At 29.3% G+C, this 127,861-nt stretch overlaps 5 protein-coding genes across 11 annotated transcripts; 2 read left to right on the top strand and 3 right to left on the bottom strand.

Annotated features, from left to right (window-relative positions):
* The first annotated feature begins 36,109 nt into the window (after positions 1-36,109).
* LOC135929923 (immunoglobulin-binding protein 1 family member C-like) lies at positions 36,110-40,127 on the top strand. 2 transcript variants are annotated; one of them, XM_065466667.1, is made up of 8 exons: positions 36,110-36,243; positions 36,288-36,400; positions 36,437-36,518; positions 36,561-36,776; positions 36,816-36,885; positions 36,934-37,025; positions 38,244-38,460; positions 39,953-40,127. In XM_065466667.1, the coding sequence occupies exons 1-8, from the start codon at positions 36,142-36,144 to the stop codon at positions 39,991-39,993; spliced, it is 933 nt and encodes a 310-aa protein (XP_065322739.1). In that variant the 5' UTR covers positions 36,110-36,141; the 3' UTR covers positions 39,994-40,127. The 2 variants fall into 2 exon arrangements, with proteins under 2 accessions (XP_065322739.1, XP_065322740.1); XM_065466668.1 differs by having other exon boundaries at positions 36,476-36,518; positions 39,953-40,126.
* Positions 40,128-41,346: 1,219 nt separating this feature from the next.
* LOC135929922 (disco-interacting protein 2 homolog C-like) lies at positions 41,347-90,795 on the bottom strand. Its single transcript, XM_065466666.1, has 43 exons — positions 90,666-90,795; positions 72,324-72,413; positions 71,187-71,627; positions 70,580-70,744; positions 69,906-70,057; positions 69,217-69,484; positions 65,486-65,544; positions 65,282-65,339; positions 65,088-65,167; positions 64,782-64,905; positions 64,085-64,176; positions 63,846-63,956; positions 63,584-63,776; positions 63,249-63,419; positions 62,766-62,854; positions 62,061-62,163; positions 61,343-61,407; positions 60,922-61,015; positions 59,741-59,860; positions 57,607-57,721; positions 57,003-57,214; positions 56,769-56,905; positions 55,665-55,745; positions 55,240-55,367; positions 54,668-54,752; positions 54,334-54,432; positions 53,985-54,117; positions 53,762-53,871; positions 53,298-53,381; positions 53,016-53,139; positions 52,771-52,812; positions 52,012-52,151; positions 51,265-51,522; positions 50,642-50,772; positions 48,122-48,213; positions 47,565-47,641; positions 47,027-47,203; positions 44,979-45,098; positions 43,738-44,107; positions 43,427-43,550; positions 42,957-43,103; positions 42,426-42,613; positions 41,347-41,719 (listed from the first exon to the last, which is right to left on the bottom strand). The coding sequence occupies exons 1-42, from the start codon at positions 90,748-90,750 to the stop codon at positions 42,469-42,471; spliced, it is 5,691 nt and encodes a 1,896-aa protein (XP_065322738.1). The 5' UTR covers positions 90,751-90,795; the 3' UTR covers positions 41,347-41,719; positions 42,426-42,468.
* Positions 90,796-98,493: 7,698 nt separating this feature from the next.
* LOC135929664 (BTB/POZ domain-containing protein 3-like) lies at positions 98,494-102,819 on the top strand. The gene is made up of 4 exons (XM_065466350.1): positions 98,494-98,619; positions 101,062-101,210; positions 101,258-101,477; positions 101,525-102,819. Exons 1-4 carry the CDS (start codon positions 98,533-98,535, stop codon positions 102,236-102,238), a joined length of 1,170 nt encoding a protein of 389 aa, XP_065322422.1. The 5' UTR covers positions 98,494-98,532; the 3' UTR covers positions 102,239-102,819.
* Positions 102,820-107,638: 4,819 nt separating this feature from the next.
* Positions 107,639-117,711, bottom strand: LOC135929858 (probable inactive tRNA-specific adenosine deaminase-like protein 3). Of its 6 annotated transcripts, none has more exons than XM_065466592.1 (9): positions 117,647-117,711; positions 117,390-117,441; positions 117,291-117,345; positions 117,057-117,248; positions 116,950-117,006; positions 116,793-116,907; positions 116,231-116,392; positions 112,198-112,347; positions 107,639-107,938 (listed from the first exon to the last, which is right to left on the bottom strand). In XM_065466592.1, the coding sequence occupies exons 7-9, from the start codon at positions 116,287-116,289 to the stop codon at positions 107,761-107,763; spliced, it is 387 nt and encodes a 128-aa protein (XP_065322664.1). In that variant the 5' UTR covers positions 116,290-116,392; positions 116,793-116,907; positions 116,950-117,006; positions 117,057-117,248; positions 117,291-117,345; positions 117,390-117,441; positions 117,647-117,711; the 3' UTR covers positions 107,639-107,760. The 6 variants fall into 6 exon arrangements, with proteins under 6 accessions (XP_065322664.1, XP_065322661.1, XP_065322662.1 ...); XM_065466589.1 differs by having other exon boundaries at positions 116,950-117,142; positions 117,193-117,248; XM_065466590.1 differs by lacking the exon at positions 117,647-117,711 and having other exon boundaries at positions 116,950-117,142; positions 117,193-117,248; positions 117,390-117,504.
* A 4,027-nt stretch (positions 117,712-121,738) lies between these two features.
* On the bottom strand, positions 121,739-126,276 carry LOC135929788 (heat shock protein beta-1-like). The gene is made up of 4 exons (XM_065466502.1): positions 126,056-126,276; positions 125,736-125,903; positions 123,506-123,715; positions 121,739-121,879 (listed from the first exon to the last, which is right to left on the bottom strand). Exons 1-4 carry the CDS (start codon positions 126,272-126,274, stop codon positions 121,739-121,741), a joined length of 738 nt encoding a protein of 245 aa, XP_065322574.1. The 5' UTR covers positions 126,275-126,276.
* Between the last annotated feature and the right edge of the window lie 1,585 nt (positions 126,277-127,861).

Genomic DNA, 127,861 nt, shown 5'->3' with positions numbered 1-127,861 from the left:
TTAAATTGGTTTTGGGTTTGAGCCAGGCTGTGATTTGTGAATCTCTATCTTAAATATCATTTTAAATTGCTATTTTTGACGCAAAGAATTTGGTTTAATTTATTCTTAGTATTCTTCACTTTTGGAGGGTTGAATGAAATATGCCTACATCTAGCTAAATTTCATGAGGATGCCTTTAGGTTGGGATGGGCACATTACTTGAAAAAATTTGCAGTTTAATTTTATCATAGAAAAAAATATGATGATTAAATTACCACTATCAATGGTTACAAAAAGCTATTCATTATATAATTAAAAATAAAGATAAATGAAAGAAAACAATGAGACAAAGAATTTTATGGACTCATTTATCTTATAACATAAAAGTAGTATAATGTAGATCTGCAAAACTTGACTTGTATGTTGGGCCAGGAAAATTTAAAAAGAAATTTAAATAGGCCAAGCAATTCATGCATAAAAATTTTTGGGCTAGGCTGGACAATGGTTTGCAAATCTCTAATTTTTTTGTAAAATTTGAATAGGCCCCACCTGGGCATTAAGATTTTTGATATTATTTTTTTGAATTTCAAGCTAATGTTTTGATTGATACTAATTGAAAATAAATTTCAATATGCTTATATCTTAGTATTTTAAGGGCTGTATACATAAAATAGTAGATTCATGAATGATATGATCCGATTACAAATGCACAATGAAGGTATCAAACACAATTTATTTATAATATGGTTGTTATAGAATTAGATAGCCATAAGGCACAATATAAAAGCTTTAAGTGACAATGGAAACAAAATTAGATATAGATATTAAAATATGTTATGGCCCAAAAATTTAAGGGAGCAAGGACAAACCTTTCCTAAATTTATAATGGGCTGGGTGAGGCCTGATTTTTTGTAAATTTTGTACACTTTGCTATGAAATTTCTAAAAAAAAATTGTAATTGTCTGGATCTGGAAAAAATTTAATGGGCTTGGTAATATCTTAGTAAAGATTCCTAACAGGTCAAAGTAGGGCTGGGCTTTTGAGGACTCTAGTAATAAATTTTATAAAAAAGAAAACTAGTTAATTGATATTTTATGTAATGATCATTTGGCAAAAGGACTAACTTTTCAATTAAAACTTGTCTCGTTTTGGACTATTTAATTTAACTTGCAAATGTAAAAAAGGGGGGTAATCCCCTTCCTTATAATAGTAAGGTTAATTTGCACGTTATGCCACAACATTGCCTATCTCTTTCTGTCTAGAGCAGTCACATTGTATTGTTACTCCAAATTCTGAAGATGAATGTTTGTCTTTAATCGTATCAGGTCAATTAAGGGAAACTTGTATCGCAAAAGAATTTTATAGCAAAGGTATTATTGTGAAGCCAATTCCACGAAACATTTATAGTGAAGACAATATCGCGAATTGAATTACACATCAAACAACTTGGTCTCAAATCTCTTTATTCATCCCAAGGCACCACACATATTCACGACCCCTTTTCATTTGTACCCTGATGCCCAGCTTGGATCGTGGATAACTGTGCCTCTCAATCTCATCGGTACTACTCGATTTCCTGGTATCATACATGTGTCGTCCACTAGAGCCAGCTCGTTCTCTACACACTTCCCCCTCTCTCCAAGATCTTCATCATATCACACTCCTTTTAATCCGCATCAGTTTGCTATCTTTCAAAGTGGTCTTTAGTTCCTCTCATGTCACTGGCCCACCTCTAGATATCCCTGCTATCGTACTAATATATCCCTTTTCCTTCCTCTCCTCCACTTCTCAGATCTCATATCTTTCCAATCTTGTCTGGCTCCACATCTAGATAGAATATTAGGTAAATAGTTTTCTTTTCCACGCCTATATTTCACCTGGACGTCAAAACCTCCCACCAGTAACAACCATCTTTATAACCGAGGCTAACATTAATTTTTTTTTTATCTTTCCTGAAAAGATGGACCAGGGGTTTGTGATCCGTATATATTATAAATCTACTTCCAATTAAGTACTCTTGGCACTTAATCAATCCAAAAATAACCGCCAAAGCTTCTTGTTAGATAACTGAATATCTTGTCTCCGCTGCTTTAAAAATTCTTGAGAAAAACAAAATAGGCCTTTCCAGCGCGTTTATGCAATGTAGTAACGCTCCACCCACACCCATTATCGAAGCATCCACAGTCAATACCACTTCCAAATCGATATTAAAACGCACTAAAACAGGTTCCCTTCCGATTTACATTTCAGCTCTTCAAAAGCCATGAATTTTTTTCTTTCTTTAACAATTTATACAATGGCGCTGCTATTTGCCCATAACCCTCCGCAAATCGGTGATTATAGTTTACCATTCCAAGAAAGGCCTGCACCTCCACTATTACTCGATCTCGGCATATTCGTAATCCCAGTCATGTTTTTGTACAACGCCTCATCTCCTTTCCAAGGATTTTATGACACATACGACATCCGACACTCCTAACACTTTTCTGACTTGTCCGCAACACTTTATCTTTGATTCTTTTGACTCCTCCAATCTTCGTTCATTTTGCTCAGGAGTTTCTCCCATCACTAATACATCATCTATGTAATAAAATACTCCTTCCAGACCCTGAAAAAAGGCTGCCATCGTTCATTGAAAAAGTGGAGCAGACACGCTAAGTCCAAACGATAATCTACAAAATGCATAACCCCTTCGGAGTAGTGATAATTAGTAGCTTTTGTACCTCAGGCTTCACTTGAAGCATTTTATAAATCCACCTTTGAAAAGTATATACTAACCAAGTTAGCTAATATTTCTTCAATTCGGCAACAGATATTTTATCTCCACAACCCACGGGTTTGGCGTGACGCGGAAATCTGCGCATAAACGGAGACTTCCATTGGCCATCTTCACCGGCAAACGATGTTGCCCATTCACTAGATTCCACAGGACACATAATGCTCTTCTGCACCCATTGATCCAATTCCCTATCCACTTCATTTCGCCATTCAAACGGTATTCGACACAACGCACACAATTTTGGCACACTTCCCTCCTTCAATTTGATATCAACTTCGTTATCTCTGAGACATCCCAAACTTTTATCAAAGATCTTCTTATAATTTTATTCATCAATTTTCGCACTCCCACTTGCACTTTGATTATACCAAATTCTATCTCTTTTAGCTTGAAATTCCCTTTCTTCCTGTCTTTTCGCCTCTTTCCTCTCCCCTTCCATTCCTTGACTACATGCTCTTTTTGCATTTCATTGTCCCATATCACCATTTCCTCTAGTCCACCCTTGCCGCTATATTCCTCCATTTGTTCTATATTTAACATTTTGTGAATATTATGATAACTTTTCAGTTTTTGGAAAGTATTCTTTTTTAAATTTGTTTTAGTTTTCTTTTTTTTATATAAGTTTTTATATTGATGCAAGGGGGGGGGGGACTTGCACTAACGTCGATAAGATTATGAAAACGGTATAGATTTTATGATGACACAATATTAGTCTTTATTTAAGAATTTTAAAATGTATATCTTATGTAAAAAAAAATGTCCCTTATATATATATATCATTTTCTTTATGTCAAAACGATGCTTTATATAAGTATATCTGATCATTTTATATATGGCAAAACATATTCTCAGATCAAAAAATGAACATTTTTAAACACAATTAAACATAATAACACGTCCTATCAATATATAATAACGCCTTAAACATTAAAATATAAATAATCTATTACTTAACAACTATAATCTTTTTATGATGTTAATTTAGTATATTTTTACTAGTGTTGTTAAGGTAACTAGTTACTTACTAGTTACATTTTTGCTAAAAAATAACTAACTAGTTATATTTTAAAAATTTGTAACTAGTAACTGTAACTAGTTATATTTTTAGCAATGTAACTGCTAAAAGTAACTAGTTACCTTATGTATAAATCTAAATAATATATTCAAATAATTCATTTTATTTTTAATATGTTGCGATAAATTAATTTTAAAATTAAATTAATTTTTTTAAAATTGTGTAAATGTGAATAAATAATACCCTATCCCTTATTATTCTTATTACCACATTTACAAAAAAATTGCTTATACAGATCAAATTGGAATTGGAAACCTTGAATTTTGTAATCAAATTCAAGAATAATAAATAAACCTATTTTTATATTATATTTCTTTACAAATTTAGTACAATATATTTCATATTTTTTCCTTCAAGTTTCTGGCAATATTTAAAATTAAAATTGTTGTAGTTGACAATGATTTAAGTATTACTACCGTTAAAGTATAGGCTAATATTAAGAAATTAAACATTACGACGTTAATGTCGTAGTTTTATAGATGAATTTATATTAATTTTTGTATAATGCCAATCAACCAAAATAAATAAGGTTGATTGGATTATAATTATCATATAAGAACACGTGATTATATTTTTTTCTCTTGTGTTCGAAAATTATTGTAATCAAACATTATTGAATATTATGAGATTTTTCTATTACTTTTTTCTTTCTTATGAAATTGATTGTTAAAAAAAATTATATTAATAAAAGAAATTCTTAGATGAGATTCCAGTTGATTTAGTTGTCATTAAATTGTAATTTGAGTATAGAAAGGGTTTTCAGGTAAGGGTATATTATTTTGTCTAGTTTTTTTAGTGGTGCTCGTGACGCAGATCGGAAGATTTGGAGTGATTCGGTTTTAAAGGTAAAACAAAATTTTTGTTGATATATATTTTGTCTGATAAATTTTTGGCAACGCAGTAGTACTAACACTAAATACGTATTTAATTGGGAATTTTTTTCTTTTGGTAATAATACCGTATATTATTATTTTTATATAAGCATTTGTATTTAATTTGAATTAATTGGGCGGTGATCTTAATTAAAAATTTATATGGTTTATTTTTTTTAGGAATGGTGGGAAGCATAGTTTTGGTAATAAGGTTCTCTTTTATAAGGATTGGGGTTATAAAGTTTTGTATAAAATGAATTGGATTTAGGTAAGCAGATGATTACTGTTGGGATATCGGTAATTATGTATTTATTGATTATTATATTGAAATTTTTGGTGAAAAGGGGTACTGCGATACTGGTAGAAATGTATTGTAATTTTAAGAAGGACACTCCGGTGTTGGCTGTTTATGTTAAAAAAGTAGCAGACTTGGAAAGTAGTCTAAAAGATGTTTTAGATGAAATCGAGGCTGGGAATTATTTGGAGAGGTTCGGCAAGATCCTCCGGGAAGTAAAAGAGATGAAGGAAGTCATCAATGCGTTGATGAAGTTGAGCAGAAATTCTGTGAAGTGCCATACATGTGAACAAAATGTAACAATGGTAGAAATAGTTACAAGGAAAATAATGGGGTGTCAGTAAATAAAAAATTTGAGGAAATTATCATTTGCTATCGTTGCGGGTGGAGGGGACACTAAAGGGATACTTGCGTGGTCCCAGAGCAAAGGTTTAAAGATGGATTTCCGTTAAAGAAATCTGAAGTAAGAAATGCCAATGTAAAAATGGTAAGTATGAACGGGGCTAGATTATGTTTTAAGTGTAAAATGCCGGGACATGTGGCCGCGGACTGCATAGAAATATCTCAAAATTTGTGTTGACTATATGATTGCAAAGTGAATCATATAGGAGTCGGGGCTCCGAGAGATCGGCAAAATTTTTATAACAAAACAGTTGATATTGTTAGTAGTGATAATGGGAGTAATAAAATAAAAATAAGTAGTTATCCTCGTAATTCCTCTGGAAGTGATGTTAATCGGTTTAAGTGGGAGCGGTATCCGAGGAATATTATACGTTATGCCCTTAAAAGGGATGTCAGTAATTTTAGTTGGGAAAATCCCACAGATCTTGTTAAAAGAAATGTAATTGTCAGTAGTGAGCCTTTATATTCCGAGTTGAATTTAGAAGACAATGTGAATTCTAATGAAATGGTTATTTCCGATAGAATAAACACTGATTCACCGATTAAAACATATGATATTTTAATGACGGAGAGATTAGACGGACCATGTACGTGTCCGAGGGTTAATTTGAAAATTGACCATAGGAATATAGAGGTGCTGTTTGACACTGGGGCTAGTATTTCTATAATGTCACAGGAGAATTTTTATAAATATTGGCCTGGGGGTAAACTTGAAAAAGAGGCTATGTGCGTTAGGCAATTTGATGGGTCAGAAGTTGCCGTTGTAGGCAAAGCCAAATTGGGGGTTAATCTTAATGATGTAATATTTTTCCTAAATTTATGGGTTGTGAAGGAAAACGTGAAGACCATTATGGGTTGGGATTGGATTACGCAGTTGGGTCCTCGTAATAATTATTGGAATGTTTTCACCATAAATAGTAATGAAATAGGTGATGTTGAACGGGAAGTAATTTCGGAAGATCTCGATAACGAAATTGGTGAAATTTCGGAAGAGGTAATGGATAGATCAGACGAATCGGGAATTAATGTTGATAGCAATGAGGATCAAATTATGGCCGGGGGAATAAAGAATGGGATAAAGAGAACCCTGCTATCCCCATTTTAGTTAGACAATATGGTATAATTTTTGAAGAGAAATTGGGATGTTTAAATGATTATCACGTGGATGTTCAACTTAGAGAAGGTTTTTCGCCAATTTTTTTGGCTTGTCGGAGGGTTCCTTTTGAATGGAGGAAGGAGATTGATGAGGAATTGGAGAGATGGGTAGAAGATGGTATCATCATTCCGGTGGTATATAGCGATTGGGCCACTCCGTTGGTTCCGGTTAAGAAATCAAATGGTAAATTGAGACTCTGTGCGGATTTCAGGGTAACGGTAAATCGATGGGTAGTGGAGGTTAAATATCCGTTGCCTCCGATTGAAGAGATTTTGGCTCAGTTAAAGGAGGCAAGATATTTTTCAAAGGCTGATTTTTCTTCAGCGTATTTACAATTACCATTGAAGGAGAAAATTCGTAAATTATTGACGATAACGACTCCAAAGGGGTTATTTGCTTTTTGTAGATTACCATTTGGGTTGAGTGTATCGTTTTTTCAACGTACCATGGCGTCAGTTTTTCAAGGATTGGAGGGGATATTTTATTATATGGATGATGTATTAATTACCAGGGTGACGCCGGAGCAGCATAATCAACGTTTGGAGGAGGTGTTTAGGAGAATTCGGGACAAGGGCTTGAGAGCCAGTAAGGAGAAAAGTGTTCTGGGAGTAACGGAAGTTGAATATTTGGGTCTTAGAATAAATGGGATTGAAGTGAAACCGCTGGATAAAAATTTGAAGAATATATCTGGTATGAAGCAGCCCAATAGTAAGGCTGAGGTGCAATCCTTTTTAGGTATGGTCAATTATTATCATCGGTTCGTGGAGGATTTTGCGAAGGTCGCGGCGTCGTTATATGATTTATTTAAAAAAAGGGATTCATTTTGAGTGGATAAATGAACAGCAGATTGCTTTTAAAATTTTAAAGGAAAAAATTAGAAAGGAGTCGGTTTTGGTGTGTTTTAATAATGAATTAGAAATTGTTATGGCGGTGGATGCCTCGAATAAAGGGGTTGGTGGGGCGTTATTACATGTAATAGAGGGCTTAGAGAGACCCGTTTTGTTTTTCTCGAGAGTTTTTTGTGAGGTGGAGACTAAGTATTCTGTGATTAAACAGGAGGCCTTGGCGGTTATTTTTGGCTTAATCAAGTGCCGGGAATATTTGATTGGGAAAAAATTTGTGATTTTTACTGATCATAAGCCCTTGATTCACTTGTTTAGGAAGGAGAACAGGGAGTTGATGATGTCTCCCCAGTTACAACGATGGTTGTTGTTGGTGGGCAGCATTAACGTGGAGATCCGATATCGTAGGGGTAAAGAAAATTGTTTGCCTGATATTTTGTCCCGATTAGGGTCAGATGAAGGAAATGGTGAAGGGGATAAAGATAAGGGAGACAATGAGAAAGCCTTGGTATTTTCGCTTTCTCATATGCTTCCAGGGGGTCATACCAACTGGGAAGATCTTAAATGTAATACTTTGAAAGATAAATATTAAAAAGATTAAAAGTGAATTGTCGGTGGTAGATGAGTGCTTAATGAGGGGAAATAGAGCGGTAATTCCTTATAAATTACGTGGCAAAATTGTGAATTTATTACATGCAGGCCATCAGCGTCGGGAAAAGATAAAATCTTGGGCTAGGGAGTATGTTTGGTGGCCAGGTATGGGCAATGATATCGAGAAAATTACGAGGAAATGCGTTTCTTGTAATACTTGTGCATCTATACCCCGTAAGGAGGTGGGTCAAATTTGGCCCCGGTCGAAGAAACATTGGGAGCGTCTCCACATAGATTTCTTAAATCTTGATAAAAGGCATATTTTTTATGGTAGATTCGTATTCAAAATGGGTGGAATACACAGAGGTTAATGGTTATACCACCAGAATAGTGATTAGGAAATTACGGGAATTGTATGCCCGATTCGGTTTGCCAGACACCATTGTGTCTGACGGGGGGCCAGCATTTGTTAGCGATGAATTCAAACAGTTTTATGCGAAATCACAGACTCAGCATATTTTGACGTCACCTTATCATCCCAGCTCGAGGCTGAGAGGATGGTAGCCGTCGTGAAGAATTGGCTAAAGAAATCGGTAAATTATAAGGATGGAGCGTATTTAGCTCAGTTGTATTATCTTAACTCTCGAAATCGGGAGGGAATGACCCCTACAGAATTATTTCTCTGTCGGAGGACTAGGTTGCCGTTGGATTTTTTGAAAGTAAAGGACAAAATGGAGCTCGGGAAGACCCGAACATTAAATTCGGTGTAGGGGAAAAGGTATGGACCCGCCTGTTTGATGGGAGGGGCAGAAAATGGGGCAAGGGCCTTGTTGGTGAAAATTGAGGCTCAAAGTTGAGTTTTGTCCAGTAGGAAATGGGCGGCGCGGTGTTGCGCCACAATGATCATGTCCGACCCAGAGGGTAGTTTGCAAGGAATGTAAAGTTAAATATAGATATGTATAATGTCAGGAAAAAAATGGGAGGTTCAACACGAAGGTTTAGGCTCATCTTAGACGGTTGTAAATTATATTTATGTGAAATTGGATAGATAGTTATGTGGATCTTAGAAGGATATGTTTTTATTTCCTAACAGAGTGTAATATGGATAATTATTTACATGGTAGTATTACAATAAAGTAATTTTAGTATTACGGCTGTCAGGGATAAATAAAAAGTGGAATAAAAGTTGAAATTACGGTAGTTGGCTTATGGTGAGAAGGAGATAAAAACATTTTTTCTATGTTTTTATGTTATGGAGAATTAAGGTTATAGAAAACGTTCTTATTTTTGGTTTTATGTTTTATGTATGGTAGTATAGAAAAAAAAGTATTACGGCTGTGGTACATAAATAAAAGTTAGAGGAAAAAGTGGAATGGGCGGTTAAAGGCTTATTGTAAAAGGGAGATAAAAACGTTATTTCTGTGTACGTTTTTATGTGTTATAAGATGGGAAATAAGTTTTCTTGTGGTTGACACGTGCGGTATGTTTGATTTTTTTTTTCGTTTTGATTCCCCCCCCCCTTTTTTAGTTTATATTATAATGGTCCATGTATTCTTGGCCAGGTTATAAAAGGGAATGTGGAATGTTGTTGTTAAAATAAAATAAAAAAGGGAAAAATGGTAGAACGATGCCTGGTCGAGGTTGTAATTTTGTTGATGAATAAATTACACAGTTTTGTATTTGTAAAATTTTATAAAAATTTATAAAGATAAATTTTTAATTTTTTTTTAAAGTTTATAAAAAAATCATAAAGATAAATTTTTAAATTTTTTTTAAAGTTTATAAAAATGTAAAGGAAAAAATTTAATTTTTTCGACTGAAGGAGATCTGAATATTTCCTAAATTTCTATAATAGCCTTAACGCTTCTTCGGGCAATATCCTCTGTGCTGCGGAATGGAAACCGTTTCCAGATTGGTTGATCTAGGCGATTTTTACCTTCAGGTCCCCCTGATCAGGAAGAAGATTGGCATGACATTGGGAGCGGGACCCGTTGATGAAAATCAACCACCGACCCTTGGAGTTCGACGCAGGAGATGCTACAATTGCCAGGAGGAGGGCCACTTGAGACATCAATGTTCACGGCCATCCAGGGAGGCCCGCGTGCTTATGGGAGTATTGTCAGAAAATCCGCTAGTGGGGACTAATGATGGACGTAAACGTACATATCGGGATCAGGAGCCGGGACAGCCAACGACTTCAGTTCCTTTAAGGCCTGATACCAATATTGATCGGCATCCTCCCACTTAGTGTTGTTAAAAGGCTCGTTTTGAGCCGATTTTCAAGAACGGCTAACTCAATATTTTATCCAGAAAAATATTATGCAAGTCTTAAGATTTTGCCCATAGATTGAACGAACACCTATTAAAGAGATCTCGAGGCTTAGACAATATTTTTCCGGCTAACATTTTTAGTTAGCCGTTTCTAAAAATCAGCTCAAATCGAGTCGTTTAACAACACTACTCCCACTATTCGGAATTATAATGCTCGTGTCCAGACCCCGAACGGATCTTGAAGTCCGAATGAAGGAGATCTCCTGCAAAGAGCTGTGGCAGTTTTGGCCACTGAGGTCCCTCAGCCAGTTGGTACGGACGAATTATGGGGAAACCCCATGTCCCCTAAGGAAATTATTCGGAGAAGGATTTTTATTACATTAGAGTAAGTTAACATATTTTTTTTTCCCCAACACATTGCAGCTGCAAAAATTTAGATGTATTTTTGTATGTAAATAAATAATGTTTGAACATTTTATATTTTTATATAGGCATGCCATTGGCTCATAAAGGGGTGGCATGTCGTATTTTTATAGATGAATTTATATTAATTTTTGTATAATGCCAATCAACCAAAATAAATAAGGTTGATTGGATTATAATTATCACTAGAGAACACGTGATTATATTTTTTTCTCTTGTGTTCGAAAATTATTGTAATTAAACATTATTGAATAATGAGATTTTTCTATTACATTTTTCTAGGTCCGTGAAGTTGGCGGAACAATATGAGGATCAATTAACAAAACCTATGCCAATATTTAGAGTCTTAATTGATCCTAATTGATCTTCAAACCAAACATCAGCGGAATCAACGATTAATGAGTTATAAGCAAAATAAGGAAAGTGTCAAATTTTGAAGCTGGCGGAACGATTTGAGGATCAATTACCGAAACTTATACAATTGTATAGCCCGTTATTAGATCCTAATTGATTTTCTATCCGGAAAGCAGCGGGAACCGTTCATGAGTTATTGGCAAAATAAGAAAGTGTTGGCACTTTGCCAAATCCTAAAATAAAAAAGATCTTAATCTGAAACTTGGCAATTAAGTATTATTCAATGTGTACATTAATAATCTGCAAACCGCATATCCATATCACTAACCGTAACCGAGTTGTAACGGTTTTAAAAACGTGAAGTTAGCGGAATTTTTTTTAATAGTGAGGATCAAATACCGAAAATTATGCCATAGTGTAGAGCGTTAATTGATCCTCCAGAATTTTTAAACCGCATACCAGCAAAATAAACCGTTCGTGAGATATAGGCAAAATAAAAAAGTGTTGGCACTTTGCCAAAAACTAAAATAAATAAGATCATAATCTGAAACTTGGCAATTATGTAGTATTCAATATGTACATTAATAATCTGCAAACCGCGTATCCGTATCACTAACCGTAACCAGGTTATAACAATTTTAAAAACGTGAAGTTGGCGGAATTTTTTTTAAAAGTGAGGATCAATTACCGAAATTTATGCCAAAGTGTAGAGCGTTAATTTATCCTACAGAATCTTTAAACTGCATACCAAGGGAATAAACCGTTCGTGAGTTATGGGCAAAATGGAAAGGTTTTCGCATTTTGCCAAAATTTAAAATTCGAGCAATCTTTAGTTAAAGCCAATATTTAGTGTTTTAATTGATCCTCCGAATCCTTCAAACGGAATGTCAAAAAAATTAAAGGAAAGTGAGTTATCAACAATAAATATTTAAAGGTCAAATTTCGACCCGGCAAATTATGGATATTATTAAATTTTATTTAAAAGGCCAATGATAAGCTCGAAAGCCTATTATATTTATAAAAGTATATTCCTTTTTTATTGATAGATCTTAACTATTTTAAAAAATATTAGAAGAATGTAATTAAACTTGAATTACAAGTAGCTATCTAGAAAAATTATGTATTGTTTAATTTAGCCAAGTATATCGGCCTTTATGGCTTTTGTACTTGTCGTTATATTTTAATCTGTCGAAGATTTTTTATGTAATATAATAGTGAAGGAATGGTGAATAATATTATGTACGAATAGTAATATATTAATCAGAAAACGCAACAACAGTATAATTTGTTTTAATCACGATATATATTTATTATAAGCGTGGGGGCGTTGTGTTCTAATTAATTAATGTTGTTAAAATTTTTCGGCCATAGGAGATATGTGGAATTGATTGAGATTTCATCCAATCGTCAGGTTGTTATTATTTCGACTGGCTTTGAATCCGAAGAGGGATTTAGTTGGCTTGATCACTAATTTATATGCGCAATAGAGTGCATAGGGATTATTAAGTGCAGCGCTTCATCTGTAAAGATATATTATCATAACCCAGTAGTACGATGAAGTCATTGGAAGCGTCAACGTAGACAGGGTTTACGAAGTGCGATTTGAGCTTGATGGGATGCTGAAGGGCACCAATGATAACTTCCGCTTTCTTGAAGGCGAGGTAAGTGTCTATCATAAGCGTAAAGCGATATAAGTCGAGCCATCCCAGTAATGGTATAGGAGATATTGTTGACTTCGCTGAGGACTCGGGCGGCGAGAAGGCGTCCAATCTCTGAATGCTGATAGAAAATTACGAAAGTCTTTCATTAATCTGGGCACCACCTAGTGTTGTTGTCAGCGGTAATGGTCTTGATCATTAAGTCTATAGGATTAGGTATATTGATGTGTGACGTGGGGTCAAGGACTGACTTGCTAGGGAAGATAGTTAGTCTCCATCCCTCCCGCGTAGATCTAAAAGACCTTGTTGACCATTGCCCTTATAGATTAGGATAAAGTGTAAGATGACGTATACAAGGCTCTCCTGTGGTTTTTGCATAAGCGTCTAAAATCATGCTTTGTAAACAATATGGGGTAAACGAAGCTCTCATAAGGAGTACTTTATACTAGTATTTGATACCTTGGAACTGGACAGCTAAGAAATGGCGAGCCTGGACTGAGAGGGGTATCGAAAAGGAGGCCAAATTGATATCGATTTTATATGCAAATTTTGCCTTTTCCAGGTTAGATGACATCATAGGTATAGATTTTAGCTGGAACGGGTATGGGAGGATATTCTTAGAGACCTGAGAATTTGCTGATAAGTCTGGGAGGTCTAACTTCAGAATTACATACATTGGGGAGCAGATTTGATCGTTGTCCCTAATTTCGATTCCTCCAGGATCAAGAGTTGCTAATAGGTAGGTAGCTTTCGTCAATTGTGATGATAGGGACCTTGATTAGGGTGTCGCAGAAGCGCATGTCTACCTCAGGGTCATACACTTGACAAGTTTTTTGAAATGTCTAATTTCATGAAGATCCTTGTCATTAGCTTATATTTAGGCCCTTTGAGTAAGACGAAAAACTTTTCCATAGGCACCTTAGTTTGGCGACTTTATGCTCCTAATTGAGGTTAGTGCGTAGAGTCAGGGTTGCTGGGGCCCTAGATCTGAAGGTGATATTCCTTTGATCTTTCTCATTGTCGTTAGTAATAGAGACCATCTGCATCAATCATAGTTGAACGAGCCAGGGAGGCCGTCCTAAAACCGTATGACCTGGTGTGAACGAGTTAAAAAAATTTAAAATCGAAATAACTTTTATAATTTATTACCTGATCCTTTTACTCAAAAACAAAAACAAATTTCGATTTCTAAATTTGGTCTGCGTGGTAATAGCATTGGCCATAGCATCTAAGCTGGAAGGTATCACCGTCGAGTTTGATTGAGCGGCCGCGCCCGTCGTAACGGGGTTTGTGGAAGCTAGCTCCTGCTCCTGAATCTGGCGTGAGCAGAATATTTATTGGCGGTTTCTTTGAAGATTATCTTACCATTAAAATTTTGGATAATCAAAATCGGAATAATTTTGGATAATCAAAATCGGAATATAATTAAATGGTAAGCGAATACAAATAATAATTAGGGAAAAGAAAATACTTATGTCGTAAATATTTCTTTCCAATTTATCATGGAATCTATCTATAAATATTATATATTATTTTAATTTTAAAATACTTGTTTTTAATTTTTTTTTCAATTTTTTTTTCAATTTTTTTTTCATTTTTTTTTCATTTTTTATCTTTTTTTTTTTATTTTTTTCAAATTTTTTATTTTTTTATCTGTAAACAGTGTTCAGCTCAGAGGTGTTAAGGATTAAAAGAATATATACTATATATACATAATTTATGTGTGAATTGTTAATTTTAAAATGTTGCATAATTATGGTTATAAAATACCGCTTACATAAAAATGGAATAAATGCCAAGTCAGATTTAGTTCGAAACTGATGTGTTGAAAACAAATGAAACCATGAAATATTGAATTCGAAACTAGTATTCTATATTCCTTAAAAGTCATATGAATGTGCAGGCAATCTATATCAAATAAAACTATCAATAAATAGGTAACAGTTACATCAATTAATATATTTAAAATAACACAACTATATTTATCCATAATCAAATTTTCCTATAATAAATAGGTTACAAGAACAGATGATAACTTTATATAAATATTGCCGATATTAAAATAACTCTACTGCAAATAGATTTGGTATGAACCTTGGTAAAAATAAATTGACCATATATCTAAGCATATTATCCTATACAGAGGAGTATTCGATTTTAAAATTAAAAATTGGGCATGTGCCTTAGGTGTTATCATAAGCCATTATATTCCCTAACCCTAACCCCACCATGTTTCAGGCTGCATAAAAGTGTACATAGAAGTGGTAAATTACACAGAATTATCCTAACTAATCATTCCTTAACTTTATTGATGACTGTCGGTATATCTCCGCCAATTATCAATCTAAGGTCATATATTGAATATTTATAAAAAAAATTATATTAGGACAATTATTGTAGACTCCTAGGATTTTTATTAGATAAAAATCTCAATATATCAAATTGATAAATATATCGCCCCGTTTATATAAAAAGCCATATTTTTTAGAGAATTTTTCATTGCTATACTTATAATATACGCTACCTTTAAAGAGGAAGAAATGTTAATAGAATCTATCCTTATTCTATGTAAAAGTGAATTTTGTTTGACTAAGATTTATCGTGACATTATACTGAATGCTAAAAAATATCTCAAAAATGTAATATCTGGAATGGAAGAATTAGACGTTTATAAGATGAACCTGACGATGAAAGAATAATTGATTTAAAATCATATCTACTAACCTTTATTGCTGGATAGAAAGTATTAAAAATATAACCATATCTAAATGTATCATATCATTGAAAGAAGAAATATATTTATATAATCCAAAATAAGTAGTACCACATTATTATTATGAACAAGCTATAGCATATACATCAAATGTTGTATGTTATTATAATAATTTGAAAATAAATTTTTATGCAAACATTTTGATTAGATAAGGGGGTTTCTTACTACTCCGAAATATCCCGTATCTCTTATATGATTAAGGAAAAAGACACGCATTATACCACAAGAAATAGAGAATCTACAATTTTTTAAATATCGCAATCAAATTTATTTGTGATAAAAGTGTTGATGAAGATGTATTAATTGAAAGGAAATGGCTAGATACCATCCGTAAAAAAAAATTACTTTTGTATTATGGAGCTCATTGCCCTCCAATATTAAATTAACTTGTTGAAAAATAGAAATCTTATCACAAATCAACCTAGGATTTAATAGATATTTAATCAATAATACATGCCCTATTAATAGTTTATCACAAGCTATAGCAGTTGTCTACTACCATAGCAAATTATATAAAATGTTATTTGGTGATTTAGATAATTTAATTATATATTTAAGTTTATAAGAATATTTTATTTGGCATGGAGCTAGTAATAATCTTTAATATAAGTAATTTATTATTAAAATTGTTTGATAAAACATTAGTAATGATTTATATAGATAGTTTTGCAAATCAACAATATATTATATTATGGAAAAATATTATAAATTCTGTAACCATTATAAATGTAATAATAAAATATGTTTACTATTGGAAAATTTCTTAGTAAATTTAGATATAATAAATAATTAAGGTTTTGAAGGCTTAAATATTACACTTCCAGATGCATTCTCAGATAACATTCTGTAAATCAAGTAAAATGCTGGACCTAATATCCCTACTCCATAAATATCTTATTCATGAACAAGTTATAAATAAAATTACTAGGTGTGGGAGTTCAAAATTAAATAAATCTACTAAATTTTTAAATTTAGGAGATATCGAGCAGTTATAACATTTATACTTTCCTACTTCAGCGAAGATTGGTCATTTAATATGTTTTTTCAGACGGTTATATTGATCATGGTAAATATAATATGTGTATTGAAAACTAAAAAGATATATGACATGTTATTTCATATAAACCATAATTCATATGGTATATAAAATCGCATGGCATACAACTTCATCTTAGCTATCATTATTCTTACATATAATTGATTTTGAGAGATCATTATATATTTCCCATGTTCCATCTAACCGTTTGGAATAACATATATAATGACCAATCCCTGAAGAAGTGGCAGGAGGTATAAATACTATAAGAGCTCTTAAAGTATATAAAGTATCTCCTAAATTTATAAATCTAGGGAAATTAATTAATTTAGAACTTTCACATCCAGTAGTGTCAATTATAATGTGTTCATGAAATTGATATTTATGAACTAAAGATAAAGGGTCCGGCATTTTACACGATTTACAGTATGTTAAAAGAGGGAAAGCATCTTGAATTGCAATATCTAAACTTTCAAAACCTGTATTATTTATTATATTGATATTTATTGGTAAACATATGGTTTCTAAGAAATTCTCCGATCGTAAACATTCTTTATTATTACATTTAAAAATATCGGTTACACTATATACATCTTTATAACATTTTTATAATATAATATATTGTTGATTCGTAAGACAATCTATACAAATCATTACTAACCTTAGTTTTATCGAATAATTTTAATAATAAATCACACCTTATCTTGTATGCATTTTTGTTAGCACCATGAGAAACAAAATATTCTATAAACTCTTTAAATATATTATTTTCAAAATTGTCAAAAAATGCTTTATGTAATTTTCTATCGCAGTAGGCTACTGCTACTGCTTGTGATAAGCTATCAATAGGACATGTATTACTGATTATATATCTATTAGATACAAGTTTTAAAGGTCTATTTATTGTGGTAAGATTCCCATTTTTCAACATGCCTAATTTAATTTTATTCCCCTTAATTACATGTAATATTTCAGGACAATGTGCTCCATAATATGAAGAACGTTTCTTTTTTTATGGATGGTTGATCTATTAATACCTTTCCAATTTTCAATTAATTTATACTCATCATCGGACACTTCATTTTCATTTAAAATTTCACTACTAAATTTAGAAATTTGTAAATTGTCTGTTACTTGTGGTTTGATACTTTCTACAGTATCCTTTTCGGGAAACTTCAGCTATAGTAAGCATCCCTCTTATCTCATCAAAATGTTTACAGAAAAATTTATCAATAGGCATAGGTAACATTACGAATTTAAATGTTCTATTTTTTAAATTATTAAAATAACTTTCAACATTTGATGTAGAAGATGTAACTTGTCCATAATTATAATAAGGTTGCATAATACTAGACCAAAAAGGATAGGTCTATAAAAAATTACATAAATTTATAGTTATTTCAGGGTTATAGAAATAATTTTCTTCTTTAAATGTTATGATACATTTAGATAAGGCTTTATTTTTAATACTTTCTACCCAGCAAATTATGTTGATATATTTAAGTCAATGGATATTTTATCATCAAGTTCATCTTATATACTAATGTCTAATTCTTCTATTCCAGAGATTACATTTTTTAGATATTTTTTAGCATTTAGCATAATGTCAGGACAAATTTCGGTCCCACAAAATTCACTATTACATACAATAAGGATGGATTCTATTAACATTTCCGCCTCTTTAAAGGAAACAGATTTTATTAGCATAGCAACGGAACGAATATAAAATTCTCTAAATAAACGAGGTTTTTTATATAAACTAGTCCATCTACTTATCAGTTTGATACAATGAGCATGATCTACTCTAATAAATATCCTAGGGGTCTGCAATTTATGGCCTAATATTATATTAAATGAATATTCAATATATGACTTAAGATCAATAAAATGTGCAAGTGATCTGGCAACAGCCCCCAATAAAGCTAATGAATGATCAATTACAACTATTTTTGGTATTTTAGCACCTCGATGCACCCATACATTCAACCAATGTGAAATGTGGTTAATATCATGGGCTTCTGATAACATCTGAACTACAGGTATTTGCCCAGATTTTACTTTTAAATCGATTACTCCTATGTATAAGAAAATATGCCCAGATGTTTGATCATATGGTCGACTTAATTTTTTTACTAAGGTCCCTGTGGCATCTATTTGTAGTATGGATACGTTAGCATCTTGGCAATATTTATTAAAAGTTATCATTTGTTCTGGTAACCAGTAATGCATAAAAAATTTATCACAGGAAATATTGATTATACTGGGTAAATATGGTTGTGTATATTTTAGATATAATAATTGATTGATTACGCTATCCGATTTAATGTTAGATTTATTTGAGAGAGATTGTTTGCACTTCCGTAGGACATCCAAGGAATATAAAGTACTGGGTTCTAATTCACCATATTTCATAGTTTCATTTGCTTCTTTAATACGCCAGTTTAAGGCTAAATCTGATTGTAATTCCTTGGCCACTTCTTCCCTTTTTATCCCACTTAGCGGTCTTTTATAAATACTATTATGCAAATCAATTTTAAAATTTATTATTTCACATATAAATTTTATATATATATTATTTAAAGTATTTAATTTTTTAATTATTAACACGGCTGAACACTGTTTACATGTGGCTTTTATCTTTATTAGATATATAGAATTTAACGATACATAGTTGCTATTGAAAACCCATAAACAGGGTATTTTCAATTGGTTACTCATATTCTTCTCAAGAATATGAGTCCGCCCTCTTTTTAATCTATTTGGTTTATCAGTATTAGGATATATTAGATTCCAATCTTCATCTGTCAAGGAAATTTCAAATATATCATTTTTTATTTTCCCACTTTCTTCAGCAAAATCACTTGACTCCATTGACATATCAGAGAATCTTTCCTAGGGATAAGGTAAAAATATTTAAAAATCATATTAAAATAGTAAATATTTCATATATTAATGTTTGTGTTCCTTTATTAAAATAAAGTCGTAATATATTACATAAAAATTAAATATTGTAAAATATGTATGGTAATTACACTTTATAACGGGCCGAGCCCCAGCCTTAAATTTTTTAAGCACCAGACTTGGGTCCAAAACAAATATTTCTGCGGTTACAAAAGCAAGAAACGTCGTACCTCATATTGTCAAAATATAATATAAATATATTTTTTGTTAGTGAAGACTATTTTACTATATTTTTAGAAGGTATTAATTATATTAATAACTAGGGATTAGTAGAATTAGGGATAGTCGGATCAATTATATTAACCTTACAAACATGATTTATTTTATTCTATTTATTAAAATAAAAAAGTATTTATCACCATATATGTATATCAATTCTATATAATAATGCAATAGAATTACATTAATGATGATTTTGAAAAAATTGCGCTCTATATCCCTTACTTTTATGTCAAAATATCGTTGCGGCAAAAATTTATTTGTCCCGACAATATTTATTTTTAAAAAATAAGCCCGCCCTTGGTTCAGGCTAGTTACCCGGTCTACTTTAGCAATTATTTATTTACTATCTTTGTTACTAAGATTTAAATTATCTGTGTGTGGGGGGGGGGGGAGGGGGTGTTATTCTTTACGTAACAAGAAATTACTCTATTTTTTTAAATTTACATAAGACAATAAATTATTGTATATATTTTGATTTATAAGCCAAAATGAAAGGTTTCACATTAATTTAATGTTTAAAATTAGGGCGTATTCATTAAATACAGTGTGAGCAGTTAAAATAATTACCTTTGTTTTAAAATAAGTGACACAAAATTCACTTTATTTAACTTTCACCAGAAATTATATTAAATATAAATAATGATATATTTACTTCTTTATGTATTTCCAAAATATCCAAACAATTATTTCTGTTTTGAGACGCATAATTGTAGAGTAGTTTTGGGCTCATCATAGCTGATAATTCTTTACTTAAATCTTTCCATATTTGACCTTTATGGTATATTGTTAAATATATAAATAGAATAATATATTGTTATTATGACGGCACTTTGTATCGAAAATTGGGCCCTAGGACTCCCAAAAGATATTATTAAAAATAACATTCATAATGACTTCTATTTATTCACACTTTTTTATACTAATAAATTTATAATAAATTGCAACTGTGAATAGTCGCTGCGCCGAATTGACGCAGCGCCAAATTTTTCGCGCTAAAATGACATAACATAATTAATATTTTATATAACTAAATTAGTGCAAAATGGTATGAATTTATGAATCCGGATCAAAATAAAGTAATTCTAGACTCACCAATATCATTACTTATCTTAAATAATTGGGTATATATTTCTATTCTTATACAAAAATAATTTAATTTAGAAATATATATCATTCAGGGACCTGCGGGCCCGGCCCTAAGCTAGGGCCGGGCTGTATTTTAAATTTTTTAAGTATACCCGGGCCGGGCCTGAAATTTTTTTTTAAAATACCCGTGCCGGGCCTGATAAACCTGATAAATATTTTTTAAAAAATACCCAAGTCGGGCCTAAAATGAATTATTATATTCGTCAATAGATATGGTTATAAATGATTATATATAGTTATTATAAATATAATGTTCTCTAAACGAGCCGTTTAACAAGATTAGCTAATATGCCTGCTTATTGAATGATAATAGAGCGGGGATGGTTGGGACACTTTTCGTTCAAACCCTAATAATTTTAATATTAATAGACTAATCTGAATAATTAAAACATCTTCTGAATCCCAGAAGCATTGGCTATTTGAAATAATTAATATATATTTTATAAAAATTATATTTTTTTAGAAGATTTAATTTAAAAAAAAAATTTTTTTTTGTCCCAACCATGACAGACTCTGTGTACGTTGGGACACACGTATGTGATAGTTGTAACACTCGTGAAATAGAGGTCTAAATAAATTCAAAAATTTAAAATCAATAATCCAGTAAGACTAGACTACGACACATATGATTTTATTGATAGTGTAATTCATAATCAATAACTATATAAAAAAAATTTTAGTAAAATTTAGGAAATTTATTTTGAGAAAAAAAAAATTGTAAAAAAAAAAAATTCCATTTAATCATAAACATAGTGAAAGATAAGTATTTAATTATTCATTATTCAAAATACTAAATTAATAATAAAATTATAAAATGAGCTAAAATGGCGTATCCCAACTATACTATGACCAACTATGACCGAGCCCGCTACCTTTATAAATATCAACCAAAATCATATTAATTCATGTTTATTGATTCCAAAAGTTTGCCAGATTGGGAAATAGGTTTAAACTTTCCTAAAATCTATTTATTATGATTTTTGAAACGATAAAGGCAAATATTTTATATTAATTTTGGTGTGCCAACAAAACTTCTTCTGTAAAAATTAATATTTTTCAAAACTTTTTTAGCTAATCATGTATGACGTAATTATCTATGTTAAGCTTAAATTTCCAGTCTTATAAAATAATAGCTCAAATTATAATCAGAGTGTCGTCCTAACGTTCCCCTGTACTAAATGTACCCATATAATTTAAAAAACTTACCAAATTTAGTTACGATGGAATATTTATTTATAATTTTTAAAAGAATTTTAGTTGATGAAAAAAATTGATTTATTAACACATCTTGTTAATATTTAAAATTAATTAAACATTATATTTAATAAAAAAATAATTTCTAGGTGTAGGAAGGAATTTCATATAAGGGTATATATATATATTTTTTTTTTCATAGCTTTCTGATTTAACTATACGATATTTAAGGTAACATCACGCCAAAAATTATTTAAAAATTAATAAAATAGAATATGTAAGAAAGAGTAGTCTATAAATTTATAATTATGTATAGAACAGATATATTATATAAAAAATATAACACCCCACCCCATAATGAAAAATTTAAAAATCATAAATAAATTCCCGTTAGATGGCGTAAGAAATTAAAAATTTAGTTTTTTTTAAAAAAAAAAATTAAAAATAATATGAATATTTATAGGAATCGTCATTCTTTGCTCTGGATTAATTTATTTGGTAGGTATACAATCTAATATTATAATTAAAATTTTAAAAAAATTTGAAGTTTCCATCATAATTTTCTAGCGAGATTTTGTTAATATAATATCCCAAACCTTTGTGTCATCTGTGAGTAGAATCTTTACGCTCGCGAAATATTTTCCTGAATAAAACATTGAGTTAGCCGTTTTTAAAAATCGGCTTAAATCGAGCATATTATATTTTTGACTCATTTTGTATAAAATTTAACTTATATAAACATAAGTAAGACGGAAAAAAAATATGAAGTTTCTATCAATATGACAATAAATAATATATATATATATAATCTTTTAAATCAATTAGGAATGGCAATTTTCCACAAATCACATTAAATATAATTTTAAAATAAATAAAAAAATAAATTAAGATAAATAGAAACTCAATTAATTATAAATTTTCATGAAATGATTAGCAGGGCCTCTTTCTTGCACATAAATAATCTTAAGAATTTGAATTAAAAAGCTAGGAGGATATATAATTGTTAAAAATATATGAATCCTTTTTTTTATAAAAAAAAATATCGGAAAATTTATTTAGTTTGCCTATTCTCAGATTACAACCTATCACAATTTAATCATTTTTACCTCGCAATCCTAACCAAGTCTAACGAATTCATGGTGTTGTTAAATTTTCTTTCTTTCTTTCTTTCTTTCTTTCTTTCTTTCTTTCTTTCTTTCTTTCTTTCTTTCTTTCTTTATCCCTATTGTGGTTTAGTCAAGCTTTTAGCCTAAAAAAAATTGAATTAAGGTTCTAAGTTAAGTCTCAACTTCAAGATTGATTCAATATTTTTGGGTAAAAACATGGCTACCCTGTTTTATAGTTGACTAAAGTTAGGTAGTTTAACAACACTACGAATTCATTATATCTTAAAGATGTTTACAGCTCAAATGTTTCCACTGTCATATTCCAAAGATTTAATTCATTAATCCTATTTTTTAAAAATAATCAATTTCTATTTATCAATTATTTTTTTTATCTTATGTAAATTAGGATTATAAGAGAGTCGTACAATTCATTTTTTTTTCCGCCAGACAGACAAATGTTTTTGTACGAATCTGTTTCCGGTCTAATTTAAATATTTAGTTTAGTCTAGATTAAACTCCGACTTACATATTTATTTAATAAAAATTAAGGTAATTTAAAAAAAAAATTAAATATAAAACCGGAAGTAGGATATTCAAGTATCTAAATAAAAAAACACGCAAAAATTATTTTTTATTATTTGTTTCAAATTTTCTAGTTTTTTTTAAAATGTTTAACACTTTTATATTAAAAAAAATTTAGTAAATTTGTATTACATTACATAAAAAAAAAGTACTCGAAATATTATTGCACCTTACATAATATCAGATACCTGCAGGCCTGGCCTTAAGCCCGGCCCGGGTACACGGGCTGGGCCGTATGTTTATTTTTTAAATATACCCGGCCCATGTCGGACCGGGCCGGGCCGTAAATTTTAAAACCAAATAATCGCCATTATTAGCTATAAAAATCAAAAATTTAATAAAATATATTTTTAAAAAATCGGGCCGGGCGCTGTACAAATGGTTCCTCTGCAGGCCTCTGCATAATTATTCTATTCATCAATGAAAAAATGTTGTTAAACAGATACGGGAAAAATTTGCTGTATTATAATTAATTTTGGCATTACAAATTATTTTAAAGAAAGAATTTATCTAAGTTTGTCAAAATTCAATAAATTTAAATATTCCATACATAAAAAAAAATATACAATAATTTAAATCTCAAATATTATATATGTTAGCGTCGTCAATGCGTTTTTTTCTGGCAACGTATTTTTATTCTTTTTTAATCTTTGAATCATTTTTTTTGAACTCATTTTTTTTAACTTGGAATACCTACCTTATGAATTGTAGATAATTTTGCCTGTTAACCTTTGAGTCATTTATAAATTTATATAAAAAAATATACGGAAAAATTCGATATAAATTAGATTAAATTTAAAATGTTCATGGATAAATTGTCCGAGATTCATAGGGTGGGTATTCCAAACGTAGCGGCTTTCATTAAAAACGCGCTTTAAAAAATGATTTAAAGTTGAAAAACTAACACATTACCCGGAAAAAAACACATTGACGCAAACATATTTATATATACATCTTATATTTGGTAAACATTGTTATAGTGTGTGTGTGTTATATATTTTCTCAACTCAATATAACAGTTTTTAAAGATTTTTTATATTTTTATAAGGTAAAATATATTTTACTTTTATAGGCACGGTTGTAATAATTCAGATGTATACTTTTAAAAATGAAAAAATGTCTTATTCAAATTATAGGAATTATTTACGATATTATTAAATGTTATATGTAATTGAGGATTAAAGGAAAGATATATATTTGAGATTTTGTGAATATTAATGATACTTTTCAATTTTTTTTGGAAAGAGTTCTTTTTTAATTTGTTTTAGTTTCTTTATATTTATATAAGTTTTTTTCTATTGATGCAAGGGGGGGGGGAACTTGCACTAATGTCGATTAGAATATTAAAACGGTATAGAATTTATGACACAATGATAGTCTTTATTTAAATAAAAATTGTATATCTTATGTATAAAAAAATGACATTTTTGTCATGTCAAAACGATGTATAAAAGTAAATCTGATCATTTTATATATAGCAAAACATCGCCTCAGATCATAAAAATACACATTTTTTAAACACAAATAATCATAATAATATATCCAATTAATTACACTATAAAATAACGCTTTAAATATTAAGATAGGAATAACTTTTTTAAACATAATATAAACAATAAACATAATAACATGTTCAATTACAATATAAAATTTAACACCTTAAACGTTAAAGTATGAATAATCTATTATTTAATAACTATAATCTTTCATAATGTTAATTTAGTATATTTTTACTTTATAATTTATTATGTTAATTAATAAAAAAATTAATTAATCTAATTATCTTTATTTAGATTCAACTTTATCTTTAACTTATAATGATATCAAACTCTCAATTCAATATAGCCTATCAAGTTATATTTTTAAAATTAATAAAAATGTTTTTATCATATATACCAAATTTATTTAAAATTATAATCATCTAAAATGAATAAAATAGAATGGAATATGGAAGAAAAAGTAAGTTCATAAATTTATGATATGTATATAACAGATATATTATATAGAAAATATAACACTCATAATAAACATTATAAAATAATAAATAAATTCCCGTTAGATGGCGTAAGAGATTTAAAATTTAGTTTTTTTTTAGTTAAAAATAATATAAATTATAAGGAGCATATTTCTTTCCTCTAGATTACTTTATTTGGTACAAAATAAAAAAAAATTGAGAGTTACCATCATTATTTTTGGAGATGTCCATTCTCAGTTTAGTCATTTTTTTAATAAGATTTTTGGGTTTTAAAAAAATATTTTTTTTTTTGACTCCTTTTGTGTAATCCAACTTATATATATATATATATATATATACATAAAATAAATAAAAAAATTTAGAATTTCCATCATTATGGAGTTATGATGTCCATTCTCAGATTAGTCATTTTTAAGATTTTTGGGGTTTAAACTCCAATAGATACCCAATATTTTAAAGTCATTTTTTTTTCATCACTTAGCAATAACATTTCCTAATTTCAAAATTTTTCACAAATCTTTGGTACATTAGGGATAATTTTATAATTTATGATCTTAGCCTCTAATGGTATAAAACCGGAAATGGCCTTAGACAAAGAAGGTATTCTTTTTTTAAATTTTTTTTCCTGTAGAGAGATATCACTAGTAATGTTACCTAACTTTAACCATCTCTATTGTGGTTTAGCTTAAAAAATTGAATTAATCTTCTTAGTTTGAGACTCAACTTGAAGATTGTTTGAATATTTTTGGATAAATACATAGCTACATTGTTTTATAGTTGACTTAGTTAGACATTTTAACAAGATTAGATATCACGCTAGTTTATATTTTTACAAAATCCTAGACTGGGATAAACATGGCCTAGGAGTTATGACTCTTTATATGGCTTTTCCATCTTCACTTGTAATTAATCAACTTTACCAAAATTTCCCTTTTTCTTTTAAATCAATAAATTTCATTATATCCTTCTTTACATTTCTTGATTTTTAACTATTATCATTTCTCCAACTGCTCCGTCATCTCAACTCTTTTACGCTAACTAATTTATAACTTTATCCGTATTACTTCTACCGACTTCATAATATGGGAATTAATTTATTTGCACGACATTGCTCTTGAATATGTTAATATGCTTACATCTTTCAATTTTTTAAGCATCTAATAAAAAAAATTCAGCATTACACCTCTACAATAAGTTTTATAATTTAGGAAATTACTATATTAAGCCTAAAAAATATATTCAATTTAAATTATGAATGATTTATTTGATCAAATAAAATATTTATGAAAAAAAATATTTATGAAAAAAAATATTTATGAAAAAAAATATAAAATTGATATTGTATGTAATTATAATGCTAAAATAATAATGAATCAACATTTTCAGGATTCAAATAAATTCTTCCTTGTTCTAAAAACGTTCCAGCAATGCTAAATCCTCGTTTAGAAGAAGCACTAGTCGCTGTAATTGCCAAATTTTTTCTTACTAATCTTGATAGCTTTGGCATATCTCTTTCTTGTCGTTTCGCACCAAAGTAGTTTTAAATATATAAAAAAGGTTTATTTATTTTAAGAAAAAACTTTTCATGATACCAAAAAATGACATTTTAATTTTTAAATCAAAAAGGTTCATAAGAACAATTTTTTTTATTAATATTTGCTTAGATGATTTAAAATTTTTTTCACCCGTCCGCCCACCTGCCCGTTCTTAAAATTTTTTTGGCCCGCCTATCCGCCCGCCTATCCGCTCGCCCAGTGGGTCGAAACCTCACCCAATGCAGACCTCTAGGCCTCGCCATCTCCTGTCTGCCCTGAACACATGTATATACTAATTATTGCAGTTGAATTATTTTCAGGTCGTTATAATATTTTAAGTATTTCAAAAGAATTTAATTAGGATCGAAGTGCGATTGCAAGATGCTAATTTTATTTTTAAGTGAAATATTGTTTACACCTTAACTAATAATATAAGGTTTGGAAATTTCGCAAGGTAATGTGAGTTCCATATAGCTTCAACTCATTCAGATGGGAAGAGGGGGGATATTATTGAAATGATTAAATTCATGTTTAAGACCTCCAGCTAAATGCATCATCGTGTGTGGGGTAGATGGGGGAAGATATGTCGTGAGACAAATAAAATATTTCTAAGTGCCACAACGACTTGAGATCAATACATAACACTGAGTGTAGTAAAAGGTAATGTCATAGTGGATTTAACGATTATAATTGACTTGGTTATGGTATATATATATATATAATTGACCCGAGAGCCCTATTTATAAAAAACTTGGAATTTGAGTTTAATTATTATAATATCTAAGAAAAAAAAATTAAAAATTATGTGTATATATTTAAGTAATTGACACATGTCACCTCAAATAAAAATTATATTTAACCTCCAATTTTATAAATATAAAAATCTGAATTGAATAGATATAGATAAAAAAAAATTATCGAATGAAAATATCCATTCGTGCTAACTATGAATGTGGGAGGAAATGGAAATTCCGTATATAAATAAAGGAAATGTGTTAGATGAAAAATGAAATATGATTCTGATTGACATTTCGATAAAACAAAATTGATTCATTGAGAATATTTTTAATATTTAATTTTCGGGCCTCGGGTATGGCTCCCTTTTAACGCCCGATCGAAAGAAAGAAAGAAAGAAAGAAAGAAAGAAAGAAAGAAAGAAAGAAAGAAAGAAAGAAAGAAAGAAAGAAAGAAAGAAAGAAAGAAAGAAAGAAAGAAAGAAAGAAAGAAAAAAAGAAAGAAAGAAAGAAAGTTTAAACGTCCAAACTACACATTTATTCATAACAGAATCTAAACAGTATCATAAACGATAACATAAACAATTAATAGGCAAACCATTAACTGAAATCTTCACAATCTCCTCCTTCTTCCTCAGCTGGCATCACGTGATCTCCCCTTCTCCCTTCTTTCCCAATGAAAATTATTTGTTCATGTCATAAAAATGACTGACATTTAGTATATTATCTTAAATTTATTTCTTCTTTTTTCTAACTGCTACAACAGAAAGAAAGAAAGAAAGAAAGAGAGAAAGTTGGTCTTAGACCTGCCAAAAGGTGAGTGTACCTGAATTACAAGGCCCATCCTCAATATAATAAGATCGATTTTTTTTCGGGGAATTATTTTCCTAGATTCATTCATAATGAACCAATCATAAAAACAAATCAATCACGTATTATTTGTTAAAAAAAAATAAACATAAAAATAAACAAAAAAATAAACAATTCAAAAATATATACCCAACTTTTCGTATTTTTTATTATTATTTTTTGTTTGAAAAAAAACAACATAAAAAACATGTTTTTTTAAATTATTTTTTGTTTGAAAAAATAAACTTAATAATAAAAATAAACAATAAAATAAACAATTCAAAAATATATACCCAACTTTTCGTTTTTTTATTATTATTTTTTGTTTGAAAAAAAAAACATAAAAAACATTTAAATTATTTTTTGTTTGAAAAAACAACAACATAAAAAACATGTTTTTTTCCCACCCCATTCATAATTGAAATCCACGCCTAAATATTAAAATCATGATAATGATTTATTTATTTTTGTGTCATAAGATATCCCCTGGTCGTATCCAAATATTTTGAGCCTTTCGCGAAATAGTTTTAAAGCGAAATCGTAGAGCTTAACATCCAGCTGATTATTTCGCGCTATTTTTATCAACATAATTTGATCCAAACGTTTGATCAATTCCTCAGATTTGCTCACTTTATTCTTCAGCAACTCTTTATTACTGAAGGATATTCCCAGCACTTTCTCGAATAGGTAGATAGTTTGTGGCACATATTCAGTTATGCCGAATACCTTGAGCCCTAATTGCAAGTTAATCTTGGCACTTTCCAGCATAATATGATCCTTTTGTTCAGTTGATAGACTGTGATTAGTGGTTTTTTTTTAAATAAATAATATTGTTTACAAAATGTGATTCTAAAATGAATATATACTTTATCGACTTTTACCTTCAATTTTTCTCAAATATTTAATACCTAAAAATTAAAAAGTTTCTATTAAATATTTATTTGAACAACTTTACAGTTAATGTGATAATTTTCATTTGTATGGATAAAGAATATAGCCATTATATACTACACACTCCCTTACTTTTTATCACATTCTATGATTGACATATCGGCTAGATGTCTCGTCATGCGATTATTCGCCCATTGATTTTGGCAGGAGACGAACTCTTCCAATGTGAGCTCTGAAAAATTTTGAATGTGGCCAAAGCATGTAGGACGAAAAATCAACACCTCCTTCTCGCACATTATGAATTGCTTGGCCCAATCACCTCTTCTACGAAACTGATTGTATTCGCTCATGTATCTCTTCATAGGTTCTCTCAACATCGTCACAAAGTATCTTAAATTTATTTAGGGTAAGGGTGTAAGATTGTCTATATATATATATGATAGTTTAAATAAAATATTTAATGTTTTACTATACAATAACAACTTACTCGCTTAAGATATTGATATAAATTTTTGACAAAATACGCTACGTCCGTTAATTTTTTACCTCAAGAATAAATTAAGTTAGATCGATAATTTTAAATTTTTATTAATTAGTTTTAATAATGATGGATCTTTAATATGACATTCAAATAAATGTGATAGAAACCTTATAATAACCCCCAAAACCGGAAGTACAAACCGGAAATCGTCATGAAAAAACTTAAAATTCTGTAGATGTATACCAGACTGCTTTACATTTGTGCAAAATAATCCTAGACTAGGGTAAACGTGGTTCTAGGAGTTATGACATTTTATATTGCTAAAATTTATAAAATTTAACAGAAATATCATCATCATATATAAATTTAATGAATTCTCTAGGTGATAATTTTTATTATTAACATCTAAAATTTAAAGGTGCATAACTTAGACATATATATATAATTAAGAAAGTTTTTATATAAAAAAAATAAAAATTAGGTATAAAATGACACCTTTGCAAGTTTTAAATCGATAATTTATTGGGTTAATCAAATAAAGTGAGAAATCTTAAATAGGAAATAGTCTTTAAAAAAAACAAATATTATAGAATTTACATTGGGTCATTGGATAATTTTTTGTGTCTTTTGTTTGGGTAGAATATGCCGGCTTTTACCTTAACACGGTGTTCCCTGATAAAATTCTGGTAAGAATTAACGTTTTCGGACAAATCGTATAGTTTCATCGCCACGGGAAGACAGTCACGCATGCGGTCGAATATGGGATGTATCCCGCAATACTCCCAGCGATAGGTCAATCGATTATACAGCCAACTTTTGGTACCGATGTATTCGGTTATATTGTTTATCACCTTCTTCCGAGATTTTAAATTTGGGCGTTCGCATAAGCATATTTTGATATCATAACCGATTCTAGTCGTTCTGCAGGAGCACACAGGATTTACTTGGACATTGTGCACCAATATAGAACTGAATTCGGTGCCTCCGGTTTTTTGTATGTGGACGAATGCCAAAATATCTCGATCAAAATTGAACCGGACTGCCGTAATGGGGTCTATCAGACATTCGCTACTAGAATTTCGGTGATTGCCGAGCTTACAACTAGCATCGATATTTTGGAGATAATCAGAGGAAAAGCGCCGTTTCAGGTAACTATACGCGTCTATTTTCGTGTCTTCCCAAGTTTCATTGTGCTGTCGATTATTTTCGCGGCTGATTAAACGCACTCTCCCATTTTGAACACTAGATATATCGTTCATTCCTACTATTTGACTCTGGTGTTTAGGGAATATTTTATGAATATCGATAACCGTGAGCGGATAGATTGCTGAATAGAAGTGATAATCGAAGATAAGCACGTAAAAAAGGATTACAATACATGAGAACAGTATAATTTTACATATTTTGTTAAAATTATGTTTTAGTTTTTTCAATATAAACATTTTCATTTATTTACAAAAATTTTTTTTTGTAAAAATGAAATTTATATTAAAAAAAAAATATCAGAAGTTGATTACAATTTGCTTTCATTTATGCTGAATAAGGAGAAAAATTTGATAATATTTTAAAAACCAAAAAATATTATTAAATTTAATAGAAATATAGGGTATATTGTTTCGATCATTTTATGCTGAATAAAGGATAAATATTATTATTTCCATTTTAAATTAAAAAAAAAAATTTCGATTATTTATCGAATTTGAATTAGTGTTGTACAAAATGGCCGATTTCAGATTAAAATAATAAATATTAGGTGAGCTTAGTGTTATTAAATGGCGCGTTTTGAGCCTATTTTTTTTAAAAAAAACGGCTAACTCAATATTTTATCCAGAAAAAATATTACACAAGTCTGAAGATCTTGTTCATAGAAGGAACAAAGGTCTAGAACATATATTATCGAAATCTCGAGGCTCGGACAATATTTTTCTGGCTAAAATATTGAGTTAGCCTTTTTAACAACATTTAGGTGAGCTAGGAGATTTGGCCAAATAGATGAAGCGTTTCCTGACACAGCTCTGCGCAAAATTCTTTAGGCTAATATGATGTTATTTTGGTCATATAATCTTAATCTGGCCGTTTCGTTTTTTAAAATCGACTCAAATCTGGCTTTTTAACAACACTAAATTTGATAATATCTTACATAGTAAGTAAAGATATATAAAAAAAAAGAGAGGTTGTAATGGAAAAGGAAGGGTTAGGAGGAGCAAGGAAAAGAAAGATATTAATCTAGAAACGCGTAATAAGAACTAGAACCTTGTTTACCTATATAAATAATTCCAGTAAATATTTAACAATTTTAAATGGGGTCAGTTAGAAACTGGGCAGGGCCCTAGCACCTCCTTTAGGTTATGCCAGGTTATTCTAACTGTCTTTATTACTTATCATATATTTACAAATTCGTAATAAAGACGAGAAAAAAATAAACAATTATCATCGTAAACAAAACGTCCATTAAGTATATAACAAAAATGGCGAAATTTCTAATGACATAATCATCATGGCGATTATTGCGCAAGATTATTTAAAAATTTTAAATTTGGTAAAAAGTAACATTATAATCTTGCGCGTTACCTATTTACAGGCATCTATTTTTTTTTGATCGATAATTCGAAATAGTAAAAATGATTCTGTTATCGGTAAATTATCAACAAAGTTTTATTCCATACTCCATAATCTTGTATAGCACCATTTATCAGAGACCAGCTGGTCCGAATTTTTTTTTCATAAATCTTTTCAGGCCCGGCCCGGATTTATTTAAAATATATTTTATTTATTTTTGATTTTTTAAGCTAATGATGGTTAATTTTCAAATATTTGGTTTTTACCAGGGCCGGGCTTAGGGCCGGCAGGTCCCTGCCATCTATTTTACAAGTAAAATTTCAATTATTTTTTTTTACCTTAAATAGTTTTTTGAGATATAAATAATTTTAAAAATTTCACAACTTTACAAAATTAAGTAATTTTTTGCACCTTTAAGGCCCAGCAACCAGAAATCTTACCATTTACAAATATTCGAAAATTTCAAAAGATATGGTCTATCATCACAAATCAGTTTATTCCTGAGTCGGTTTTTTTCTTTGCAAAGAAGCCCGATAAAACTCCAGATGAGAGTAATAAGATGGAGGGTACTAAGAATTCCTTACTAATTCTTTAATTACTTGGGATTTCATTATTTGCATATAATCCTAAAAAAAAAAATAATTAGAATATTTACTATAATTTAGGAATAATTTATGTTTATCATTCGACATAATTCCATCTTTACATTTTTTTTTTAATCGTCTGCTTTTGAAATAATTAAACTTTATTAAAATTATAAAATAAAATATAATTATAAATCAAACATAAATATTGGTTTCAAAATTTTGATAAATTTAAATTTCTAAATAGTTAGATTCCGACAGCACATCCAGCCTTTTCTTCATATTCAACCCATTCCTAAATATGCAAATTTTATTTTAAAAAAAAGGGTAAGTGTTCAATCTTGTAAGTAGTGTTGTTAAACGGCTCGTTTTGAGCCGATTTTTAAAAACGGCTAACTCAATATTTTATCCAGAAAAATATTACGCAAGCCTGAAGATTTTGCTCATAGAAGGAACTAAGCGACATATATCGAAATCTCGAGGCTTAGGCAATATTTTTCTGGCTAAAAGAGCCGTTTAATAACACTACTTGTAAGTAAAAGAATGATTTGAAACATAAAACTATTATAAAATACAGCTTGATTCACAATTATTTTATTTTAGAGATCAAGGATTGGTCTACATTCTAAATCGCTCAAATGGGAACCTAGCTTACATCTCCTAGAATAATTTTAAAAGGTAATATTGAAAATATAATTGTTAGATGCTAGGAAGACTGGTATTTAATTTGAGTTTTTAAAAAAAAATGGATGAAATATTATTTATTGTTCCCAGAATTGGGAATATTAATGATATTTCCTGTATATACAATGCTTTTCTAATAATATTCCCGAAATTATCCCGTACACTACGTCTTGGCCAATCATTTTTATGATTTGTAATTCTTTAATATTTTAATTTCCCTTTTTAAATGTTTAACTCAAGTTCGAGAGACTATAATAATAAGAAGAAAAATATAATAATTTTTTTACCTTTTTGCCTCGGATTTTATTTTAATCGCGAAAATAAATAATTCTTTTTAATAATATTTATTTTTTTTCCGGTTATGGGTTACTTTATTTGAATATTTACTGATATAATATATATAAAAAATAATATTGATAATCTTTTATTTTTAAAAATAAACTTACAATAATAATAAAAAATAAAAATAATATAATAATATAATAATAATAAACAATTACATAAACAAATAAATACGTAATAATATATTATTACTTCTTTAACATTTATATTTTTAAAATACAGGCTTTTTAAACGATCCTTTTAAAAAGATCGAATCCCGATCACAATCTTTTCAAAAAAAGAGTATCGAAATCCAGGATCAAAATCCAGGATCGAACTTTTTTTTAAAAAAGGATCGCGATCGCGATCCTTTTCTTATTTAAATTTCTGAAGGAAATTTCTGATCGATGCAAAATTAAATAATACAAAAATAAATTACATATGGTATAAATTTATTGTGTAATTGAATAATATAATATAAGTACAACAATTAGTATATATTTATTTATAATTAAAATTAGCCTCTAATAGTAAAATTTTTTTAAAGTTATTATCATTTAAACATCCACGTCTTTCATAGAGCACATGTTTAGCTTTACTAAACAAGCGAAGGTGTGTTATATTCAATAAATATTTTCTTTAAAATAAACCTAAATATTCATTGAATCCTCATTTGAATAAAAAAAAATTATTAATTGGACGAGCATTTTGTGAAAAATTTTTCACAAAAATGGCATCAATTTTATCCATACATTCATTTGAAACATCTGCTTGTGATTGATCCTGCATTTTTTTCCAAATGGGAATTTAACCTTTCTTTTACCATCATATTTTGTGGCAGATTAATATAAGGCCAATTTAGCTTAAATTTTGGGTGTATTATTGCTGCCAATATGTTACTGTCATCATATAGTTAAGGAAATCTATATAAATAAAGGATAATTAATTTATTATTAAATAAGTGTTCGTTCATATAAATCAGGTATCTGCAAAACTTAGCCATTATTAACACATCGATAAATATTTTATTAATTATTGTAAATAATTCTTACTATATGCATATTGTTAGGCTCTTCACAAATAAATAATAAAACTGTATTTTTAAAAGAATTAATTACTTCTAAATAGCCTTAAGGTTTAAACAACTAATCTTTGAAGATATTTGTTCCAACATAAAAAGCATTTTACACTGATCATTTAGTTACTTCCATCCTTTTCACATAAAGTATAATAATTACGTAAATTATGAAATGGTAAAAGATTCACATTCTCACTTATATCTGCTGTCACATCAATAGTAGCTGTATTATCTTCTAAATCTATAATGGAGGACATAATAAAAACCTAGAATTTATTTATATTATATATAATATAATTATATAAATAAAACTTGTAGGTTCAAAATATCGTTCTAGATAAAATTTAGGAAATTGTTAAATATAAAATATGATGGAATGGAATGGAAGTTGATAAGATATTTTTTACAAAAATAATATTTTAATTTTTATTTTATTTATTGCTTTTAAATTAAAAAAATTAATTCCTAAAAGGATCGGGATCGAATATTAAATAAAATAATCTCGATCACAATCCTCAATTTAAGTCAATCATAAATTCAAGAAAATTGACAAATTTAGGATCGAATCCAGGATCGGCATTCTTTTGATTCGATCCTTTTGCAACTCTATTAAAATATAGTTAAGTTATAAAATAAAAAAAATAAAAATTACTTGTCTATTCTCAGTATACCTGTCCATTTTCAGTTTACCAATCAATTCTCAGAGTTAAACCGATTTTATCACATCGATAAAATGATTGATGTTCAAGAAACAGATTTTGCTCAAATATTTGATATGTCCTACAAGTTTATTAGGAATATAAGCGATATAGATGTATCATCTAAAGTTAATCAAGTATTAAATTTTAATTCCCAGTAATAATTATTTTAACTTATAAGATTCAGATATCAGATGTAATAAAAAAATTGGAAGATCTGACTAAAAAATTGTCTTGTAATGGAGTTTTCTCTGATAATGAAAACATTAATGAAGTGGAACCAAATTATATAAAGTATAAAATTAATAATATTAGATTATATTGTTTTAGATATCTTTTATTACCTGCCTTTCTAGCATATTTAACTAGTTTATTAAATTCAGATCGTTTAAATCACTTAAGATTGGCAAAAGTAAAAATAATATTTAAATAATTTTAATTTCTTAGAATTTAGGAATATTATGAAGACTTTTTTAAAATATGCAAAAATTATTCAATAAAATATAAACATTTTTTGGCTAATACATCAAATAATCCAGATAATATAAGGAATGAAAAAATTGCTAATTATAAGTTACAACAGAATTATGACTTAGAATTAGAAAATTTAGAAAAGCTTATAAAATCCTCAGCATATAAGCTCACAGAAGATGGATATAATGATATTTTAGTAAATCCAAGTTAATTATTATAATAAAAAGTGTTGTAGAAAAATTATTACATTAAATTAATTGAGAAATTTGCTAATCAAAGTCAAAATGAACTCAACCTCATTAATTGTAAAAAAACATAGACTATTATTTTTATTTTATTACTTTATTTTATAGTGGAAATAAAAGTTATTGAAGATAATAAATCAGGAACAATTCACAAAAATGAAACTATACATATACCACCAAAAACACAATCCTATATACCAGTAATATATTAAATATGTTTAAAAAGTTGATTATTGAAATTTATAAGAAATGAATTTGTTTTTTTTGTGCGTGTTCTAAACATTTTCAAAAAAAAATAATGAATGAAAATTTCTAACATATTTAAATTCTTCTTTAATTCTCTTTAAAAGTTTTAATTAATAATATAGTGCCCTTTATTTGAGTTTAAATTAATTCAAAAATAATTATAAATATTAGTAATCTACTTGATATAGAATCCTGGCCAGGGTCTTTCCTTTTTGGCTCTGGCCAGTTCTTTAAAAAATATTAATATATTAATTTTACAGCAGCCCTGATACGGGCCTGGAGTGATTTTAAAAATCTGACTTAGGCTTAAAAATTAAAAAAAATTGAAGTTGAGCTGACATAAATAAATATCAATAAATAAGTTTGATGATGAGTATTTTAAGCTTGACCCAAATTTTATCCTTTATGTCCTGGCCTGGAATTTTTCAAAATATAGTTATTTCAAATATTTTATATTGTTTTGTAAAAAAAATAGAAAAAGTAAATTATTACATAACCACCCATTATAAAATATTATAAAATCGGTACAGCTGAATTTTTTGTTACACTTTTGGTGTCACCACTCCTTTAAAAAATTGCTTCCAAAAAACTTTAAAATAGTTTTTTTTAATAAATGGATTTTTGAATTATTTGGATTTCCATTCAAAGTGTAGACTAACGTTGGTTAGCTGATCTACTTATCGTAATTAAAATGTTCCTCCATTTGCTCCAGATACATGAAGTATAATATCTTATAATAGAAAGTAGTACGTTGTCCACCTCTATCTTGAATATTACGCACAGAAATACACAATATTACTAAAAAATCTTTAATAATAATAATCACAAAGGAAGTAAAAAATGTATTAAATTTACATTTCAATTTGCTTCACTTTTATAGGGATTCTATTACTATAAAAAATAATTCGAAACAATAGTAAGTTTAAAAAAATATTTTTTTAAAAAATTTATGAATCTCACAATCATGCTGAAAATCAAAATTATAAACCAAAAATAAATCACATTAAATAATGATTTCACGATAACCAATTTTATAAATCTAAAAATAAAATATACATTTAATAATTCCCACCAACGAGGATTTTACAAAGAAAAAAAAGAATTCTGTTACATTAAATTATTTATAATTTATTATACATAATAGCATTTGTAATGCGCATACTTACCTATAGCTCATTAATCAAAGAACCAAGCTTAAAGACAAAGTATTCGGAAAGGGGTATCCCAGCCTTCCAACCATGACTCCCGCCGAGTGGTATGACGATAAAATGGAAAGAGAATGTGCACACGCAACTCACTCTTCGCATTCGCCGGAGCCTCAGAAGGCGCCAGAAAATGTTGAGGAAGAAAGTCTCAAACAGAAACGAGAATACGATGACTGGAAAGATAGTAAAATAATGCTACCTATATTTCCCCTCCCATCCCTCTTATTTTACTTTATATATATGCATATGCTACATTAACGAAACTTATAATAAACTCTTAGAATGTGTTCTCATTCTCTTTTTTTAGAATTTTAAATAGTTGTTCTGAGACTTTTACATTTAAAATATAGGTATAAGTTCATTAAGTGCATCTATTTCAGTGTCTTGAAAATGTACACATGTCCCAGCCTGGATTTGTAAAAAAAAATTGGCGGGCTCTTTAATTTATTTTAGATCATCTTATGCAAAAAAATACATAAAAATTATTTTCCAGGCTGCTTTTTTGAATAGAATTCATAATTAAGTCGAGTTAGGTAGGGTGCATCATAATGGCTTAAAACTTAGAGCAGAATTTATAACATGGACTTGAAAAGGTTCATACAGAATATTTTTAATCAAAAAATGTAAACGTTGAATAATTTCTGAAAATTTTAGATTGTTCTAGGTTCCCAGATTTGTCGGTGCAAAACTCTGCTGTAAAAGTAACTGTTTTCATTGGGAGAGGGGAATAACATCATGCATTATTTTAATCTTTCCTTTTATGAAAGTTTTTCTTCTAATTCAAAGAAACTTTGCCTATTTTACGCGAACATTTTATATGTCACATAATCACCTCAATAAAAATCCGATTGAATTTCAAACTTACCTGATTAGAAATTTAATAATCAGATGCACGTAGTGTTGTTAAACTGCTCTTTTTAAGTATTTTTAAAAACGGCGAACTCAATAGTTTAGCTAGAAAAATATTTCTTAAACCTCGACATTTCGCTAATAGAGGTCCAAATCCTTTGTGTCATCTAGAAGCAAAATGTTTAAACATGTATTACTTTTTCCTGGATAAAATATTGAGTTGGCCATTTTTAAAAATCACCCGGTTTCGGCTAATTAGTGTTGTTAAGCGGTTCGATTAAAAACTGCTAACTCAATATTTTCGCCTAAAAATATTATCCAAGCCTAGAGATTTTGCTCATAGATGGCAGGCAAAAGGGTTTGGACATCATCTATTGGTCAAATTTCGAAGCTTTAGTTGTCTTTGGAGATCGACGAAATCGAGCCGTTAAAGATGGCTCTTAGTAAATTACTCTGGGTTTCAGAAAAAAGGTCGTTCCATAGAAATCAACACCAACGCTTCGCTTCACTCGATATCCACATCTCTCAACTCACTTCTATCATTAAAAAAGGAATGATTTTTATTAGACAAATAATTTCCATCTAAACGTGATTTTTATTTTGTGGTAACTGTATGTGAAATCACAAAAAAAGTTGGCCCTTTACTTCTTACACATTAAATGCTGCCTAAAAGTTATATTTTGGACCCTATGCTGGTATTATCGAATGTTACTTGCTTGATCATGACGACAGATATAACGATAAAGCTTGTTTAAAATGATTATATTATTGATATTTTAAAAATATTGCTAAAATATACTATTATTTCAAAAATAAAATTAATGAAGCTCATAGACGAGGTTGGGGCAATACTTACAATATGGGATGATCAACTGAAAAACACATAAAAAAATTTTTGAAACTACTTACATGGCGAATTTAAAAAAAAATTAAATTGACGTTAATGTATATTTCTTTATAACTTCGCATACGATTATATTATAAGTGTCTCAATATCAATTCTTATTAAAATTCCTTTTAATATAAATATTTAGAGATATTACAGAATTATTTTAAATTTATTTGTAACGCCAAGCTAGATATTTTAGTTTTCTACACGTTCCTTGCTTAAGCATAAATGTCTGAATTAAACAGCAGCACTTTAAGCCGATCTAAACTCGCCAGACTTATTTAGAAGGTGTAATCGTAAAAATCGGCTTTGAGATTGACTCAAATAATCAAACTCGGACCGGATTATTACTTCCTAGTTCAACGGTTTGGCTCGACTCGTCGTGGGATCTAACACTATTGTCATGAGGGATATTTAATAATACGAGGGCTATACTAAGCGAAATTAACCTTATGTTAAGCAAGCCTATATCACATTTAAATTTACAATCGTTGTAAAATATATATTTTGGCAAATGATGCTCATTTTGGCTTTGTTATGCGTGGACTTTTATAAGGGAGAAAGATATTTTTTTTTAAAAAACGTAATGTTGGTTTTTTTTTTCGCACAGTTAAAATATATACAAGGTAAAACAAAGTTGAATATAATAAAAAAAAAATTTACAAATCGATATATTAATATTAACAAACGTATAAACTTTTTCGAAAGTATCTATTATATAGTGTTGTTAAACGGTTCATTTTGAGCCGATTTTTAAAAAACGGCTAACTCAATGTTTTATCCGGAAAAAATATTATGCACAAGCCTTAAGATTTTGCTCATAGGCGGCACAGGAGTTTGGACATCGCGAAATCTCGAAGCTTAGACAATATTTTTCTGGCTAAAATACCGGGTTGGTCGTTTTTAAAAATCGGCTCAAACCGTGCCGTTTAACAATACTAAGTATTTATATAAAATGTAGTTTTTTTTTTGCACATTCAGTTTATCAAAATTTATATATAAAAAAACGATTGTTTTCTGTTCCCAATAAGAGTTATTATAAAATTCGTTGAACAAAAAAAGAAGTTTTCGTTTGATTCAATTTGTTTTTATTTAAAAATAAAAAAAAATTAAAAAGTTTTCGATTTTACAAAAATAAAAAAAAATATTAGTTTTTAAATAATATAAAAAAAAATTTTTTTTTAGAGTTTTGATTGTGTTTCTATTGATATATATATAAAATAATTATTAAGAATTTAAGACTACAGAGAATTAATTTGATTAATATAATACATATATAAAAATAAGGTCGATTTAAAGTTAAAATAAATATTTAGTTGGTGGTTGGGGATTAACAAAAAGTTAATAATTTACAAAATTATAAATATTGCTATGATTTTAAAATTCGCGTATTTTTAAGGATTTCATATTACTTAATTTTTAAAAAAAAAATTATTATTTAATAAAAGGAAAATTACTATGTTTTTATTAACCGCTAATATTTCTTACACAAATAAATAAATGAAATTAAGGTAATTGCACGGAGATATCAACCATATATTTTTTTTAAAGGACATAATAAGATTCAAGTAAAATACATTAATTTTTTATTTGCATAATATTTAAGTGCGATACTTAGAGAAATGCATTTCGTTTAAGCGGGTTATATTTAAATGCCATCGATTTCCGGTTTCCGAATAGTGGAATGCATGCCTGAAATTCACATCTGGAAAATATTAAATATTGAACAAATTTTAATGATTCTTTAAAATGTTTATGTGAATAGTAATTTGCTAAACTACGAACGATCCATTTTTAATGATATATTAACAGATAGATATTTATTCCAAATCAGGCCTTTCCGATCTGTTATATATATCATACTCCCCCATCATATCGCGGAAATACCTGGGCTAGATCTACAAAACAAAACTGGTCTCTTACTCAAAGTATATAGTGACTGGCAGACGTTACTCAAAAACAACGATTTTTTTTGCATATTATAATGTAATGCCGATCCAAACAATAAAAATGCAGGTCTATATAGAGCAGGTTGAACCCTATATTTTATAAAAAAAAATCAATATTCGGACAAGTTTGAGTTATATAAAAATTTTTTTAATAAACCATATCTCACATACTTAGAATTTAATTAAATAAAATATTACATTTTTTAAAAAAAACTTAATTACAATCAATATAAAATTTATGCAACTATTTTTACACCAACGATAACCATATCAAATTGAGTTTTTCGAATAATTAATAAATTATCAAAATATATAAACGCATCATTTATAATTAGTGTTCTAAACATTATCAAAAAAAATAAATAATAAATCAATCAATATGGACTTGTTCAAAAATCATACTGCCAATAATTTTTTTTTAAAATGGTGTTAGTGGGATTATGTCATGAAAAACAAATTTACAAGGTCGATTTTGCCTAAAAAGACGGCAAGCACCATGATGTCGTCACATGTTGTAAGCCACGTAGATGGGATCTAGTCTATCGGCCAGGAATGCCTCTCTCAGCTGGAGTCTTCTTTTGCGACCTTGAGCGTCTAGCGGTATAACGTTCGGGTCCACTATCGCTATCACTCCCGTTACCAATCTGTGCCTTTTATAAGAAACAAAAAAAATAATAAAAAGATTGAAAACAATAATATAAATTTATCAGAATCGTTTGATAATAAATATAGTATGATTTCTTTCCTTTGTACCTGATTGAATATCAATTATAAAATGAATTTAAAAGGGAGGAAAACTATTTACTAATAATTTTTCTAAATAATATTTTGTGATAAATACGTCTAAAATATAAAATTCTGGCCACGGCCCATAAACTAAAAAAGAGTTTGCTACCACGTGAGTGCTAATTTTTTATTTTGTAGGTTTCTTAATAAGAATGATATTTTTTTTTAAACCCAAAACATCATTCTTCATATAAAATATGGAAAAACCTTTCGAGTAACGCTGTAGTGGCAGCTGGAACAAGATCTAACGCATAATTGGTGGAAGAAGTGTTGGAATTAGTAGGAGAGAATGCGTGACGTAATTCTATCACGACTACTAAAAGATCCGGGTTGGAGGGCCACGTAAAAATGCCGCTTTATAAAGGAAAAAAATTAATATAATTGATTAGTTTTATGGCGAAAAATATAAATATCGTTTTCGTTAAAAATCATGATTTCATCTTTCAAACCGAATACTCCTAATTTTAGTAAGGATTCCGCAAGTAACCTGGATCCTAATTGCCCCTACTAACTGTAATATTACAGAAGCTCATAGGGTCTTTCCAGCATGGCAGAGCAATTTCAAATGGGGGTTAGACTTTAAGGAAGCTGGGTTTCCCACCAAATTATATTCTCATAAATAAATGGCGGATTAGAGAATTCACTTTTTTTTAAAAAAATTTTATATATTTAGTTACCATTGTCCAGCTTTCTTGTGACTTTTAATGATGGTTTGTTCAATATCGATAGGATGAAATCGCATTCCCCTGATGATCAAGGTCTCTTCCATGGATCCAACCACAAACAAAGCGTCGTGATATTCTAATATAAATGTTGGAGTAAAATTGTCATAAAAACGCGATTTATTAAATATTAACTAAAAAGGGGACCATTTTGGGTTAAAAATCAAGAATAATTAATTACAGAGAAGGAAAAAAAAATAACCTTCTAATAACTGTAATAAAATATTTAAAAAAGTGACCTCATAATTAATGCATTGATTATATACCCCCATCAGATTGTCTCAATTCCGTTCGTCTAAGAAAACCCAGGTAACCGGTTTTAGCGAACCTAGTTTTGATATCCCCCACCGCTAAATGGACGTTGAAGTCTTCGTTTGTTATAGTAACGTTTTGCGTGTGCGGTTTGATAGACGCCATTTGCTGCGGCGAATCATCCCTGAATTTATCACCGTTATTCGCCTTGGAAAGATTCTCCGATATTTCCCGGGAAGTTAGGTGGGAAGTTTTGAAACCGTATATGGCGTAATAAGAGGTAGAGTCGTGAGGACTTTTGACCCAAATTTCTCCGAGATGCGAATCCGCGCAAAGGCAGCGCGTTTGCGGGTTGGCGACCACCACGTTTACCCCTGGCAGGAGCTTTATTTTATATCGATTTTTCGAGAATTAATTTTTTTTTCTGTTTGTGATTTGTTGGATAGGACGAATTCCCTTCTACTGCCCACCATGGTTAAAGCTAATTCTCATAATCTAAACCCTGTAACCGGCACACCTAATCTGATGACTGCCCTCGTCCCCTCTACGTCCCTTGTTCTTAATGGCTCTCGTACCTCGACAGTACTAAGCGGCGCAATGGAAATGGACTACGATTACCAACAAGTAAAAAGCGCCTCCCAACAAAGCACCGGTGAAAATATAAAACATATGGTAACCACCAACCGAACACTAGGATACATACGTTTGCAGAAACAAACAACAAATACGTCAACTATCCCCCACAACAATTCCCCAAATATAGGCCACCTATAAACCATTTAATATTGGATCGATTAGATGACAAAACACCAAAACATACACAAATTTAAAATGGAGGAGGAAAAAAAATTCCAATATTCTGGATTCCACTTCTAGCTTTAATGCCTTTATATATTTTTTTAAAAACAAATCCTTAAAATTATTTTAAAAAATCAATACCCTTACCCTCCCCATAAAAAAAAATATTTTAATGGATTTCATTTTTTTGGCGGGAATCTATTTTTAGTATATATTTTTTTTCCTCTCAGAGATTAGGATTTCATTGGCCAAATAATTAAAAGATGGCAAGTAGCTTTGCCGTATTGGCTAACTCGAGAATTTTTTTATCTTCCTTCCGGTTAAATTTCTCAAGGATTTTTTTTCGACATTTGTCGAGACTCAAAATCGGCTTTGAATGGAGAGATTTGTAGGCACGCAATATATATGATTTAAAATATATATATATATAATCTTAGAAGAATATATCTATATATACCTGCCCGGATTCTATGAGACTCAGGCTATAAGGACTTCCCTTTTCGACTAAAACGAGTCTATCGTTCCTCAAGGACCTAATATCAACGTAAACCGTGCTGGAACTCGGATCGGAGGCCCCCTTAAATTCGCGTTATTATAAAAAAAAAATCGGCGGTAATTAAGATAAGATAGCCTTCCAATTATGCAGCTTGGTCTTCATTTTAATAGAAGGGAAATTAATTAATCAGCGCCAAATAAAGCTACATGTCTTATAGTGTTGCGTAATCGGCTAAATTTAGCCGACTATAAAACGGCTTAGCCGAGATTTTAGGCGAATAAATCGGCTAAGCCTAATTAGGCTAAGCAGCTAAGCCTATAAATTGGCTAAAATAAATTAGTCAAAAATTCTGCATTGATGCCTATCATTAATTATTATTTATTTATTTTATTTATATTTAATGTAAATATTTTATTATTATCAACAAATAAACATGATATGATTTAATATTTATATTGTTATATTTTGAAATGAAAATAAATTTATTTATTTGATGTTTTTTTAATAAAAAAAATAATATGCTGCTATTGTAAAAAAAAATGTAATATTCTATTTAATATAATTTATTAGTGATTTTCACAATCTTCTTTGTAAATACATTTTTAATTGAGGAATTATATTGTAAATTTTAATAGATAAAAAAACAATCTTTTAGGTGAAATCTTTTATATTTATCAATTTTGTAAAATTATCTATTTTTTTATTAAATGAGGTGTTTTTTTTTCAAATAATTTTTTAAAAATATTTATATTAAACTTTTTTGATGTTATTTTATATGATTTTTAAGGATAATATTTTAATGTGACAATTGTAATAATCGTTATTTTAAAGTTTTTTTTTGACGAAAATAGATTGAAATAAGTATTGTTAACATGTTTAAATAAAAATTTAGTGAAGATGTACCATAGAAAAGTGAGTCATAATTGTTATTTTCAAAGTTTTTTGAATTTTTTTGATGAAAATATGTTAAAATAAGTATTGATAACATGTTTAAATAAAATTTAGAGTGTACCATATATAAGTTACAATTGTCATAATCGTTATTTTCAAAGTTTTTTGATGAAAATATGTTAAATAAGTATTGATAACATGTTTAAATAAAATTTAGTGAAGATGTACCGTAGAAATGTGACGATTGTCATAATCGTTATTTTTAAAGTTTTTTTTGACGAAAATAGATTAAAATAAGTATTGATAACATGTTTAAATAAAAATTTAATGAAGATGTACCGTAGAAAAGTGACAATTGTCAAAATCGTTATTTTTAAAGTTTTTTGAATTTTTTTGACGAAAATATGTTTAAATATGTTGATAATATGTTTAAATTAAATTTAGTGAAGAAGTACGGTAGAAAAGTGACAATTGTCATAATCGTTATTTTTAGTTTTTTTTTAATTTTTTGACCAAAATATGTTTCTTCATATCAATTTTTAAATCATTTAAATAAGATTTAATTTCCTGTAGTAATGTTAAAATTTCCTAAAATTAGCTTAAAATTAATCACCTTAAAATTTAAAAATTTTATAATATTTTTTTCTCTTTTATATAAGTTTTTTGGGCTCGCCTAAAGATAAAAATAAATTCGTTTTTTTTCTACGCCTTCCTTATTTAATTTAGTGAGCACAAATTGAGCGATTTCAAACGCTGCGTTTGCAAGCGCAAATATAATGCCTTTAAAAATGGCCTCGCGTAAATTCGTAAAATTACCGTTTGGGCGTTAGAAACCATTTTAAAAAAAACGCGAAATACTTCTTTTTTTTTAATTCTTCGCTTTGTAATATTATATAAAAATGTAGTATAAATATCTTACTTATATCCTAAAAAAATGAATATTTAGAAATTAAAGAAAATAAGAACGCAGACGATAATTATAATTTTCGAAAACGAATCCTTTTTTTTTAGAAACTTATTCAAAATTTCGAATCGACGGATATTAATAAAAAAAAAGACAACTTAAATTTAAACGAGGGACGCGTTGCGTTTTTTTTTAAATTTTTTGTATTAATTACTTGCAGGCAAAGAGCCACGTTGGTCCTGCAACCGAACGAGGTGCTGAGGCATCTAGGCGATAAGCCGAGAACGGAGAAAAGTCTGGAAAAGGATTGGGTCGATTCCATTCTAGGTCTTTCTTCCGCTACTACGACGCAGTTGCGAAGGCAAGATAAGTCGACGTTGTTGTTTTTCAGCTTTTGTCGTTATGTATTACATATACCGAGAAGAAAGGGGGCCATAAAAATTACGAGTTTATTAAGACAATATTATATATTTCCCATTTTTACGTTACGTTTAACCCAGAATTCATAGTGGCGCGATTGCGATTAAACAGCTGACAGTATTTCTTATAAATCTGTTTATGAGATCAATTTTTCTTATAAAAAGATTTAAAAAATTGATCAGCTGTTAAATCGCGATCGCTATCACGCCATTATGAATTCTGGGTAAAGCGGTATTTAAAACTTTTACTTTAGATGCTTATATAATTTTTATTAGAACTTTCCATCAAAAAACATATGACACATTAAAAATAGAGTTAGCCTAAAAATAAACCTTTAGCATATTGGACTCGTCGGCAAAGTATTTGGTGCACGCGTCAATCACCGAATACGAGCAAAAGGTATCACGGACTTTATAATAAATTATATATATTTTTTATATAAAATAAAAAAAATAAGAAACATTTTGATTGGTCCAACACATATTGGTATCCATTTTGGCATGACAACATTGTCTTGCGCGGGGTGCGCATATAAAATATAGAATTAAATTAGATTTCATAATGAATCAGAGGATACGAAAACAGGTTCTGGTACTAAAGTAGTTCTGATTCCTAAATTAGACGCTGTTCCGAGATGTATGCATATTTTAAAATAAAGTTATGAAACGAGCATGCGCAAAACTACGAAAAAAAAATTAAGATATTTTGCTTTTAACAAAAACGAAAAAATTTTTCGAACGGAAATTGTTTTTTAAAGACTCTTTACGACGTCCGAGGCGTAAAAGGAAAGCGATCAGTAAAATAGCGACCGTCTAAATTTAAAATTAAGACAAATCGCAATTAATAATGTTTAAAAAATAATGGAATAAAATAAATTGATGATATAAACTTTTGTATTGACTAATAGCCGACAGCCATAGGAAAGGATGCATATCCAATTCGGCAGGTGCGATCAGCATTGTTTGATGACCAGAGTAGACGCTTTAATTTAAAAAAAAACAATTTTTTTTAATATCTGACGATATAGTTACTATAAAATCAGCTGATGTAAACCAGGCGTCTTGCTTGCGTAAAAAATAACTATTCGAGCCGAGCTATGCCGGGATTTATTTTTTAAAAAAATCTCGGAAAATGTGAATTAATATATGGACCGGGGTTGGGGAACCACTGTAATATAATTTCTCGGGCTGAGGGGATCTCTAACAAGGGATATGTGTTGTTGTTCCTGCAGAAGGAGACATGGAAAAAAAAATGAAATCACTTGATATGGCCATCTCAATGATATCAAAATACTATCCAGTGTTGCTAAACGGCTCGATCTGTGCCCATTTCTTTTTTAAAAACGGCTAACTCAATATTTTGTCTATAATAAAATAATAGTAGAGCCTTATGTATCACTCGTAGATGGCACAAAGGTAAAGTTGTTAAAGTAGCGCGCTGCGCTAACTTTTTTGGTAGCTATAGCTAATAGCGGCTACTTTTTTTGTAATTATTTAATTTTTTAGCGCGCTACTTTTTTTGAAAGAAGCTAAGTAGCCGCTAATTCGCTACTTTTAAAAAATATAATGAAGGTAAGTGTAAACATAAAAATTTAAATATAATATCATAATTAATTATAATTTTTATGATTTATTATTCAATTTTGAAATTAAAATATAATTTCAATTTGTAATTTATATTTTCATTTGTATTATAAACCTAAATCACGTGTTAATAATTTAAAATGTCATCGCCTATGGATATCCAAATCGTTGAAAGTGATTCAGACAATGATATTAATGAAATGGAAGATACCAGGGAAGAAAATGTTCTTAATAGCTATAATACAAATTTCCCATTCCCTAGATTTGAAAATTTTTTAAAATAAATGTATAACCAAAACTGGTTTCAAATTTATTTGTTTAAAATGTAAAAAAAAATATTCCTCAAATCAACCTCAAGAAACACCTAAAGGTAAATTGTCATTTTTACATTCTAATAATATTTAATTTATAAGACTGTTCATGAGTTTTAAGGAAATGGAGAAACATCTAAATAATTTTGGTATAGGCGACTCTACATCCAAAAAGACTAATTCAATTCAAACCAAATTAATTAATAATGCAAATGACAATAGTTCTCAGAAATTGGCTGATAAGTTGATTTTATAATTTATACAGTTCAGCCAATGTTCTTAGTTGATAATCCATCATTTACCATGATGATTAAAACTCTATCCCCTGGTACAACAATTTTATGCCGACAGACACTAATGGATAAAATAGCAGATAACTTTAAAATGATGAAAGATGCTCTAATAATAGAGTTATCAGAGATATCATATATATGTACCACGGAGATAGTTGAACACACAACAGAAGGTAAAAACTTATTTATATTTATAAATTAATCTGATTAAATATTTTTGAGCTTATTTTGAAATCACAGCTAGACCCTAGAACTTTAAAAAGAAGATCTGTGGCATTAGCCCTCAAAATGATAATAGGATGTTAGACATACGATGTACTTACAAATAAAATTATTGATAATCTATCTTATATTAAAAATATGTATATAAGATTAAATACGCCCTTACCCTCAAGTGCTAGTGTCGAGAGATTATTTAATAAGGCAAAATTTATACTTTCTGATCGTCGCTCTAGACTTGGGGATGATAATGCAACAAATTACCATAAATATTTATTTTTATTACATAATTTTTTTTATAATCAAAACGAACTATATTTTAATATTTATAAATGTTGATTTTTATATATTTATTATACAATAACATTATAAGCAAAAAAATAAAAAATTTGTTTGTAATTTTTTTTAACAAAAGGTAGCTTAAAAAGTAGCTAAAGCTACTTTTTAAAAATAGTAGCTAATAGCGCGCTACTTTTTTCGACAAATAGCGATAGCGGTAGCGCGCTACTTTTAAAAGTAGCGCGTAACAACTCTGCACAAAGGTTTGGACATTCATGAGCGAAGTTTCGAGATTCAAAACTATTTTTCTGGCGAAAATATCCAATTGGTCGTTTAAAAATCGACTCAAATCGAGCATTTAACAACACCGCTAACTATCTATGATTGGCGGACGATCTATTCATTTTAATATGTATTGATACAAACCAACTGGTGATACGCCATTTTTGTTTCCGTAAATAATTTTAACTAAAGGTTCATGAAAACTTGTTTTTTAAAAAAAATCAAGTTTCAATTTATAAAAAAAAATCCTCTTCTATGGGAAATCAAAATGGCCTGTCAATGTCATCAGCTGATTTATTATATGTCATTATATCACCTATCCTCTGCGCCTAATATTCCCAAATAATCTTTCAAAAAAAGGATATTTTGATCTTTTTTTATAAAAAAAATTGTTTATAGTTCAAAACATATTTTTTTTAAATATACGTGTAAGAAATCTAACCTATCGAAACACCAAAGGTGCAGACCCAACCCTGAGTAAGGGTCCAAGCACAGAGAAATCAAGCGGGAAGGATATAGCTCGCAAGCGACTTTCAAACTTTTGCAGAGGTTCACGAGAGCTACGTGGCTTATCTTGTCGGTCGTTCATTAATTATGTAAAAAAAAAGGTTGTACTGAAATATAGAGATTAATAAGAAATAAAGTACAGCTATAAAGAACTAAGCTGAATTGGTCAATCAAGTGAGCGCTGCCACTCTCGAAAAAAATATAGATATATTATCTAAAGACGATTTTCATCTATACTAACATACAAATCGAGATATGTCACAATCTAATAAAATAATATAAGTATAAAACATATTAAACATTTTCTTAAAGTAAGGTGACTTAGATGTTACTATATTAAATCATTATAAAATGTGATATGGCAAGAATTAGCCAAATAGGAAAATGGATAATATTTCTAAAACCTATAACTTCTAGTAAATCATATCACAATCTGACTAGAAAATTTTATGTAAAACAAATGCTAATAATTCAAATTCATCATTATGAAGATAGATCAATCATATACTCACCGAATCGACATAATAATTTCAATACTTTATTTGGTATGTATATTACTTTGACGCCTATGAGGGTCCCGTTAGTGCTCACGCTGAAGTCTAGATAAGCCGTATCGGTCTTATTCGATATCCGATTGCCAATACTATCCTCAGTATCCCCATTAGGGATTGGTTCGATCTTGGGATTATTTTTGGAAACGCGGTTATAGTTCTGATTCAGGAAACTTTCCGAAGTCCAATTTTGTTTTTTCTTGGGCAAGTCGTCTGTTTCAACTATGGGAGGCCAGGATTTGTAGTCTATGATAGAGTTTGCTTCCTATTTATAAATTTATATTCAACAAAAATTCTGAATGGAAAAGCTGCCAATTTTTGAAATTCTATTTCTTTTTAAGTTTTAACTGTTCGTTAGCTTTTAATCTATTTACGATGCAACTGTCTCAAGTCCCATCTTTCCTAGTGGACTTACATGAAAAATAGATCGGAGCCAATGAAAAGTTTAAAAAAAGGCCTTCGACGTAGGGTAAATTTTTTTAAAAAAAGAGAACACATCAATCAATCTATAAATCCTTCTTGACAATCCTGAAAATCCGCTCTCCCTTGTGGTATAGTATAATTTTTTTAACTTCCTTCCATAAATATTATATAATACAATATGCGTATTACGCCATTTTTCCCCATAAATGCATTTACTACACTTACGGCGAGTGTAAAACCGCGAAAACATGGCACATAATATTTTTCGTGGCAATGCATTTGACAGTGTTTTCGCGGGAAATGACAATGTAAAGCTCATGCATTGTGTTACTTTAGATTTGATGAGCTTATGGAGGTAGGATGATGTCAGAATCAACTTGGCTTTGCTGATTTCAACGATGAGCCTTATGGTCGTTAGAGTAGACGCCACGTTGCCAGCGTTAAATGGGCGTATAGGCACCGGGACCATATCTTAAAAGGTAATTTTTAAAAAAATAAAATAATATATTCGTTTTATCATCATTTATATTTAGGCGCCAATAGTACAAATGTTGTCCTTTGGATTGGTCAATTTGTGGGCAGATGTTATAAGCAGTTTCGGCATTCATGTAAATGAGTATATTGATACAATGTCATCTTACCCGAAGAATTGGAGCGTTTTTCGGGTTATTAAATTCGAAAAATAAGTGGTAATTTGTATCGAAAACTAATATCTCATTATTTCATTAGGGCCATACAAAGCTTTACAAGAACAAAAGAATTACAAAGATATCAAATGGTCTTATCCACCGATCGCAATAAAGATTCAAATAATTTTTAAATATTTGGGTGGATCGATCATCGCAAATGTTCGAACTCAACATTTAGAAATAACATCATTGACGTTAGCTTTTTGTATTATGAATTATGGCAATCAAATTTAAAAGTATTGTTTTTTTTTAAAAAAAATAAAATAAGTAATTGCTATATATATCAAAAAATAGCGCGCTGTAAAGTAACGTCGTTACTTTTTTTAAAGAAAAGGAACTTCATTCGTTACTATCTTCGAAAGTAAATGTGTAATTATTCAATTTATTAAGTTGACCATTACTTATATAAAGGCATCCATAAAAGGAAGATACGAAGTCCAAACCTGTTTTGTTTTAACAAAATAAAATTATGAGAATTTCAACAATTTCGATAAATGACTATGACTCAAATTAGACAATTTTAACTTCCGCTCAAATTAGACAATTTTAATCTCCGCTCAAATTAGACAATTTTAAACCTTATTAAAATAAATGTTAGTTAGTTTTTTTTAAAAAAAGAGAAATGAAAGGGTTAAATTACGCATACCGGGGATGTACAACAATGCCACGTGATCACCGACCATTATGCCAGATTTTTCGGACAAGAAGCAAGCCAACTTTTCGGCCTTTTTGTGAAGTTGCGAAAAGGTGAGGCTGGTCGACAATGCCGCCTTCCGGTAAATCAAAAAAAAATAAGTAAATAAAACAAAACGGTATAATATAGGTTTCATTCTTTCTTTCTTTTTTCTTTCCTTCTTTTCTTTCTTTCTTTCTTTCTTTCTTTCATTCCTTCCAGATGAATATTTTTTTTAAAAAAATTTTTTTTTACTTTAGAAGATAATAGGTTAAAGGCAACCGTTTCCGGGCTATTCGAAGCTCGCCATTTGAGCGAATGGGTGATTGACTTGTTACCCTGAGAGAGATGGCAATAAATAATTTTGAAAAAAAAATAATTTATTCATTCTTTAGCGAAAGATAAAATGCGACACGATCCTTAGGCCATTTCAGAATTAAAGCGTACTTAGCGATTCGGATGTTAACTTCCAAAATCGCTCGAGCAAATATCGCGTCGAAATGCGTATAGGCTCCGAATCGCAAAAATTAACTAAGTTGATTAAAACCCCCCGGTTTACCTCCAGGATGAGATGGTAATTTTCTTCAGCTAAAGAAAACTTGGTTTAGCGGGGGGTTTTTTCTCAAAAAAAAAAGAACAGTACAAAAACAGACGATTTTTGGATAGTAACCGCCAGAAATAAAAAAATGGAGTTAAAATGTTATCGCAAAAAGTATTACTTTAATATTCTCGTCCTTATCCAAATAAGAGCTCTTTTTAAGTCCCTGAGCCGTAGCGAACCGTTCGCCCTTCACCATATTCCCCACGTATTGAGAGCCGGGGGACACCTCTGTTTCATGAAGAAAAATAAATGAGCAAAAAACTGAGGAATTTAAATGTTTATCTTCGGGTTTCCATTTCTTTCCTATTCATTCTATATAATTGTTGGAGAATATACTTTACCAGGAGGTCTCTCCCTAGGTTTGGGCAAATTAAGCACGCAGGCATGGGGGCACATGAGTATGTTGACCGGATGTAAGCATCCTTCCAAGTACTTCCTCTTAACTTCGCTTATCAAGATGCCGCCCAAAGATGTCTGAATTATTTATTGAAGAAAATTAAAAATCTAGTATATAATCAAAGTCGTAAAATGTAGTTGTTAAATTATTGAAAGGAATTTCCCAGCAAACCTGCCAATCTATATTCCCAATATTTCTATGAATTCCCGTATACCCAAATCTTTAAGATTATATCGTACGGAAATAAAAAAAAAAATACGGTAAAAATATAAACCAATTAGAATTTTATTTACTTTAGGAATTTGGTTGGGGGCCGTTAACGCCAGGCAATATACCCCGACTCGATGAATACTGTCAATGGCTTGAAGTACCCGGCTCATCCAATTGAAACTCTTTTTTAAAAAAAAATAAAATAATAATACAGGAATACGATATTCCAATAAATCTTGCTTATTATAATAGTATATGTATGTGATATCTAATTTTTCAAGTGGTGGTTCGAACCCTGCACCACCTTATCGATCATTATCTTCTTTTTTTTAAATGGTACGGAAGAGGGGGTGGTGGTTATGATCAGCTGTTCCAAACCGTATTTAGGATATTATATATATAAATAAGGATCCTTACATCCTCCTCGGAACAATCGGGTCTTTGCTCGGCTATTATGACTATTCGTTCGTCTCGGAGAACTTTGACGGAAAAGATGGCGAGCCTTTTAAAAAGAAACATTGTAAAATTTGATTATATTCTTTTTTTCTTTTCTTTCTTTCTTTACTACTTAAAGACATTCCCTGGAAGCTTAACTAAAAAAAAATAATATAAATTGGATAATATTTGTATTCATATGAAATATTCTAACAAAACCAATTTGATTCAGATCCGAATGATTAATAAAGTTTTTAAATGCAAGAAGTTCCACAAGGAACGGGGTTGAATAATTACAAAAAAATTTGATTTGAAATAACTATTTTTTTCCCCATTATTTATAAAAATGAAATAAAATAAATGATAAAATCTAGAGCCAAACAGAAAAATATAAGAAAGAAGGGTGGGATGGGGGGAGGGCGGGCGGAAGGTGATTATGCAGATTACCAAATTATAGCGGAGTCGGATATGTTTTGTAAAACATTCGCGCCATTTACCTCAAAAATCGTATGGAAACAAATAATATAATTTAGCGATAAAAAAACAAGACAAACCTTCCACGGTATATGAATTTCATGGGCTGCACCGCGAGAACCGTCGCTATCAAATCGTCCACGTTATGCCTCCTTTTACTGACCGTCATGAGGCCCTCGCGACAACCATTGACGAAAACGGACCCGAGCTTAAATTTCAAAAAAAAAAAAATTAGGATTTTTGGTCAGTTATAATTTACTGTTTTTTTTTTTGAAAGAGAAAAAAAACAAAACTATTTTAAAGTAGTGATCGGAAGAAAAGTAATAATTTTAACTTATCAGAAGTGTTGGGATCAAAGATAAACAAAATGGACCCCATCTCAATAAATCCTGTAAAATTTCTTATTACAAATAAATCCTCTATTAATATGTGTACTTTATTATTTATTTTTTTAAGAAAGAAAGAAAGGAAAAGAAAGGAAGAAAGAATAAAACAATAAATTTACTGGCGATACAAAGCCCAATAACCCTGTCCGAACGAATATTTTATCGCTGATTGAAAGGCCGCTCCTATCCAAAGGCTGAACCTTATGTTTCGAAATAAAAAATTAGAATTATATATATAAGGATATATGGGGGGGGGGGGGGGGGGGGCAATGTGCGCTTGCGTAAATTAATAAATATCAGACCACCAAGCCCCGGTCCCCGAACGAGCCAAAAAAATTATACGTATCTGGCTGGACTAATAATAAATAACGTATATCAAATTAATCAGGCGATTAAAAAAAACTACGAATCAGGGCCAGCCTTAAATTTTTTTAAAAAAAAACGTGATATAAAATCGAAGTTAATGTGAGCCAATGAGGGCAAGGGTCTCCTTAATTTTCAAAATTTTTCGGTGTTGGTGCTAGAGTCACTTAATTACGACGTTCTATCTCTAAAATCCCATTAAATTTGGAAGGTAGTGTTAAACGCCTTTTCGTCAAAAAGAAACGGTATATTAAATTTTTCAAGGCGCAACAAATCAATTTTTATAACGGAGTGTGGTTGATGTCAAGAAGGGTATCCGATTGTAAAAACCTTGCTACAAAATTTCCTGATGATCAAATCAGAGGGAAAACAGGCCAACCTGGGTAAACATTGAAATCGCCATTGAAGAAGTTCTTAGCGGCCCGGATTAAGATTCAAGCCAGAATAATATTATGCGAGCCCAGAGATTCGAGTAAAATAAAAGTCCAAACCATTTCTGCCATCTACGAGCGAATTCTCCGGACTTACACCTAATATTATTTTGCCTAAAATCACAATCGGGCCGTTTATTAAACATCGGCCCAAAATCGGGTCGGCCAGCTTAACAACACTATACCAATCAATTTACTTACAACGCGTACAATTTTAATGTAATATATTATATATCTATATATTATCACTAATTTCCCCTTTGGCATTTTGGTTGATTATCTCAACAGTTCAGCCATAAAGGTTAGGACTCTTCCAAAGATATAAAAATTGGGGGTTTTTCTGAACTGAAACCATTAAGTAAGCCATAAAAGGTGGTAATTTATTATAATGTTAAAAGAAGAACGGAAAGAGTTGGCACTAAATATAACTTTGAAATTGGAGTTGGTCAATCCTTTCAATCCCCAATAAGAGCTGGCGGTTGAATCGGAGGCCACGCATATCTCGCCAATCTGATCGGACTTGCACAGGGTGGGGTCCCCTTCGACCTCGACTACCACTACGACGGCTGCGATAAGATGAATTAAATCGATCATTAAAATGATATAAAATTTAAAGTTTCAACGAATCAAATTAAAGGAGATAAGGTGTACATATCATCTTACATCCCGGTAAAGGTTGGCCCAGACCCCTCAACGTTAGGGAGGTTAGACTATTATGGGGGTCTACCCTGATCAGCCCGTGGCTCAGGTGGGACATCGATAGAGTTATTCGGTTGTGAATCCTCTCGGCATGTTCCTCTTCCAAAGACGGCGAAAGATCGATCGAATTATCGAGGGAGGAATTGCAAGCGGGATTCGGGATGGTAGGAATCGGTCTTTAGAGTAAATGTTGGGTAAATATATATATATATATGAGAAATGAAATGAAATGAAATGAAAAAGAAAGAATTGCAAAATAATGAAAACAAAGAAGAATGAAAAAAAAGGAAATAAAATTAAAAGAAAAGAAAAAACGAGAGGAATAAAGAATAAAAAAGGTAGTACACGACTCAATTTTTAAGGCTCGACTTAGAAGTTCAAATCATTTTTTAAAGCTAAAGGCTTGAATGCTGGGATTAGGCGCCCAAAGTTAGGTGATTTAATGACACCAGAAAAGACCCAATCAAAAAAATGGGAAGGTTTGATTGAAGGGCGCGCAGATGGAACAATGGAACTGAAGGTTAGAATTGGGTAATGTAAGTATAGGAATTATTTGCTAAATGAATACCTTTTAACGGATAGGGTTAACGATTCCGGAGAACCGGAACAGGGACATATGGCTTCGTGTCGCAGGCCCTTATTCTTGAAGGCCTGGTAAAAGGCGTCGGCGGATGAGAGCGACCCTATTTTATATTCATAAATAAATGAGTATATCTATAAGAATTATTTTCTTTTTATTTAAATTTCTTTACATTTATTTTTTTTTTTTCCTTATCCATTCTTGTATTGGAAAGAAGGGGTATTTTTAGCTTTTTTTTTTAATGATTACAATTTTTTTGTCTTCATTTTAATTCTTTTTCTTGGTAATTTAAGATATGAAATTAATAATAATTCTCATTATAAAATAAAATTGATATTAATCGAATTGTATGTTTATTCAATTTTAATTAATTTCAAACAAAAAAAAAATATACAAAACTTTAAAAATTTAACCCAAAAAAAATAATTTTATTAACAGATTTAATTTATTTTATGTATAAAAGTGAAAAATAGATTCTCAATATGATGGTTCCCGTTCTAAATCGCTAAAACAAAGGCTAAAAAATTGGGAATCTCTCTTATATCATCTCCTATAAAATAACTGATGTTAATAGATGTCAGGGGAGTAAACACTTGTATTTAAGTTGAGATTTTTAAAAAATGGCTAAAAATAGAGGAAATATCATCCAAATTACCAGTTTAATTTCCCAAATTGGTAATCAAATTGGGAGCAATGGGATATTATTTCCACTTATTTTTAGCAATTAATTTTTCTGATAACTCAACTTAAATACAAGTGTTTACATACTTTTATCATTTATTAATGTTGCATATTAATAGATTGGTTGTATTGAAGTAACAATGTTATTAATAGATTTTTTGTATTGTAGAAGGTTTAAGGCTAAAAAACGTCATATTACATGATATTTTAATATTAAATTGATGTTAATTTTGTATATATACCAAGATGATTATGATAATGTTCTAACCTTTTTTTTTATCTTTTTGGAAAATAAAGAACTTTATTTAATATTCTTAACCATCAACAACACGTGTTTATTCAATACAATCGCCCACAATTTATTCTATAACATTTTATTCTTTAATAATTAATATCAATTTCAAATTTATTTTTAAAATTTTCTAAGAAATATAAGAGAAATTTCCAATTTTTAACGATTCAAAAACCACCCCAATTATAATAATACAATAGCGCTATATATACATACTCGTTTCATTTACATATTGAAAATGAAAATAATTTCTTTTTCTTCCTTAATTTCGTATAATATAATATCCTTTTGTTAAACCAAAAATTTTATTGTCCAAATACATATATCTACAAAAAAAAATCAAAAAGTCATTTATTATTATTAAAATCTCGTCCCTTTTATACTTTTTTTTGGGACAAAGAAATCACGTGTTCTACACGTGATATATAAAATCAGGCGACTATTTATAAATGCGATAAATATTAAACAAAATAATATGACAAATATGACACCAACCTTTCATTTCTTTTCATTTTCGATTAACTTTTACGAAATAAAATTTGTATATAAACTTCTTTTTTTTGTCGATGATAATCGCGACATCCTTTCTCCCTTAATTTGTTGTTAATCATAAGAACACCCTTATTTGCTCTTTTTGCTGATTCAATCAATAGCGGTACTCCCTATTACTGATTCATTGTTTACTGGCTATAATGTGTTCGGAACAACTCACAAAGATGGTCTCCACCACACGCCCAACATCTTCTTGATCATGTAGATATATCTAAGGTATCCCCTCTGAGTTCCTATGAACAAATCTCATCAGGTGGTCTCCACCACACGCCCAGACCTTTTTGGTCTTGTAGATACATATGGCATCCTCTCTGTGTTCATATATCCGCTCTTCTTGTAGCTCTTCTAGTATTTCTACTAATATCGTAAAAAATCATTTCGCCGCTTACAAACGTCTCGATTCTTCTCTTGGACAGGGAATACCGCGGTTGACGAATCGGTCAAAGGAAACAATTACGGGTGTTCGTATGGTTAACAAGATTAAAAAAAATAAAGGAATTTAAAATGCAAATTTTTATTTTGTACGATTTCATTTTCGAAATGCAAATGAAACGAAATATTAAATCGATAATTAAAAAAAAAGATAATAACTCTTACAAGGGTTACTACCGTCGGCCACGATTAATACGTTGAGCGAACTGAGGTTAATATCCTTGTGATCCTTATGAGCGAGCAGACCCCAATGCAGGTCCCTGGATTTCACTATGGCCGCGCTGGCTTAGAATGGACATGATATAAATTTAATTTAATTTTTGTCAATAAATGAATATTTTCTCCCTTTTCATTTCTTTCTTTCCTTCCACGTGTTAACAGTAGAATAAAAAAAATAAAAAAAATTTAGCTTTCTCGCCATTTTTAATAAAAAAATAAATCATAAACAAGAGTAATGATACATGATAATAGCTAGACTGACGATGCATTCAATAAAAGAAGTGTACATCTATGAAAACAGCTGGGGACGTCATTTTGATTATCCATATCCTTGTTAAAAATTTTAAACAAAAGGCCAATTTATTCCTATGTCTGGCGCAAACTTTATTAAAGAATTGCCTGATCATCGAGACAATAGGGAAGCAAGTTATCAATTTAATAGTTTTTATTTTAACAATAATTACCAGAGTTGTTAAAGGATCTAGATACAAATATCTAGATCCTGTATCTAGATATAAAAATGTGGTATCTGTATCGTATCTAGATAGATATTTGATTAAAATATCTGTATCTAGATATTATTTTAGACGATGTATCTGTATCTAGATCCATTTAAAAAGTATCTTTTAACAACTCTGATAATTACCTATATGAGTTAACAAAATGGCGGATCCAGCTGATTTGCATTCAACGACGCTTTCAAATGCGTTATTGCATCGCCAGTCTAGGAATTATTATATGTCATTGGATAAACCATAACGGCAAGATATATAATATATAATATAATATATGACAAGGGGTCAGTCTAGGTATTGTTATATGTCATTCGATAAACCATAACGGCAAGATATATAATATAATATAATATATGCAAGGCGTCTCTTTCGTTAAATAAAACGTCAACATATATTTAAATTGTAAATAAAACTAATTTTTTTAATAAAATCTCCTCATCGAATTTAATGTGACATATTTAATACAAACTAACTTAGAGCGGATAGTTAAAATGGCGCCAAAAATCAGTGGGCTGTAGGCCACACCAGGGGCCGTAAATGATCAAAGATAAAGAAACCGGCTAAGTTTTAACATTTTGCAGGTCCTCTGAAAAATAATGAATAAAGCGAGACCTTTGAATTTGGTGATCATGTGCATCCAGATGGCGGGGTTAACCTTCATGAGGGAATAAGGAATGAATATCACGTGCATCCCGTTGTAAACGCTCTTTTATAAACAAAAAAAAAACAAACAAATTTTTTTAAAAAAAAAATCGGTAAGCGGGTGTCCATTTTGACATTATTTTTTGAAAAATACAAACCTGAACCGAAATCTCTAGGGCTTTTTTACCCCGGACCTTATTGGCCCGACCGGGGATAGAATAAAATAATTATAGTAAAACATAGATTAAGCAACCCAATTCCTAGAAAAAAATCATATCAATTTTTTTTTTCTAAAAAGAAAAGGAAAAAAAAATAACTGTAAGAGAGAGGGGGGGGGGGGAATTTTTTTTTAAATCGAAATTTCTAGAATTTTAGAAGAAAATTTTTTTACCGTTAAAATGGCGTGCCAGAGCCCGACATCTTTTTTGAAATCCAAAACGCACACCATAATTTCACCTGAAATATATTTTTTTTAATGATTTAAACCGATACATATTATATTATAATATATACGAACTAGATTTGACGATTTATTCGCTAAAATGCATTTAAAAGTGTAGAATACTTTAGGAGTCAGCTGTAGATGCCATTTTATGGTGTACACGATGACTAAGTTGACACTTTTTAAAAATTTTTATTCTATTTTGGACATATATTTTAAAATAAAAACCATAAAATGGTTGCTTAAGAGGACTTCTAAGTATGTACAACTGAATGACATATAATAATGCCTAGTCTGACGATGCATTCAATAAAAGTGTACATCAATGAAAACAGCTGGGGAGGCCATTTTGGTTACCCATATCATTATTTAAAAAAATTTCAACGAGAGGCCAATTTATTCCTATGTCTTGACGCAAACTTTATCATAGAAAATTGCCTGATCATCGTCATAATAAGGAAGCAAGTTATCAATTTAATAGTAGTTATTAACTTGAGAATAATTTCTATATAGGCTACCAAAATGGCGGATCCAGCTGATTTGCATTCAACGACGCTTTCAAATGCATTATGAATATATCGTCGTCAGCCTAGGTATTATTATGTCATTGGCACAACTGAGGGTAGACAAATCATCGATTTAAAATTGAACTAAATAAAAATAAAACCTTGTTTGTAATTGCAAGCCATGGTGAGCGCCTTGCAATGATTCAGCATGGCTGATTTGGTAACGCACACCCCTTTCACGCTTCGATCTACGCTGGTGGAATGCTAAAAAAAATGTCGTATTTTATTTTCCCGACAAAATAAAAAATAATATCCTTCGGTAGGGAATTTTATTATAATATTGTTCTATCTCCATCTCACGTTATTTAAAATAATGCAGTAGTGGGGTGTGCTACAATAATATGGGTTTACTGATCGATTCTTTTTTGGTGTCAATCAGGGGATTCCAATAAATTCGGAGTTTGAAGTATGAAAAATATTAATTTTAACGTCGATTATAATTTTTTTTTAAAATTTCGATGTAAAGGGATAGGTGAATGGAAGAAATTCCTGCAGAAAAGGATCTTGATCCCAACTAATCTTCGGCCTACTAGAAGCAACTTACAATATTCAAGCATTCGACAATACATCGACATCTGAAGGGTGGTTTAAGATCCCCCCCCCCAATACGGTCACAAATATACAATTTGGGAACTAGATATGAGAACTCCTATTTCTTATAGCTAAATCAAGGACCGCGCTAATTGAAAGGAGAAAAATATGATGTAACCCAGTTAAAAGAGAACGAATTTAAGTTGACCTTTTCAATGACTATAAAGGTCACTTTAAAAAAAAATATAAATATATATGTAAAACAAATTCGTCACTTCGATATAGGCTACGTCGTCTTCGCCAATATGACCATTTCTTTCTATGTCGTTATGGTACATTTCGTTATGTCCAGGGGGTTGCCAACCTAAACACATTTTTTTGTGTTTTAGACATTATTACCGTAACTCGATTATAATCTTCTTTGAATTATATCTTAGCTCCATCCATCCCACCAACCCCCCCCCCCTCCCCTTTTATTATTATATAACCTTCATTTTAAACAAAACATTATACTAGAGATAGAGGACAGTAGAGACCTGTAGGCTCATCCTCCCAAATAAATTTTATTTATGGAAGGGGTTAGTTAGCATTAAATTTAGTTTTATTTTTACCTTGGGGGAGAAGGGGAGGAATAAGCGATTACTAAAAATGGCCTGACCGGAAATTTAATTTTGTTTTTACATCCGCAACAGGGATAATACGTAGAATACCTCTGCGAGTATTTAAATTGTGTATAATAAAGGGAGAGAAGAAAAAACCTTTCGGAGGCTTGCAAGGGATCCTTTCGGCGGAAAACCATGTTACGGTTGGCCACGACTTGTAACCCTTGATTTCGAGACCGCCCTCGCTCACGTTTTTGGCGGAAAATGTGGTCGTTTTGTGGTTATTACCTTCACCGGAAGTTCCGTTGTGGCACATAGGATCCGGACCTGGGGATACGGGGTAAAATGATATATTATGAGATGTCTCGTGTTATGCGAAAATGGGATTTTATTTCTTAAATAATGATATGTTAGATTTTTTTTGTCATTTTATTTTCGTTTTTCTAATTCTGCAAATATATATGGAGCTAAAAAAAGAATGCTCATAAAACTTTGAACGGGCGTCAAATTTCCCAAAGGGGATTCCCGAAATTGTGGCGGGGCGGAAGTGGATTGACCGCGGTTCGCCTTGCGCTCGGCCTCGCCGAATATTTTGGGCAACGCTTTCAAACACGCGTCCGATGTTAGGGCTAAACAGGCGTTACAAGACGAAAGGGAAAATCCGATTTGCTGAAAGCAAGCGTCCTGTATCGAGTTATTGTTTTTTGATAGCAAATTAAAATTTATTACGGCCATCTTTTTTTTAAAAATTACTCTTTTGGAGAAGGGAACGTCAACCGGCACTGGAACGAATCCGGAGAGAAGGCAGCCGTAAAAAGCGCAAGCGAAGGACACGGGGTTCGTATTCGGGTAAACCAAGGCTACCTTTCGTATTTAGTTTAATTTTGTGCCGACAAGAAAAAAAAAATTAATATACTTACAAAACGGTTCTTTTCTTTTCTTTCCTTCTTTTATTTCTTTCCTTCTTTCATTTATTAATAATTAGTATTTACCCTGTCACCAGGTTTGAGGTAAATTTGGCCCTGAGAGCGCCATTTGTTGAGCAAGCAATAGGATATTTTGTGAGCCCTCCTCAAGAATTTACCTATATAATAGATGTAAAAAAAAAAGAAAAAAATATTCTTAAAAAAAAAAATAAGGTTTTTTTAGCAGTAATGAGAACGAAAAAAAAAAGCATTTTAAAACATTTTCAAAATAAAATTTATTAAAAAAAAAATAAAAATAATTTGGCAAATCGAGTTAGGTTATCGTAAGTGATTTTATGGTCCAACTCAAGGAAATTGCAGTAGACAATTTTGCTGTTAACCTTTGGAGTCATTTATAAATTTACATTAAAAAAATATAAGGAAAAATTTTAATATAATCGATGTTAAGGTTTTTAAATGAAAGTTCGTGGAAAAGATTGTCTGAGATCCACGTGGTATATAGTATTCCAAACATGGCGGCATACATTTCCGGTAAAATCAGATTTTTTTTAAAAACTTTTTAAAAAAAATAGGCTCAAAAAAAATAATATAAGGTTTTTTAAAAAAATAACACATTGACGTCATTTTCTCTTTTCACCGCTTTTCCTTTCTTCTCTTTCCCATCTTCTTTTTTTAATTGCCATCATTTTTTTTAGTTCTTTTCACAAAGTAGCCCCGAGAAAAAAACGGAGACCATTTTGAAAATGAGATAAGTTTCGCTAACCGTAGGTGAGAGTATTGTAGGCTCGAGTGTTAGGGTCTAGAACCATAAACGCCGGGCATTTTGGCGTGGCTGCCCCGTACCTTATGAGCGCTTCCTCCAAGGATTTAGGCTTTCCGATTTGTGGCTTCATAAAAAAAAAGAAGGTGGGGATCATAATTTATTCGATATACATTTCTTTATTTTCCCTTTTCCTTCCTTCCTCAATCCATTCCATTCTTTTCCGATCTCCGAATTGTAAAATTAATCAAAATTTTTTTAGTAGTATATATATATATATATAAGAACAGAAAAAAGAATGATATAAACTGTCAGGGGTTGTCCTATGGTGGGTGATATGACGGATCCTTCGGCTTTCGGATAATCGGTTTCGCTTGAGCGTTGATAATCTACACAAAAAATTTATACTATAACATACATCGGTCCGGATTACCGTTTAAACCGGTTTGAGCTACCCGATAACCGAAAAATAAAATAATGACAATCTAAGAAATATTATTTACCTTCGAGTTCCGAATCTTCGTCCTTGAAAAATTCGTCCAAGAGTCTCTGCCGAGGCTTCTGCATAAAATAGAAACAAATAAAAATATGCCAATCAAATCTCCCTTTTTTTTTTCTCATATTATGATTTCTTTCTTTCTTTCTTTCTTTCGTTCTTCCTTCTTTTCTCATTTTCTTCTTTATAAATTTATTTACTTTAAAATTACTTTGAGAGTATTCAGTAATTGCTGAATTTTGTTTGAAACGCGCCCCGGGTGGCTAGTGTCTTTTATTTAAATATTTAGAAAAAAAATGGCACGTAAAAGATATTATCAGAGTATTTGTGATTAATGGACCAATCAGGCCTCGTATGCCATTTGTAACCCACGTGGGATTGATGACACACCCCGAGTTAAAAATGTCCCGTAATAAATTAAATAAATATCTAATAAATGATAACCAATTTAATTATTTCGATCTAATACATAAACAAAGTTACCATCTAGAGTAAAATTCTTAAGCCCCGCCCGCCGCGTAACTAAAAAGAGATTTTCGGCGGGTAATTTGCGCAAAATATTTAGCGGAATCACCTTGAATATCATAATGGCGCGATTGCGATCGCGATTTAACAGCTGATCGATTCTTAAAATCCGTAGATCAATTTTTATCTTCTATTCAATTCGTAAATAATAAATAATAATCGAAAAAATAATGATTTCAAATTTTAAAAAACTGTCAGCTGTTTAAGGTCCAGGCTAAGAGCAAATTTTTTTTAAAAAAGTTTACAATTTGGGTAATTTTATGAATTTTTTTCCTTCATAAAAAAAATTATTATGGGCCGTTACGGAAGAATTATCGCGTACAGAAAAAAAAAATTGGCGCGAAATGTCATTTTGCGAAAAATCTTTCTTTCTTTCTTTTTTTCTTTGTCCAATCATTTTATTTCTCTTCTACTATTAATTTTAAAAAAAAACCTTAAATATATCGTATATCAAAAATTATAAAATCGGTTATATTATTTACGAAAAAGCGTTGTAGGATGATATGGTGTCAATCAGAAGCAAAAAAATGGCCCCAACATTAAAATCCAATCCTAGAGGAATGATTAGAATTTTATAATAAATTTAAAAAATTAGGAAATTTTTTTTAAATATAAAGTAAAGGTAATTTTTTTCTATTTAAATAACTATAACTAACCAGCTGTGAAAGAGTAAAAAAAGCAACTTTTATCTCCTCGATAAAAGTTTTATTTTTAAAAAATTTATATTTTAATTTAAGGTTGAATGACTTTGGTTTACAGTAAAATCGTTCGTAACAATTGTAATAATAAATTTTTTTTAAAATTTTTAAATTAATTAATTTTTCTTTATTTCTCCGCTCTATTTTATTTTATCTTTCATCCGGAGATAACCCGGTATTCGGGCCGTCAAATAACGAATTCTTAAAAACCCGGCACGGAAAATTCCCAATAAAATAATCAATAAAACCCCTCCAATTTTTGTTTTAATATTAAACGCATCTTTTTTTTTATAAAAAAAAACCACAGACATGACAAAAGACAGATAAATATTTTAGAAAAAAAACGCGACTGGTCGTAAAAAGATTACATAATAATTGCGAATAAATTATTTAGTCAATTTTCGTTTTTTCATTTTTTTACAAAATATATTAAATTGATGAATTTTTATTCGTGTCTCATTAAAGAGTCGTGTGGTGTCTCGTATTTACTTGTAATGATATTAATAATTTATTTTCAAAATAATTTAGTATTTTATTTATTTATTTTTTCTTTCATTCATTATATCTTTCTTTATTCTCTTTAATATCTTAAATTTCTCTCTTTCTTTCTTATTCTCTTATTATCTTAAAATTTATTTCTTTCTTTCTTAATATCTTAAATTTTTCTTTCTTTCTTTCTCTCTCTCTTTCATATTCTCTTAATATCTTAAAGAAAAATAAGAGTTATTAAAATTTTATTTTAAAAAACAAGACATAGTGTAAGGCTTTTAATAAAATACATATATATTTTAAGCTATGTCCTAAATTTTTTTTCGAAATTTTTTTTTTTTATAAAACTTTCAAAAGTTTTAAAATTTTAACGAAATCGTATATTAAATTTTTTATCAGAATTTATATTTTGGACATGTTTTTTTTATTTTTATATTCGCAAAAAAGAGCGTATATTTTTTGCGAATAGTATTTTTTTTGACATTTTGGAACTTAACAATAAATAAAATAATGACAAATGAGGATCGACGAATGCCATTATGAGTAGTGTTGGTTAAATGTCTCGACTTATTTTTATCCTAAAAACCTCAATATTTCGCCAACAGGTGTCCAAACCTTTCCGCCACCTGTTGTGGTAATTTATTATTGGTTAAAAAATCTTGAGTGAATCCGGTTTAAAAAAATACGCGAAATCGAGCTGACACTACCATCCGGTGGATCCAGCCTAAGGCGGGGAAAGAGAATCCAAAGGCATAATTTCAAAAAAAATTTTTTTTACCCATCAGCTTTTGGGAGGAACTGAGTTTGCGCGCTAAGAGATATTTAGGTTAAAATTAAGAGCAGGACAAAAATAAAATGTATAGGGACAGTGGCAGGGGGGGGGGCTTTTTTGGTAACAGGTATTTTTATTATTCGAAAACGATTTTTCGTTTCTTTTTTATATTGCCTAATTTCATTCTCTTCTTTCGCTCTTCCATTCATTTATTTATTTATTTTTAGTATCGAATTTATAGCTTATAACCTTTTCTTTCTCTCTCTTTCTACCTTACGGATTTAAAAATTATTCGAATCGATATTCCCGAATTCGAATAATAAACAAATTAAAAAACGAGTTTTTTTTTATCTTTCTTTCTTTCATTCTTCCTTTTCTTTCTTAATCCCTTTTCTTTCTTTCATTCTTCCTTTTCTTTCTTTTTTACTTCTTCCATACTTGTAAATTTATAAAAAAAATATATATATATTTTAATAATAATAATGGAAAGATATGGGTTAAGGTTTACATGAATTTCTCAATTATTACGAATTAATCTATTATATTATATAAAATCGATTGAAGACCCAAACAAGCAAAAATATTATTTTATTTTATAATAACAACTGATATGCCATTTCCCCCCCCCCCAAAAAAAACATTTAAAAATAACAAAATGGTGATGATTAAAATATCCATGAAATCTCTAAATAATTTGAGTGTAAATTAATTTAAAATATTTCTTTCATTCATTCATTTCAATGACTCAGATATATATATTTAATATCTTTTATTTCGTTCCAATTAATTAACCCACCCCATAAAAACTAATTTTGGTACAAAGCGCATGCGTCATATGTGAGTTTAAGGTAATGTTTAAAAAAAATGGGGGTTAGTTTGCCCGCAGTACAATATTAAATCTTTTAAGATATTAAATTACCAGATGACTATTTTCGTTTATTGTAAATTTTTAAAAAAAAAAGAAATAGAAATTTAAAGAAAGAAATGGATATTTAAAAAAAAGAAAAAATTAGCTCCGCGTTCGGATGCAAACTAGGACTCGTTCAGGGCGGAAAATTTAAATTTAACATTCGGGTTAGGCCGGAAGCGGTAAAAAAAAACCTATAGTCATTTTGTTCCAGCCTATACTTTCTGCCATTTTTTTCGAGGAAATAAAAACACGAAGATAAATGATTTTCCCTATAGAATTCTCCCTGACGTCATAGTTAGAGGTCGGCACGGCCAGCCCGCCCCACGGACCGTTATTATGTAAATTTTTTTAAAGATTAGAATTAGGCTTAAAATCTATATCTTTTTCCGTCATAAAAAATTATGGAGCTGTGGGGTAACTTGCATAAAATTATTTTACGGGCGCCAAACAATCAGTTTGGACAAGACCGGCCCGCGCCGGTTTCTAATCAAAAAGTTTCCGCGCGAACTATGTTAAAAAAAAATGAGATTATATTTATTATTAAAAACCATTTTCAGGATGGGCGGGGTGCCCATTCTCGGGCGGACCCACGAGCGAATCTTGGTTGATGTTTATGCTGTAACTTCTTCCGTCTATTTCGCTGCTAGTGGATCGCTCGGGATGTCGGCTGAAATCGTTCAACGTTTCCGGCGATATCCCGGGGATTTTCGAGAGTGGGGGAGGGTTAGGGGCACCTCCCTCGGTTTGGTGATCGAAATAGTATTTTGGCAAGTTAACGTTAGCAGTGTCGTCACGAGAGTTAGCAAGCTTGGTAACCTATTGTGTGCATTAGTGTTAAAATGTACAGTTTCGGTTTTTTTTTTAAAAAAACTTTTGAAATAGCAAAAAGATCAATTTTAAGTATTCCAGGTTCAAAAATATATCAAATGAGATACTAAGAAAATAATAATTATGAAATATTTATATGTAAACAGCTGTCGCGATTCAGTATCTAGGGGGTTACATTTCTCATAGAATCATGTGACATCTTTAAAAAAAGACAGGCATACTGAACAATTTCCAGAGTCAGCCATATTGAAGAGAATGAATATATGAAGCACATTCGTTGTAAACCATAAATATTAGGCCCGACCCGGCCCGAACCTTCCCAATCCAAAAAAGAAAAATTTGGAACTTCTACAAAACGTTTTTTTTTAAAAAAAAATTCTTCAAATAAGCAAAGAAAATTATAGCTAACCATTCCCGCCTTTTCTTTCGTGTCGTTGTAGTAATAGCAGTGTTTGAGGTCGTACGTGGCGTGGGAACTGTTTCCGCTATTCTCGGTGTTGGTTCTGGAGAGACTAGAGCTGAGTTCCGAGTCGGTAATCTTGGCCGGGATGGAGGAATCGTCTGAGAGTAATAATTGATCGAAATATAGAAAAGTTTGTATTTTTTTTATATATATTAGATATCCAGGGGTTCGGACCGTTAGAGGTCCATTTTTTTTAAAACCCAAAAGCCCAAAGCGGTTAGTAAAATAACCAAATTAAAAACCGGGGTCAGCTATGTCTATAAACGGTTACACCTCTGCATAGAGGAGGGCAAACAGTCCGGGTTTAATCTTGGGTTGGCTGCATAGTGGTCGAATTTAAAACCCAAATGGTTCCAAGTATATAAGATTTAAAATAGTTGATCATTTTGGAGGAAATTTATTCTGACCGTGTAGGGATCTGAACCGGACTATATGACTTTCTATTCCTCTACAGCTGTCTAAATAATATTTGTACTCGAGGGTAATAGGATATTAAGTAACGGTGTGGCATTCACAGAATCGGCAGAATAATGGGTGGTTGGTTAATTTTGGGGATTAAACTTTTTTGTAGCAATTTTTATATAAGGAATAATTTTAAATAAATTAAATTACAATCTTACCGGAAGTTTTGGTGTTGGGTGACGAGTGCCCATTTGGGGCGAGTTCAGCGGCGAAGGCGTTGATCGAAGAGAGGCGGGATGTTTTTCTTCTATGGGGAGCGAGGACGGAAGGCAATTGCGATTCCCCACTTTTGAGGGCTCGGTCCACGGCCTCTTGACGAGTATCTTTATCGATAGAGTATTATTTATAATAAATAGTCGTACATGAATATTCATCACGTGCTTTAATCTAATTAAAAAATGATTTAGGGAAAATTCACAGGTGTTTTTCGAATATTTAAAACGGAAAAAAATGTTCTCCAGTAAATTTCCGAAAAATTATTGACACCCTTCAACTCAATAGGTTCGTTTGCTATGCGGCAGAAATTTTTTTTTACAGCTTTATATTAATCATATCCATCGTTCATTCATTCATTCCTCGATTTGATAAATTAATTACCGTTATTAGTCGTTGTTGTTCATGTATACGTTTTATTTGCGTGTTTAAAAACATAGGGAAAATCAAGATTTTTTTTTTATTTTCTTTATTTCTTCCATTCTTTCTTTCTCTCTTCATTCCTTTCTTAACGATTTTCCAATGAATATGAAGTAGAAAAAAAATTCCTACCCGAGGTATATCTGCTCTCGTTGCGCGTTATTTTGTTGAAAGCTTGAGCATGTGACCTCGTAGCGTTTTCGCGATCAACTTCTTGGGGCATCGAACCCGGGGAACCGTGGACCCCATTGGCATTTTTGAATAGCTGTTTAGAGCTCCTGGGAGTTTTACGGTGGGGTAATCTAATCATTCGCGCTTTGTCCGAATTTTTGGTGAGTTTTCGCTCATTTTGGGGCGATTTTTCCCGGTCGACGATAGATATTGGTCTTTCGTAGGTACCATCGTGGTCCGACAGTTTCAGCCGCATAGTTATAGCGGTCACCTGATCCGTCCGACCTTCGCATCCTATTTCGCCATCTTCGTCGGTAGAGCTTATGAAACCAGTGTTGGGCCGAAATATAGGTTTTTGGTCGGTTAATTTTTCCGGAGATGCCTTTTGATTTTTCTCAAACCCTTTCGTTCAGTATAATATAAAATATAATTTAAAAGCCCGCGTTATGAATAGCATTCCATTCATAAAATATAGCTAGAACACATTTTTGGGGTTCTATTTCGGTAACCTTATAAAAAACGCTTAAAGCACATATTCTTATATCTTTTTAGTCTAAAAAAATCATTCAAATTCTACTTAAACAGCTGTTTATCATTATAAAATAAAGAGGAGACCTTTAACCTACATTAACAGTTAGCGCAAATTCGCGCTCCGCACCTAAAAGTTTACAGAATGATCCGCGGTGCGGATTGGCAAACATTTAATAAAAGAATAAGTCTTCGGGGGTTTTTCGTAAAATATAAATAACTAATTTTATTTATTTTTATAAAAACGCTTCTAAATAATTTTGCCGCGTAATGTCGAAAAGCTACGCTCAAAGGTGAGCGTAAATTAATTAAACAGAGTAATTAAAAAAAAATATCAAAGATTGGCAAATTTTCCTATTATTTTATTAGCCATTCAATAGATTTCTTTATCGAGCGCGTCCTAATAAGTAAGTGGGGGGGGGGGGGGGGTAATCTCAGGCAGAAGAGAAAGCGACAACTTTCAAAAATCATGTGGCATGGGAAGGGGGGGGGTTAAGATTTATATGACAACATTTCTTTTCTCGAAAAATATAAACAAATCGTTCTTATTTAGTTAACTTTTCTGTAAACCTTTATAATCAGCGGCTTGGGTGGCTAGAGCAGCGTAGCTCTCCAAGATCTTAGTTTTCTTCTTATCGAAACCCTTTTGAGTTATGTCACCTGCGAATAGAATCGTATTTTGAAAAAATTTTTATAATTTATTCGAGTTTAAATATTTATTACTAGTTACTAGAAATCCGCAAAAGTAGGTCCGGTCCGTACCCGACCCGAACCGGCTTCAGGCTGGGCCGGACCTAATATTTTAAAATAAATTTGGGCCGGGTCGGATCGTGCCTTGGAATTTTTTTTTAAATTTATCAATTTTATGTTGAATTTTTTGATTTTATTTATAGAAACTAGACGCTACATAACATATATCGTTTATTTTGAGTAATTATAAAAATTAATTTTTATATTTAAATATCGGCAAATTTTTGTAAAAAAATTTCGGGCCGGACCGGACCTTAGATTGGCGATTCATTAATTATAAATGTACGTAAATAGGAATCAGCTGTAGTAGCCATTGTGTGATTTGCGGGTGAAATGTTCATTTTTAATTATATGAAGGCACACTAATGTCATTTAATCGACATGGAACCTTAAAATGGCGTTACAGCTGATTCCCATGCAGGGACACCTTTAAATACAATGAATGGCAAATCTAGCACAGCATATGTACATCGGACCAAGGTCATACCAGGGCGTTTATAGTGCATAATGTTAAAAAGATAGCAAAACCAAAAATCAAAAGTTTGTAAAAATAACGTTAAAAAAAATTGAATATTTATAGCAATTTGCACATTAAAAATTTTTTTTTACCGTCTGCTAACAATTTTGAATTGATTTCGAATAATTTCCATTACATATTACATGTATATTATAATTGTATTTAACACTATACCAGGTTATAATGTAATTTATAAAGATATATTTAATTTTAATTATTATTTTGTATAGATATTGATTTAATTTTTCCGAAAGATAGATAGAAAGCTATGGTATGGCCTTAACATAATATTAGTTATATTAATTTCTATAATGTAGATTAAGAAATTAGAATAAAAAGTTCAAAAAATCAGCTGAGCCTTAACGAGTCGCCTCTTTTATGCGTAAACCTCGAAGATGTATGTGAACAGATAAGTTTCGTCTAAAAACTCGACTAAGCCGGCTTCAGCCCATATAGAACCATTTACCGACACTAATGACGTATAATGTCATTGGCCGACATTTAATCAATATTATGGAGTGATTAATTCAATAAAATTTGTATCTTCTAGCAAGAAAAATGACAAGGAAGTCCCAAAAAACTCCCAAGTTCAGAAGATGCAATAAATAATTAAATCAAATTTTTTTACTTATTCAAAAAAAAGAAAAAAGAATCATTATTATAGAACGCCATTTTAAAAGATATTAACAAAAAATAAATGCGTTACATTAAAAAAAATTAAGCAGCTAATTGAAATGTAAACGGGTTTTCCTTTCTCTAGGATTCCCTTTGTCTCAAATTCATGAACGAGCATGCGCAATACCATTATTTACATTATGATAAATAAAAATGACAATGTATCATATTGCAAATTGTATATTATTATATATATTAGTAGTATTTATAGCTAAAGCTATTATAAGTTGTTATATAAATTATTTATATAAAATCCTCCACATATATTATATTAATTTATTCTTTTACTCCCCTCAACAAATTGAATTTCGAAGCCTGTTACAAAATTCTTAAATTACATTTTTTTTTTACATTATAAAAAAATTAAGTAGTATATTATTAATATTAAATTTATATTAAATTAATATCAATAAAATTAATTAAAATTACATAATACGATTTAAAAGCAGGTGCTTAATGTTAACATGGCTCACCTTCGAATCGAAGATTAAATTAACCAACGAAAACATGGGGAAAAAAAATGAAGGATTATAGATGGCTTTACATATAAAAATATTATCATCATTAAATATAACAAACATACAAAATGGAAGCCAAAACTTTGGTTAAAAATGGGGGAAAAAAATACTTGTTTTTTGGAATTTATATGGGGTTTTAGTTCTGCTAAAAGTTGAAACAGCTGATGCACTCAAGGCTATGTCCAAAATCATTTTTTTAAAAAAATTCTGAAAGTTCAAAAATTTTTGAAATTTTCTTAGAATTATGTTTTGGACATGTTTTCATTTTTATATTTTTAAAGTAGCTTATTTATTTGTTATCGTTAAAGTTTGGAAAGTTTATCAATTAAATTTTTTGATATTTTGGACACGAGCCTAACAAAGCCCGCGATTAAGATTTTAGCCAAAAAAAATTATTAAGAATTCGAGATTCGGTAAATTAGAAAGTCACCTTACTGCCATCTATGAGCAAAATTAATATTATTTTGGCTAAAATCTTAATCGGGTCATTTTTTAAAAATCGACCCGCCGAGTCGAACTTTTTTAACAACCTTTATCTTTATGCTTATATAAATATTTATTAGAACCAAGTTAGACAGATATGACATTTTAAAGAGAAATTAGAAAGTAAATCAATTACTCCTCGCGGGTAAAGCAAAAAAATACAGCTGAGAGGAAAATCTTCGGAGAGAAAGGAGGGGGGAAGGGAATGATTACTTTTTATCCCTATTCTTTTTAAAAATAGAAAGGATGGCTTATACGAGTTTAATAGATGATGAAAATTAGGAATGAATCTGTGCCGCCAAAATTTATCTAAAAAACTATTTATATCTCACCTTATTTCCGGTCCGAAAATCGATATTATAATAAAAAGAAGAAGCGAATATTTTTAAGGAGACTCGAGGATACCTTAGTTAGATTTGGTAAGTAAGAAAAAGGAAATCTGCAAAATAGCTCCACAAAAAAAAGTGATGTTTTAGAAATAATAATAATAATCGGTTTAGAAAAACTCGGATCAATTCGCATTTTCAAAATGGCTTCGAAGCTCGAGCTACACCATAGTAGTTTTTAAGTGAATAGTGACTTTTTTGGGATAACTGTGTTAAGGAGAATTTTTGATGTGATTTGTCCGGCGTAAGTGACAATCTGAAACAAGGGGTCGGTCCTTTATCATCTGTTTTTTTTATCTTCATATGCTTTGCTCATAAAAAAAAACTACAGTAAACCCCGGTCTCGTAGGATTTTTCCAATCCGCAACAATAAAAAAAAAATCTGGCTTAGCTTAAAAACTATTATATCATCGCCAGCTATAAAATAAAAACTCCGGTATAAGGTCACACAGTTAAGCGACTCCTTAGAAAATAATATTCAGATTACGGAACCATCTTTTAGTAATTCTTGGTCTCGCGAAAACGATCCTATGTTCTCTATTTATTTACCGGGGTAGAAACATTCCAAGACCCCCCCCCCCAAAAAAAAATGTAATTTAAGTGGGGGGAATGAACAAGAACATTATTTTATAAAATTATCCCGAATACATGTTCTCGTTCGAAGGTTCCAGAAAAGTGTTGCCAAAATTTCCCGGTTTCACGTGTAAAGCAATGAATGAATACAGAAAAATAACGAAACTGGGGTCAATCGGCAGCGAAATTAAAATAAATATAAATCTTCCTCATTAGAAGGACAAAGGTGATTGGTTGGGATTGGAATGATGGTAATAAGAGATAATTAAAAGATAAAATAAAAAACATATGCTTTTGGCAAAAAAGAAAAATGAAATGAACAGAAAAAATTACACAATTATTTTATTTTTGTAAAGGTTTTCTCTTTTATTTTTAAAAAAAGAAAAGAGAAAAAATTTTCCCATCAAAAATATTTTATAATTTGTTTTCGCGAAATCATTATTTTATATTTTTTTCTTTAAAAATTACAAAAAAAAATTACAAAATTTAAAAAAAAATGTTCCCTTTTCTATTTTATTTTTCTTCTTTCCATTCTAATCTTTTTTCTTTTCCATTCCATTCTAATCTTTTTTCTTTTCCATTCCATTCTGATTCTTTCATTCCTTCCTGCCTGCCCTATACGCGAAGACACAGCCATGGTAGAAATAATAATACTCATTTAATTACTTACTTTTTTAATACTTCGAAAACTTTTTTTTTTAATTCACCGAGGAGAAAAGAAAACATGGTTTTTTTTAGGCCAAACCTTTCAAAGTATTCTTGCGTAATTGGATTTCTATTTGTGACATTTTTTTTTATTATTTAAATTTATGTCAAGCAATTTATTATTTTTTAATGACAAATCTATAATAGTAAAAGGATATTTTTTTAAATATAACAAAAATGAATGATCGAACAATGGTATATAAGTAGATCAAAAAAGTACTAGTATACAAGAAAAAAATCCTATTGTGCACTTCTGCAGAAATGTATCGAAAGTGGCATTGTGAGTGACAACGATGTAACTTATAGACAGATACATCGTTATAAAAATTTAGTAATCTTTCCCAAAAGTTCCTTCGTTCTTACCCATTCCATTTTTTAGCCTTCAGTTTTTGTTTTAATATTTTGGCTATGGACGGACTCGAGTAAAAGAAATAGCCAAGGGAAAATAAAAATAAATAAATCTTGAACTTCGGGCCGATCCAACCCCGGTTCGATTTAGTGGGATAAAAAGTCGTTAATAAATAATAGTAATTTATTTTTTTAAAATTAGATTTCAAACTTTAGAATTTTTATTAAGTTCCGCAAAATAAGTTAATTTAATGAGAACAGCTAGGGTAAGGCAGTGCGGATCCACGAAACCGATCCGATACTTTCCGTTTACAAAACCGTTCGGATAACCGGTATTGAGAAGATGGGTGTATCGGCATGACTCTCGTTAAAAAGAAAAGGATCTGTTAGATATAATAAACCTAGAAGCTAAGATGATAGCCTTCAGGGGTCTAAATAATTTGAGAGTCGGTTTTAGTTTCAGTAAATGGTTTCCTTCATTTAACCTATAACTATCATATCGCATCTAGAAGTTTATCTATTTAATTATTTTTTTTTCTCCAAACCTCGAATTCGATAAATGACTTGTAGCATGATTAGTAATGTTTAAAAAAAAAAATTAATAACGTTACAAGGAAAAGGAAGTGAAAGATTATTATATTCTCACTAACTTTCTTCATTTTATGATTCCTTTTCTCTCCTCCTTCTTCTTCCTTTCTTGACCCAATTTAAGTAATTCAATATTTAATTTTTGAATAAAAGATTAAAGTTTATAGATAAAGATGCAACACATTACAGTTGTATTATTATACATTATTAAATATATGAACCAAAAAAAAATTCCCACTTTTTTTTAAAAAAAAAATAAAATTAACCTACCAAGTGTTTTCTATAAAATATATATTAAAAAAAAATTCACGCCTGGATTCCGCTTTCCCCTCCATTTTTTTTTGCTCGCTTCCCACGAAGAACACGAGGAGGAAAATCGCTTCAACCCCCGCTCCCCTCTGTCATGTAGACACTGAAAAAATTATTGCGAAATTAAAAACATCGAATTCGCTTGATTCTAAATATAAGTTAAGACCCAAAGTATGCATGAGGAGGGGGGGGGGCTAGGGGTTAGGGTTAGCTATCCTAATAGGATATGGCTAGGGATTGTCTTATAATTTATTTTAAACAAATTATAATATTATATCACAATTTTCATTTTTTTTTTACCTAATACCTAGTTTAAACATTTTTCAGTTTTATACTTAAAAAAAAATAACAATGATAAACCGCATTATATATAATATAGTCTATTAAAAAAAAAGGTATTAAAAATGTTATTATGTAATAAATAAGGTAAAATTACAATGTTGAGCATTTATAATTTAGAATGTAGTCATTTCGTTGTTAGTAAAAAAAAATGAAATAAAACATACTGTAACTGAAATAAAGATATTATTTTTTTTAAAAAAATTATGTTTTCTTGGTGAGAGTGAAAGTTTGATAGTAATTAGTTAAACATCTTATTTATTAAAAAAGGGTTAGAAACTTAAAGACCCTGAACCTGGTCCTCAAAATGATGATCTAAAATAATAATAAAAGCATATTAGAAACCCTAAGCCGGAAAAAAAGAGGCGGGGCTTGAAGATCTGACAAAATTTATTTCAAATCCTCTGATGCCGAATTTACTGTTTAAAAAATAGCTTGCCAGTATGCACAATCTCAAACTATTTTGTATAGTATCTAGCTAGTTTTGTAAATCACTAGCTACTGTTTAAACTGAGCCACCTCTTAGTAAATGCTAAAGGAAGCCAAGGTTGGCAACGCCGCTAGCCTTTCTATTTAAAAAAAACAGGGTTCGCTTTTCCAGAATTTTAGAACCCATCACAGGACGATGGGTTACGACCTAAAGATTTGGCAGCTATCCCCTAGGGCCATGGGTAAATACCTAATTCGGGGAACTACGCATGCGTCTTAGCCATCTCGACCAACATTAAGAGCAACCTGTTTACCTTATCAGAGGTTTAAACAAATTAATAAATATTTTTTTTTTTAAAAAAAAAGCCTTGACACTTTTATTTTCTCCCCAATTGCAATGCACACTAGTGGTCTGTTTGTAGACCCCCATCATTTTTGAATTTTTTTTAAAGTTTAGCAAATAAAATAAATAATACAAATTCTTCTGGGGAATTTTTTTGCCTTATGCATACTTTTTTAGTGGCAATATTTTTCTTCTTTTTTAAATTCCATAAATTGTCCGTCAGCGTTATGTAAGATAAACCTAGCCTTGATTACTTATATATTTATTAAAATTATTTATGCATAATTATTTCATTTTTTATTTATTTATTACATGATTACAGATTACGGAACGATTATCCGAGCTCCTTAGCCGATGATTAATTAGTTTTCGCCAATTATTCAGCCAAGCCTACCTAAAAACTCGGCTAAACCGGTTTTGGAGTCGGCTAAAATTGTCCCGCGTGACGCTACTCCAATTTACTCCTCTTTTTTTTTTTAATCCAGTATTCAGAATTCTTAAAAGAAGAAAAAACAAACAGACGAATGAGGACCAATGACATATAAATATAATAATACCTAAACTGACGGCGCATTCATAATAATGCATTTGGAAGCGTCGTTGAATGCAAATCAGCTGGACCCGCCATTTTGGTAACCCATATAGTAATTATTCTCATGTTAAAAACTACTATTAAATTGACAACTTGCTTCCTTATTATCTCGATGATCAGGCAATTCTTTAATAAAATTTGCGTCAAGACATAGGAATAAATCGGCCCTCTCATTTAAAAATTTTTAATAATAGATATGGGTAACCAAAATGGCGTGCCCATCTGTTTTCATTGATGGACGCTTTTAATGAACGCATCGTCAATCCCGGCATTATTATATGTAATTTGGTTTGGACGCATAATGTATAAATGCGAGAATCATTTATTTTTAAAAAAAAAATATTCGACTTTGGACGAAACCTTAACTTGATAAAAAAAACCAAATGAATATTAAGTACACTACTTATCATAGGATTATTATAAAATATCGACCATTTTTTTTAATTAATCGTCGTATAAATTATAACAATTTCGTAACGAAATATTTTTTTCGATGAAAGTTACATTTTTATGCGTTACGTTTAACCATATTTTCATAAAAATTTCATGTTTTTCTTCCATCTTTTTTTACATTTACATTTACATGACAATCCAATGAATCATTAATTTTTTTTTTGTTTCAAAAAAAAATGTAATATTTGGATAACTTTCAAGTTTATAATACATTGTAATAGGTGCGAACAAATTGAGCGTTTTAAGCGACGCGTTGCAAACGCCAATAATGCCTTTCAAAATGGCCTCGCGCAAATTGTTGGTAAAATTACCGTTTGGCGTTGGCAACCATTTTGAAAAAACGCAAACAGGTTTGTTTGTTTTTTCCAATACTTTTGTTTTATTCTTCGTTTTGTAATATTGTATAAAAATGTGTAATATAAATAACTTACTTATATATCCTAAAAAAAAGGGAATATTTAGAAATTAAAGAAATAAAGAAAGCAGACGATAAATATAATTTTTCAAAGACAAATCCTTTTTTTTTATTCTAGAACTTATTAAAAATTTTGAATCGAACGGATATTAATAAAAAAAATGGACAACCTCGATTTAAATGAGGGACGCGTTACGTTTTTTTTTATTTAAAAATTACGGCAAAACGTAAACGCTCAATTTGTGGGTACTATAAAGCTAGATTGCAATGTTTCTTTTTTAAATAAGCTAACAAAAAAGGAACTTATGAATGTCTAAAAAAAAGGAGCATTATTAAATATAAAAAATTTCTTAGAGGTCAAATTTTAGAACCTAGACCTAAACTATTTGATAAGTAAATGACTAACTCAATACCTTAGCCAGCAGAAAAATATCACCCAAACCTCAAGATTTCGGGGTGATAGATGTCAAATCCTTTGTGCCATTCTAGGAGCAAAATTGAGCTCGCGAAATATTTTTTTGTTTTCTGTAAAAACAGGTAACGATTATAAATCAATATTTTGTTCTGAAAAATAGAAAAATTCTAGAAAGAAACTAATTTACATTATTTTTAGCTATTAAAATTTTTATTTTGTTATGACATGTTTGTGTTTTAAAGGTATCGATTGGTATTTTGAGAGATCTTATTACGATCATTATTTTGGGAGCTATGATGATTTTTGACAAAATTTGCGCCGACATACCCTGGTCCTCCCCTAACCGTTTTTTAAAAAATCGGCTCAAATCGAGCCATTTAAGCGACATCCCTAATTTTGATAGCAATGGCTTAAAAAGGGAAAATCAAAAATATAAAGCAGCAAATTAGCGCCAAATGATCCATCATGATTATACATATAGCGGTACGGTTTTTATCAACTTTTAAATCCGGTTAGTTAATTTTGTTAATTTGATCCGGTTTTTTCAAATAATACAGCTGACACCGGATAGGATTGAGGGCGCGAAGATTTCTGGATATTATATAACTATAATTCGATTTCATATCTTAGAAAATATACGAAATTTTTCTAGGACTAGTTCATAAAGCTCAAACCGATTGGCCGATAAATATAATCGAATCATATCTCCTTTTTAAACTCCAGCTGTTAAATACACAGCCGATCCCCATTTGAAAAAATATTTCCAGGGCTGCTGGTATTGATTTTCGAATTATATTTGGTTTAATCAATATTTTTCCTATATTTTATTGTATCGCTTTATTGAATTTATATGGATAATTTATATTATAAAAAGCTATTATTTTTTTAATCATCATAAAAAACTATAGATTGTGTTTAAATTAAGCATCATTTCAAAATGGAGGGTTGGGGGTGGGGTGGGGGGGGGGGTATAAGTTGGATGGGTGTTCTTGTTCCTTAGAAAAGCTTTAGTAATTTTGATTATCTATATCCTTTGAACTTCAATTACGATATCCTAAATAAATAATTGACATGTGAATGTATTTCCATAGATATTAAAAATATAGATATCCCAGATGAACTTGTATGATAAAATATAGATAAAGAGATTGAGGTAATATTTAAATCATTCAAGTTATTAACTATCGCGCCAATATATTTTGGGGTAAATTTAAAAACAAAAAAAATAGGTCGCTTGACAAATTAGACAGTAATAAAAATAAACATTGACAAAAAATTAGCAAACAACCGTTAAGTATAAGATATGATTTGTATTAATCGCGAATGACGTTGGTATTGCCTTTTAAACCAAAATAACGTTATTGAATTATTGGTATTGACACTGAGTAATATTGCTTTTAAAACGATACCTTTGGACAAACTCTCAGAGAAATTAGAATCAGAAATTCATTTTCCCAAAAAGGTGGACAATAAATCCTTTTTTAAATAGTCGGCCAGAGATTTTTATTGACAGATTGACAGAGGAGAATCTCGAAAACATTTTGATTGCGTATATACCGCTCACATGATTCTTATAGGTTTGTATGCGAAAAGGGTTCTAACAGGTTTTTAAGGGTTCGAACCGAACTGATGTCAATATTATTTACGAACCGAACCCATATAAACTTTTACTCTTTATCTGATAAACTTGAACCGAACCCGTACTAGTTTACGATTCATTTCACTACTTAATTATTTCCCTATTATATAATTGTCATATCTTTTTATTTTTAAATATAATATAATATTTTTTAAAAAAAATATAATAAGTAATATAATTTTTTTTACACAAGAAATTGAAATCTTAATATTATTTTTCATCTCTTATCTATCTCTTTAGCATGACGATTCCCCTGGAGGCTAATAAATAAAATTGTTTTTCTTTTAAAAAAAATGATTAATTTTATCATTAGATGAGTAGAAGAGGAAGAAAAAAAATACAATTAATAATTTTTTATAAAAGTAATTTAAAAATTTTGATTTTTTTTTTAAAAAAATCAAAAATAAAATTTAATCAATTTAGATCCACTAATTTCCGATTAAATAAGTTTTGCAACAAATCGGCCAGAAGCCGAACTCGCGCATAAGCGTCGAATTTAAAAATCGAGGCGAGTTCGGGTCTAAAAAATCGAACCGGCCGGGTTTGAATTGGAACTATTTTAACCCCGCGATGCGAATAAACTACCATAATACGCGAAAGGTATTTTAATTTGATTAAAGAACGCCGCTTGGCTAAAAGAAGGGAACAAATTATCGGTAAAATAAATCAAAATGGAGCAGTATTTTAATTAAACGGGCAGTAGAAAAAACCTTTGGTAGGTATTAAAAAATTTTGAGCAGTAAATAAATAGTTAGTTTTAAAATAATTTGGTAAGTATTTCAAATAAATTTTTGGTCAGTTAATAAATAATTTTCTCCAATTTTTTTTAAAAATTTTATTGGGAAGTTTTAATTTTTGGTACTAAAATTACATCTTATAGATGATATCATTTAAATTTACAATTATCTTAAAACCAAATTATTTTTGGTAAAGGCCTATACTTTCTTTATTTAAAAAAAATATGAATCAGCTGTTCCTAACTTTGTTAAATATTTTGTAATGGAATGGGCTAGATTCAAACAACACGTGCTATGGAGGTTTTAAACACTTTACATCCTAGCAGCACTAACAATGCACCTGAAGCAAGCAATCGAGTAATTAAAGCTGAAATACTCTTAGAGGACCCTAACCTTTATCCCGTTTTAAAGCTATATGATTGAATAATAGTCTTTACCCATTTCTCAAAAAAGAGTTTATGACATATCCAACAATTACTTTAGAAAATATGGACATCAGGTTATAACTGGCCTAAATTTTTTTTAAAAAAAAATTTTTATCATTTGAAAGGGATAGATGATTATATTGATGGAGTTCTTCTAGTCAATATAGACATCGAGAATATGCTTTGTAAGATTAACTGAAAAACAAAGATGATTGAAAACAAAAGAAAAATTGCCACATATTTTTTCAAATTTATTTAGGTGTAAAGCATGTATGTTGGTTTGGCTATAAGATCAAACTAAAAACGAGGCAGAGTTTGATCTTCAAAAGTCTTTAAAAAGGTTCTATGCTGTACAATAACATGTAGGTTATTTAAATTATTACTTAGATATAAACAATTTATAAATTATTTTTCATATCTTTTAGATTTGTTAAAAAAATGATAACAATGCGCATTAATATTGGATCCTTTTTGATATATTTGTTAATTAACTAATTTTTATTTTATTTTATTAAATATATCGTCAGCCTAGAATTGGGAGTGCTCCATTTGCGCAAATGTTTAAACTGAGAAAATCAAAAGTTTTAAAATCGAATATAGGAAAAGACTTATTGATCAATTTGACAGAGCTGGTGTTGTTAAACGGCGAGCCGGTTTTTAAAAACGGCTAACTCGATATTTTAGCCAGAAAAATATTGCCTAAGCCGCGAGATTTTCATATTATGTGTCTACACCTCTGTTCCATCTATTTGCTAAATCTTCAGGCTTGGGTGATACTTTTCTGGGTGAAGTATTGAGTTAGCCGTTTAACAAAACTAGACAGAGCTATAAACTTTGGGCAAAAATCAATATTTTTTTTAATCTAGTTTTTTTTATTTTCGTATATATTATTGGGAATAAATAGGTTTATTATCCACTTTCTAACTCAAAATCTTTACAAAATGTCGCAGTGGAGCACTTCCAATTCTAGAGAGACGATATGTTAATTTTCATAAAATATTCTTTATACTTATTTATTTATTTTTTTTTAAAAAAAAAGATATTTGTTTTTGTATATTAAAAAGGCTATTTGTACATTCACATGTAATGTATTTAATTAAATATATTATATATAATTAATTATAAACTGCAATTCTTATATTAACATTTTTTGATACTTTATTTTAATTCACTTAACCCTTTCATATTTGATATATTAATTTTCATATTTATAAATTTATATAGTTGATAATAGTTAATACATAAAAAAGATATTTTAAATAAATACTAAACAATCTTTCAAATAAATTATACCATTTTAGTTATGATTCAACTTCGTTTTTTAAACAGAGGTACTATTTTTTTTTTTAAATGTATTATATTTATTTATGGTTTTTATAGCTAGCAATGGCGATTTCAAATATTCGGTTTTAAAATATACGGCCCGGCCCGGATATTTTTTTAAAAAAATTTCAGGCCCGACCCGGGATTATTTTAAAAAAAAATTAAAATACGCCGGGCCTACTGGTTTCTGATATAAATACTGCCCAAAAGAATCATAGCCTAAAAAAATAATTAAAAAAAATCATTTACATAATTCATTTTTTTCTTTTTCTTCTTTTTTAAATAAAAATTGTATCTGTCACATTTATACACGAGGGAATTGAAAAAATCAATAACCAATCAACACGGCAGAAATCGATTAATCAAATTAAATTAAAAAGAGATTAATGAAATGATTAATAATCGATATTTAATAATAATTAAAAAAACTTTATTTAGTAATATATAATTTTAAATGTCATTTTTATTTTTTTAAAAACTAACCTTTTAATTTTATGTTAATTTTATAAAAACGATTTATTTATAATTAATAAATTTATTGGTAAAAATAAAAATAAATGAATAGAATGTCAATAGGTTAACGGGGTGAGTTCGCCGTGATTAGAAGAGAAACCAATAATTAATTCCTTTTTTTTATAAAACAACTTATTGATTTGTTAATTAAAACTTGACGAGTTATTTAAAAGAATAATCAATCAATAAAACCGATTATATTCTTCGGATGGATATACTCATTTGATCAGTATCGGTTTCGACCGATATGTTTAATTTTAACCCGACTAAACCAGATGTGTTCGCTCATTCAGGCCAAGTAGGTCGGACTAATAGGTTTTAGGAAATTTCCATAACTTTGATATAATTTCAATATCATTATTTACTGTTGGCCACCATGTTCTAAAGAAGCAAGTATTCATGCAATGTCATTCCCGGAAGTCTTTGGTGTAAAAAGTTTAATACTGATTCTTGTAATACCAGTGGCACGATCACTAGTAAACCTCTTAGAAGACATCGTTTAAATATTTCATTCTATTCTTTTTTTAGATAATTTTCTTATATATTTTCGTCCATTTTCTTAGGCCAGCCATCAGTTACATATCCGGCTATTCTTGACAAGATCGGATAACTTGCGGTTTTCTTTCTTAACTTGTCTTTTTAAAATTCATTCTTTTTGTATTCGCATCTTTTTTTTTGCCCTAATCCCTTATGGCTCACCAGCTGATTTACATTTTGTAAATAATATTAAACTATATCATAGCGCGCACAAATTGCGTTTGCGTTTGCGTTTTGCCGTACGCAACGCATCCCTTGTTTAAATTGAGGTTGCCATTTTTTAGTATCGTCGATTCAAAATTTTAACTAAGTTTTTTAAAAAAAAAGAATGGTTTTTGTAAATTATATTATCGTCTGCCTTATTATTTCGTTAATTTCGTAATATTCCATATAAAAGATAAGTTATTACATTTTATATAATATAAAATTTAAATTTACCTATAATTAAAGAAACTAGGAAGGGATTTTTAGTACTCCCCTAGAAAAGTATATCTATATAAGCTTTGACAAAAAATTAGAAATATTACATTGGGAATTAGGAAAAAGCTATTAATACACAATATTTCTATATTATGTTTTTTTTAAATAAATTTATATAAATAAAGGAACCTTGGTTCGAAAAAAAGGATCGGGCCTAGTTTGGACCTAAAAATACATAACAATGGGAGGGGGGGGGGCGGGTGTCAAAAAAATTGATAAAAGGGACGTTTAGCTAGATTTACTTTTTTTTTAAATATAATATCATTTATTAAAACAACTTTTTTTTTAACCATTAATCCAAAACCTTTAAAAGCTTTAACGCTATAATGTTAATATTATTCAGCTTAAATGTTTTGAAGTTTAATAACCCTTTTCTATTATATTTATATTAATATTTTTTTTAAATAAAAAAAAAGTTCAAAACCACCGAAAATCACGTAGAATTTTTTTAATGCGGTAAATTTCAATTATAAAAAAAAAATATTTTAATATGGTCATGATTTACGCAAACGCTTACTTCTTTTGATTTAGGCTAAGGCCATATCCAACCGTATAGTTGTTAAAAGTTATCAAGTTAGAAATCGAGCGTTACAAAATATTATTTTATTTCTAAAAAAAAATGAGAATATTTGTAGCGTTCGTTCATTAAAGTTTTATCTGCTTAGTAGTTGTATTAATGTCGATTCCCTTCTCTGTATAATATATAACTATATTTATAATTCTTTTTTATAATGACCAACAAAAGCTCAATTTCTCAAACTCTTTGGTATGGACATAGGCCACATTTATAGTTAACGCGTTATATTCAAGCGTTGCGTTATTAAACGCCATCGAAATCACAGATGATTCTTCATAACATTAATAATTATTGAAATAGTTCGTAACATATGTTTTCAAATTTTATCATAGCGTTATGTGTTTATAAATTATGCTTATTTATTGGCTTGATTTTGTTAATAACGCAACGCTTGAACATAACGCGTTTGCATAAATTTCTTTTTTTTTAAAATGGTGTTTCCTCTATTTGAAAATCATTCATCATTCATTCATTTTTTTTCTTTCCTTCCTGCTTTTTTTTTTATTTTGAAAAGGAAAATGGTCTGAAAGTCCCTTCCAAATATATTTTTGAGAAGGGAAAATTATCATTTTTTAACCGAAACTCATTATAGTTGTAAAATCGGTTAATTTGGTTCAGTTTTGTTGCGCATGCTCAAAAAAATATAAAAACCGAATAGTATGTTAGGCATATAAAACTCGGCTAAGCCGGTTATGAATCGGATTTGAAACCGGGATATCAACGACTACAAATTTATACCCCAAAAAAATGAAGCTTATTTTAGCTAAGAAGGGGAAAACTGCCTTATATAAATCTTATATCGTCCCAACCATCACAGAGAAAAGAGAAGAAGGAAAAAAAACGAATTTGGCGTGGGTAATAGAATAACAAATCAGCTTAGTGTAAGGACTCGGGACAGAAGATGATATTATCTACATAATGCCGTCTTTCATATTTTTTACAATTCTCGTCTAAAATTTACTTATTATAAAGATGTTAAATCAGCATTAGATACTGGATTTTTTAGATTAACAACAAATTTCGCGGTTTTCGCAGATTATTATAGGTTAAAAATATCACGAATATCGAAATTTTAGAGAAAGATTAGTAATCCGTCTATTTTGGGTTGTGTGGGGATTATTTCTCATTTTTAAATGCAAAACAAATTATGGTGAAAATGATAAATATTTTTTTTATTGTGTATGCTGTTGCTTGTGCCAAATTAAAAAAAATTTTTATTTAAAGTAAATCAATAATTTGTTAAATAAAAATAACTCTCTTCTTTTAATTTTTTTTTCTTTCTTTCTTTTTTTTCAATTACTTATTTTGTTATTTCTTATTATTGTATTACCTTCCATCTTTTCTCATAAGAGATGTAAAAATGGGACCTAATGCAAATTTTTCTGCAGGCTCCTGGTGAAAAAGAAATTGTTAGGTAGGTAACTCTATTGCCCAACATTGTGATACACCACTATTCCTTATTTCTCTTTTATTCATTCGTTCCTTTAATTAGAAATCTGCAAATCGTACCCTGCCTGGCCCAAACGGGTTTAGGACTGGGCCGAAAAAAATTTCGGTTCAGACTAGGTCGGGTCTATTATTTTTTTTAAATTTCGGGCCGGGCCGGGCCGGTTCATGCCCGAATTTTTAAATATGATTTATTTTGTCTTAAAAATGGATATATTTTAAATTTCCTACAAGAAACAAGAAAAGATAAGGGCCGGGCTGGTGAGCAAATAATTTTAATTTCCGGTTGGGCTTTTCGGGGCAAATAAAAAAAAATTCGTTTGGAATCACGTTAAGCCCAACAATTTTTTTTTTTTAAATTTGGGCTAGACAGGGCTTGAAAAATTAGGCCCAATACAGATTACAGATCACTACTTTCAATAGAACTTAAACTAGCAATGTCCTACCATTATATACAAAATTACTAATCAAAACAATATATGTTGTGTTCTAAATTTTATATACATATAATTTTTATTGAAAAAAAATATCGACTCTTAAAAAATGTACTAAAAAATACACCTTCCTTATAATTTGCATAAATTATAAAATAATTATTTTATTTTTTTTTAATTAATTTATTTGAATGTTTTAGCAAACAAAGGTTGGGTTTGGTTACGTAATTAAATCAATAATTACTTTTAAAAGGAAAAAAATAATATTTAATTAAATATGTATATAATTTAACAAATAAATATGTATAATTTGCGAGAAAACTATATTAAGCACTTTATCTTATGATCTGAAATTAAGAAATTTCTTTTAAAATTTGTAAAAATATTTGTAATCATTATAAAAATGTTGAAATTATTTAATAGATAGAGAAATTCCCTTTAATAACACATTAATTATATATATACATACATAGCATTTTATTTATTTTTTTAAAAAAAAAATCAGCATAAAACAATACAATTTACTAACAGGCTGCATTTTTTGTATTATTTCATAAATGTTTTTGTATTACAAAAGATTTAGCCATCAATATCATTCAAAATAAAGACAATTAAATTCATGTATATAACTATAAGATAAACGATTAAACAAACAATGATGGAATTTAAAACCAGTACCTTTTGTGAAGGGGGAATATGAGAGCCAGCAAATTTATCTTGATTATAAGTGGTTTACAAACAATTAATCATATTTTTTAGCCCAAATTAACAATAATATTGCATAATTAGAAGGAAAAGGTGGTGAATATATATAATTATAATTAAATACTTTATTTGAAAACCTTATTGCTAATTTTTTAAAAATGGTTAAATAATGATTTTAATTGCATAAATGTTACATAAGCTTGTTTATACTATAGAAAATATCTTGATTTAAATGATTGGCTAAATTGGCAATATCTAGGTTTTTAGCAGCCTGGCTATATACTATTTATATTTAATTCTATTCTAATTCTAACTTAGGATATTTCCAAACTCAAAAAAATAATAAAAGGTTTGCATATTATTAGAATATCTGTCCATGGACAGATACGGCGTGTCCAAAATTTACAAAAACATTTTTAAAAATACCAAACTTGATTTCATAAATTCCAATAATAAATTAACTTTTTTTTATAAAAAAAATTTTTGAATTTGGATATACTCTTAGTGTAAAAATTTGTAAAGTTTTCATTTTATTTTGTTTGGAAATACCCCTTAGGAAAAAATGTTACAAATTATTTTGTAAAAATATTATCTATAGAAAGGTAATTCAAAAGAAAAAATGAGTAACTTTATAAAATATATTTTCTAGGGCAGTGATTTCATACTAATATCATTATCTTTAAAAAAAATAATAATTGATTTATCAGAGGCTTGCACACAAACATAAAGGAGGCTTATAAAACTCTGGGTAGGAGCAGGCTTAAAAAAATTACAAACCCTAGGCCAATTTTTTAAAATAAATTAAAATTATAGCAATTTATCTGTTGGGAAAATCATTTGTTTTTAATTTTTTAATTTTCCTATTGAACAATTAATATAATATAGATAAAATTAAGTAAATTATTAAAAGACTGGGTTGTAAAATAATCAACCAGGCTTGAAAATAGATTTTCCTTTGCAATCAATGATGGCCCAACATAATATTTTATTTATAAATTGCCTTTAATCATAAATAAATAGAAAAATAACAGCTTAAGCTGAACTGGAATGTGGAATTAAATAATATATTTATATATAATTAAATTATTTGTAAAATTTTAGAAATTTTAAAATAATTTTGTCACATTAGGATAAAATATAATTTACAATAGTTATACAATAATTAATAGACCAATAAAATTTTGTGTCAATTGAAGTATAAAATTATTTTAAAAAAATGGACCAAGAGATAATTACTATAAAACAAGCATAAGATTACCTTCAGATAATTCAATTTCTAGCTCGAATATTTTAACTCTGATATCTTCAGGTAAAGAGTAGAAATCAATATCGAAATCATTCATAATCTCATCAAATTTTATAAAATTTAATTTAAAAATTCATCCAAGACATAAAATGTGTTTGTCTAGTATGATCGTGAGGTATGTCAATCATTTGAAATTACAGATTTGAGCAATGACATTTCATTGTTAGATTATAATGAATGTGGGTGAGGTACATAGGCGTAGTCGGGGGGGGGGGGGGACAAAGGGAAATTCCCCCCCCCCTCAGAAATTTATCACTATTTGTAAATATCATTTTTAGCGAATACAAAATATCCCCCTTAGTCCTCCCCCCACTCACTGACCCTCAAATGTGTATGCATATATCTTACTTAAATAATAATTTGAAAGAAAGAATGTAAAATTTGATATTTTTTTATAAAACTATTCATCATATATAGATTTTTGGGAAAATAAATTTATAAATATATAAAATGAACCAAAAATGCTTTTAATAAATGGAATATAAGCCAAAGATAAGTCTTAAGACAGTAGTGAAATGTATTATAATTATTAATAATAGATCCATAAAATTACTAAATAATATAATATATCAAATATAATTTTTTATAAAGTGAGTAATTTTAATTTATTTATCTTAATAAAAGTAAAATATAATTATAAAACTATTGATAAAATTAAATAATAAATTTAAAAAAATTTAAAGCACAATACAAACAGTGGAATATTATATGTCGTAGATTTACAGTATCTCTAATTATCAAATGGCAATCAAGTAATTTTTACCAATATAGCGAATAAAATATTTTACAGAAAACTATAAAGGATTGATAAGGACATCAGAAAATATCTTTTAAAGACGTTGTGGGATGAATAATATGAAGATTAAAGTTTAATATTATTTTTACTTAAAATAAATAGATGGCGTTAAATAATTGAATGCAAATTGTTGCTATATTTAATATCAAGAGCATTGATTAGTAAAATTTGTTAAATTATTAAATGTAATATATTCTATAACTGTCTAATATGTCTGTAAAAGTGGAATTTTAGCTAGTATTTTTTAACTAATTCTATATAATAGAGTAAAATCAACTATATGTCTACTTACTTTTTATAAATAAATTTCTTATAATTGTTTGGAATAAATTATTACCATGCTCTTATATTAAGGTATATACAATACAAGTAATTTATTATATTTTTATTTTAAAAAACTAATAAAAATATATTTCATATTTGTTCCAGGCTTATTTTTTTTTATTAAAATTTGTAAAAATATTTTATGACTATATATAGACTAAAGTAACCCGGCCGAAGGCCCGCCCAAAAGAGGGTCTGGGGGGAAGCCCCCAGTATTTTTAATTCCCCCCCCCTTTATGAAAATCCTGGTAGCATATATCAAGATCTTATAATATAATACGGTCTACGAACATTGAAGTAAATATTGTACAAGACAATGCTTTAAGAACAAAATCACCCAGTAGCGTAACTAGGCGATGGGGGTGGCACAGGGCCGGCATATGCCTGATATCTGTGGAAAAAGGGCAGACCCCTTTTAAAATTTTAACTGTCTTTTATGCTTGAATTTTGTTAATCCGTGTTATGCATAAATTTTGCAAGGTTTTATGTGGTTATGGCTAAAATGCGAACTATTTGTCTAAATATATGTTTTTTTAACTAATTGTATCAGTTAGAACTAGCGCGCAGAGTGGCGTCATTTGCCTTTACAATTTCAGAGGTCTCAAAAATTATTATATTAATTTATCTAATATTTTCAAAATTACGTCATATTAAATATATTTTCAAATTAACCAACGCTGTCCCCTTGAATTAAAAATATTTTATTATCTGCACAATGTCTAAAATTTTTAAGCAGTCCATTGCAAACTTCAAAACCGTATCTTCCAGTTTCCCGTTTTAAGGTAGCATGTAGTTAATTGCACGACCAGATTAGTCCATATTACACCTCATACCTAGCAATTATATATTCTTCATCTCTTGATGACACCCAAACCTTGCAATACATCAATTCTGTTAAAGTAGTATCGTTACTAAACCAATTAATAGCCCCGTAGATTTTTCCTAGTGACCTATATAAAATTATCTACATTTAAAAAAAATTAAATTAAGAATTTAAAATGATAAACATAATTCATTTTATATATAATTTGAATAAATTAATAGATATATTTTTAAATAATTAAAATTGATTTAAATCCTATTACTTCTTTCATTTATTAAAATTTGAAATCGAAATGATGACAACTAATTAGTAATCATAAATAATATATTTAAATTTAAGTATTTTATTTAGGATAGAACAAAATAAAGAGAGGGAGCTTGAAATAGAAATCCATTAGCAAGCTCCGGCCCTGAAAATTTTTGTCCGGGGTCCGTTTACCACTGATGAAAAGCGATTTTTTTAAAATAATATTTATAAAAATCTTTTTTAAAATTTAGGTTAAAGAGTTAAAAAAAATTAAACATTATGATAATCAATAAACACAAAAAAATATTAAAAAATCTATATAGATTGACAGCGAGATATTCTATGACCATAAAATCATATTAGCACTTAAAAATGAAATCTTTCAAAAACTATTTTATGGTAGCATTTCTTTCAGTGATAAAAGCTTAGATATTTTAAAGCTAAGCCCCAAAATTTTTATTAAAGTTTAAATTCGCTTAAAAATACTTGACTTTTTTTTTCTTTTTTTTAAAAAAAAAATAGTTTTATATATACAGAGATAGACAGACAATGTATCGATTGAAAATGTTGAGACCGATGTTTTGCCAAACTTCTGCATGCCACTACAAAGTATATGATGAAAGATTTTCAGCAAATGCGTTGGAAAAATGAATTCAAAATATGAGGTTAATATTGAACCCAATTATCCATTGGTGCTATATTTGTCCAATCAATTGCATCCTGAGATTAATAAGGGTAACTCACAGAGATTTAGAAATTATTGTCTTTTAAATGATCATATATACGTTTTAATTTAGGGCATGCAATTTAATACCAGACACTTGTTCGCATCAGAAATGTTCATTAACGCTTATTTTGAACTGATATACGTTTATATCCCACCTCAACATCGGAAATTCGACACCCAAGGCATTGATTTTTGAGTTTTTTTACAATGGGGAAACCGCGAATGCGAGAAAGAAAAATTTTCAAAAAATTACAAAAATATATTTATAATATTGAAAAATAAGAAATGCGGGCCATTATCATATATTGAGCATTTTAGCATCATGAATATCATCAAAATTAGAAGGCGAAAGATAAAAAATATTTGGGGTGCGAAATTTTTATAATGTTAACTATTCTTACATATGAAAAATTCCTTACCATAACCATTTTACCTAATTCAAAATTTTTAGTTTACTTTCTTTTGTCGGCAACTATTCATCTTGGGATCAAATTGTCAAGCATAGTAGCGAATAGAGTAGCCACTATAATGCTCATTGATACTGAAAACCCGAATCTTATTTTTAATGAGGTTTCACAACCTGTATGTATGGATACATAAAAAATCAATTCAGGGTGGAGAAAGGCAATTATAAAATCTAGAACTGGTAGATATTTCTATTCGATAGGTAGTAAATATAGAATGATATGTAAGCAAGCTAATCTGCTAAAACGGGATGTAGCGATTGTTGATTATTTGGAAAATGTAGGACCACACATAGAAAGAGAAAACGTCGAAATGGAAAAGGCTGATAAAAATTTGGTTCCACACGATATACCTTTATTACCTCGAGGAATTAATATAATGGATATACTTTATCTTCTGATTTTGTAAGTAATAATTTCAGAAATTTGTTCTAGATAATCTACTTACTATATAAATTTGTTATATTTTGGAATGTATTTTAAGCATTCATATATTTATTTCTATTTTATTTTTGGATTAACTCATGTTTAATTTTTTAAAATTATTTTCTTTTTTGTTATATGGCATCAATAAATTTAACTATATTTGGTTTGCTATCAAAACTAGATTCACGGCATTTATAGTAAATGTATTAACTTCAAGCATTGCGTTATTTAACCTTAGCAAGATCACAACTGTAACATAACGTTAGTAGCAAAGATAAATTAAGGCTTAATATTTTTTGAAACACAAACGGCTGTTTTAATAATTGGCACAAATTGAATGTTTCAAGCGCTTCTTTTCAAGCGTAAATAATACACTTTAAATGGTTTCGTACAAATTGGTAAAATAAATTACCGTTTATTAGCTACCATTTTAAAAAACGCTAATAGGTTGGCTTTTCATTGCTTTTTTTTCGCTTTGTAAGATTATATTAAATGTAATGTAATGTAAATAACTTATTTATATCCGAAAAAGGAATATTTAGAAATTATGAAATAAGAAGGCAGACGATAATACAATTTTCAAAGATAGATCCTTTCTTTTTTTCGAACTTATTTAAAATTTTGAATCGGATATTAATAAAAAAAACAACCTCTATTTAAACAAGAAACTTTTTACTTTTTATTTATTTAAGAATCACAGCAAAACGTACACGCTCAATTATTGTGCACTATAAAGCAATTAGCAATTGTCTCCTATTATTATGATCTTCACTTATTTTTATCAGCACATTGCGACATATGTTAAAATTTATCAAATATTGCTCCACATTTATCACTTTTTAATAACTTTGCGTTAAATAATGCAAACTTGAACTAACTATAAATGTGACCTTATAATGCTATTTTGGTTGATTTGGTCTAATAAATCTTCAAATAGATTTCTTTTCAGGCCAATCAAATGGTTCATACTTTTTATTCCTTGCATAATAAATTTTAAATTTAAGTGTATGTATAATATTATATCATATATTAAAAATGAGTGTAAATTTTAAAAATATAGATGGCTCTAAAAAGAGCTGATAGTAAAAAAGTACCTAAAAAACATGTATAATTATGTTTAAAAATTTCTAATTGTATTTTTTGTTTTAGGAAGGTTGACTCGCGTTTTTCTTTGTTATGTTAAAAATTTTACATGCTAAAATTTTTAAAAAGAATATGTTGATATTACCATTAGTTGAGATGACTATGGGTTGAAAAATAAAATAATTTAATATTGAGTATTTATTGATTTTTTTATTTTCGCCATTAGTAAGAGCATTTGAATTAATTGATGAGGGAAAGGAAGAGACACAGGTAGCGTCCCAGATCAGGGATTTCCCATTGGACCATGGGATGCAGGTTAGACCGTCAGGTCTGAGGCCATCTTGTAGAGAGAGGTTTGTAGGTTCTAGAATGTTAGGAATTTTAGCTTTATTGAGAGCATTATGGATGATTTTATTTATTGCTTTGTGCCGGAGGTGGCGACCTTGGCTACGGGAGCAGTTTAGGCCGTGTCTTGCATTTGGTTGTATGGGTAGGTTGCAAAGGTGGCAAGTGTGTGAATGTGTTAGCGAGCATCCTAGTCTGATTCCTATGGTAACTCTCAGTTGGTCATTGGTTAAGAGATTATCAAGGGTTAGACTAGGAAGTGCCTCGAATCATTCATATCCGCCATATTTATCGTTTAATTGAAGTAGTTGAATATCGCTGATATCGGAGGGGTTATTTTGAAGTTTCTTTATAAGGTGTTCCAAGATTGATTTATTAGAAATTTCGGTTGGGAATGTTTGACCGTCTGGGGTTAGTAGATTCCATTTTTCGATTGCTACTGTTAAGAGATCGTCATTGGGGGTTATAAAAGATGAGATCGCGGAATTGAGCGAAAGGCGATTAGAGATAAAAAGAGATAGGGAGAGTAATTCTAAGGGGATTAGGTCGATACCGCCTAGTTTAGCGGGTAATCGAGCAAGGTGCCAATTAAAGTCTGATAGTGGAAGATTAAGGATCCTTTCCATTAAGGTCTTTAAGCGAATATTATGCTTGGTGAAAAATTCTGAGGAGGTGAATGAGGAGGATAAGTGGAAGAGGTGTGAGATTTTAGGTAAATATAGGCACTTTTTTAATAGATAAAAAAGTTGGTGCGATGGGATATGATTGATGAACTTTTCCAAGTTTTGCAACTCGAAGAAGATTTTATTGATAATTTTTTCGGAGATTTTATTATTTAGTAGTAGGGAGCCCAAGAGTTGGATATCTTCGATTTCGATAATATTGTAATCTTTAAATGAATCTAGGGGAATCTCGGGGTTGAGTATGCAGATTTCTGTTTTGGTTTTGTTTAATTCTAGGCCTATTTTGGGGCATTCTCTTTCGAGGTGGAAGAGGGCTTTGCTTATTTGGTGTTGGTTACCGCAGAGAGTGCCATCGTCTAGGTACCATAAATTAAGGTCTAGATCAAAATCAGATTTAAGATCTTTCATCATATTATGGATGGCTAAGCAGAAAAGTATAGGGCCTAGGGGGTCGCCCTACTGAACACCCTCTTCTATAACGCAACCATTGAAAATGAGGGGTTTGCTATTGGAATAGCAAATGTCAACAATGCGCGAGTATTGGGGGAAATTATCGTAAAACGATTCGAGAGCCGAGGAACGGGATATAGTATTGAAGGCGTTTTTGAAATCAATTTTGCAAAGAACGGAGTTTAAAGGAGGATGTTATAGGTAGATTCGGAGACAGTGAGAGGCTATATCTACGCCTCCTTTTGTTCCGCAGCCTAATTGGTATTTGCCAAGCAGGGAATGAGTAACGGTTTTTATTTTTTTTGCGATGATTTTAGTAATTAGGCGTCTGAAGAAAGAATCGATAGCTATTGGGCGGATACCACCTTTCGGCTTTTCAAATGCAATCAAGTTAGCTCCAAATATTATTTGATGAGCTAATGTGGGGATATCTCTAGTGATTATATTATTGAGGAAGGATGTAAGTGAGTTGAAAAAAACTATTTGAATTGGGAGATTTTAGGAATGTTTGGAAGTAGGAAGGTCTATAGCCGTCAGGACCTGCTGCTGAAAATTTATTAAATTTGTTTATAGTGTCACGTATATCTTGGTTTGATATTGTGAGAGGAGGAATATTGGGCGGAGGATTTGGTAAGCTAGTATAAGAAGCTCGTGGATGGAGAGATTTTAGGTTTTCAAGAGTCGCATCATTAGATGGGGCTAGTTTTGATTGTGAGGAGATTAATTTTTGGGATCCGCAGACGTCGCCTTCATTTATTTTTTTGGAAATTTTGTCACAGGTTTTAATGAAACTTTCATTGGAATTATTGGGATATTTGATGTGTTCAAGAGGTGTTAAGTAATCTATATTTTAAAGTCTGTCTTTTATAATGTTAGGTAGTGAAATAGATTTTTTATCTTTTGGGATTGAGACACATTTAAAAGGGAAAGTGAAAAGATTATTCCAATGATTTGTGTTTGACAAATCTGAGTTAATATTATCAAATAATTTGGTGAGATGGTCTGTGATAATGTAGTTAACACTGGTTGGGATGTGCTTAATTGTTGGTGATTTATTTATAAAGATAAATTCTTCTAGTGATTTGTTATTTACTTGTATGTGTATGGTATTTATTAGGGTTCTATAAGTTTTGTGCAAAGTGTGTTCTGAGCAAGGGAGTGTTGTAGGGCTTTTTAGAGCCATCGATATTTTTAAAATTTACACTCATTTTTAATATATGACTTGTTATATTACATATATTTAGCAATTGTAATTATATTATATCATTCATGTCAACGATTTTGGATGTTAAGAATTTAAAAACCAACCGCAAATATTTAAAATAGGAAATATAATAATAGGCATTCAAACATGTCATTAAATCGGCAAGACCTATCAATGTGTGACAATTGAAAGCAGCAGTGTATTGAAATTATATATCAGAAAATATTAATCTGCAATCGCTGGGAGATATGGACAGTATTAAAATACTAAAAGAAACTAAGGAAATAGGAAAATTCTTATTTAACAACTCCTATTTATCAGATATTGTTTTTCAGGTTAACCATATAATACTTTAAATTCTCCATGGAATGTTTTACTTACTCTCTACAGGCCTTTAGCTGAGCTATATTTAGCTATTTTTGTTTTCAATTATATGAATTAAAATATTAATCTTACCTTACCTATTAAAAATATATATTCAATAATTCATTTTTCGGAGAGGATACAAGAAAGTTGGGATATGGGTAAATCCCCTTTTTACTATGATAAAATTGTGTACCAATAAAATTGCCATTATAAATTTTTTTAGGTTTAATATCTTCTTACTGTACTAAAAATAATGCCTAAACTACTAATCTATTTATTAAATAATATTGTTTACAAATTTTTACTGAACATGGAGATGCATCAATAATTGTTAAAATTCTAATGTAGGTATTTATGCCATTTTCAAATATTTAACCATTTGGAATCATTTACTGAATATGAATTTGAAATTTGAGTGTTTGCAAGAAATGTATTTCAGCATAATTATACCCATACCATGAAGTACCACTTTTGCAGTAAACTGTTTATATTGATTATATACTCAAGAATTTGTGGCCAAATTAAGTGCAATTTACAGGATAGATGCTCTACATGATACATTTGTAGTCAAATCAGATTGAAATTTAATAATTGTCCCCAGTTTGAGGTTTAAAATTAGAAGGTTTTTAATCCTAATAGATTCTATATCCAAATACTACATAATATAATATTTTTATCATAATTTATTCATGAAATTCAAACCATTTTTATATGTTCATAATTTATTTAAATGCATAAATGCCTGGCTTATTTTAATTTTTTTTTAATTTGTCTATTCCAAGCCATTGTTTTTAAATTGGCCTAGCCTGTAAAATTATGAAAATTCAGGCCCAATTTGTTAAAGTTTTACGAAAAATCCACCCCAGCCCATTAATTATATTTGATCTAACTAACTTTCTGGGCATCACATTTTTTCTAATTTTTCCCAATGCCAATTGGCTTTTATATCTCATCTAGCGCTATCTACTTGTTTTATTTTATAAATCAATTTTAATATCTGTATTCTCCATATTTAATTGGATAACATAAATAAATTCTTGTAAATTTACTATAACACTTACATAGCTTTTAGTTATGCAGCTTTTAATATACATACAAATGATATTGTATGTAATTTATTTTTAAATAGTATAAATCAAAATGTTAGCTTTCAAAAAAAAATATATCAACATTTTAATGCCACATCTGGCCTATAAAAATTTTAATCAGAGATTTGTGAGGCCCTGCTTGATATTTTAGTTTAGGGATAAATTGTTCAGCCCAGCTAGAATTTTTATACTCAAATTGCTCCTCTAAGCTCATTTATCTTTTTGCCCAGTTAATTTAAACAAAATTTTAATTTAAAATATCTTGAATTTTTTAAATATTATCTGGTCTAGTATCATTTTATCTAGTTTGCCATCTTTTTCCTAGGATCCACTTGAAGAGAGCTGCAATGGACTGGTTTTCAACCTAAACTCTTGCCCACCTGCCCATCGTATCAAAAAAAATTCAACCCCTTTATCCACCCACTAATAGTTTTTTTTTTAAATTTTCCGACTACCTTATTTAAAAGATTTGTTTAACCTGCTCTACCAATGTTTTAAAATGGTTTGATTAATTGGTTTAGCTTGTTATTTAGATTATTTTTGTATACTTTTACTTAAACTTATAAATTTGCACTATTATTAAATTAAAATTATAATTTTTATACAAATATAGACCCGTTTCTGTTAATTTTAAAAAAATATTTTCAATTCACTTATTTTATTATCTGCTGCACAGTGTTTAAGAATTTTAGCCAGTCCATTGCAGACTTCGAAACCGTATCCTTAGATTTCCCATATTAGTGCATGGACCGTAAGCCTATATCTGACCTCAAATCTTACAATTATATATGCACTACCTCTTGACGACACCCAAGCCTCCCCATACATCAATGCTGTTAAAGTAGCAACGTTACAATTGTTTATAAAAATGTAACCAATTAATAACCTCTTAGTTTTTTTTTAATTAACCTACCTAAAAATTATCTACATTTTTTTTTAAATGAACATATTTTATATATAATTTGAATAAATAAAATGGATATATAATTTTTAAAAAAATTTAAATTTATATAAGCCCCTTTTCGCTTCCTGCATTCATTTATTTAAATTTTGAAATCAAAATGGTGGCCAACTTATTAGTAATCATAAATATTTATGATAGATTTAAATTTAAGTATTTTATTTAGGAAAAAAGCAAAACAAAGAGAGGGAGCTCGAAATATCTATTCAATAGCAAACCCCGTTCCGGAATATTTTTGTCCGGGGTACGTTTGCCACATTGAATGAAGAACCACCATTTAAAAAAAATTATTAAGAATAAATTTCTTTTTTTATTTTGTTGATAAACATATTATTGTAATAATTAAATTCAAAACAATATAGATTGACAGCGAGATATTCTATGGCCATAGACTCATATTAGCTATTAAAAATGAAGTCTTTCAAAAACTATTTTATGGTAGCATACCTTTCGAAGAAAAATGTTTAGATATTTTGGACCTAAGCCCCAAAACCTTTTCCAAAATATTAAAGTTTAACTTCCGCCCATAAATAGCTTGACTTTTTTTTTAAAAATAAGCTTTATATATACGGATGATGTATCGATTGAAAATGTTGAGGCCGATATTTTGCTGGAACTTCTGTACGCCTCCAAAAAGTATATGATGAAAGAGTTAATTAGCAAATGCGTTGGAAAAATTAATTCAAAATATGAAGTTAATATTGAACCCAATTTTCCTTTGGTGCTATATTTGTCCAGTCACTTGCACCCAGAGATTGATAAGGGTAACTGTCACGAGGTTTAGAAATTATCGCCTTTTAAATGATCACATGTACGTTATTTTAGGGCATGCAACTTAATACCAGACACGTGTTCGCGTCAGAGATGTTCATGAACGCTTGTTTTGAACACATTTACGATTTTATATCTTACCTCAACACCCAAAATTTGGAGCCGAAGGCATTGATTTTTGAGTTTCTTTTACAGTGGGGAAACCGCGAATGCGAGAAAGAAAAAATTTCAAAAAATTACGAAAACGTATTAAAAATATTGAAAAATAAGAAATTCGAGCCGTTATCATACATCGAACATTTTAGCGTAACGGATATCATCGAAATTAGAAGGCGAAAAATATTGGACGAATCACGAATCAACGATTTGCTTTTAAAAATATTTGGGATGCGAAATTTGGGTAATGTTTCGACTACCCTTCCATATAAAAGATTCCTCACCATAACCACTTTACCTAATTCAAAGTTTTTAGTACAACCTTCTTTATTTTGTCGGCAACTATACATCTTTGGGATCAAATTGTCAAATAGTATTATCGCAGCAAATAGAGTAGCCACTATAACGCTAATTGATAATGAAACCCTGATTTTTAAACTTACCGTTAATGCGGGCAATCAAGTTTTACTACCAGATATCGCCTTTTACCCATCATATATATGCAAGATTGACATAAATGATGATTCGCATGTTGAACTTCAATGGTCCGCGAATGATATCGAAGTTAAAAATTCGGCAAATTCGCGAATCGAAATAATATATTACAAATAAAAGAACAATATTAGTCGAATTTAGGTTATTTGTCGTTGTTATAATAATTCGCACGAAATAAATTGACTTAAATATCAGTAATAAAAACTTTTAAGAATCTTTATCTTGAGGGTGAATAGTTAGATAGAACCTTTCCTCAAAAACCCCGAATTCTTCTCTTATCGTCAGCTGTGTATTATAGTATTCGATACCCATTTTTAAATAGAATTTGCAGAGGAGAATTTAATAAATGCGCTAATGCAAATAATAAAGGATTATTCGAAATTATTAGGTTTAACCATTTTAAATTTGTTTGATGTGGAAAAATATAGCGTACGAAAGAATTGATTTATCGAAATGAATTTTGGGGAAGGGCAGTGGGAGAAGAGATTATTGAAATTAGGTTAAATTAATGGGGCAAAACTAATATTGTAATTTAAGTTAAATTTGATTTTTTACTCAAATCCAATGACATATAATAAACCTAGACTGGCGATTCATTCATTAAAAGTGTACATCAATGCAAATCAGCTGGGGACGCCATCTTTGTGTTACACTAAACATTATTAAAATTTTAAACGATAGCCTAATTTATTCCTATATCTGACGCAAAATTTATTAAAGAATTTCCTGATCATCGAGATAATTAAAGAAGCAAGTTTCCGATATAATCGTAGTTTTTAACATGAGAATAATTATCATAAGGGTTACCAAAATGGCGGATCCAGCTGATTTGCTTTTAACGACGCTTAAAAATGCATTTTAATGAATGAATCGTCAGTCTAGGTATTATATATGTTATTGTTCAAATCATCTTCGATAGAATAAATATTAATCATAAATTTATCACGTGACAAAATAGAATACAAAATCTTTTTAAATATAATATTTGTATAAATATGTAATTTTTTTTTTAAAAAAACTCTCCTTTCTTTTATTCTTCATTTTTCTTTCTCCTAAATTTTTTATATATATAATTTGCCCACGAGTCATAAAAATAATTTATTTCGAAATTTTGTTTAAACGGGAAAAATAGAAATTCCAATGTAATTAAAATGCAGGATTCTAGACCGTACCCATGACTTCCTCCCCTCCCTAACCCGGACCCAAAGAATATTTAGGAACTCGAAAAACCGCCCATTTTTCCGAAACTCAGGTCAATGTGGGACTCTCCCATTATCGTAGAAAAGAATTTGATTTCTAATAAAGTAATTAATTTATGGTAAAAATTTAAAAAAAAAAAAATAATTTATCAAGTCTGTGAACCAAAGTGGTGATTATTCGTAACACGAACTTTATTAAGGTTTGGCAAGTTCCAATAATATATAATAATACCTAGTCTGACGAAGCATTCAGAATAATGCATTTGAAAGAGTCATTGAATGCAAATTAGCTGGACCCGCCATTTTGGTAGCCCATATAGTAATTATTCTCATGTTAAAATCTACTGTTAAATTGACAACTTCATTCCTTATTATCTCGATGATCAGGCACTTCCTTAATAAAGTTTGCATCAGACATAAGAATAAATTGGCCCTCTCAGTAGAGGTGGGCGCGGGCCGTGAAATTACGCGTGACCCATCGTGTCACGGTGAGTCACGGCGTGCGTGTGAATAAAATTTAAATTCCAAGGCGTGACCGGCCTTCCCAAAATTTTCCCCGGGCGTGATCGGGCGTGAACATAAATTCCCCGTGAATCACGGAAATTTTAATTTTAAAATTGTTTTTTTATAAATATAAATTTGCAATTTTATAATTATATTATTTATTTTCTTATTTAATTTAGTTAATTTATGAAAACTAAAAATCTTCCGCATTTTATAAACAACATCCGGTATAATTTCGTTAGTTCTTTTTTTTTTATGTTTAGGTGTTTTTTAATCGCGAGACTTTATGCTAAATATTGCTTAAACATTTTACAGAAAAGTCAGTTATATTTTATTTGTAAAGATCTTCAATCTTTAAATGCAATAGAAAGTTGTTACATATGTATAACAAAATATAAAAGTTGTGAACTGAAAAACTCTCATAAATACTATAGGTCCAAAAATATACCATGAAATAAAATTTAAGATTAAAAACATGATATATAATTATTACTTGTCCATAATCACTGATATTTGGACGGATGACTATAAAAATCTAAGTTTTTAACCATTATAGGACATATTATCATTAAGGATTTTAAATTAAAACATTTGTTTTGGCCACAAGGGCAATGGATGAAAAAAACGTCAAAATTATAAGTGCAGTCATTTCAATTTTAGGAGAATATACAGAAGTAGAAAATCACTTAAATTAATGTATAGTTGTGAGTGATAACGAAGCAAATCTTATAAGTGCATTCAAAGATGACGGAACGCTAGCATGTATATGCCATATACAAATAATATTATGCATTATGTTTTTGACAATTGTTTAATTGAAATAGCCTTAAATATAAATGGTGTAAAAAAAATAGTACAATATTTCAAACAATCTACAGCTAATAGCAAACTAAACCACACCCTTAAACAAGATGTAACGGCGAGAATAACGAGATGGAACTCTGTATATATCATGATGCAGAGTTTTAAAATCATATTCTGAAATACAGGCGCTTGTTTAGCGAGCAAGAATTAAATAGATTAGCCACAATTGATATCAGCATCATACGCGAGTTAGATAAATTTTTATCAATATTTAAAGAATGCTCGGATAATCTGAGAGCAGATTCTCGTCCCACAATAAATGAAGTTTGTCTATGGAAACAAAAATTAGTAAAATTTTGTTAATCTTCTGAATCTGAACGTGATACAATAATAATCACAACCTTAAAATACAGAACAAGATTTCTTTTAAAAGATTATTATGCAGCCACTACATAAGGTAGGCTTAATTCTAGATCCGAATTTAAAGAAGAAAATGATAACAATCTTAAAAATGCTAAATGATATAAAATTAATGATATGCATAAGTCAATGCCAACTATCATTTATAGCTTTACTAACTTATCCTAAACTCATAAAAAAACGTATATTCTAAATGGTCAATACCAACTATCACTTTCCTAATTCATCCTACACTCATTAGAGAATTTCTAAATGATTCTGATGAAGCATCAACATCACCGATGAAGGCTGTGCGGATGAACTTAAAAGATTCATATAAGATAAATAACAAAACAATATTTGAAGTTTTGGAAGCAGGAATATTCGAGAAAATTACCGAGTAAAATTTTGTCAGCTGCAAGTTTGGCTTCTAGTGAAAGGTTATTTTCTGTAGCCAATCTCTTATTAGAGGAAAGGCGTATACAATTGAAATAAAAAAAGATGGGTATTCTTCTTTTTCTAAATAAATTTCGATTTATAGATTATATTTATTTTTTGTTATTAATATGGATTATGAAATTAGAGAAATAAATAAAAAAAGTGTAAAATTATAGCAATAGTTTTGAAAAATTTAAAAACACCGTGAATTTTCGGGCGTAAATCAAAATATTGCTTGTCGTGAGCGGCCGGGTAGGGTCGAAATTTTTTTAGTGGTGAGCGTGAATTGGTGTGAATTTTATTTATTGCCATCGTGAGCGGGCGGGTGAATGAAAAATTATGCCCGCGCCCACCTCTCAGTTAAATTTTTTAATCGTGATACGGGTAATAAAAAAAGCGTTCCCAGTTGTTTTTCATTGATGTACACTTTTAATGATTGCATCGTCAGTCTAGTTATAATTATGTCATTAGCTAGTTCTCAAGATTTGAAGGGTTGGGTTTCGTGATTACTTAAGTTTCTCTAATTCTCTTTCTTCGATAAACATATAATACTTTTGCTATAATTTATCAATATCTTCAGCATAAATTTGAAGAGGTGTCGCCAAGATACCTGTAGCGAACTACACTTTGCGAGTAGGCCTAAGAAATTTTATTTTCCTATTTTTTATTCAATTAACAATTTAATTGTGCCAAAAATTTTATTATTCTATGAGCCCGTGTTTTAAAACAAATTAGTGTATAAATGTATTCTCTCAAGAAAAACAAAAAGATAAATCAGGTTAATTTTAATTTTTTCTAAATTGTATAACTAAAAATAAGTGATTATTTGAGAAATATTATTACCATTAAAGAGAATATAACCACCTTTTAATGACGTATAAATTATCTGGCAAGGCTCATTATTCATCATGATTTTAGTCGGAAACTTAACCTCTAAATTAATCGATTAAGACTAAAATTATTAATTTTATATAATTTTTTAAAAAAATATACAAAAATATTAGATTTTGTGATAGTCCATACGCTAAAAATAAACAAATTTTAAATTAAAATAAATAAAAAGAAATGTATTAGAGATAATATTATAAGCAAATCCACGAAATTTGTTGCTGAAGTTTTTAGTCGATTAGTCGTAGAAGGAAGTCGTCTAATTAACATCACTAAAAACTAGTGTAACTAAAATATTGATATGCAATGCCCACCCATACTCGGGGAATTTATTTGGGCCAAGCCATAAATTATTGAGCTGTATATGGTGATTAAATTTAAACGCTACTTTTAAATGTAGCGCGCTATTATCCAATTTATAGGTTACTTTAGATTTTATTTTTTTTCGTATCTAATTGCATTTCAATACTGCCATGTCATCCACGAGTAGAGTGACGATCAGAAAGTATAAACTTGTATAAAAAAAATTTCACTTTAATTATGTAGGAGGATAATGCAATAAAATGTAACATAGAAAAATCATCAAAATTAAATGATCAAGTATTTTTAGATTTTTAAAAAAAATGGGCCTAGAGGATATTGAATTGTATTATTTATTTTAAAAAGAATCATCTATAAGTGGCGTGTTTGGTCTGACTAGGGTCAGTCCTAAATTATTACCGTGTTCGTTAATTTTATGTAGGGGATAAGTAGCATAAATGATCCTATTTGCTGACCACCATCCTTCCTTTATCTATTGAACCAATTTTTCGCAAAATTGTTAAACGATTCAACTAAGTATTTAATATGTATAACATCCAGATAATAATTTATAAAATAATATCATCAAAAAGATGAGCCTGATTTTATCCCTTGTGCATGTCATCGTTGATGTAAAAAAAAATCAGTGTTTTTTTGGTAATATCCCCCACACTTCACTATTCTTTAAAATATATATCAAAATTAATATATCCACTCTTTTATTATATAACCAATCATATTAACAAAATGACAATTTCGAATACAATTAATGAGAAATACAAAATTAGAGCTTAAAAAATAATGTAACTATATAAACCAGAACATTTATTCAAAGAAAAAATAATCCCCATAATCATAAGGAGAGATCGATTTAATATAACAATAATTAGCCTTTAGAATGGCTATCGCGATTTTCTGTCTTAAGTAAAAGCCTACATAAGGTTCCCCAGTAAATTTTCCTGATTTGGAGGCCACCGTACTTTAAAAATTTGTCTTTAGCCCAATCCCCATATGTTGTCAAAGCGGAGAAAATGATTATCACGAATTATGTAAATAGAAGAATCGGCGCTGTATTTGACCATCTTAAAATATTGTTTATATTAGTTATCAAAATCTGTTCAATGCGAGACATTCTTCCAGCATAAGGTGTTTGTACACTTCAAAATTATGGTTCAGCGATTTGATCGTGTGCAGCATCACGCCATTGCTTCCCAATGCCCCATACTTAGATTCTGTCCCGTAAAAAACTCTTCTAATCCTGGCGTGCACTAATGCCATGGAACACCTGCGACATAAAAACAATAATAATTTATAAATTTTTATTAGTAATAAGACTTCTCCCAAGAAAATCTTATCCTTCTAAAATCTACATCCACCAGTTATTTTTTGTTGTTGGAATATTCAAAAATATATATAGCATACAAAACTATTAAAATTAAATAAAAGTTTTATATGTCCCCTCTCTCCATAATTTAAATATTTTGAAAATTTTTTTATATTGTTTATAAAGGTGATGCTAAATTTAATTATATATTGAAAAAGAAGTAAATACCAAAATTTGTATACAATAAAAAAAACATAAATTTACCATATTAAAAATAGAGTCCATCAACATTGGCCTATGACTATCCATGACTCAATGTTAATTTTTTTGATAGAAAAAAATGAAAATTTTTCGATCAATACTGCCTGCCAACAACGTGTGTCTTATAAATTTAATGTATTTAAAAATTTATGCTTTTAACGCCACCTTGCGGATATATATTTATTAAATTTAAACATTAATAAAATGATTATTTTTGTAAACCTCATTCCCCTGAGATATTTGCAGGAAAAATATATTAATAATTTTTTTAATATTTAAATGTAAATTAAAAAATCCGACTAGCACACGAATAAAAAAGCAGGATTAAAGGAGTGCAATAAAATTATTGAGGGAAGAATCACATTAATTACCAGGCCTATTCCTTTATGGAATTGTCATTATCTTAAATTATTTAAAAAAAACCAGAGATAAATAAAATTGTAACTTTGTTCGAAGATTAAAAATTTATTGTTCAAAATTTCTATGGTCAAAGTCTTTGAATTTTGAGCAAATGTTTAGCACTAAAAAATTAAAGCCACATGGTTTTATCTTTTATTATATAAAAAATAAACTGATTATTAAAATTAATAAGAAAATCGTGAAAACACTAACATTAAGTCGCAGTAAAAATACAAATTGATTTCTTTAATGTTTTTTCACAAATAAAAATAATACTTGATTCATTTTTTAACATTTTTCTAATTTAAAAAAAAACTAATTTTTTATATTTTTACTTGTCTTTAAAATAAATAAATATATCTAAATGAAACATTTAAAAGATACGCTAAAGTGTTGCAATCCACTGAATAAACCGAAGCATAAAAATTTTAAAAAGAATTTACGTTCTCTACTACCTTGGATGCTTAATATAAATAGTGATTTATATCTTCAACAAAAAATATGTAATTTGTGCCGATATTAGTTAAGTAAAATTGGTCCACACATTCCCAAAGAATTTATATACCAAATAACTTATAATCAAGATGCCTTTCAATCGATTAATGAAACATTCATTACACAATATTGGATTCAAAAGATTGAAAAAGCAATAAAGACTAAGGTTGAAATATCTGATTCCGAGAATGATAATCCAATGAAAGTAGAAATTCTTATTGTATTAAAAGATATCAAAAAATCAACAATACAAATTTTTACAATTTTGCCTCAAAGATGGAGTGCAAATAAAATTCAAGAGAAATTCAACGTTACATCATACATGGCAAGAAAATCCAAAATGGTGCTAAGCACTAAACGAAAGCATTTAAACATGTCAAGGATTTTTATAGTTCTGATGAAATAAACCGATTCATGCCTGGAATAAAAAATTGTGTATCTGTTAAATGCGAAAAAGAACAGTCCAAAAAAGACTAATATTAAATAATCTTAAAAAAATATTCAAGATGTTTAAGGAAGAATACCCAAATATATCAATTAGATTCTCTAAATTTGCCGAAATTAGGCCCAAAAAATGTATTTTAGCTAGAGCTATCAGAATGTGAAATTAATGATAAATGTAATAGCTGAAACCACAGCAGGAGAAGGTTACTTTATAAATTCTTATCACTATCTTTTGGCGCAAATTATTTGCAAACTCAGCCAAAATGTTATTTAACATATTGTACCAATTGTTTCAGAGAAATCGTATAAAATATGTCACGTTTAAACAATGGATCACGGTGGATAGAACAAATCTGAAACTATTATAAAGTCCGTTGATTTAGAAAAAGTTCAAATTTTACTGCGTCACTCGTTTATAGCTAAACAACAAACTTTATTTTGAAGAGTTCCAAAGAAAATTTAAAAGATGGGGAATTTTTAACAATTCTAGATTATTCTGAAAATTATTCCTTTATTTTACAAGATGAAGTTCAGGGATTTCATTGGAACAACGTGCAGGTCTTTGTATACCCATTTCTAGCATATTATAAATCTGGAGAAGATTTAAAAAATATAAATTTTGTTATTATATCCGAATCATTAAACCATAATACTAGTGCAGTCCATCAAATTTTTTTATTGATTTCTTAAACAGCCAAATTTAATTCTAAGCCAGAAAAAAATAATATATTTTTCATATGGAGCCGCGTCTCAATACAAGAGTCGCAAAAATTTTCTGAACATATGCCTTCATACATACGATTTTAATGTTCCTGCGAATGGCATTTCTTCGCCACTGCTCACGGCAAATATGCATGTTGTTATGTGTACCGTGTTTTAGGTATAGCGTGGAGACATTTTTTATGATAAGTATTTTTTTTTGATTAATATTTTTTGATTTTATTTGCACATTCATTCTTTTAATTTTTATTGGTGATTAATATTTTTTTTTGTTTTTTCTTGCACATTCATTCTTTTAATACATTATAAAAATTTCTATTTTTAGACTAATTAAATTATTAATCAATTTATATTTATTTTATAGTAGATATATATATATATATATATATAGATAAATAAAGGAAATAAAAAGAGTTGTCGTTTTTCCAGATTTTCTTCATTGGTTTCGTTCAAAAGAGAAAAAATTAAATTTTGTTCAAAAGAAAAGAATACTACAAGTAAGAAAAAATTATATATTTTATTGTAAAAGTGCAATAAGAGAAAAAGGAAAAAAAAAGAATAGATAATAAATTAGAAACATGTGACGGTATCGTGGGACTGGGAAGTGTCCAAAGATTAGAGTCCAGAGCTAGTCTACAAAGCACAAATAAAAATCAAATCCTAACCCCATTAGAATTATATAATTATGCTAAAAAAAAATATTAATGGAATTCAATTTGAATATATCGGAGAATTAGCTCTTCGTAAAAGATATAATTCTGTACTGTCAAACATGGGACCCAAAAAATTCACGGGGTTTTTACCAAAATAAACTAAAAACCAAAATATATTCAAATTCCAAAAAAATATAATATAAAACAAGTTTCGTTTTTAAATGAGAAAATTATATTTAAAAATATTAATGGATATGTAACATGAGTATATGATGACAAATGGTGATTAGGGTTTATAATCGATAAAAATGATACAAATGAAGAAGTAAAAATCCGATTTTTACACCCTTGTGGACCTTCAGCCTCATTTAAATTTCCTCTGATAGATAATATTTTAGTGTTGCCCAAATCTAATATTCTCTCGCTGGTCAATCCTTCTACTCCCATCGGTCGAACATATATATTATCTCCTGAAGAAATCTCACAAGCCAGCCAGGCTTTGTATTTCTTAGAATGAAGATAGATTTAATTAATTTATAAACTATCTTAATTAGGCAAAATTTGTGAAGATTTTAAAAATTTCATGATCTGAATGACAAATAAATATATATAATGTACATTGTAATCGATTAAGTATGATATACATACATTAAAATATTTTTAATCAATAAAAAAATGAATTTTAACATATTAAATATTATATATAGCGCCATCTATTTTTTAAAAGTATATAAATCGCAATAATATTTTAAATAAATATCCAGCGATGCTAATTGTTGAAGAAATTATTTAAAAAACAGTAAACGGATAATATTTTTTAAAAAAATAAAAAATTGGAGATCATATTCATTTCGAAATATTAATTTCAAATTTTCAACTTACCATAAGATGACCCATTCTAAAAATAATTAATTTTGATGTTTTCGCCATAATTATCAATTATTAACTTAGCTATTGATATTAGATTCAATATTTTATCATATTTAGTTTTAAATTAAAAACTAATTATTTAACATTAGTAAAAAGCAAAAAAAAGACGTTTTTTGGACATTTAACCCCGATTATCTCCGCTAATATAGTTGCTAACGAGAAATTTTGTTTATGATCTAATGGGAACATATATAACCAGCCTATAATTTTTTATCGAAATCGAAAGGGGTGGGCCGAAAAGTGATTGATTTGACATGGAATGACCCTAAATGTTTTAAAATCTAACCCCTTATCTAAACAATAAAATAAGTTTGTTACATTATGCATGGTTCCCTAGTAGTAAATAAATGGTAGTTGGTACATAAATATTGCATTTCGTTTTCAAATTTTGCGCTTGAATTTTGTTCTTCAGTCATAGATGTGCCACCATAAGATTTGCATATTTTTTTATTGTTCGGATAGTATTCTCTAATTATGTTATATTTTTTTAAAATGTATTTTAATCAGGGATGTAACTCGAACCCTTCTTAACCATCGTATTTTGGCTGAACCCGAACCGAGACCCTTTTTAAAAGTGGAGGGTCCAAGGGTTCTAGGTGCCATAAAAATTTTTAAAAATATAAATATTTTTTTTAAAAAATAAGATAAATTTTTTTAAATTTAATATTAACTTATTTTGTGGAATCATTTATTTTATCTTCGCGATTTTCTTCCTGGACTTCCATTTTATTTAGAGATTGATATCATAACTTATTTTTCAGTGTAATCATATATTTTATTATGTAAATAGTGCTGTAAACGTTACTATAAAAAAGAAACGCGTTACCGTTATTCGTTACATATGAAAAAGGAACGCGTGTTACCGACCTTTCAAAAAAGTAACGGGGTACTCGTTACTTTAGAAAATTAAATATACACTAAAATATTATTTATTTTTTCCAAAATAAAACTATACAAAAAAAATATAATATAAGATAACATCTTCATTTAACAATTTTTTATTTATATTTAGCTACAATTAATTTCAAAATTTTGATCAGATAAACAGGAGCACTAGGGCTCAACACAGCTGGTTAAACAATGGGATGTTATATATAGTATTTTAATCATAAATAAAATCTATAATGAAATTCTCTGTAAAATTTTGTTATTAGATAAATCCTGGCTACGCCACTATTTAATATATACATATTATTAAAACAAAGTTTTTAATCACTATTTTTTATTCATTAAATCTATTAACATTTATAGCCAAACCAATAGCAATACTAAAACAAGAAATAGAAGATATAAAAAACTCAATATAATACTTTTGACCAAAACCAATATTTTGTTAATCTAGGGTTTTTAATGTTGGTTCCCAGCCCAATACTATAGTAAAATTTATTTGCTTATATTTAGGGCTGCGCCAATCCACATATTTTTTACCGATCCCATTCGATATTGCTTCAAAACCAATCCGATATTTATATTGATTTTTCACCACCCCCCTTTGAACCAAATGTATTTAAGAAATCAATATTTTGCAAAAAATCAAATCATGCATTTAATTTAATTTCTTTTATTTTTACAATTAAGACTATAATTAAAAAAACATATATTTGATAATATATCCATTTTATGTTGATATGAATTATAGAATTGTATTTAATATATAAAATTATATTAGATTATTTTCAAATAAATACGAGAGCCTCTAAATTTTCTGGCAATTAGTTTCTTCGATATGGAGTGTCTATATCCCTTGCCGTATTGAAGGTAAACTCAGATGATTCCGCAGATAACGTAATTTGCAAAATTATCTTTCTCTTTTATAAAATATTTCCATAATTCAGATGCCATATTTAAAAAAATTCTTTTATTTAAAGTAAAAATAATAAAAATTTCGTTATTATTTAAAAAGATTTAAAATAATTAAAACGTTAGGTGTTCTTTTCTATTTTTATAAAAAAACTTTTAAAATACTATAAATCTATTTTTAAAAGAATAAAATTTAGAAGGGTGTTGTGCAATTACATTGTTTAAAAAAAGATTATTTAGAAAAAATTATAATAATGTAAAATAAATATGCGTAACATAAAATAACAAAAAAAGGAAAAGTAAATAGACCGGATCGGTTTTTTACTGGTAGGCCCGATCCGATATTTTTGGAAAACATTAAACATCGAGCCGATTCGATCCGATATTTAATATCGGCACAGTCCTACTTATATTTTAATTCCATATTAAGCTTTTCAAAACATTATGAAAGAATATTATTCTATTATTAAAGTAAAATGTCCTAGTTTTATTGTAATTTTTATAATATTAATTAATTTGTTAATGTAAAATGTCAATCATGAAGATTGCAATTATAGAGAAAAAAAAGGATCTTATCATTATATTTTTTTTTCTCGGGAAAATTTCTTACAATATTACATTTTTATGCTTTTAGAATAAATAAAGAATTTGTATTAAAGTTTCAGAATATTATTCAGATCCGTTTATCAATTTCAGAATATTATTCAGATCTATTTATCAATTTCAGAGTATTATTCAGATCCGTTTATTCAGTATTTTTTTAAAAATTTATCTTTTTACCTCGAAATGCTTTTTTAAGTTTGAACTGCTCGACATTGTGGTTGAAATATTTGTGTTGGGATATGATTTACATTTACAAAGTTATAGACATCCATTAATTTTCTTTATTGGTTTAAAATATATTTCAAATTGGGACCAGAGAAGGGTTAAATCATCTGAAGAAGTACTATAGACATAATATTCTTAAAATAAATTATAAGAATAATAATATCATTATTAACATTTACTTTGAATTTTGTTTGAATATCAATTTCGACAGAAAATTTATGAATATTCGATTTCGATAGAAAATTTAACAACGATAATTTAAAATTTGATATGAGTAAAAACCGGCTTAAATTGTTTATATTAAGCATTATAAAATAAATAAAAATAATTTTATAATACAATAAAATATGTTTTGCTTTTTATTGATATATATTAAGAAAAAATATAAAGTAACGAGTAACGTTTTGCGTTAGCGTTACTCAAAAAAAAAGAAACGTGTTACCGCTACCTCTAGAAGAAGGTAACGAATGACGTTACTTCACAGCACTATGTAAATTTATTAATATGCTATGTTATAGAAATATGTTGATTATTTTGAAAGTGAATTATTTTGTATTACAAGTAATAATATTTTAATTTAAATGATAATGCACAACACCTTGGTCCTCAGTTTGTATGATGCTAGAGGGATTAAGTCTAAAAGATTTATGTAATGATTTTATTATAAGAGCATGTGAAGTCATTTTGTCGAAGGATGATTGGAGCCAAATAAAGGACCTTACTAATGTAATGTATTAGTTCCTTTAAAAATAACAATATTAAGATTACAATCAGAACAATTATGTTTATTTGATTTTAAGGCATATGGATTAGATGCCTTTAGAAAAATTTAGTCCTTTTATGCGAAATATTAAAAAACATGAAAATTAGTGAGCAACAATATTTGCAAAATAGTGTTGCATACACTTCTATACATATCAACTTTAATTGAGTATTGAGCAAAAACAAATGGCTAAAGACCATCTTAAGGATTTATGGCATAAGTAAAACTCCTTTATTTACAATATATTGGACGGCAATATCTATTGGTTGTAGTGATAATAATAATGATAGCAACATTGATGATCTTGAAATTTTACTTTTAGATAAAGAAAAAAAAATCAACATCAGATAGAAAGGAGGATCAAAAAATGCCTATTGCATCTTTAATAGTAAACTTCTCAGAAGTTCGAGAATAAATAAGGATATAAAATATTTTAAAATTCTGTGAAGAAAATTCTTAAATATATCCAGAATTATATATCTTATTTAGAATCTTCATGGCCGTACTGGCAACATAAGTACAATAATTTTATAAAGATAACTATCTATTTTAGGTAAGGCTAGAACGTGAATTTTCATCTTTGAAATATATTATCTACTTTACGTGGAAATCTCAAAAGATGATATTTTAGAAGATATTATGATTATGCAATAAAAAAACATTTAAAATATAAATTATTTCATTTTTAAAATTTTTCATTCGTAAATTAAGAATATTTATACATTGAAGTATAATAATAAATGAATGAAGAAAAAAATATCTTAATATGAGTTATTATTTTTATTTTCCCTGAACCCGAACCCTGGACTTAGATTCTTTCAAATTTTATTCCTGTACCCTGACCCTTCTTTGTTGAAGGATTCACATCCCTAATTTTAATGAACTTAAATTTTTTTAAAAAATAATATATTTAAATTAATAGTATACTATAAAAGGCATATTTTTTTACAAAACACTCACCTATAATCGGTATCGAGGATCTTTCTCTGTGATTGGCAAAGTGATTCAATACAGTTCATAATGGCATGGTTTAAAGGGTTCCTGGATGAATTTCGTGAATCATGGGAAGAAGCCAGGATCTTATTTGTTTTAGGGATCAACTATAACTGCCCCAACAGGTTCCTAAACATGTGATATAAATCAAATGGAGTAGAGTAGAGGTTTAAAATGGACAGGTTTTTAGGCCATCTACCCATTCTACTGTGTAAGTGTGGGAGGGGTTTTTTAATAAAATGATTTTAAGCATTGAGCAAAGTGAGCTAAAAAATTTGTATAACAATGGACAAGCAAGGCACTACACATTTTATAAGTTTAAAATAAATTCAAACCACCCTTTAAAATAATTTTTAAACATTGAATGGATAGGTGGGTTAAAAATAATTTTTAGCAAGCATGTGGGTTAAAAAAATTTTTCCCCCTTTCAGGTTAATTGTAAATCAAAGCTTATAAGCAGTAATAACAATTAGAAAATCATAATTAAGAAAGATATATTGATTATTGGATAAATATTATTTAAATCTACATTATTGTCCATTAAAGCTTTATGAGCCATTTTTATTGCCTCCATCATATTTGGTATCATAATGGCTTCTAAATTTGTATTATAATAGTTAAGAAAATTCAGTTGATTTGTGTATCTATCATTTATTTTAACAAATAAGTACAATAAAAAATAAAACTTTTTATTTTCATAATAATGAGTGGGCCAAATTTTATTTGATAATTCATATTGAGTTCTTGTGTAAGCCGGAAATTTAGGTAGCTTATAGAGTGATATGTTAAAAACCTCAATTGTATTGGAAGATAATATTTGTTTTAAAAATTTCTCATCAAAGGACTTGTAAGATGCTAATATGACCAACATATTTTTACCTTTAATATAATACTTATAAAAATCTTCACAAAGTTTTGAGACTATATACCATTTATTCTTTTTAAATGTTTAAATAAATCATTGGGTAAACAATAATTTAATTTCCTATAAATTAATCATACTGCCAAAAATATTATGAATAATTACTTAATAACGTCACATGTTGTCTTCTTATCTTCTATAACAGCTACCCAAAACTCCTCTATATTATTATTATTAAACACATTATATAATTGTCATATCAACCTAATTCAATATTTTTTCTTTCATATTTTGGTTCAACAACTGCCTTTATCATCTAATATTTGTATATAATTCAATATACACATTCCATAATAATCAAATGTATTTCTTCGTGTAAATTAAAATATTTCTTAATAGTTTAATCTAGTAATATGTCAAAAATTGCTATTGGAGTTTTGAATCAGTAGAAAACAGTTCATGTTTTAAACTTTCTTATAACTCCGTAAAGTATTAATATAAAAATTATCTACTTTTATTACATAAAATAAAATGGCATCTATAGATTAGGAAAGAGCATGGAGAATTTCAACCTTTTCTATTCACATTTTGTATAAAAATTAACGCGTTACCTGTCACATGTCAGTAACCATCCACATGTTGTATAATAGCGTTGTTATTCGGGTCAATTATAAACCCGATTCGGGTCGAATATAAAAACTTCCAGATTTAGATTATAACCATAATAATTTTAAATCTGTTGATTTTGCTAATAGATGGCAGAAAGGTTTGGGCTTCTACCTACCAAATCTTGAGGCATAAACAAAATTATTTTTAAGTTATAAAATATAAAAATAGTAATATTATTGAAATAATAAATACAGCCTACCATGTATTATCCTTTGCTAATTTGTGCAAAATAAATTATAGATGAATATCGAGCAGCGTCTACATGAGCGGGGGGGGGGGGGGTAGGAACAGTTTGCATCTCATTTTTTTGAGGGGATAGGGGGTAAGCTGCTTTAATGGGGGTAGGATAAATTTTTTGGGTGGTTATGTATTAAATTTTGAGATGAAATAGGACAAAATTTATTGCTGTAAAAATTATACTTTTATTATAGTATTATTATAGGGTAAATTATTTTAAAAAAAAACAAACAATTAAAATAAAATAAAATAACAATATGTTTTTTTATTTTTGCACAACCCTCAAAAAATAAATGACAATCAAATATATAATATATAACAAAACAGATTTAAAAAATACGTACGGTAATTTTTTTTGCATTTACAATTTTTATATAATTTAATTTTTTTTATAAAATACATACGGTAATTTTTTTGCATTTACAATTTTTATATAACTTAATTTTTTTTATAAAATAGAGTTTAATATTTTTTTCAAATGTTTAATATACGACAAATTTTATCTAGTAATACAAATTCATTTACATTAAATCCTGATCCTGTTTTATCTAATTCAAATTCAATACCTAATATTACAAAAAATTTTCATATGATCAATTCTTCCTCTGTAAGTGGTGATTCTATTACTGATCCGACATCGGTTATTCCAAGAAGAAAATATACTAACTGGAATAAGGAAAAAATTGATATAGTAAAAAAATTATTCTTCTTAGACGAGACAGGCATAAATTTGCACGTTGTACCTGTTTATGCCTGGGCCCCATATAATGTTACGCCAAGTGTTAAAGTCCCGCCATCTAAGGGTAAGAATATAAGTATATTATGCACTATGAGAATCGATGGTGTGATACTTTATCACATCATTGAAGGACCTTATAATAGCCTTTTATTTAGAGATTATATGAATGCGCTAATTAATATTCTACCGAGTGATGCAGTTATTGTTATGGACAATGCATCCATCCATAAAAGCCACCTCATTGATTGTTTTAGAGCGCGAATAGAATATTTGCCACCCTATTCGCCTCAACTAAACGCGATAGAAAATTTTTTTGGATTGTTAAAAAACAAATATAGGTCGATCAATCCCCGACCAAATACTCGAAACGAAATAATTAATAATGTAACATGAATTCTTAATGAATTTACTATTCCTTTTGATTTTTCAAATTATTATAATAATATGCATCAATTTTTGGAGATTGGTTATCGAGGACAACCAATGAATTAAGGTAAATTTATAAAAATATAATTTATATTGAAATATATTTTAAAGGAATTTAGAAAAAGGAGAATATATATATAAAGAAAAAACGAAAATTAAAATATCCAATTTTTAATGTATTTTTTAAATCTGTTTTTATATTATATATTTGATTGTCATTTATTTTTTGAAGGTTGTGCTTAATTGTTTTTTTTAATAATTTACCCTATATAATACAATTCATCGACCAAATCTATATATTGCAAACAATCATATACATTGTTTTCCAAATAAACTATCCTTTTAAATCATTTAAAAGGTTTAGATATTTTAGCAAGCTCATAATGCCATAATAATTAATTTATTGTAAATAATGGAGGTTTTAATTGAATTTATTATTTAAAAAATAAATTCTTTATATTCACAAAATATAGATAGTTGTTAGTAGAAATAGATTAATTTAAGTTATCCTTTATAAATTCTCTGAAAAGAGTATCATTAAATAAATAGGTGAAAATAATGAGAAAGTGACACCGCCGCCGAAGGCGGCGTTTTTTTTAGGGGGGTAGGCAAAGGTTTTTGAAGGGGGTTTGCATCCAGTGAAAATCCTGTCATGTAGACGCTGTATATACCTTAAATCTATAGGGTTGGGAGGGATTATACGTCTTTACCTAAGGTATATTTTGAAAAATTCGCTCCTCGCTTGAAAAAAATGAAAAGGGCACTGCATTACTTAACCGACGATTGTATCAGTAGCGTTTAAAAACAGTGGACGTAAACAGCTGTAGTCATCACTATTTAACACCTCTGAATAAAACTTCTTTAAAATAATTGAAATTTGAGATCTTTCATATTATTCGAATTATAATAAATTCAACTTCTAAAAGAGTTAATGCCAGCCCATCAAAAAATAAAATATAAACGTTTTAGCCATTGTAGGTTCGTCATATGTTTTTGAAACCTATTTCGGTTTAGACAAGTCTATTCAAGATTTTAAGCAGGGACACTCAAGTATGTTACTAAATCTAAATAGCATCTTTCGTTTTTTAACAGGAATCAATATAGGCAGCTAATCAACCTTTATGTTTGAGTCAGGACACGGTCCTATACAGGACTAGCAACCTGATATACCAAAGCAAAACTAGGAATCAAAATCACTTCTATTATTTCTGTCAACCAGAACCACTCTCTATAAAATATTCAGAACCAGAATCAATATTATTTTTTTTATTAATCCAGGTTTCTAAGTCGCATTTTTATCAATTTATTGCAAAAATAAAGTAAATAAATATACAAAATAGAAAATCTACCATTGTTAACCGGCTCAATTTAGCCTATTTTAAATTAAGATTCTGACCAAATTAATATATGTCTTGAGATTTCCTTAATCATCTATGAGAAAAATCTCCGGCCGGTGGATGACATTTTGTGGCTTAAATATCGAGTTAGGCGTTTAACGGCATTTATAGAATCCATGATATTAGAAGATATTTAGCAACCTAGGTTAATTTAATAAACAAATCACAATATTAAATAATTAACTCACTCATCAATATACTTTAAAAAGCGACAGATTGAGACATGTTTCAGTCTTAGTACTAATATCCAATCGTCTAAATGTCCTACTAAAGTTGTTGTTTTTTAAATCGGTAAACAAATATACGTATCGAAGTGGATTGTTAAAAATGTGTGATGGAGGGGGGGGGGAGCTTTAATTTTATCATTTTCCCTAGATGTATGACAGAGGAATTTAACCACAAAAAAGAGGAGATTCATAAAAATTTACAATCTATATTTTACCCAAAAACTTTTAACCGATTGGAATTATTCCGGATCAATTTTATGATCGTACCGATTCATTCGATTACATCCCAGAACATGTATTTTAAGAGTACCAATAAAAAAAAATTTATGCATAAAGATGAAAAGATACGAAGTCTAATTTACCATTATACCCAAGAAGCGACCCCAGTAGTAGAATACTTTATTCGTTAGTATTCTAACCAGTGATCTGCAAGACATGGCTCGAATCTGCTCCCTGAGGTCCAAATTTGCTTTGGTCTTAGATGAACTCAAGATTTGAAAATAATTTTGGTTTCGGGCTATGGACAAAAGAAAAATAATTTTTTGATTTCGGGCCGGGCTTTTCCTGACCGGAGCTAATTACATTTAGGACCGATGCCGATCTCTAATTCTAATGTTCCTTACGAAATTACATTTTTTTTTGCAAAATGTCGTTCAAATTCGATTCGAACGAACGAGTATAAGCTAATTTCAAAAAAAAAAAAATTTTTATTTAATTAATAATAAAGTTATCATTATTTTATAATATAAAATTAATCTTAAAAAGAAAACATTAATTATTTTTTCAGAAAATGAATGAATGGGGTAAATGAAACGCAAGAAACTGAATTATGTTTTTTTTAAATAAAAAAATAATTGGTTAAGAAGGAATTAGGTCTAAGTCGTTTCTTCCTCTTCTCCGAATGTAAATCGAAGTCAATCATTTGAAAGGTCGCTGCACATTTTGTTGCGGTGTCTGCTGGTAGAGTCTTTGTTGACTGGGCCCTGTTTGCTTTATTGGACACATCCCGCCATCCATCTCTATGGGTAAAAGTTTTTCGCACCTTTCCGGGATCACTACCTAATGTCGTTATGTTAATCGAATTTAAATATATTATTTATTCCTTTTTAGAAAATCAGTTAGGTACTGAATCGAACCAGCGACATATGACTAACTTTGACTGGCAATTCATTTCGTTTAAAAATGTATATCTCCATTTTGATTTTTCCATGTCAATAATTTATGACAAAATTTTCAGAATTTCATTTATAAAAAAATTGTTCATACTAGAAACCTAAATGGCGTGTCACCTGCTGATATGTTATCAAATTACTTAAAAATGTATTATTGATTGAATTATTAGTCAAATTAAGTATTATATGTCATTAAATTTGTCCAATCGATCCTACAATTATTAGTTTGTCTTTTTTTGCAAAGATTTGGACCCGATAAAAGAAAATTTTATTATTTTTCAAGAAAAAGGGAGGAATTAATAAAATTGTTCCTGAGAAACTAAAGGAATATCCGTCGTTCTGGGATGAATAATCAATTGGAATTATAAATCTTCCAATTATAAATCCTTTGCCGAGAGATTTTTTTTTTACATTTGAAAAATCTGCTTTGACAGATAAATGTATTCGGACATGTCACCGGTGGTGTCATTCCCGAAAAGGCGTTTACACGATAATTTAAATAATAATATAGATTGATTTATTTATGAATCGTTCCTTTATCATCATCTTTAAAATACGATAAACCAGAAAAAAGTAATTCGAGCCAATAATTACAATCGGTTCAAATAAAAATTATACGCGTTCGGTTCGCTCCTCCTTTTAACGATTCGTTTTAGGATAAAAGTTCGATTACGGTTTAGAACTTTAAAAAGGCTCCTTCCGGTATAATAGTTCGGTTCATTCTAAATCCCGGATTTTTATCCATCACTCAACTATACTCCATCAACAATGAGGTCTTTTATTTAATTAGTGTAATATAAATATCTAGATATTCTTTAGTCAAAAGATTCCATATCGAAATACGGCATCTATAAAAGCATTTTAGAAATTTTTTCATTCTTTCCCTTTTTTTTCTTTCTTTCTTTCTTTCTTTCTTTCTTTCTTTCTTTCTTTCTTTCTTTCTTTCTTTCTTTATCTTAAATCGTTTAAGTTAAGGTTTAATAAACATATTGTTGCCTAATCGTAACTTTTTTTAAAGATTAAAAATATTCTGATTTTTTTAAATTTAAAACGTTCCGACCGACAACTCTCTTTATGAAAACCCAGAAAAGTTCTAGAACATCCGGAATATTTCGAATAAATTTTCAAGCTCATATAACCCCGTTAAAGACCTGTAAGATCATTTTTCCTAGGCTCACGCCCGCCCACGACCCGGTGGTCATTTTTTTAGATCGGCTCGGCCCGTGGATATAATTTTATAAAAATTAGTAAACATTTAATATCACCTGATTTTTTTAGAAAAATTAATTTTATAAATTTTTTAATCAAAAAAAATGGAGGAATTGGAAATTAATATTTTTTTCGGACCACGTGGGTATTTATTTGATGACATCAAATTCCCTTTGTTTAAAATGGGACGCATTTTAATTTTCTCCAAAAAATGTTATATAATTTAATTAATTGCGCCAAAATTTCGTAGATATGTCAAAACTTATGGCACATTTTGAATGACATTAATAAAGTAAAAAAATACCTTAATTTTCAAGACTCCATTCTCGTAGGAGCATTTCATTTTTTCTGGGTCGCATCCCATTGGAATCAGATATTGCCTATGAAACTCTTTGGTTCTTATGTATCCTGATTGGTCCTTTTCTTCTTGGGCCGCGGCCTTAATCGTAATTTTATTATCGGCCGCCTTCACTTCCAATTTATCGGGGGTAAATGGGGAAACATTCGTGGATATCTTTATTTTATTTTATATTTCCGGTTTTTAAAATTAAATAAACAAACGAATCTTTTTAAAATTCATAAATATATGCGGGGGGGAGGCAGGGAGTTGCAGTGGAAGATTTAAAGAAAATTTTAGGTCTAACTTGTAAGTAACCGTCGAAGACGCGAAAGCGTAACGGATGCTGAAAATTACGAAATAAATAATGGTAGATTGTACAGCTGACATATCTATTCGTTTATTCCAGTAGATATTTAACATATACGAATAAAAAAAATTATTCGAATCGAAAATGTCGAATAGTTATATATTTCGACATTCTATCAAAATTTTTTTCGAAATTATTCGTATTGATTGTTAAACATTGTATAAATAAAGAATACTATATTTGAGAAATATATTAGTAATATTTGGGAACTATAGATATTTTAATATGTTCCTAGTGGAGAAACAGGAAGCTTACAATTTTATTTCCTATATCAACCATTCGATGTAGAATAATATACTTCGACCATTGTTTTATTATAGATTTGGGTAATAGGGTGTATAAAAAAATTTGGATAATGATTTAAATTGAATTCATTGTGATTTGTTTTAATTAAGGTTGTCTTTTCATTTATATCCGTCTATTCAAAATTTTATAAAAGTTCTAGAAAAAAAAAGGACTTGTCTTTGAAATAATATATTATCGTCTGCCTTCTTATTTCTTTAATTTCTAAATATTCCTTTTTTTAGGATAATAAGTAAGTTATTTATATTACATTTTTATATAATATTTATAAAGCGAAGAATGAAAAAATTAATGAAAAGGTAAACCTGTTTGCGTTTTTTTAAATGGTTGCTATCGCCAAACGGTAGTTTTACCAATTTGCGCGAGGCCATTTGAAAGGTATTATTGGCGCTTGCAACGCAGCGTTGTTTAAGACGCTCAATTTGTTCGCACTATAAGGCCGCATTTATAGTAAACGAGTTTTTGTTCAAGCGTGGCGTTATTTTAACGCAGCTTTATTACAAGATAAAGCCAATAAATAGGTATAAATTTATAAGCGTTATAGTGATAACGCTATGATAAAATTTGAAAAAACATGTGTTGGTTACGTTGATAAAAAAAATATGGTATACTATTGTAGAAATAATAGCTATTTCGTTAAAAGGTATTATATAAAATATATTATCTCTATTTTAGCTTTATCTTAAATTAGTTTGTTTTAAATTGAAAACAGATATCAGCTGTAATAACGTTACGTTAAATAACGCAACGATTGAAAATAACGCGTTTACTATAAATACAGCATGCAGCGTACAGCGTAATTTTTCTACATAAATTTATAAATATATTCATCTTTTATATTTTTTTATTAATTTTTTTAAATTTGGAAATAGGAAAAATTAAGTTTTTTTAGAAACAACCAATATTTGACGAATCAAACCCGAATATTCGATTCACAAGAATACGAAATAATCGACTTGAATTTTAGAATCAAATACGAATAATCCGATTATTTGGTTCTTCGTATTTTTGTAGTTTTACAGCTGCTAATCGGGTATCGATGAAGATTTATATAGCTTAACCCATCATCGCGTTTATATTGTAAAATGAGGGCCTAAGTTATAAGAAGTCTACTTTTAGCATTTTCTATCATTTCCTTAGAGGATATTTGAGAGAAAAAAAAATGATTTATAATATCCATGAAAGCTTTTATCTTTTTTTGGTATCACTGACATTGATACTAACCGCGACTTGACGAATATATTAAAAGAGTGGTATGCCCACTTTGTCAGCTGTAGTCATTGCCAGTGGCTGCAACGTCGGTCTAAATGTTTTTCGTTTAAATACACTTTTCTATTAGCAAACTTGAACATTTTTTAATAGATAAATGAATCGTCTTCTATAAGTTAGTATTAATTTCATGGTTTGTGGTTATATGATTTTAATCAAATCTATAAACCTTTCCAGTTAATTAAAATATGATAGTTATCATGATTATAGGATAATTTATTTTTTAGATTAAATTAATATTTCAACTTAATGTACCGTCATCTTATTTCCGTCTAACTTCACTTCCGCGATCCCTGTAGTTGTAGTAGTCGTCGATGAGAGATGAGGATCTGTCGAAAATACAATCGTAGACGTTGGTGCTGTTTCACCACCCATGGGTCCTAATAAGGGGGGAGCTTGAGGGGAAAATGTCAAGGGTAAACCCTAAATGATTAAATACGCGAAAAAAAATATTTACATATATGTATATTATGTATTTACACAAAATATTTGGAGACTAAAACTCTACAAGCTATAACTTTTTTTGTAAGTATATAGATGTGTATACAATTAATAACCTTTTAACAAAAACTTACAGGAAATATTCTTCCGCTAGGAAAACCTCCAGAAGCCTCTATGTTAAAGTAGGATTGCTGTTGCATGCTATTTTCATTCATAGGACCTCCAGGCCCCACAGGTCTATTTTGATTGTTGTAAACCGCGTACGGTATAAAGAATTGTCCCTGGGCTCCTTGCCCCGGTTGCTGATTTGAGCTCATATCTTTAATTTCCATGTTACTCTTAGCGCCCGCCATGCACAAAGTAGTTTTAAAATAAAAATACTAAATAACAAAAAGTTTAAAAAATGGTTGGGAAAAAATAAAATCAAGTGAGGAGTATTGCTATATTATTAACATTTCTGCGCGGAAGAGATTTGCTTTGAATACAAAAATTACGTAAAATGATGTGGATTTGACGCGATTGTTGCGCAGCTCTGAAAAAAAAAATTACATTTAAATTAAAGATTATTGGTTTTTTTAAAATTCGATTGAATGAATCTTCTTAAGTATTTAAGATGCTATAAAAAAAATTTTTTAAAGAAGAGACTATGGTTATTGTATTCAGGCTGTGTCCTAACTTCTTTCTTCATTCATTTTCATAATGTATGACAACAGTTTCTGAATGGTGGCTTTTTTTTCTAAACTTAAACAGGAATAAGTATCTCACCATATGACAAGTTCTATAACAAATGGTTTCCAGGAATCTGATTAGAATTTATAATTAAGAATTAAAGGGGGATAAATTGAGTTGATGTAAGAACGCGACTTTAGTTTTTATGTATCTCAATCAACTAAATAGTATTTATTTGGCATTACATGTTTATCTCTTTAGTTATTCGAAAATAGGTTCCTGTTAAGTGAAATGATTTACTTAAATATATTAAATTGCGCCTTATATAATAATACGGTTTATAAACATGGTTCATCATTTACTTTCATATCAATGACATGTATCAGAGACTTGCAAGCCCGGCACTTAGCCAGGCCAGGGTACAAAACCGGGCCGTATTATAATTTCTTTCAGATATATCCGGATTCTATACAGTATTCAAAAGATTGTAGACCAATGTCAATAAAATGTAGCCGGGCCTAACATTAATTATTGAACCAGGCCCGGGCCGTATAATCTTTTTAAAAAGCAATCCGGGGCCTAGCCCTGTTTTTTTCCAATTTAAGAGGGGTCACTTAAAAAAATAAAATGGATACTATCATTTTCTCTATCTCCTGAAAGAGATATACGTGATTCTGCATTCATTTTTTTTTAAAAAATAGCGTATTTTTTTCGAGGGTTCATAGATCTTTGGTCGGAAACGCGTATTTTTTATTTGGGAGGCCTCCTTTGATCGTATTATTTTGATCGTAAAATTGTCCATTTGTCCATTTAAGGTCAAAATGGACGATTTTTTCATTCATATGAATTTATATGCACGTAATTTTTCTAATTCTTTATATCAGATTAATGTAGTAATGTATACCTATTAATAAACATATATCAATGTATTATTTATTAGATAATGAAGAGCTACTGATTTTGAATGCCTTTAATTGATGGAAATAGAAGCAACTATAAAAATGATTACAACGTATACCTATTAATAAACTGATAAAAATGATTAAAATTTATTAGATAGAAGAGCTATTGTTTTTGAACTCCTTTAAATAATGGAAATATTTTTCTAATTCTTTATATCAGATTAGTGTAATAATGTATACCTATTAATAAACATATATCAATTATTTATTAGATAATGAAGAAAGAAGAGCTACTGATTTTGAACTCCTTTAAATAATGGAAATAGAAGCAACTGATAAATATGATTAAAATTTATTATTTATTAGATA

The sequence above is a fragment of the Gordionus sp. m RMFG-2023 genome, chromosome 5 (assembly GCF_954871325.1).
Source record: "Gordionus sp. m RMFG-2023 chromosome 5, tfGorSpeb1-WG-v2, whole genome shotgun sequence".
Taxonomy (NCBI): domain Eukaryota; kingdom Metazoa; phylum Nematomorpha; class Gordioida; order Chordodea; family Parachordodidae; genus Gordionus; species Gordionus sp. m RMFG-2023.
This window is presented reverse-complemented; position numbering and strand designations above follow the sequence as displayed.

Bases quoted from the DNA above. Each gene is read 5' to 3' on its own strand.
- LOC135929664 (XM_065466350.1), top strand. From the start codon at position 98,533: ATGGACAGTATTAAAATACTAAAAGAAACTAAGGAAATAGGAAAATTC. The intron at 98,620-101,061 runs GTTAACCATATA...AAAACAATATAG, and splicing joins TATCAGATATTGTTTTTCAG to ATTGACAGCGAGATATTCTA. The intron at 101,478-101,524 runs GTTTAGAAATTA...ACGTTATTTTAG, and splicing joins ATAAGGGTAACTGTCACGAG to GGCATGCAACTTAATACCAG.
- LOC135929858 (XM_065466589.1), bottom strand. From the start codon at position 117,441: ATGATAAAGGCAGTTGTTGAACCAAAATATGAAAGAAAAAATATTGAA. The intron at 117,143-117,192 runs GTATATAGTCTC...ATTATATTAAAG, and splicing joins ACATTTAAAAAGAATAAATG to GTAAAAATATGTTGGTCATA. The intron at 116,908-116,949 runs GTTTTATTTTTT...AATAAATGATAG, and splicing joins CATTATTATGAAAATAAAAA to ATACACAAATCAACTGAATT.
- LOC135929788 (XM_065466502.1), bottom strand. From the start codon at position 126,274: ATGGCGGGCGCTAAGAGTAACATGGAAATTAAAGATATGAGCTCAAAT. The intron at 125,904-126,055 runs GTAAGTTTTTGT...TTAATCATTTAG, and splicing joins CTAGCGGAAGAATATTTCCT to GGTTTACCCTTGACATTTTC. The intron at 123,716-125,735 runs GTACATTAAGTT...AATAAAATAAAG, and splicing joins TAGACGGAAATAAGATGACG to ATATCCACGAATGTTTCCCC.
- LOC135929922 (XM_065466666.1), bottom strand. From the start codon at position 90,750: ATGAATGATTTCGATATTGATTTCTACTCTTTACCTGAAGATATCAGA. The intron at 53,140-53,297 runs GTAAAAAAAAAT...ATTTACCGGAAG, and splicing joins TTAACCTATTATCTTCTAAA to GCGGCATTGTCGACCAGCCT. The intron at 52,813-53,015 runs GTATGCGTAATT...AAAACAAAACAG, and splicing joins GGCATTGTTGTACATCCCCG to GTTTGGACTTCGTATCTTCC.
- LOC135929923 (XM_065466667.1), top strand. From the start codon at position 36,142: ATGATTGATGTTCAAGAAACAGATTTTGCTCAAATATTTGATATGTCC. The intron at 36,401-36,436 runs GTATAAAATTAA...ATATTGTTTTAG, and splicing joins GTGGAACCAAATTATATAAA to ATATCTTTTATTACCTGCCT. The intron at 38,461-39,952 runs GTAAAATAATGC...AAATTAATGAAG, and splicing joins ATACGATGACTGGAAAGATA to CTCATAGACGAGGTTGGGGC.